The sequence below is a fragment of the Triturus cristatus genome, chromosome 5_2 (genome assembly GCF_964204655.1).
Source record: "Triturus cristatus chromosome 5_2, aTriCri1.1, whole genome shotgun sequence".
NCBI classification, from domain to species: Eukaryota; Metazoa; Chordata; class Amphibia; order Caudata; family Salamandridae; genus Triturus; species Triturus cristatus.
This window is the reverse complement of record NC_140588.1, coordinates 934,426,470-934,570,648: the sequence shown is the minus strand read 5'-3', so window position 1 is coordinate 934,570,648 and position 144,179 is coordinate 934,426,470.

The following is a 144,179-nucleotide window of genomic DNA, read 5'->3' as shown; positions in this document are numbered from 1 at the left end:
GGTATTCTTTCTTTGGTTCTTTTCCTCTGACTTCAATATATGGTGATCATCTGCGGCATACCCCAAGTCTCATTCCTCAGCCCTACGTTGTTCAACGTCCACAAGGCACGGCTCGCCCACATCGCACATCGGCACGACCTCAACATCATCTCCTACGCCGACGACACTCAGCTGATCCTCTCCCTCACCAAAACCCCCCACTCCGCCAAAACCAACCTCCACGAAGGAATGAAGGCCGTCGCTGAATGGATGAGAAACAGCCGACTGAAGCTGAACTCGGACAAGACAGAGGTCCTCATCCTTGGATCTGCCCCCTCAGCCTGGGACGACTCCTGGTGGCCGACTGCACTAGGAGCACCCCCTACACCCACGGTCCACGCACGCAACCTAGGGGTCATCCTTGACTCCACCCTGTCCATGACGAAGCAGGTCAACGCCATCTCCTCCTCATGCTTCAACACCCTCCGCATGCTTTGCAGGATCTTCAAGTGGATCCTCACCGAAACCAGAAGGACGGTCACCCAGGCCCTCGTCAGCAGTAGACTGGATTGCAGAAATGCACTCTATGCAGGAGCCCCAGCCAAACTCCTGAAACAGCTCCAACGCATCCAGAACGCCTCAGCACGCCTGATCCTGGACAACCCTTGCCGCAGCCACATCACACCCCACCTGAGAGATCTGCACTGGCTCCCCATCAACAAGAGGATAACCTTCAATCTCCTCACCCACGCACACAGGGCACTCCACAACACCAGACCAGCCTACCTCAACAGCCGACTCAGCCTCTACACCCCCACCGCCAGCTCCGCTCCGCAGACCGTGCCCTCGCCACTGTCCCCCGCATCCGAAGAGTGACCGTCGGTGGCAGATCATTCTACCACCTCGCTGCCAAGACATGGAGCACCCTCCCCATCCACCTGCGGCAGACCGAAGACCTCCTAACCTTCAGGAGACTTCTCAAGACCTGGCTCTTCGAACAGTAGCAGCTGTCCCCCCCCCCTAGCACCTTGAGACCCTCACGGGTATGTAGTGCGCTTTATAAATGCTATGATTGATTGATTGATTAAGTCATCCTATGGCTTGGCTTTATTTTCCCTAAAGACATACATCTGTCTTCCCTTTTAGTGTGTATAATAGAATTTTCTTCGATGTGGTCTTTCTGCATATCCTTCTTCTATGTCCTTTGTTGAATCCTTTTAGTGGTTTAGAGTCTGTCTTCTTTGTTGTTTGCTACCTCAAGGTTTTGAGGACCATGAAATGGAAGGCATGGCTACAGTAGGGGAAGTTGTAGAAATGAACCAGGGACTGCCAATAACTGATGGGGGGGCAAATCAATGACTGCCCCAAGAGCACCCTTTGTTGATGACAGAGCTCTTCCTGGCTCCCAAGGAGTTGCATTGCGCATGCTTCCCCTTCTGTGATGAGATTAGAACATACATTCTGCATACACGTCATGTTTTCCGACCATCCTCTTTTTGGTGCCTTTTAATTTACCCAGTCTGAGACTAAAAGTTGATTCTACTTCAAAATGTTGGTATATTGTAATGTGTTTCACAGCCTGCAAAAATAACTCAAGAATGAAATACCTCTTTCAGAGGAAAAATTACTTTTTCTTCTATTTATAGTACAAAGGGAATTGAGGGTAGAGACTAAGTTAATGTTTTGTTATTTTCAAAGAAGGAGGAAGTGTGGAAAGCCTACAGTGCCATACGTATAATTTTATAAATCATAAATTTTCAGTAATGACATGGGTCTTTCACAAACAATTTAAATACTGGATGCCAGGAAGAAACACCTTCCAATTATGTATACAATTGCTTTTCTGTAGTGACATCTTTTTTGGAACAGCAATTCCATGATAACTATAATTTGCACATACTGCTTACCAGCACATGCTGTATCCTGTCTGTCTGTCAATGAAAAGTAACAGTTTTACTAGGTTACTCGCTCAGAATGTAGGTAGAAAAGCAATGAAAACACAAGTATGGGCTGGAACATGTTTTGCAAAATATGGAAGAAGAAATAGTGTGTAATGCTACAGAAATGTAATTCCTGCTTAGTGAAATTCTTCTAACAGAAATTGTTTGTCTACGAAGTATTCATGTCAGGATGTGGCCTGTAGAGACCAGAATAACTTGGCATTCTAAATGTTGTAAAATCTCATTTCTGAAAAGTGGATTTCTACACATTTAGCATGATATTTAGAAACAAGTGGTATGGCACCTTTGAGAATTGTGGCTACACTGCTTCTCTAGGCAGGAAAGCCAGCTGGTGCCAACTTCGCTCCTGTACATGCAGAGACACTTTTTCAATGCTATCCACCATTAAAATCTAAATTTGCTGTGATGTCATGATTACTGGTTGTAGTAAATAAATTATCTCATGGTGGTGTAAATACAAATGATTTAATAAACTCTTGATAAGGGGGTCTGTGATGCTTTTAATCTTTTTGGGTTTCTATATTGATAATTTATTTTATCACATAATAAGGTAGAAGGGGTCTTGGATCCAATGTCCCCCTCCTGTCTGACATACACACACTAACCAGGTGTCTTGCTAGTTCATTAAACCCGACAACCACACTACTCCCCCAGTTTGTCTGTCAGGCATTGGCCAACACTGTGGAGGCATAGAAGGGCCCTCCAGTGCTCCAGTGCTCTTTACCAAAGGGAGTCTTTTATTATAATTTAAACTCTGGCTGCTCTGGAAGAGCTTCCTGAGCAGCCTGAGTGTTCTATTTTATTGCTGCAATGACGATCAGCATCCAGGGCTCGCAAACATTATTACAGCAAAGTGGAAATGTAAAATGAGCAATGGGAACATTTCACTTTCACAACATCACTACTTGGGGGTATATCTCTGCCCCTTAGCACTGATTGCTTCAGAAGATGTCTCATTTGAAAGAATGGAATATCGCCTTTTTAATGCTATCTCTATCCAGAGGATCCCTGCTTGGCGATCACCATAGGAGAGTGACCCCCAAGCAGGGATCCACCTACTAGGCCCCAGGGACATGGGGGAGTGGCCCCTTAGGCAGGGGCGTGCCCTCCCCCCACTATTCTCAATAATTGCAGACTTTCTTCACCCCCTTGGAGCAAATGGGGGTGATTACCCCTAATTCACCTCCCCAGGGGGACCGAAAGTCCACTAGACACTAGGGAAGAACAAACAAAAAGACAACTTAGGCTTGGGTGCTGCCCCCCATGGGAATGACTATACCTCTACCCAAAAAAAGTGGCAATAGTCTTTTTGCCCCCCCGGGGAGGCAGATGGGGGTTTCCTCAGGTGGTGGCTGAGCTAGGACCCAAAACCCACAGCTACCTATATTGGAAAAAGACAGCTTTCAGTGGAAAAATGTGCTGTGTCCATTTTGTGTTTTGGGTCATTGCCTGCCACAGGCACTACACCTACCCACACAAGTGAGGTACCATTGTTATCGGAAGACATGTGGGAGCAGAGAATAATAGTGTATTTGTTATTACCAATTGAATTTCACTTCGTTTGCACCTTTCAAATGTAAGTCAGTGTGTAAGAAAAAAGATATTTTGAAAAATATCCTCTAAATCATATGCTAGTACCAATACCCCCAAAGTCAGAGAGTACAAATAACCACGGCTCCTAAACTCTATATCATGTGCCCATTTCAGGAATACATAGGTTTCCTTGATACCCATTTTTCACCATGCGAATGGGTCTACACTCGGTACACAAAGAAAACCATTGTGTAGCTCAGTTGTGGTCTCTGAGTAGCTTGGGTTCTTGGAGAAAAACCCTATATATCACCACAACTAGAAAGGTCTAGCAAACGTAATGGTATATTGCTTTTGTAAATAGGCCATTGTGACAAACATTTGCAGATGAAAACGTCACAAATGGCTCCTCTTTCCTACTCATTTTCAATATATATTTATCTTAAGAATTAGTTGCTTAAGAAAACCTTGAAGGGTCTACACATATGACCCCTTGCTGAATTTGGAATTGTTTCTACTTTACATGAATGTATAGCTTTTCTGCATCACCCATGGGTTTCACATTGGTTTCCACCACAAGTTAAGGGCACAAACAATTGGGAAAATGTGCTACCTCTTTGCAATAATGCCAGAACAGAGGTAAAAAAAAGATTTTTTTATTCAGTTGAAAGTTAGGAAGATGGTGACTTTAGCACAGCAAACTATTTGTTAATGCCATTTTGTAGGGAAAAAGCAGACACTTTTATTATGAGCACTTTTTTCCTATTTTTCCTCAAAACCACACAGTTTAGCTATATTTCGCCTATTTTCGCAGTCCCCTCCAGGGAAATCCACAAACCTTAGGTACCATTGGAATCGTTGAAAAAAGTGGATGCAAATGTGGTGTAAATAGCCTATTTGGAAAAAAAATATGGAGCCCTAAGCATGAACTACCCCAAATAGTCAAAAGAAGGGCTCAGTACTGGGGGAGTTTAGGGTGGGGGCAGCAGTTAAGAGGTAGACACTACCATTTCCACACACATCACATTCTGTTGCATCCTGTGGGATACAGAAATCTCCATATCTCTCACTGTTTGAATGTATGCAGTGTTGAAGGGTGTGTATTTATTCTGTTTGCCAATGGGGGCTTAATTGTACTCATATGGAAAATAGGATAAACTGTGTTCAGTTGTGACTTATGCCTACTTGGGCTAAATGGTAATGCGTTTTTCCAACTGTTTCTGCCTTTTAATATTGTCTGACACTAATGTTAGGTAAAAAGTGTGCTATAATTGTTTGCCCCATTGCAATATGATATACATGGGTGCCACTTAATTTCGGATGATCACAAAAGAGATTGAATTTTGTTCACAAGTGGAGATGGGGCACTATATGAATTTGCATTGTCGATGAGTTATATTTATGATTATTTTGTCTAAATTTTAATAACCTATATTGTACTTCTTAGGCACGTATAACATGTTAAGATTAGGAACAATCATTATAGCTTTCATCTATTAATGCTATGATGCTTATATTTGTTGTAACACAGTAAGATGGCCACCACAGATTTGGGTTAGATCACAAGCCTGTTAGATCTTCTTTCATTTCTTTGTTAGTGTTTACTACTTAATCTGCAAGAAAACAAGAGTACATTACCCATAAGCAAGGTGTGTGTGGTACGCCAAAACGCATAGGGTTTGTCCAGGGTGTATGCTGCCTATAAGCATTTGTATCAATTTGTAATAAATCTACACCGATTATAGAACCCGTCACAAGTGCATGTCATTTTCGAAGACTCTGCTGAGTCTAGAAGTGGTGATTTAAATATGGAGCAGGTAACTCTCCCCAGACCATGCACTGATGTCTCAATCGACTTGAGGGATATTGAGGTCTCAAGTGAGAAGGATATATATATATACGTATGTTATATGTATATCACCTACTGGTGGCTGTGTAAGTGGGTATATGGGTGAGTGAGTGCCTAAGTGAGTTGGTGTGTGGCTGAGTGAATACATAAATAAATAAATAACTTAAAAATTCACTTTTAAAAACCAAAGGTTACAGGGACAGTATAGTTAGGATATAGCATTGAAAAAGCTCAGAAATTCACTGAAAAAAATAAGGTTACAAGGATGTTATAGTTATGCTCAGATTTCACTCCTACAAAACCAGTGAAATTGAGCAGTTATAGTTATCTGAATTAACTCTAACATACGCCTCCGCAATGCATTGCTTTCGACCTCATACATTATATCACTCATGACAGTCAGTGACATCACTGATGACACCAGAGATGATATCTCAAGTGAAATTCTACAATTTTGCGGAGCACAATATAGTTCTTAAGCAAAGAGTGCAGAATTAATCCAAAATAATTTGTAATGCTTATATTCTACTTTTGTTCATGCAAATGACAGCAAGTGCCTCACTTAAACGTAGGTATATGACAACAGGAAAACTTGTACTATTTCCATGACACACAAGTTGCCTGATTGTTTTTCATCTTCTTTATTCTTGAATTTCTCAAATCTTATAATAAGACAAAAAGACAAATACACGTTGGGAACAGCCTATGCGTTTCATCTCCATGGGACTTCTTCAGGGCTGTTTAAACATAAACACATACAAACAAACAATACATTAGAAAAAGAATCACACAATTGGTGTAACAATTAAAATATTTTTGACTAAATGGAGTTATTGTGTAGTAATCATACTACATATACAAACATTTAAAAGACACACATATAAAAAACATGAATTGCTCTTTACAAATGTTACATACAAACAAATTTAAGCTGGAACGCTCCATTGTTCAATGGCTAAAAACATTACTAAAATATATATAAACAATCTACATTTTATTATTCTATTTAAAAAGACCAATTTACATCTATACACCAATGTTTACACTCTTGAGCCTTTTTTGCATGAATAGAGACAAGATAATCCTCTACCTTACGTCTCACTAATGTTAATACACCTCTTTTCAGGTTTCCTGTTCCTATTCTCATTTCCCTTAATTCAGAAATCACTTTATATGTAACCTAATTTACATTCTGGACTTTTTGCTTAAGAACAATATTGTGCTCCTCAAAATTGTAGAATTTCATGAAGAGATTTGGGTTTTTTCGGTAGACCCAAAATGAGTGAGCATTTTTTCAAAAAATATTAGGGACAAGTGGTGTGCAGGCGAGGTTTAAGCCCAAACCGTTTTTTTGTTGAACTATGATCTCTCAAGTGACATCACTGATGACATCATCCACAGAACCACTCACACACCCACATACACACCCATAGAATTTCTCTTTCACCCACTCTCACGCAACCCCTCACATACCCATTCACAGACCCATGCCAGTACTCACACAGCCAATCACTCACCTATAGAGCAAGTCACACATCCACTTACTCTTTCAGCCACTCATACACTCACTACCTTACCTATACAGCCACTTGTACATCTACACACTCACCAATACAACCACTCACATATCAATCATACAGACATACAGACACTTGCACACCTACTCATACACCCTTGCAGCCACTCACACACCCACTCAATCAAACATAAAGAAACTCACACAGCCACTCACTTACCCATACAGGTACTTACTCACTCACCCATACAGCCAATAAGACTGCCACTCACTCAATAATACAGTTACTCACACACCCACTCACTTACCCATACAGCCACTGACACAGCCACTCACCCATACAACCACTCACACATCCACTCACAGACTCACAGAACCACTTACATACCCATTTATACATCAATACAACCATTCACACACCCGCTCACTCACCCTTACAGCCACTCACATAGATATTCACTCTCCAATGCAGCCACTCGGTTACCTATACACATATTGAAACAGCTGTTCACTCATCCATACAGCCACTCACATAGCCACTCCCTAACTCATGCAGCCACTCACATTGACACTCACTCACCCATGCAGCCACCCACACTGATGAAGCCACTCACATAGCCATTAACTCAACCATACGACAACACACTCTCAATACAGCCACACACCCAGCCACTCACTGATCCAAATAGCTGCTCACAAACCAACTAACACATCCATACAGCCACTTATACACTCACTCACACACCCATTCAGTCACTCAGACACCCCCCCACAAACTGATACAGTCACACAGTCATTTAGATGAGATATGTTAGAAATAGTATGACTAATTACCAGCACAGAAAGAATAATAGTTTCACTTATGATGCAGCTTAGTACATATCTTTCTCAGAAATGTTTACAAAACACTTACGCTCACTGGATGATGTCATCAGTGATGTTTTCTGAGATGTTATCACTGATGTCATGATTAATGTCACTGACCATGTCATGAGTGATGTAATATGTGAGGGTATAAGCGTAAGTTATAGTTAGCTCAGGCAACTACAATTGCTCAATTTCTATGGTTTTGTGCTTTTGAAATCTGAGCCTAACTATAACACCCAGGTAATCTTAGTTTTTTTTTCTGGAATTACTAAGGGTTTTTTTTAATTCTATTTACTAATTATAGCATCCTGTAACCCTTGGATTTTCAATAAAGTTCTCAATTTAAAAAAAAACATGCTATTTCAATAACTATTATTTCCCTCAGAGTGAAATCTGAGCCTAACTGTAACATCCCAGCAATCTTTGGTTTATTCTGTGATACTATTTATATATATATATATCTATATTATCTACTGGCGGTCGCCAGTAGATAGTTATAGTTAGGACCGTGTTTCCATAGGAAATCCGCAACATTCATTTTCAAAAAGGAGAGATTAAAAAAAAATAAAAAAAATTGTGAGGTAAGGTTGGCTCTTAAAAGAGCCGTTGTGTTAATACAGGGATAGAGGAGAGAAAGAATGGGAATATTATGAACGTCTACAAACGTGCTGGTCTATCTTATTGTTAATAAGGGAAACACTGGTCTCCCCAAAAACAATAAGACCACAACACGTTGTACACCTCATTGAAACCCTCCGAAATCGAGGGTTAATGTCCAGAGGAGCTGAAGAAGGTGATGCTCCCACCTCAGAGGAAGGGCTCAGCTGAGCTGCCGATGATGTACTCGGCTGAGCTTCTGAGGTTGGGCTCCGGTGACTTACTGAAGAGTTTTCTTCAGTATGTCGAGCAAAGGTCCTGGGATGTTTATCCCTAATGTGTCTCATCATAGAGTGATTTCCAAAGGAATACTTCTTCCTTGGATTTCCTCTAGATAAAACACGGTCACAAAGTGTGCAAGTGACCAATGGAGCATTGACCTTTTTCTGCCCCTCTGGAAAAGTAAAATACTCCCACACAAAAGAATCCTTTTGTTTCCTCCTTCTCTGTCTGATGATGGTGCTGCTAGGCTCACTCTCAGAAGAGGACTGCTGCTCTGCCATTGTATCTCAATGTCAATTCAGCTCCTTCTCCTAGGGGATCTCAAGCAGTAATGAGGGGAATGGGTGTGGTGTTGGAAGTTTCTGGAACTGAAAGTAGTTTCAACCAATGAAAAGTGTTCTTTGTTGATCACATGACCTACCGTGCGCGCTCCGTAAGCTTACGGTCCGCGCTCGTAAACAAGTACGCATGCGCAAATGTGACGTAAACATGCGCTTACGGAGCGCTTACGGAGCGCGTACGTAGGACGCACTCGCACATGCGCATTACACGCACCAGCGTAACCGCGACGTTGGTTCCACACAACGCGCATGCGTGTACGCGTACGTCACGTACGTATCACGTAAGCGCACCGTACTTATGACGTACGGAGCGCGTAGCGTCAGCTTACCATACGCGCACGGCAGAAAATCAATAAAAAAAAAAAATTTAAAGTTTCAAAGGTTGTAGAAGATAATAACTGTGATGTACAACTGTAAGTAAACATTAATTTTTAAAAAATTAACCATTCCATAATGCAGGATATAGTACATATATTATTTTATACATAGGTTGGATATTATTTTTTAACAAAAATCTCCCAAAAAATTTGCATTTAAAAAACCTTTGACATTCACTGAAAAAACCATAGGTTTCACACACGTTATAGTTAGGAATTAGCATTTAAAAAACCTTGCAAATTCACTGAAAAAACCATAGGTTTCACACATGTTATAGTTAGCAGGACATTTCACTCGTGAAAAACCAATGAAATTCCCCCGTTATAGTTAGTGCAGGCAACTATAACTCACGCGACCGCAATCCTCTGCTGATGACATCAGATATTACATCACTGATGACATATGTGTTTTTCTGAAAAAAAAAAATGTGTAATATATGTATAGCTAAAAAATAATGGAAGAAGACATGGGTAAATAAGTGTCTAAATACAGTGATGTAATATCTGACGGACCTCCTGCCCTTTATGGTCTGTTATGCTGCAGATTTCTCTCCTGTCTGTCCATTATGGTCAGCTAGCTACCATTGCCTTTTTCCCCTCTGTTCTCTGTTGTCCATGTGCATGGTCCTGTCCCCTCCCTATTGCTTTCTATGGATTGTTGTGCTGCACTCCCGTCCCGTATGCCCTGTGTGGTGTATTGTGCTGCTGCAAACCCTGATGCCTGCCCTGTAGGGTCAGTTTGGTGCACCTCTCCATGTCCCTCCTGTCCTCTGTTACCCGAGTCCATGTCCCTACCCCAATTCCTCCTGCCTAACATGATCCAATGTACCATACTTGCAAACATTTTGAACTTGGTAAGAGGGAGATTTTGAAAAAAACTGGGGTATTGATTTTCCCCTTTGAGTTACATTGAAAAAGAGGAGATTGTAGACAGGAGACAGATCAAATAAAGCCTATTTGAGCTTAAAAACATTGGACGTTTCCTGGCTGAAACGGGTCTGTTGGCATGTACGGTTGTACTACCACTGCCTCTTCCTTCTGCCCACAATGGTCTATTATATTGCCACAGCCTCTCTTGCCAGTCCTGTATCATTGGTTTGTTGCCCCTGCCCCCCTTTTCACTGCCCTCCATAGTCTGTTGTGCTGCCACTGCCCTTCCTGCCTGCCCAGTGTGGTCAAATTGTTGCCTCTGCACTCTCCTACCTGCCTTCAATTTTCAGAGTCCGAGCCCCTGGCCTCTGCCTCTCAACAGTATCCCAATGAACAACTAGATTGCTAACATTCTATATTTATTACAAAAGTGTGGAACACCTGACGTCATCTTGATGTAATCAAAACTGTAATACCTAGAGTATTTCCTTTAGAAATTACATATATGAGAGGGTCTTATTTGCATCAAAATTATGGTTAGTGCTCTAAAAAACTAAAATGAGGACATATTTTCTGAGTTTTTAAATAGCGACAAAGAACTTTTAAATTATTTGTAATTTTTATGTTTTTTTATCCAGTTGACCACTTGATTAAATGTTGCCCTTAGGGGAGAGGATGTGGTGTTACTTCCAGAGCTGCAGACTTTGCACCTGGGGAACCAGGTTGGAGTTTCTGCTTCAGCGCAACATTCTGTGATTCTGGTCAAATCACTTAATCTCCCCAGGTCTACAACCAAAAGGAATTTGATCTTGTGTGATGTAACCAATGCTCATGTAAAGCACTCCAATACCTGCCAAGTCTGCACTATATAAAATGGCAAATACACAAAAAATAAGTGTTTTGCATACTTCTGTCATTGGGCTACATGTGGGCTACATCTGGGTGATATGTGTGCTGCATTTGTGCTCTCTTGTCTCTGGTGGCCATCTTGGGAGATTTATGTGTTATGAAGGTTCCTAATTTCCTCATTTACTGCAGTCTCCTCAGTAGGAAATACTTTCAGTTTTTTACTTTGGTTCCATCAAGAAGACATTCAGATGTGTCACACATTTGCCATAAATTCTGAATGTTAGCACTATAGTTGCTGATTAGATCACTGTAGTAAAGCTACTGCTCACCAGGGAATTCTGCTGCTGGTATTCAAAGTGCATGTTTCAGTCTGAATGTCAGAATTTTTTTATTAAAATAGAAGAGGATTTGAGAAGTCAAAATGTGCCGTAATTTTTCTTTCTGCAGCACTAATCATACTTTCTAAGGCAAAATGGACCCCCTCATTTTGTTCCTTTTTAAATTAAATGTTTTAAGAGTTACCACTTTATTCCAATCAAGATGGCTTCAGGTGTGCAATACGTTTGTCATAAGTAGGACTGTTAGCGCTCTAGTTGTTCTTTAGAATACTCTGGGAAGCTGCAGTGGAACACAAAGGAATCAACTGACAGTCTCTGCCCTTGTTGGATGTACATGTTTTACTGAGAATTTCAGACTTCATTCTCACATGACTGAGAAAGATAATGTGAATTTACAGAAAATATGCTCTCAGTTTAGCTTATAGATCACCTTCCAAACATCTGTGGGAAAAGCATAAGAAAATAGTTTTCTCTCAAACATGATTCATGATATCACAGCAGAAGGCTTTTTCACATGGTAGAATCACCTTAGAACACACCACAATTCCTAAAATGAGTATGTTACCATCAACAAATGATTTATAATGTAACTAAAGTCTTAAAACCTTCCATTAACTGCAATGCTTTTTAATGAGGTGCTATCATGTATATTGGTCCCAAGATGGCTGCCAACACTTCTTGGATGAAGTACTGACAGCCAATCAGATCTCACGATGAGATGTGTGGTTAGGCTCCGCCCAGATATATCTATCTTTTTAACTCTAATTTTCTCAGGAACTACTGAACGGATTTACACCATTTAAGCAAAAGGCACGAGTCTGAACTACGGACTACCTCTTTGCCAAATTTGGTGTAATTCCGTTCAGCAGTTCGGGCTGTAGCTGCGCCAACAGGTCCTATGGGAAAATGCATGGGGAAAATGCGTTTTGGGAACCTCCTTTTTTCTCGGCCCCCGCTTGATGAATCAGCGTGAAATTTTCAGGATCGGAGTGGACTGTAGCTGGCCAAAAGTTTGGAAAATCTTGCGAAGATTCGTCAATCGGCGCCAACGTTATTCCAAAAAGAATGTTGCGGATTTCCTATGAAAAATAGGTCCTAACTATAACTACCTACTGGCGACTGCCAGTAGGTTATATATCAATATAGATATGTATATACAGATATATACATATATCCCTTTTCTTAATCATATAGGGTTCTCTACTGATCACACCATTGATAGTGGTATGAGGCCTCGAAGCAGATGTACACAGCCGCGACTTGTTCAGGTAAGAGCGGTGGGGCCAGGTCGGGGATATTTCGACAGATGAGGGAAAATGTGTTATTTATTTAATTTTCCCTCGTCATCGTCAGTTGAAATTCCCCCCAACCAGCCCCACCTCTTTTACCTGCATGGGCTGCGGCTAGGTTTACATCACAATTGCCGGTTGGTAACTTGGTTGATTTGTTTTATGAAATGCTGTCAGATGCGTGAATTAAATGCATCGAGGAACATTAAAGCCATCGTCCTTAAGTCCTCAGTCAAAGGATGCAACGTCATCATTTTGAGAACCAACCAGTATACCAGGGAAATAAGAAGACTGCTGAAGGTTAAAGAGCATTACAAAGAACTGAATAGTAACCCAATTTGTGACTATCAAAATGAATATAATGTCATGCTCCATAGATAGGCTGAACAGTGTCTGTTATCACTTGAGGAACATCTGTATTTAACGATCAATCACCCTAGGATGCCGCGCATTTACTGTCTGCCAAATTTGCACAAGAACCTTCAATACCCTGACCCCCAGGCCATGGGGTTGGGGCCCCCCTGGGATTCTGCCACAGCCTAAAATCATATATTGTTTTTTATTTTGCCACAAAATCATGTTAATCAATTGAGAAGGATATATATACGTAGGTTATATGTATATAAACTACTGGTGGCTGTGTAAGTGGGTATATGGGTGAGTGAATGTCTAAGTGAGTTGGTGTGTGGGTAAGTGAGTGAATATATAAATGATAAATAACTTAAAAATTCACTTTAAAAAATCCAAAGGTTACAGGGACAGTATAGTTAGGATATAGCATTGAAAAAGCTCAGAAATTCACTGAAAAAAAAAGGTCACAAGGATGTTATATTCATGCTCAGATTTCACTCCAACAAAACCAGTGAAATTGAGCAGTTATAGTTACCTGAATTAACTCTAACATACACCTCCGCAATGCATTGCTTTTGACCTCACATATTATATCACTGATGACAGTCAGTGACATCACTGATGACACCAGAGATGATATCTCAAGTGAAATTCTACAATTTTGAGGAGCACAATATAGCTCTTAAGCAAAGAGTCCAGAATTAATCCAAAATAATTTGTAATGCTTATATTCCACTTTTGCAAATGACAGCAAGTGCCTCACTTAAACTTAGGTATATGACAACAGGAAAACTTGTACTATTTCCATAACACACAAGTTGCCCGATTGTTTTTTATCTTCTTTATTCTTGAATTTCTCAAATCTTATAATAAGACAAAAAGACAAATACACGTTGGGAACAGCATATGCGTTTCATCTCCATGGGACTTCTTCAGGGCTGTTGAAACATAAAAACATACAAACAAACAATACATTAGAAAAAGAATCACACAACTGGTGTAACAATTAAAATCTTTTTCGCTAAATGGAGTTATTGTGTAGTAATCATACTACATATACAAACATATAAAAGCCACACATATAAAAAAACATGAATTGCTCTTTACAAATGTTACATAGAAACACATTTAAGCTGGAACGTTCCATTGTTCAACGGCTAAAAACATTACTAATACATATATAAACAATCTACATTTTATTATTCCATTTAAAAAGACTAATTTACATCTATACACCAATGTTTACACTCTTCAGTCTTTTTGCATGAATAGAGACAAGGTAATCCTCTACCTTACGTCTCACTAATGTTAATTCACCACTTTTCAGTTTTCCTGTTCCATTTCTCATTTCCCTTAATTCAGAAATCACCTCTAATTTAACCTAATTTACATTCTGGACTCTTTGCTTAAGAACAATATTGTGCTCCTCAAAATTGTAGAATTTCATGAAGAGATTTGGGTTTTTTCGGTTTACCCAAAATGACTGAGCATTTTTTCGAAAAATATTAGGGAGAAGTGGTGTGCAGGCGAGGTTTAAGCCAAAACCGTTTTTTTGTTGTACCATGATATCTCAAGTGACATCAGTGATGACATCATCCACAGAACAACTCACACACCCACATACACACCCATTGAATCTCTCTTTCACCCACTCTCACGCAACCCCTCACATACCCATTCACAGACCCATGCCAATACTCACACAGCCAATCAATCACCTATAGAGCAAGTCACACATCCATTTACTCTTTCAGCCACTCATACACCCACTACCTTACCTATACAGCCACTTGTACATCCACTCACTCACCAATACAACTCACATATCCATCATACAGACATACAGACACTTGCACACCTACTCATACACCCTTGCAGCCACTCACATACCCACTCAATCAAACATAAAGAAACTCACACAGCTACTCACTTACCCATACAGGTACTTACTCACTCACCCGTACAGCCAATCACACTGCCACTCACTCAACAATAGAGTTAATCACACACCCACTCACTTACCCATACAGCCACCCATACAGCCACTGACACAGCCACTCACCCATACAACCACTCACACAACCACTCACAGACTCACAGAACCACTTACATACATCAATACAACCATTCACACACCCACTCACTCACCCTTACAGTCACTCACATAGATATTTACTCTCCAATGCAGCCACTCACTTACCTATACACATATTGAAACAGCTGTTCACTCATCCATACAGCCACTCACAAAGCCACTCCCTAACTCATGCAGCCACTCACACTGCCACCAACTCACCCATGCAGCCACCCACACCATAAAAGCCACTCACATAGCCATTAACTCAACCATACAGCCACACACTCTCAATACAGCCACTCACCCAGCCACTCACTGATCCAAATAGCTGCTCACAAACCCACTAACACATCCATACAGCCACTTATACACTCACTCACACACCCATTCAGTCATTCAGACATCCCCCCACAAACTGATACAGTCACACAGTCATTTAGATGAGATATGTTAGAAATAGTATGACTAATTACTAGCACAGAAAAAATAATAATGTCACTTATGATGCAGCTTAGTACATATCTTTAAGCCTCAGAAATGTTTACAAAACACTTACACTCACTGGATGATGTCATCAGTGATGTTTTCTGAGATGTCATCACTGATGTCATTATTGATGTCACTGACCATGTCATGAGTGATGTAATATGTGAGGGTATAAGCGTAAGTTAAAGTTAGCTCAGGTAACTATAATTGCTAAATTTCTATGGTTTTGTGCTTTTGAAATCTGAGCCAAACTATAACACCCAGGTAATCTTAGGTTTTTTTCTGTGAATTTCTAAGGGTTTTTTAATTCTATTTACTAATTATAGCATCCTGTAACCCTTGGATTTTCAATAAAGTTCTCAATTTAAAAAAAAATGCTATTTCAATAACTATTATTTCCCTCAGAGTGAAATCTAAGCCTAACTGTAACATCCCTGTAATCTTTGGTTTATTCTGTGATACTATATATATATATATTCAATGAAAAAACCAAAGGTTTCACACATGTTATAGTTAGCTGGACATTTCACTCGTAAAAAACCAATGAAATTCCCCCGTTATAGTTAGTTCAGCTAACTATAACTCACGCGCCCGCAATGCACTGCTGATGACGTCACATATTACATCACTCATGACATGGTCAGTGACATCACTCATGACATCACTGATGACATCTCAAATGACATCACTGATGACATCATTCAGAGAATGTGTGTTTTTCAGAAAATTACATATGTTTTATATATGTATATCTCAAGGTCGATGGAAGAATAAATGGGTATATAAGTGTCTAAATGGATGAATTGTTTTTGAAAAATTGATTGTATAACTGACTGATTAAGTGTATCTTAGTGAATACATGGCTTAGTGAGTAATGTTAAAATATGTAAATATCTGTATCAGTCTCTCACTTTGTGTATAAGTGGCTGCATGGGTTGGTGAGTAGCTACATGGGTGTCTATATAGGTTATTATTTGGTTTTTTGAGTATTAGTGTCTGATGTCTGTATGGTTCGGTGGGGGGTATTACGTAGTGCATAGGTGCATGAATGAGTGACTCACTCTTTTTATGTGTTGAAGACAGCATGTGTGCAGGACTATATGGGTGAATGAGTGTGTGCATGGGTGTGTTAGTGAGTAAATGACTGTCTCAATAGTGTCTCTATGAGTAACTACATATGTTTTAAACTAGTATATGTGACAATTGGTGTATATAAGCGAGTATATGTGAGAGTGAGAGATTGGAAGAGTTCCTGTATGAATAAGTATGTGTTTTATAAGTGATTGTTTAAAAGACTAAGTATGTGTAAGTTTCTGTAGAAGTAAGTGTGGCGGTGTGTGTATAACTGTATATGCAAGTAAATGTATGTTTGATTCTTTATTAGCATGAGTGACTATGTGTGTGAGTACCTCTATGGATGAGTGGCATTGTGTAACAGGATGTATACGTGTATGAGTACATATGATGAGTGAGTACATGTATGAGTGTCTGTACAGGACTGTTGGTGAATGAGTGGATGTGTATGTGGATCTTAGAATTACTGAATAGGTTGTTGTAACTGGTATTGGTATGTCCATTGTTTTTAAAATTTTAATTTCTATTTTTGAATGTGTGTATCAAAGGTTATATTAGGGGCAGAGGTGGTCTGCCACTCTATCACTAGGATGATGTCATCAGTGATGTCATCAGTGATGTCATTTGAGATGTCATCAGTGATGTCATGAGTGATGTCACTGACCATGTCATGAGTGATGTAATATGTAACGTCATCAGCAGTGCATTGCGGGCGCGCGAGTTATAGTTAGCTGAACTAACTATAACGGGGGAATTTCATTGGTTTTTTACGAGTGAAATGTCCAGCTAACTATAACATGTGTGAAACCTTTGGTTTTTTCATTGAATTTCTAAGGTTTTTTAAATGCTAATTCCTAACTATAACGTGTGTGAAACCCATGGTTTTTTCAGTGAATTTGCAAGGTTTTTTAAATGCTAATTCCTAACTATAACGTGTGTGAAACCCATGGCTTTTTCAGTGAATTTGCAAGGTTTTTTAAATGCTAATTCGTAACTATAACGTGTGTGAAACCCATGGTTTTTTCAGTGAATTTGCAAGGTTTTTTAAATGCTAATTTTTTTATTTTCTTCTATTTTTAAACATATTTTTTTTTAATTTTCTATCCTTTTTTTAAGACTATGGTTAAATTTTTAAAATTCTATAATATGTTTTTTTTAAAATATTTTATAAAATAAACAGGTAAAATTTATTAGCAATACATTTTTTCCTTTTTTTTAATTTTTTTTTTAGTACGTGTACCGTAAGCTTACGGTAAGCGTACGGTTTACGCAATGCCCGTAATTTATCTACGCTGTTTGCGTATAGTTACGCAATTTGCGTAGCCGCGCGTACTCCGCGTGGGACGCGTACGCGTGTACGCTACACGCGCACGTTACGCGGAAGTGTCGGGTAGTAACTGTTATGCGCATGCGCGCAAGCACGTGTCTTTTTTACGCGCATGCGTACTTTTGCCGTAAGCGCACCGTAAGCGTACCGTAAGCGTACGGTAGGTCATGTGATCATGAAACACAACTTTTGATTGGATGAAACTACTTTCAGTTCTAGAACTCTCCTACACCACACCCATTCCCCTCATTTCTGCTTGTGATCCCTTAGGAGAAGGAGCTGGGTTGTCTTTGTGATACGATGGCAGAACAGCAGAGCCCTTCTGAGAGTGAGGCTAGCACTAGCAGCACTACCTTGAGGCAGAGAGCGAGGAAACAAAAGACCTCTTATGTATGGGATTATTTTACTTTTCCTGAAGGCCAGCTAAAGGTAAATGCACCCTTAGTGACTTGCAAGCTGTGTCAGCGTGTACTTTCAAGAGGTAATCCTGACAGGAAGTATTCCTTTGGGAATCATACCATGATGAGGCACCTCAAGGATGTACACAAAAGGACACATGCTCGACTTACTGGAGGTAACCCTTCAGTAAGTCAACCAAGCACATCCACAGCAGCTCAGCCTGGACCATCATCTGCAGGGCTGAGTCCTTCTTCTGCAGGTCAGGTGAGCCCTTCATCTGTGGGGGGAGCATCTCCTTTTGCTGGCCCTCTGGAAATTAACCCTCGGTTTGCGAGGGTTGAAGTACGGTGCGCCCATTGTCACGATCTAATTACTTATAGGGAGACCAGTGTTTCCCTAGTGAACAGTAAAATAGATCAGCACACTTGTCGTACCGTCTAATATTCCCAATCTTTCTTTCCTCTGTCCCTGCATGAACACAACGGCTCTTTTAAGAGCCAACCTTACCTTTCATCTATTTTTTATATATGTTTTTAAAAACTTTTTTTTTTTTTTTTTTACCGTACGCGTACGGTACGCGTAATTTTTTTTTTTTTTTTTTTAAAAACACTAAAAATCAATTATCACATTACAAGGTCCTTGAGAGACTACAATTATTATTATTGACTTACCATACCCACTCAAAAAAATATTTATTCATTTGTTTTTTTTAAAAATTGCTTTAAAAATGGTTCTAGTTTTCGAAAATTTTCTATATCAATCTGAAAAAAAAGAAAAAAGTATTAATATTTTTAAAACATTTTATAATACAGTACACATATTTACATACTTATCAAAAAATATTTTTGCCTTATTTTTGCTGTTTTCAGAATATATTGCATTTCACTATAAATTGTGAAAGCAATTGCATTCATCATTTTACAGCGGGCAAAAAAAAATAACAATCTCAAAGATTGTATTAAAAAAGCCCAGAATCTCTTTTTACTTAAACTTAACATTATAGAAATGCATAATATTCTAAAAAAATATCATCTAATATCAATACTTATTTCTTTAAAATACCGTCTGATATGTTTGTTTCAGAAGTATAATCACAATATTATATCTCAAATAACTCCACATTACATCTGGTTCCATTTCCTTTAGGCCAAATAGTAATTTTAAAATTCTTTTTTGATTAAATTTCCAATGGTAATCCAATAAAATTCTAAAGTTTTATTTGTACAGATCTCACCGATTCTCTGTAACATATTGGTTCCCTAAATATTTATTAATAATTTATTAAGTCCACAATAGAATTGGTTACCTTTCCACATGGCCAAATAGTAATTTAAAAAATCTTTTTTGAAAAAATTTCCAATGGCACTCCAATAACATTCCAAAATTTAAATTGTGCAGATGTTACCGATTTTCTCTAAATTTTTGGTTTTCGAAAGTTTCATTAAAAATTAAAAAAGTCCACATTACAATTGGTTATCTTTCCATTAGGCCAAATGATAATTTAAAAAATCTTTATTTTTGAAAATTCCAATGGTAATCCAATAAAATGGTAAAATTGTTTTGTCCAGATCTTGCCAAGTCTCTCTAAAATTTAGGTTTCAGGAAGATTAGATAGGAATTTGCTAAATCAAAAGGCAAACGTTGCTTAAAAACCAATTGGGAATCATTACACAGTGTCCAGCCTTTTTCACATTTAAGATAAACTGTGTAATGTCCAGAAGTAACAGTAGGTCCTTCATAGAAAATTATTGCAACAGTTACAAAAGTTTTTCCTGAAATTGATAATTGCTGTCCTGTAAACTTCTTTATTAAAGTATCCAATTTTGAACCATCAGCTCTACATCGTTGCATCATTAAAATTACATACTGTCCGTATTCCTTTAAAATTAATGTTGAAAACATGTCAGATTGACACTCACCGCATTGCATGCTATGATTAGCATCTTTAACTAATTTAGCAAAAGTGACTGTTTTAGTCTCTGGCAATGTCAAAAAAATAAACCTTTCATTATCAACATTAGAGCCACATATATTATAACAGTTTTCACAACTATGTTCCCATTTATAAGAGAGACCAAATAAATTATCAATTGCAACTTCTTCTTCTTCCAGTACCTGAAGAAAAAACATCAAAAATTCGTGTGCATCTTGCTGTTCATTTTGAGAAAACTGTGTTCGTCCTGAACATACATCTAAAAGTTTTCTAATTTCAGTAGCACTTTCTATTTGAGTTTTATCATTACTCAGCTTTTGAAAAAGGAGACTCAGCTCTGAACAGAATCTTTTTCCCTGATTTACTATTATCTGCTCTTGCAAACTTTCCAGATAAAATGCAACATTCAGCACTACATTTGCGTAGCAGTTGACACCAGAGCTATTTTCAAAATGACATCCTACAACCTGTTCTTCTTTTTCCTTACTCTTTTTGCTTGCAATTACATCACTCCTCTTTTTTTCCCTCCTCTGTACATCTTCATCACAGATATTCTCATTTATCCTTTTACGAGAAACTACACGTTTCTCCAACACAGGATACTGACCTAAATGAGGAGCATAGCTTCTTCTTAATCTATTATACTCCTTTACACAATTTGTATCAGCACTATCTTTTGAGTCATCAAAGTCTATCATGAATAAACCTGATAATGTTTTCACTCGTGACAAAGCAACATATGCCATACCTTCTTTGAACACAGTTGAACCAATGTTCACAAATGCACAATCTACAGTCAATCCTTGAGACTTGTGAATAGTTACAGCATATGCTAGCGAAAACGGAAACTGCTTCCTACGTACATATAAGTCTTTCACAAGCATGAAACGAACTGTACAACGACAAATGTCTTTAACTTCTTCTATCTGATCAAATTTTATTTTTAAACATTCAATTCCATCTTTTTTCTGATAATTAATAAAACCCACAACTCTTCCCATAGCTCCATTAACTAAACCTTTTTCAACATCCAAATTTCTCCTTAAAAATACTCTACAGTTCATGCAAACATATAGATTTTTTTCTAATCCAGCTGTTTTGGAAATGTTCTTCTCTAGTGAATCCAATTTATTTTTCAATGTGCCTGTTACTGTGACAGTAATTCTTCCATCCTCAATTTTGTCCACTGCTTCTAATTTCCTGTTCTCTTCCTTTTCCAATTTCAAAAGCTCCTCATTGAATATTGAGCATTCACGTAGAGTTGGCATTAAGCAGATGATACTTTTGTTTTCTGCAATGTTCTTGTATATCTTCTCTGCAACTATTTCTTCCTTTGGAAATAAATTATGTAGCAGCCGACTCTGTAATGCTTTTTTGCCAACTTCTGTGAGTAGTCCAATTCTGATATCTTTCAGAATACTTCCATATTCTTCATTGCTTGCTTGCCTCATATTAGTAGTAAGTTCCTTGTACTCAAAGAAGGACCAAATATTTGTATTTCCGATGCTTCCCAATGACTTCTTCGTGTCTTCATGTGTGACAGTATTAAACACTGGTTGTCCTTTAACTGGAGTAAGTTGCAAAAGATCTCCAAAAACTATGACGTGTTTTCCACCAAATAACATGTCATAGTCTGTCTTCAGAATTTGCTGCATTCTTAAATGCACAAAGGCAAGCATTAAGTTTGAAACCATGCTCACCTCATCAATAATGAGAACTTGCATCTTCTTCAAGACTCTTGAAACTTCCAAGGATGCTTCTCCAGTTAGCTTGTTGTATTGTATTTTGTTCTCATGCTCCACTGGTAACATTAGCAAACGATGTAAAGTGATTCCTTTTATGTTATATGCTGCTAACCCAGTTTGAGCAGTAACCACACAAGACAAAGTAGAATCCGTTTTTTGCTGTAGGTAGTTTCTGATGACTTTAATTAGGAAACTTTTTCCAGTTCCAGCTTGTCCGCTTACATACATCCTGATTGGATGAAATGATGTGCATGAGCACTCTTTTTTTTCATGTAGAAATCCGTGATCAATTTTGTTTCTGATCTCTTCATAAATTTGTTGCTGCTCTTCGTTCAGTTGTCTTTCCAAATTTTGTAAGTCTATAAATTCTTCTTGAGCTTGATTCATAGCCGTTTCCACTTCATTCATGGCTATTGATGCTTCATTTTCAACGATTGGTTGTCCTAGGGGATCTTGACTGAGTGTTTCTGAACTTTGGCTGTCCTGAGAACTGTCTCTAGCTATTTCTGCTGCAATTGTAGTTTCCTGTTCAATTTCTTTATTTAACATTTGCAGATAACTTGAGAATGTACTGCATTGTATGCGGTCTTTGCAAGCATTAAAAGAATCTTCATAGCTTTGAAATTCTCCCAGTAGTTCATCCTCTGTACGCCATGGTTTAAACAACTGTAAAAGAGCCAAGTAGTAAAATTCCTTCTTGTCAGTAGTGTCGCAACTCAGCTTCCTGTGATTTATCAAACTTCCTTTTGTTTGCTTCACCAAACATCCTTCCTCACCAATGACTTTATATTTTCCATTGTTGATGTCTTCTGCGGCTTTCCGTGAATAAATGTAGTTCTGCAGCACTTCATAGAGACACATGTTCTCCAGATGTTGACTTCTCTTGGGATAATATGTGTCCAACATGTTTGATTTCAAAATATCTGTACTTTCTGGGTCATTCTCGGCCAAATATTCAATTTCTCCAACAGATTTTAGTACCCGATTTCTCATTGCTGCAAGGCCTAAACTTGCCCAAATTATTCTTCTTGACTTCGAGTAGAGACTTGCAGAAGATAACCTATCTGAACATTCGTAGGATCCAATTTCTCGATGCGATAACATCTTCAAACTGAAACTGTACAGCTTCTTACTGACAGTCTTCTCGTGAGAAATCTCTTCCCACATTTCCTTCAATTCTGTTTTTTCTGATTTCGTAATGTAAGACGTTACATATCGAGCAACAGCAATGGAATTGTCAGCTACATACTGTATATCCATGTTTGCGTTCCACATGGATAAAATGACTGGGTTGTAGTCATTTATATTTTTTGATTCTTCTTTTCTTTTAAGGTTGTAGGTATTCTTAGGTGATTTTCTTGTGATAGTATGTCTCACAGCTGACATAAAACTGTTTACTCTTCCATTTGAAAGAACAGGTCTAGGAAATCCAAATCGACATTTAGTGTAGTATTTATCTTTGCTCTTGTATTTCCGTCGACAGTATTTTCCACACCGATGACTTTGGAAACGTAAAACTTGCTCCTTTAACTTTTTTCTCTTCTGTGCTTTTTGGTATAGCACATGTTGCATATTCTTCAATGTAAGATAACACTGCTTCATCAGTATCTGTTCCAAACTTTGGGGCATCCTTGATCCACACCAGCATATGAATATGAGGAGCACCTCTTGCCTGGTACTCTTTTCTCCAAAAGAAATCTACTACTTCTCCAAGAGGTGGATTTTTTTTATTGCAGATGAAGGACATCATAGCCTCAAATCTATGATTGAAATATCTGCAAACATTAACCGGATCCAATGAGCACAGTTCTCCTGATGTCTTGTATTCGATGTTTTTAATGTTTGAATTTGCCTCTCGTAGAAAATCCAGTAAATCATCCCAAGCGTACTCCGCACAGCTTAGGGTAACGAACCATGTTGGTGTTCCTAAATTCCGTAACATGCATTTTAATTCACCATGGCGTCGGTACCAATATTCATTTGTCCCACGCTGACAAGCCATCAGATTGATCAGTTGTGTTTCCAAATGATCATCGCGGTGCTGCACTTTCTCCATAAAATCCTTAGCAGACACATTTTGTAAATGTACTCCACTTTTTAAAATGTGATTTACTGCATAAGACAGTGCAGACAAGTCGCTTTCAAATAAAAGATGGAACAAATAAGGAATACTTTGTCGAAATCTGGGATCTTCAGCATATAGTCTTGTAGTCCGATACTCAGAAGCTGGAATCTGTTCCGGACGTTCATCGTATCGTCCTCCTTTTCCTTTAGGAAACAGCTGGGGAAAACATCGAGCTTCCAAGCTCTCCTCCCATACACTCACGGGACTTCCTTTTGCTTTCTTCATCTGAAAGAGATCAATATTGTCTCCCATAACTTCTTTTGAATGAAGAGGATGTATGCTAAAATGTTCATAAATTTCTTCTTCCTTTGACTTGTCCACTTTTTCAATTAGTCCAGTTGGTGTTTCTGTGTCTTCTTGTAAATCTTCTTCTTCTTCTTCTTCTATATAAATTGATTCATACCATTTGTTATTCCTTTTCAAATACAAATTTGCTCTTTGTACTTTCCGTACATCTACCAGCTCCTGCCAAATCTTCTTATTCTTTGTAGGTACACCATTAACCAGAATAATTAATGGTTCAGTTTCCAAAGTATCCGGATCAATAGTTTCCATATTTTTTTTCAAATCCAAGGGCAAATACACCACTCTACCTTTTAAACCTCTCAGTAAATCAGAAAGAGGTAATTTACCAGTTTTGGGCTCCATACGTACTATGGTCTGGAACGGATGAACACATTGAATGAGTATAGACTCATATGTATTTAATTCAGAAAGTTCAGCAGGAATAGCATCCAATTCTAAATTATTATGTACAGCTCTGGTCGGCATTCTATTTTCCTCTAACTTGTTGTAACAGTATTTACAAATACGCTGAACTTCACCCAATTCAAAACTATTTTCAAGAAATATATATGTGGCAAAATCCTTCCACTTATAATTATCTTCATTTTCACTCTTTCTGTAGAGATCAACATACCTGGTTTGTTTTCTATAATGAGTTCTGCGGCAACAAATACAAGTAATATTTGGTCTTTCATTAGAGATTATTGCAAATTTTGTTATGTGATCATTAAATGTCTTACTTACAGAGGGTTCTACATTCTCTTCCACTTCTTCCTCATTTACTGTGTCCTTCTCTGCACTGTTTTGTTCAGGACCAAAGTAACAAAACTGAATTTCATCAACAACCTTCTCTACATCTGATACCGTTCCACGGAACAGAGCCCTATTCAATTCATCTAACTGTATTGCTGGACTTTTAGCAAAATACAACCGTCTCACAAACTTTCTCATTTCAGTATGATGAACAGCCAGCATCCTAAAATGATGGAAAACACTATTACACACTTTTCTAGATAGACAAGCCAGAGAATGACCCTGCAAACCAATATTCTCTCTCACTCTGCATGGATCTAGACTTTGAAGCACCTTAATCTTCTGTTTTATACTTTTTTTACTATATTCTCTTAGAAACTCACGAAATTTGTCAATAGATTCCTGACGCACAGTGCAAATACTACTACAATTCCAAGTGTACACTGGGGCTTTAGGACGTCTCCCCATAGCCTCATCTGCCATCACTTGTACCTCATCTCTTGGAACCATTATCTCCTTCTCCATTATGCAACCATTTTTTACTTCGTAAGCACGACCTCTGGTGTCAACTGCATGCAGCAAACTATTACTTTGAAAATAGCTCTCTTCATTAAAAAAAGGTTCACTACTTGAACTATGCATCCACTTTCCTAAAAACACTTTACAAAAGTTTGTTCTGTTCACTACTCTTTTCCTTTTGCTATGTGATTTCAGTACATTAACCATTTTGTCTAATGTACGCATCCTATTCAAAATTAAAATGAATAGTTTCCTTTTTAATTCTAATGCCTTTGCTGCAATGGCTTCAATTTCTTTTTTTCTTTTATAAAACTTACTCTTTTGCTTATATTTCTTCACATCCTTTATCAAATTGGACATAACTCTTCTCTGAAACATTTTTCTACGTATCTCTTTAAACGCTGTTTTTCTATTTATGTAAATCTTTTCAGTTGCAGAAGGTATATTTGCATTAACTAAATTCTCAATTTTTTCCTGTCCTTTTCTTTTCAAAACATTCTTTCCAGTACAGACATTTTGTACATTTTTCATTCTTTTGAATATATTTTTTAGAAATTGTTTTTTCTGCTTACCAGAAGATTTTTTCTTTTTCCCAACATGAGCATCTTCTACTAACTTTGGTCCTCCAGTTGTCTTCAAATATAGGTTTTTTTGTGAGTTTTTTGAACTCTGGATTTTGTAGGCATCTTAAATTTTGTTCACTGCTCTTCAGCAATACCTGAAAAAAACTAAAAAAAAATTCCTTTATTTTATTTAAATATATTACTACATTTCTTTTCACAATAGTCACAAAACGAAATTTCTTTGCCAATTTGAATGCACACTTACCGCTCTTTTTTTTTGGCAAGTGATAATCACTTTTACAGACTGACACATTATAAATCCACTTTTCAGATTTTTTTAAATGCACATGTCCAGACTGCTTTTTCAGACCACCACCATGTGTATCCTGGGTGACTGCCTACACTCCAGCAAGGGCAACCAGCCTTAGTGATGCTGAATGTCTTTGCATTACAGACTGAAACCTCAAACCCCACTCGCTTGTAAATACTGTGCATGATTATACATGGAAAGGAGCTGGGTGTGTGCTAAGAGTCTGCTTCTGCACCAAAAAATAGCTCCCCCTTTTTCCTACTAATGCAACTGTGAAATCACCAGAGCAAAACGCAATAAATCTCTGCCTGTAATTCCTATTTGCACACAGAGTCATGTTTTCACAATAGTCACAAAACGAAATTTCTTTGCCAATTTGAATGCACACTTACTGCTCTTTTTTTTTGGCAAGTGATAATCACTTTTACAGACTGACACATTATGAATCCACTTTTCAGATTTTTTTAAATGCCCATGTCCAGACTGCTTTTTCAGACCACCACCATGTGTATCCTGGGTGACTGCCTACACTCCAGCAAGGGCAACAAGCCTTAGTGATGCTGAATGTCTTTGCATTACAGACTGAAACCTCAAACCCCACTCGCTCGTAAATACTGTGCATGATTATACATGGAAAGGAGCTGGGTGTGTGCTAAGAGTCTGCTTCTGCACCAAAAAATCGCTCCCCCTTTTTCCTACTAATGCAACTGTGAAATCACCAGAGCAAAACGCAATAAATCTCTGCCTGTAATTCCTATTTGCACACAGAGTCATGTTTTCACATTAGTCACAAAACGAAATTTCTTTGCCAATTTGAATGCACACTTACTGCTCTTTTTTTTTGGCAAGTGATAATCACTTTTACAGACTGACACATTATGAATCCACTTTTCAGATTTTTTTAAATGCACATGTCCAGACTGCTTCTTCAGACCACCACCATGTGTATCCTGGGTGACTGCCTACACTCCAGCAAGGGCAACCAGCCTTAGTGATGCTGAATGTCTTTGCATTACAGACTGAAACCTCAAACCCCACTCGCTTGTAAATACTGTGCATGATTATACATGGAAAGGAGCTGGGTGTGTGCTAAGAGTCTGCTTCTGCACCAAAAAATCGCTCCCCCTTTTTCCTACTAATGCAACTGTGAAATCACCAGAGCAAAACGCAATAAATCTCTGCCTGTAATTCCTATTTGCACACAGAGTCATGTTTTCACATTAGTCACAAAACGAAATTTCTTTGCCAATTTGAATGCACACTTACTGCTCTTTTTTTTTGGCAAGTGATAATCACTTTTACAGACTGACACATTATGAATCCACTTTTCAGATTTTTTTAAATGCCCATGTCCAGACTGCTTTTTCAGACCACCACCATGTGTATCCTGGGTGACTGCCTACACTCCAGCAAGGGCAACAAGCCTTAGTGATGCTGAATGTCTTTGCATTACAGACTGAAACCTCAAACCCCACTCGCTTGTAAATACTGTGCATGATTATACATGGAAAGGAGCTGGGTGTGTGCTAAGAGTCTGCTTCTGCACCAAAAAATCGCTCCCCCTTTTTCCTACTAATGCAACTGTGAAATCACCAGAGCAAAACGCAATAAATCTCTGCCTGTAATTCCTATTTGCACACAGAGTCATGTTTTCACATTAGTCACAAAACGAAATTTCTTTGCCAATTTGAATGCACACTTACTGCTCTTTTTTTTTGGCAAGTGATAATCACTTTTACAGACTGACACATCATGAATCCACTTTTCAGATTTTTTTAAATGCACATGTACAGACTGCTTTTTCAGACCACCACCATGTGTATCCTGGGTGACTGCCTACACTCCAGCAAGGGCAACCAGCCTTAGTGATGCTGAATGTCTTTGCATTACAGACTGAAACCTCAAACCCCACTCGCTTGTAAATACTGTGCATGATTATACATGGAAAGGAGCTGGGTGTGTGCTAAGAGTCTGCTTCTGCACCAAAAAATCGCTCCCCCTTTTTCCTACTAATGCAACTGTGAAATCACCAGAGCAAAACGCAATAAATCTCTGCCTGTAATTCCTATTTGCACACAGAGTCATGTTTTCACATTAGTCACAAAACGAAATTTCTTTGCCAATTTGAATGCACACTTACTGCTCTTTTTTTTTGGCAAGTGATAATCACTTTTACAGACTGACACATTATGAATCCACTTTTCAGATTTTTTTTAATGCACATGTCCAAACTGCTTTTTCAGACCACCACCATGTGTATCCTGGGTGACTGCCTACACTCCAGCAAGGGCAACCAGCCTTAGTGATGCTGAATGTCTTTGCATTACAGACTGAAACCTCAAACCCCACTCGCTTGTAAATACTGTGCATGATTATACATGGAAAGGAGCTGGGTGTGTGCTAAGAGTCTGCTTCTGCACCAAAAAATCGCTCCCCCTTTTTCCTACTAATGCAACTGTGAAATCACCAGAGCAAAACTCAATAAATCTCTGCCTGTAATTCCTATTTGCACACAGAGTCATGTATTCACATTAGTCACAAAACGAAATTTCTTTGCCAATTTGAATGCACACTTACTGCTCTTTTTTTTTGGCAAGTGATAATCACTTTTACAGACTGACACATTATGAATCCACTTTTCAGATTTTTTTTAATGCACATGTCCAAACTGCTTTTTCAGACCACCACCATGTGTATCCTGGGTGACTGCCTACACTCCAGCAAGGGCAACCAGCCTTAGTGATGCTGAATGCCTTTGCATTACAGACTGAAACCTCAAACCCCACTCGCTTGTAAATACTGTGCATGATTATACATGGAAAGGAGCTGGGTGTGTGCTAAGAGTCTGCTTCTGCACCAAAAAATCGCTCCCCCTTTTTCCTACTAATGCAACTGTGAAATCACCAGAGCAAAACTCAATAAATCTCTGCCTGTAATTCCTATTTGCACACAGAGTCATGTATTCACATTAGTCACAAAACGAAATTTCTTTGCCAATTTGAATGCACACTTACTGCTCTTTTTTTTTGGCAAGTGATAATCACTTTTACAGACTGACACATTATGAATCCACTTTTCAGATTTTTTTTAATGCACATGTCCAAACTGCTTTTTCAGACCACCACCATGTGTATCCTGGGTGACTGCCTACACTCCAGCAAGGGCAACAAGCCTTAGTGATGCTGAATGTCTTTGCATTACAGACTGAAACCTCAAACCCCACTCGCTTGTAAATACTGTGCATGATTATACATGGAAAGGAGCTGGGTGTGTGCTAAGAGTCTGCTTCTGCACCAAAAAATCGCTCCCCCTTTTTCCTACTAATGCAAATATAAAATTACCAGAGTTGTACACAATAAATCTCTGCCTATATTTCCCAACATGTGTAACCTGGGTGACTGCCTACATTCCACCAAGGGCAACCAGCCTTAGTGATGCTGAATGTATTTGCATTACTGAGTCCAACCTCAAACCCTTAAACTATTCATTTTTTATACCAATACACCTTAATTTATCGTGAAAACATAGTCCATATTATTTTACATGTTCCTCACATTTAAATTTCTCCCAAAACAGAAAATAATAAACGCAACTTCAACAAAAAGAATTACATTTCTATTATTCATTTCTTAATTTACCATATACATCCCCTCTCAAACTCTAACCTCACCTTTAAAATTAGTTAGTTGTGAAAGAAATGTGGCACTCAAACAGCAGATTATCAGAGCCAGGATCTCTGTTCTCTACACCTCTCTCCTCTCAGCAGAACCAGATAATGGCAAAGTTTCCCTCTATTTTTCCACACATATACATGTAAGTTTCAAATCTCAGTGCTTCCCCCTTTTTTTCAAATGTAATCACACATTTCTATTGGTTGAAAACCAACCTTTTTCCAAAAGTACCCTGCCCCCAACTTGACTTCTGCCTAGTACCCTTCCCCCAACTTGACTTCTGCCTGCTACCATAGCAACAGCTCATGGAACACTGCTGTGTGGATTCAGGTCAGAAGTTCGCCACACAATGTTTCAATTCCACAGAGCAAGAGTGCTTGACTTTTCAAACCTAACAGCAAATCCATAGTACTGTTCTTTGGTAACACATTTTTCTGTACCAATACAAAACATGCTTCTATTAATTTACACATACAGCCTAGTTTTTATTCTAGAATGGTATGAAACAGCCAATCAGTTCTTTTTGTTTTGAAAAAAATATGTATGCCTCCATTTCCAAACTGTCTTTCTTTTCATATTGCCATTCTACTGAAAGACACCTCCTGAGTGCATCCAGTTCTCCTTTGAAGATGTTCACAGTGTGGATTGTAGGGCACAGCTATGTCTTCTGGAGTGAAAAGTTTGCAGAGAAAACAGGTATGGTGAGAGACCTTGCTTTGCCAAATGTAGACATTAAATGGATTGGTCAGAGAGGGTTAAAGTGGCACCAATTGATGCCATTGGTGAAATCCTTCATGCAAATCCAACACCCTGACCTCATAATAGTGCACTGTGGTGGCAATGACCTAGGCACTTTGACTGGGGTAGGTCTGGAAATGCTTATGAAGGACACCTTTGCACAACTGTTTTCACTTTTCCCTAAAACTGCCTTTGTGTTTTCTAACATATGCCAAAGGCAAAAATGGAACTGGTCCAATCATTTCTGTCCGCAGATTGACAAAGCAAGAAAGCACGTCAACAAATCTGTTTCTGCTTTCCTCCGTGACTATGGTATGGGTTCCATTTACCACAACAACTTGCGTTACGACATGCAAGACATTTATAGAGGAGATGGTGTGCACTTCAATGATGAAGGGAACATAGTCTTCCTCTTGAACCTTAGACTCTGCATCGGTACTTACTTGTAGGTACCACAAAAAAATCACTTAATAAACACAACGGCTCTTTTTAGAGCCCCCTAATATCTAAACACTTAAATCTGAATTTCATTTCTTTTTTGTATTTTTTTTTTACCGTACGCTTACCGTAAGCTTACCATACGCGTACCCCGTGATTTTTTTTTAAAATCAATAAATGTTTTCTTTGTACTTTTCTGTCCTTCTTTGACCCCCTTACAAATGTTAGGGGGTCTGTAACTCTCTCCCTTGCCCCCTTTTCAAGATATCACTCTTTTTTACCGGAGTGAAATACACAAAATGGCGGCCGCCGCTTCCTGGTTTCGGCCGATTCGAATGTTTACTAAGATCTAACAGCCAATCAGAATCGCGCTCGCGCAAGCCACCGTACGCGTACGGTAAGCTTACGGTAAGCGTACCGTAAGCTGGCTCAGATATATATATTGATTTAAAGGCTATTTTCTCAGAATCTACTGAACAGATTTACACCAAACCTACAAAAGGCACTTCCTTGACCTGAGGACTACCTCTCTGCCAAATTTCTAGTAATTCTGTTCAGCCGTTCGGGCTGTAGCCCTGTCTAAAGGTCCTATGGAAAAATGCATGGGAAAAACGCGTTTTGGGACCCCCCTTTTATCTCAGCCCCCGCTTGACGAATCCCCCCGAGACTTTTAGGGTAGGAGCGGAGCGTAGCGCCCCACCTATTTTGAGAAATTCGCGAGGATTCGTCGACCGGCGCCAAAGTTATTCAAAATAGAATGTTGCGGATTTCCTATGGAAACAGGGTCCTAACTATAACTACCTACTGGCGACCGCCAGTAGGTAATATATATATATATATATATATTCACTGAAAAAACCATAGTTTTCACACATGTTATAGTTAGCGGAAAATTTACTGATAAAAAACCAATGAAATTCCCCCGTTATAGTTAGTGCAGGAAACTATAACTCACGCGACCGCAATCCTCTGCTGATGCTAATACTGTATTTAGACACTTATTTGCCCATGTCTTCTTCCATAAATCTTTAGCTATACATATATTACAAATATTTTTTTTTCATAAAGACACATATGTCATCAGCAGAAGATTGCGGTCGCGTGAGTTATAGTTTCCTGCACTAACTATAACGGGGGAATTTCATTGGTTTTTTATCAGTAAAATTTCCGCTAACTATAACATGTGTGAAACCTATGGTTTTTTCAGTGAATTTGCAAGGTTTTTTAAATGCTAATTCCTAACTATAACGTGTGTGAAACCTATGGTTTTTTCAGTGAATTTGTACGGTTTTTTAAATGCTAAGTTACTTTACGCCATTCGTGGCGTGCGCGCCCACTTAACGCAGTTCGTTCCGTGCGCGCACGGTGCGCTTCACGCACCGTGCGCGCACAGTGAGCACGCGGTGCGCTTCTTGCACCGCGCGCCCATTTTTACGCAGTTAGTGCCGTGGTCAGTGACATCACTCATGACATCACTGATGACATCTCAAATGACATCACTGATGACATCATTCAGAGAATGTGTGTTTTTCAGAAAATTACATATGTTTTATATATGTATATCTCAAGGTCGATGGAAGAATAAATGGGTATATAAGTGTCTAAATGGATGAATTGTTTTTGAAAAATTGATTGTATAACTGACTGATTAAGTGTATCTTAGTGAATACATGGCTTAGTGAGTAATGTTTAAATATGTAAATATCTGTATCAGTCTCTCACTTTGTGTATAAGTGGCTGCATGGGTTGGTGAGTAGCTACATGGGTGTCTATATAGGTTATTAGTTGGTTTTTTGATTATCAGTGTCTGATGTCTGTATGGTTCGTGGGGGGTATTACGTAGTGCATAGGTGCATGAATGAGTGACTCACTCTTTGTATGTGTTGAAGACAGCATGTGTGCAGGACTCTATGGGTGAATGAATGTGTGCATGGGTGTGTTAGTGAGTGAATGACTGTCTGAATAGTGTCTCTATGAGTAACTACATATGTTTTAAACTAGTATATGTGACAATTGGTGTATATAAGCGAGTATATGTGAGAGTGAGAGATTGGAAGAGTTCCTGTATGAATAAGTATGTGTTTTATAAGTGATTGTTTAAAAGACTAAGTATGTGTAAGTTTCTGTAGAAGTAAGTGTGGCGGTGTGTGTATAACTGTATATGCAAGTAAATGTATGTTTGATTCTTTATTAGCATGAGTGACTATGTGTGTGAGTACCTCTATGGATGAGTGGCATTGTGTAACAGGATGTATACGTGTATGAGTACATATGATGAGTGAGTACATGTATGAGTGACTGTACAGGACTGTTGGTGAATGAGTGGATGTGTATGTGGATCTTAGAATTACTGAATAGGTTGTTGTAACTGGTATTGGTATGTCCATTGTTTTTAAAATTTTAATTTCTATTTTTGAATGTGTGTATCAAAGGTTATATTAGGGGCAGAGGTGGTCTGCCACTCTATCACAAGGATGATGTCATCAGTGATGTCATCAGTGATGTCATTTGAGATGTCATCAGTGATGTCATGAGTGATGTCACTGACCATGTCATGAGTGATGTAATATGTGACGTCATCAGCAGTGCATTGCGGGCGCGCGAGTTATAGTTAGCTGAACTAACTATAACGGGGGAATTTCATTGGTTTTTTACGAGTGAAATGTCCAGCTAACTATAACATGTGTGAAACCTTTGGTTTTTTCATTGAATTTCTAAGGTTTTTTAAATGCTAATTCCTAACTATAACGTGTGTGAAACCCATGGTTTTTTCAGTGAATATATATATATATATATATATACACATATATATATATATAATGTTTGAATAGTTTATGTTAGATTAAATTATGAATGATATGGATCATTTAATTCCCTGTTGTCAGTTTTTTCCTTGTGTCTTTTTTCTTGTTAATTGCATATGCATTCTTGTTGATTGTCTTCATGGCACTTGTGTTTTGAAAGATATTGTATGCAAATATTGAAAGGGCCTTTTTGCATAATCTGACTTTTTATATGACTTAGTCTTTCAGTTATTTGAGCTTAATCTTTTTGTCTCATAATCAGTAATTGGAGTATATATTACCATTATTGGACTTTGTACCTGCATTAAGATTAAACCTGTGTCTCATCTTTTGTCTTTCCCTTCTAGACTGGACCTATGGAGCCCACAAGCACTACTGTTACTGTTACTGTTACTGCTAAGTGATACGAGCACGGAGTCTTAGGGGGTTGTCTCACAACCACCTTCTCCTTTTCTTTTGGGACATTTAGGACCATGGGCCACACCATTATGTTGCACCTTTTGATTTAAGCTAAGTGCACTCTAGATACATATATAAATAGCTTGTGTTAATCCTTATAGTTGGGTTTGTATATGGAGACATAGGGTTTTTTTTTTGCTAAATTCTCCGTCCACACTGAATAATCTTATTTTTAATTGGAGTACTATACCCTCATTTTTCTGATTCTTTGGCATCACTAATAAATGAATGCTCTCCCCTTCTGTACCAATAATGAAAGAAGAGAGGAAAACCAATTTCTTGATAAGTAGGCACTTATTTAATTAAAGTCAGTGACCTACTCATACCAAAGAGAGGTCCGACATGCAGTCCAAACAAGATATGTGTTCTAACTATACACTTTGAATTTGGCCATGAAATGCATATATAATTTCGTCATGAATAAATTCAATGATATAGATCTTCATTATTGTTGTAAAACGCTGTGATGTATGAATTGATTTTGATTAATAATTTAAAGTCACAGAATTAAGGGACAATATTGTTTTTTAAGTATTTTGTTTATGTCCTTTGAATTTCTTTAAAAAGACTGAACTCTGAACTTATGGTCATGTGACCAAGAGCTTGTATGCTCGAAACGCGTCTGTTTTTTGCCCTGTAAATAAATCAAGCATCATTGAAAACTGGATTCATGTGGCTCGTACTTGCATCAAGAAAGGATTTGGGAGTTTTTGGTGGATATATATATATATATATATATATATTTCTATCCATCAAAACTTGCCCAGCAAGAAAACGCCACACACAGGTGAGTATTAACTCCTTTAATCGCAGACACCTCAAGTTGCAGGCTTCATCACCACAACAAATTAAATCCAAGTCTGCCCTATGCGTTTCAGACAGCGTGTGTCCTTGTTCACGGGCACGGAAGAACAGAAGCAAGGGCAGTCATGCGAAGGAACACCTGATAATTATACACAGTCCTGCCCCAGTGGGCGTGTGCTTACTTGCATCTTGGTCCATGTAGCTCCTTCGCGTTTCACCCAATGGTTGCTGCGCCTGCCCCAGATCATAGTTCACATAATTACCCCAGTGGGATGATGGAGATCAGAAGAAACCGCCACATGTTCATATCTAGTCTCGCGGTTCGCATATACCGCTAAAATGCCCCACTGTGATTCTGCAGATCCGGCGATTTGTACTTCATTTTGCCTTGGGAACGGTGAGGTCCGTGTCGCAAGACTAGATATGAACATGTGGCAGTTTCTTCTGATCTCCATCATCCATCTGGCGTAAAGACATGTGGGTGGGAAGTATCAATTGTGCACGTCTGCAGCCGGCAGTAAACTATGGAGCAAGATTTACCTGTGTGGCACTTCCTTCTTTGGGGCAACCTGTCTTTTGGATATGTAGCGGCCAGACCCAGCCGCGGAAGTGCCCCACCATGATCGTTGGCCCCAGGGTGAGAGAAAGACAAGCACCTACATAACGGGAGGTATTCCGTGCTGTCGGCGAAAGAATGCAGCCATTGCTGGTCATAACCTGCCACCAACCCACTGGGGTAATTTAAATTAAAAAGAACATTGATAAAGAGACGTACTCATTAGTGGTTATTCAAATCAAACTTCAAGGACCAGAGGGCTGTGCGGGCCACGCTCTCTGTGGTAAGATACATTTAAATGAAGGACTATGAATTGTCTCAGATGTAATTGAAACGCCATTGAGAAAGGGAAAGAATCCTGAAACGCGTCTGGCGTAAAGACATGTGGGTGGGAAGTATCGATTGTGCACGTCTGCAGCCGGCAGTAAACTATGGAGCAAGATTTACCTGTGTGGCACTTCCTTCTTTGGGGCAACCTGTCTTTTGGATATGTAGCGGCCAGTCCCGGCCGCGGAAGTGCCCTGCCATGATCGTTGGCCCCAGGGTGAGAGAAAGACAAGCACCTGCATAACGGGAGGTATTCCGTGCTGTCGGCGAAAGAATGCAGCCGTTGCTGGTCATAACCTGCCACCAACCAACTGGGGTAATTTAAATTGAAAAGAACATTGATAAAGAGACGTACCCATTAGTGGTTATTCAAATCAAACTTCAAGGACCAGAGGGCTGTGCGGGCCACGCCCTCTGTGGTAAGATACATTTAAATGAAGGACTATGAATTGTCTCAGATGTAATTGAAACGCCATTGAGAAAGGGAAAGAATCCTGAAACGCGTCTGGCGTAAAGACATGTGGGTGGGAAGTATCGATTGTGCACATCTGCAGCCGGCAGTAAACCTTGGAGAAAGATTTACCTGTGTGGCACTTCCTTCTTTGGAGCAACCTGTCTTTTGGATATTTTCTAGTGGCCAGTCCTGGCCGCGGAAGTGCCCCGCCATGATCGTTGGCCCCAGGGTGAGAGAAAGACAAGCACCTGCATAACGGGAGGTATTCCGTGCTGTCGGCGAAAGAATGCAGCCGTTGCTGGTCATAACCTGCCACCAACCCACTGGCGTAATTTAAATTAAAAAGAACATTTATAAAGAGACGTACCCATTAGTGGTTATTCAAATCAAACTTCAAGGACCAGAGGGCTGTGCGGGCCACGGCCTCTGTGGTAAGATACATTTAAATGAAGGACTATGAATTGTCTCAGATGTAATTGAAACGCCGTTGAGAAAGGGAAAGAATCCTGAAACGCGTCTGGTGTAAAGACATGTGGGTGGGAAGAATCGATTGTGCACGTCTGCAACCGGCAGTAAACTATGGAGCAAGATTTACCTGTGTGGCACTTCCTTCTTTGGGGCAACCTGTCTTTTGGATATATATATACATAGAGAGAGAGATATAGAGAGAGATATATTTATATATATATTCACTGAAAAAACCATAGGTTTCAGGGGCGTTATAGTTAGCTGGACATTTTCCTCGTACAAAACCCTAGAAACTATAACTCGCACCCCCGCAATGCACTGCTGATGACGTCACATATTACATCACTCATGACATGGTCAGTGACATCACTGATGACATCACTGATGACATCTCAAATGACATCACTGATGACATCATCCATGTGATAAATTAGTGCATCTTCTCAGACCCTAATATAACCTTTGATACACCGACTCAAAATTTCAGACGGCCATTTTGAAAACCGTAGATACTCCAATACCAATAACTACATACCCACTCATTAACTCTTAGGTCTACATACACCTCCACTCACTAACCTGTACAGTCACTCATACTTACAGTCACTCCGTACAAGACTATCATATGCATTTATACACCTATATAGACACTCACACACCGCCAATCATCCATTGAGGTACAGACACACCTAGTCAGTCGTGCAAATAATTAAACACAGTCCAATTTACTCACCTATACAGTTAAACACACTCAAGTTCACTTACTCATAAAAATACTAACAAATTGTGACGCTCTTATACAGTTACTAATACAAGCACACACTCATCCATACAGACCTTTCCCTATATATATTAAACATAAAACTGTACAGAAACACATACTCACTGGATGATGTCATCAGTGATGTCATCAGTGATGTAATTTGAGATGTCATCAGTGATGTCACTGACCATGTCATGAGTGATGTAATATGTGACGTCAATAGCAGTGCATTGCGGGGGCGCGAGTTATAGTTAGCTGAACTAACTATAACAGGGGAATTTCTAGGGTTTTGTATGAGGGAAATGTCCAGCTAACTATAAAGCCCCTGAAACCTATGGTTTTTTCAGTGAATTTCTAAGGTTTTTTAAATGGCAATTCCTAACTATAACGCCCCTGAAACCTTTGTTTTTTTCAGTGAATATATATATATATATATATTCACTGAAAAAACCATAGGTTTCAGGGGCGTTATAGTTAGCTGGACTTTCACTCGTACAAAACCATTGAAATTCCCCCGTTATAGTTAGTTCAGCTAACTATAACTCGCACGCCCGCAATGCACTGCTGATGACGTCACATATTACATCACTCATGACATGGTCAGTGACATCACTCATGACATCATCCTTATGATAGAGTGGCGGTCACGCGAGTTATAGTTATCTGAACTAACTATAACGGGGGAATTTCATTGGTTTTTTACGAGTGAAATATCCACCTAACTATAACATGTGTGAAACCTATGGTTTTTTAAGTGAATTTGCAAGGTTTTTTAAATGCTAATTCCTAACTATAACGTGTATGAAACCTATGGTTTTTTCAGTGAATTTGTACGTTTTTTAAAATGCTAAGTTATGTATGTATTATTATTTTTTTTATATATTTATTTTACTTTTTTTTTTTTATTTATTTTTTTTTATTTCCATGACAGTTCCACTATTATAAACATACATGACTTCCATACAAAGAAAGAGAAAAAGAAAGAAAAGAAAAAAAAAAAAGAACAGAAAACCAAAAGCCAAATCACAGATACTACGATGTACTTGTACTATCAGAGAGAAAACTCGTAAGGGCTCCCCAAATTACCATTCCTAAACATTTCTTCCTAGTTCCTTTTAGCGCATACAAATTCATTTCAATTTCATAAATGCGATACAGCTTGGCTCTCCAAAATTCAAAAGTCGGGGGCTCAGATGATAGCCATTCTGTTGCGATACATAGGCGGGCAACCGTCATTGCAAGAAATAAAAAATACCCATGTTCTTTTAAGACCTGATGACTGTATGTTTTTTGACAGCTTCCCAATAACATGAGTGAAGAGGAGATCTTCAGAGGACAAGCTAATACCAATGACATAAATCTTTCGACATTAGCAAGAAAATGCGACAGTTTTGTACAATTATAAAAAATATGCAACATATCAGCTTCCTGATCTCCACACCGAAAACATTTACCATTGTATTTATCTCCCCAAGTTGCCATACGTTTAGGAGTGTAATATAACCTAAAAATCGTTTTATAAACTTGAGCTTTTAAATTAGCTGCCAGACAGATTTTTTTAGCGAGACATAAAGATTCCACTATATCAATTTGAGGGTCTCCCAGTTGGTTGATCCAATACTGGTTATATTTTTGAATATCATCGTTCCTATATTCCATTAAGATCGTATATAGTGGCCCGATCCTTTTTTGAAGACGGATCCCCTCAATTAAGTTATTGGGAAGAGCGTCAATCTGATTTTTTAAACAAAAGTCACGAACTTGAAGATATTTAAAAAAAAACGTCTGTGGAAGCTGATATTTGTCCATTAATTCTGCGTATGTTACAAATGTTGCATTTTTATCATATAAGTCACCAATTTTTGAAATCCCTTTTTTAATCCATGTCTTAGCATTAGCGTCCCAGAACACAGAGGGAAGTATTTTATAGGCATCAAAAGGAGTGTAATATATGATTTTACCTAATTTAGTCATTTTCTTAACATTTCTCCACACTTTAAATGCTGAAGCAAGTACCTTAAATCGGGTGTGTTTGTAATAGTTGCCCTCTAATTCCTTTAATAAGCATCCTTTTGCCTGTTTTCCTAAAATTAAAAAAAAGATGGATGGGGCATCCGCCTCATTTTTTGGATGTTCCCCTGTCAATACATAGCCCATTTTTTGTAAAAAACAAATATAGTAATAGCAAAGAAAATCAGGCAAACCACGGCCTCCTCTTTCTTCCGGTAGCGTGAGCCATTTCATGGCTCTACGAGGTTTACCAGGAGCCCACACGAATTTCCCACATATATTTTGTAATTGCTGTATGTGCTTAAGTGAAAATTCCAAAGGTATACTTCGAAATAAATACAGGATCTTGGCTAAGATATTCATCTTGATTATATTCCCCCTTCCGATTATTGATAATTGAAGTCTGCTCCATCTATCTAATGAATATTTAATTTGAGCTATAGTCACCTCCCAATTACTTTCAACAATCTCTTGCATTTGGGTTTTGATCTGAATGCCTAAGTAAGTAACCTCGTTTATAACCCGAAAATCATTAAATTGTATGTTCTTTGTACAAAGAATTCGGGTTTTTTCGGCATTTAACTTGTACCCAGAGATTATTCCAAAATTTTTAGCTAATGATTCGATCTCCGCCATTGCCTCCCTAGGGTCAGTAGTCACTATAGCGATATCATCTGCATATGCAAATACTGTATATAGTATACCTGTAACTGAAAAAGGTTTGATACGAAAAGGATGAATATATAATGCGAAAAGTAAGGGAGAACAGGGACACCCTTGTCGTGTTCCTCTAGTAATGTTAATCTTTTCAGATTTTAGACCCATAGCTGTGATTCTGGCAATTGGTGACTTATATAATACCTGAATTGCCGTTAAAAAAGCTTTCCCAAAACCCATCCTTCTCATCACTTCCCATAAATAAACCCACTCTACACGATCAAAGGCTTTTTCAGCATCAAGCAGTATCAAAGCTAAGTCCCTCTTTTCAACATCTGCAAGATCAAATAAAGTAATAACTTTATTAATATGAGAAACCGTTCCTCTTTTTGGTATAAAACCATGCTGATTTGTGGTTACTAATGAAGATATGACTTTAGATATACGGTTAGCTATCATTTTGGAGTATAACTTACTATCGCGGTTAAGCAAGGATATTGGACGATAAGATCCAGGTAGTTCAGGAGGTTTCCCTTTTTTACTGAAAATGACTATGGAAACGTCGTTCCATGTAGCTGGTGCTGTTCCAGTTTGTGCCATCCTGAACATTGCTAACAGTACATTCTTCAGTGGCTCAAAGAAGCATTTATAAACTTCCCCGGGAATAAAGTCAGGGCCAGCTGCTTTCCCATTTGGTATTTGCCTAACCGCCTCCTCTAATTCCACCATAGTAAAGGGGCTGTCTAAAATATCTGCCTCTACATCATTTAATTGATTTGCAACGGCGGCATCAGGAATCTGAGCCGTAGTAAAGTTTGATTGCCGGGTGTAGAGTTCCGAATAAAATTGATGAAATACTTCTAGAATTTCCGACGGAGCTTCACGAACCACCCCGAATTGATCCTGTAATCTCGGAATCAATCGAGAAGTAGACTTCATTATTAGTCTCAAGGCTAAAGACCGTCCGATGGATTCGCCATATTCATAAATGTATCTTCTATTTGCCAGATATTTACGAGCAATCTCTTCGGCCCAGACTCCTGTTATAGTCGCTTTACATTGTGCAATTTTTTCTTCTATAAGCGATATCTGAGTTAAATTATCTTTTTTTATCAAAGCTTTAGCAAGACCAACTTCCGCTACCTCTAGCTGCTCATAGAGCACCCTCATTTGTGATCGTAATTTATTTTGATGGTATAGTCCGAATTTTATCGCTTCTCCTCTAAAGCACGCCTTAAATGTGTCCCAGACTGTTGCAATATTAGCCGATCCTAAATTGATACTAAAGAATTCTGTCATCCATTCCGTCATATAACTTCTGTATTGTTCATTAAGACAGAGCTTCCTATCAAATGAAAAGCTTCTTAAAGTGTTTATCTCAGCCAAAATTGAACAATCAATCATGAGGGGGAAGTGATCCGCAGTAATTCTGGGAAAAGTCTGTATCCTAATCTGAGTAGTATGAATAGTTGAAGATGTAAAAAAATAATCAAGTCGGACAAGTTTCTTATGTGGTGCGGAATAGTAGTGGCAAGATGGCGCCTGCGCAAGCTTTCGTGCCGGCTGCTTGAGCTGATCCTCCTCTGTCCTGCAGCTCTACAACATGCTGTGTGCTACCTGAGGTTTTTTGAGAGCGGACCATCTTTCTCTGAAAAAGCGTTTCTTTCAAGAAAAGCCACTGCTTTGCTTCACCTCCTGAATCCTGACACACGGGTATGCTGAGAGTCTGCAAAACGCCGATATCATTTTAAGTGCCGATGCTGGAGGCGGCAGCCGCTGTGGCCGCGTTGTGGAGGCTGCGAAGAGCGTGGTGGGCGGCGACCGTCACAGGTGTTCCGACTTGGCTTCGCGGCGAATACTTTGCCAGTATAGAGTCGGATCGGCCGAAGAAAGCTGTAATGGCCCCAAAACAAGCTCGGAAGGCCCGTGGTCAGGAAGCAAAAACTTTTCTCCTAGCAACTAAAAAAGGTGAGAGAGATACTGGTATACATCCACCGGCAGGGAAAGTTAAACAAACTATAATGACTTTGTTTTCTAATACCGAGCAAAAACGCCAAGTGATGTCAACTAACGAGTTTCAATTAGACAATACCCTCTCTACACCTCGGTCTGATGTTTCTGTTGTAGACGATGTATCAAAGGAGGTAGGAGACGATAATGCATCAAAAACGGCGATTCATAACGAATTAAAAGAAAAAGAGCCCAGGTGTTTATCACCCTCTGAGGCTTTAACTGTGAATGAAAGTCTAATACCCGAAGAGCCTGCTAGGGTCATGCCGTCAGAGATTGAATCCGGGGATTTCTATTCTGTCTCAGAGAACTCTGCCTCCTCGTGTGAGGATTTGGCTGCGCAATATACGAGACAGATGTCTATTGAGGGGGAAGCTGACTCCTTTGAAGACGAGGTGAATGCTAGCGGTGAGCTTGGGGAGGAGGACACCCCCACCACTGTAAGAGGTCGCGATGCATCTTTGGCTGAGGGCGTTGTTGACTCTCAAGATGGTCAAGCGGCGGATATCACTCTTACCACAATATATCAAACCATCTTGAGTCACATGGATAAAACTGCATTAGACAGTCAGAAGATTCAAAACTCTTGTCGGAAGCTACAGGGGTCGATTAGAAGGCTGGTCAAAGCACAATCAGATTTTGGAGAGCGATTTACGGAAGTCGAAACGCGAATATCCAACATCAAGGATGAACTGTCTAAGCAAAAAATGGCTACGGAGATCTTGAGTAGCAATAAAGAAGATGTGCTCTGGCGAATGGCTGACATGGAAAATCGATCTCGGCGCAATAACTTAAGAGTAATGCAGATTTCTGAAGGCGACGAAGGACAAGATCCACGAAAATTTGTAGTGGATCTCTTTCAGAAAGCGTTTCCTACCCTAAGTAAATGGGATTGGGATCGAGAAATTGAAAGGGCTCATAGATTTCCTTTTAATATTCAGTCTCGTTCCGGGCAAAACACAAGATCAAGACCGAGACCGATTCTTGTAGCTTTCAATAGTTTCCGAGCTAGAGAAGATGTTTACCTGCAAACTCGCTCAAACAGCAAATCTAAGGCAGAAGGATTTACTTTTTTTACGGTACCTGATTACTCTAAATACACAATGGATATTCGTTGGCAATTGCGACAATTGGTGGATCTATTTCAAAAAAAGGGCGCGCAGGCTTATATCATGAACCCCGCAAAACTCAAAGTGATTTACAAAGAAAAATCGAGATTTTTCACTAATGTCGCCCTTGCTAAAGAGTATTTACACTCTCTGAAGGACCTTTAAATGGATTCTTTTCTTCTTTTTATTACTGATATGAAGTACTCTTATATTAATTTATGGATGTGAAAGTTTATCTATAATACATGTTCAGTTATGCCCTGGGGGTCATCCTCTGATTAGGATTGAGGGTTAAAGATTACTGATAGCTGATTTAGGCTATATGTTGAATGTAGCTTCCCAACAAATTAATAACACTAGAGGGGTTATGATCCTTTCTAGACCCGGATATTGCACAGTGGGCCGTAAATTAGCTGATAAATGGGGCAGATGGGCTATAGCTGAGCTTACATTACGTGGTAGGGTTTTCACAATTTGCTCAATATATGGATCTAATATGGACGAGGCTGAAGTTTTGGAATTATTAAATATAGAGCTAGCTAATTGGAGAGTTCCGTTAATCCTATGTGGAGATCTGAATATTAATTTAAGTACTACGGAACTAATGAGAGGTTTAGCATACTATCAGGGACGGAAACCACGGGTTTTTAAAGCCTTATATAATTTAGTTAACGATCATGGCTTGGTCAACATATGGAGTAAAAATTACCCTTCCTTTCCAGGATATATATTTATTTTACAATAAACTACGTATTATGTTTATTTTTTTTTTGGTTTTGCACCATGTGCGCACGGTGCGCACAACCCCGCGTTTAAAAAAAAAAAATAATTCTTTTTTTCTGCCTTCGGGGTCCTTCAGGGACCCCCTGACAAAGACTAGGGGGTCAGAAACTCTCTACCCTGCCCCCTTTTCACGTTTGCCACCTTCCTTTTTCACTCTCGCACTGAAAACAAACAAAATGGCGGCCGACACTTCCTGATTTCGACCGATTCGAACGTTGACTAACATGTAACCACCAATCAGAATTACGCTCGCGCATGTTAGGGTGCTCGCACGGTGCTCGCATGGTGCGCGCACGGTGCGCGCACGGTAAGCGCTTATAGATATTTATATGCTTTTAGAAGCTATTTTCTCAGGAACTACTGAACAGATTGACACCAGACCTGCAAAAGGCACTTCCTTGACCTGAGGACTACCTATCTGCCAAATTTCAAGTATTTCTGTTCAGCCGTTCGGGCAGTACCTTCGACTAAAGGTCCTATCGGAAAATGCATGGGGAAAACGCGTTTTGGGACCCCCTTTTTTCTCGGCCCCCACTTGATGAATTGCCCCGAGACTTTCAGGGTAGGAGCTGAGCGGAGCGCCCCATTAGTTTTGAAAATTTCACAAGGATTCGTCAACCGGCGCCAAAGTTATTCAAAATAGAATTTTCAGGTTTCCTTTGGAAACACGGTCCTAACTATAACTATCTACTGGCGACCGCCAGTAGATAATATAGATATATATATATATATATATCAATATATATATATATCAATATAGATATGTATATACAGATATTATCTACTGGCGGTCGCCAGTAGATAGTTATAGTTAGGACCCTGTTTCCATAGGAAATCCGCAACATTCTATTTGGAATAACGTTGGCGCCGGTCGACGAATCCTCGCGAAATTTTCGAAATAGGTGGGGCGCTACGCTCCGCTCCTACCCTGAAAGTCTCGGGGGGATTCGTCAAGCGGGGGCTGAGAAAAAAGGGGGGTCCCAAAACGCGTTTTTCCCATGCATTTTTCCATAGGACCTTTAGACACAGCTACAGCCCGAACGGCTGAACAGAGTCACTTGAAATTTGGCACAGAGGTAGTCCTCAGGTCAAGGAAGTGCCTTTTGTTGGTCTGGTGTAAATCTGTTCAGTAGTTCCTTAGAAAATAGCATTTAAATCAATATATATATCTGAGCCAGCTTACGGTGCGCTTACCGTGCGCTTACGGTAAGCTTACCGTACGCGTACGGTGACGTGCGCGAGCGCGATTCTGATTGGCTGTTAGATCTTAGTAAACATTCGAATCGGTCGAAACCAGGAAGCGGCGGCCGCCATTTTCTCTCTCGCACTCTGTGTGTGGGGAGGAAAAATAAAGGCAATAAACATGTAAAGGGGCTGTTTTGACAGCTCCTAAGCACCTAGCCTTGATAATGGTGTCCACAAAGATCCCCCAAGGCCAAAAAGGAAATATTAATTATTTTGAAAAATTCGCCGATTACGCTTACCGTACGCGTACGGTAAAAAAAATGTAAAAAAAAAAAATATCCATACTTTCCCCACCCCGTGTGCAAAATGTGCCCGTAGGGCACCATTTGCGCATGGCAAATATATTACTCAGAAAATGTAAAAGATTACCTTTCACAACGAAGCGCATAATATGTCCTCCATGTGCGCACGGTGCGTGAAGCACATCGTGCGTACATGGCCCATCTAGCGTAACGTGGGCACGCGGTGCGCGTAGAGCATCGCGTGCCCACCGTGCGTGCACGGCACTAACTGCGTAAAGTGGGCGCGCGGTGCGCGAAGCGCACCGCGTGCTCACTGTGCACGCACGGTGTGCGAAGCGCACCGTGCGCGCTCGGAACGAACTGCGTTAAGTGGGCGCGCACGCCACGAATGGCGTAAAGTAACTTAGCATTTAAAAAACCGTACAAATTCACTGAAAAAACCATAGGTTTCTCACACGTTATAGTTAGGAATTAGCATTTAAAAAACCTTGCAAATTCACTGAAAAAACCATAGGTTTCACACATGTTATAGTTAGCTGGACATTTTACTGATAAAAAACCAATGAAATTCCCCCGTTATAGTTAGTGCAGGCAACTATAACTCACGCGACCGCAATCCTCTGCTGATGACATATGTGTCTTTATGAAAAATAAATATTTGTAATATATGTATAGCTAAAATTTAATGGAAGAAGACATGGGCAAATAAGTGTCTAAATACAGTATTAGCATCAGCAGAGGATTGCGGTCGCGTGAGTTATAGTTGCCTGCACTAACTATAACGGGGGAATTTCATTGGTTTTTTATCAGTAAAATGTCCAGCTAACTATAACATGTGTGAAACCTATGGTTTTTTCAGTGAATATATATATATATATATATATATATATATATATATATATATATATATATATATATATTACCTACTGGCGGTCGCCAGTAGGTAGTTATAGTTAGGACCCTGTTTCCATAGGAAATCCGCAACATTCTATTTGGAATAACTTTGGCGCCGGTCGACGAATCCTCGCGAACTTTTCAAAATAGGTGGGGCGCTACGCTCCGCTCCTACCCTGAAAGTCTCGGGGGGATTCGTCAAGCAGGGGCCGAGAAAAAAGGGGGGTCCCAAAACGCGTTTTCCCCATGCATTTTTCCATAGGACCTTTAGACACAGCTACAGCCCGAACGGCTGAACAGAATTACTTGAAATTTGGCAGAGAGGTAGCCATAAGGTCAAGGAAGTGCCTTTTGCAGGTCTGGTGTAAATCTGTTCAGTATTTCCTGAGAAAATAGCATTTAAAAGCATATATATATGTGGGCGGAGCCTAACCACACATCTCATCCTGAGATCTGATTGGCTGTCAGCACTTCATCCAAGAAGTGTTGGCAGCCATCTTGGGACCAATATACATGATAGCACCTCATTAAAAAGCATTGCAGTTAATAGAAGGTTTTAAGACTTTAGTTACATTATAAATCATTTGTTGATGGTACCATACTCATTTTAGGAATTGTGGTATGTTCTAAGGTGATTTCACCATGTGAAAAAGCCTTCTGCTGGGATATCATGATTAAGAGAAAAATATTTTCTCATGCTTTTACCACAGAGGTTTGGAAGGTGATCTATAGGCTAAACTGAGAGCTTATTTTCTGTAAATTCACATTATCTTTCTCAGTCATGTGAGAATGAAGTCTGACATTCTCAGTAAAACATGTACATCCAACAAGGGCAGAGACTGTCAGTTGATTCCTTTGTGTTCTACTGCAGCTTCCCAGAGTGTTCCAAAGAACTACTAGAGCGCTAACAGTCCTACTTATGATAAACGTATGGCACACCTGAAGCCATCTTGCTTGGATTAAAGTGGTAACTCTTAAAACATTTAATTTAAAAAGGAACAAAATGAGGGGGTTCATTTTTCCATAAAAAGTATGAATAGTGCAGCAGAAAGAAAAATTAGGGCACATTTTGAGTGACTTCTCAAATCCTCTTCTATTTCATTAAAAAATTCTGACATGCAGACTGAAACATGCACTTTCAATACCAGCAGCAGTTTTCCCTGGTGAGCAGTAGCTTTACTACAGTGATCTAATGAGCAAAAAGAGTGCTAACATTCTGAATTTATGGCAAATGTGTGACACATCTGAATGTCTTCTTGATGGAATCAAAGTAAAAAACTGAAAGTATTTCCTACTGAGGAGACTGCAGTAAATGAGGAAATTAGGAAACTTCATAACAAATAAGTCTCCCAAGATGGCCACCAGAGACAAAAGAGCCCAAATGTAGCCCAAATATCACCCAGATGTAGCCCAAGTATAGCCCAATGACAGAATGTCCCAGAATGTTCTTAAAAACAACTAGAGCGCTTACTGTCTTCATTATGACAAAAGTATGGCACACCTGAAGCCATCTTGATTGGAATAAACTGGTAACACTTAAAACATTTAATTTAAAAAGGAACACAATGAGGAGGTTCATTTTGCCATAGAAATTATGATTAATGCTGAAGAAAGAAAATGAGGGCACATTTTGAGTGACTTCTCAAATCCTCTTCTATTTCATTAAAAAATTCTGACATGCAGACTGAAACATGCACTTTTAATACCAGGAGCAGACTTCCATGGTGCAGTAGTTTTACTACAGTGATCTAATGAGCAACTAGAGTGCTAACATTCAGAATTTATGGCAAATGTGTGACATATCTGAATACCTTCATGATGGAATCAAAGTAAAAAACTGAAAGCATTTCCTACTGAGGAGACTGCAGTACATGAGGAAATTAGGAAACTTCATAACAAATAAATCTCCCAAGATGGCCACCGGAGACAAAAGAGCCCAAATGTAGCCCAAAATCACCCAGATGTAGCCCAAATATAGCCCAATGACAGAAGTGTGCAAAACACTTATTATTTTGTGTTTTTGCAGTGTTATATAGTGCAGACTTGTCAGGTATTGGAGTGCTTTACATGAGCATTGGTTACATCACACAAGAACAAATTCATTTTGGTTGTAGACATGGGGAGACTAAGTGATTTGACCAGAATCACAGAATGTCGAGCTGAAGCAGAAACTTCAACCTGGTTCCCCAGTTGCAAAGTCTGCAGTTCTGGAAGTAACACCACATCCTCTCCCCTAAGTGCAACATTTAATCAAGTGGTCAACTGGATAAAAAAACATAAAGATAACAAATAATTTAAAAGTGCTTTGTCGCTATTTGAAAACTCAGAAAATATGTCCTTATTTTAGTCTTTTAGAGCACTAACCATAATTTTGATGCCAATAAGACCCTCTCATATATGTAATTTCTAAAGGAAATGCTCTAGGTATTACAGTTTTGTTTACATCAAGATGATGTCAGGCGTTCCACACTTTTGTAATAAATATAGAATGTTAGCAATCTAGTTGTTCATTAGGATACTGTTGAGAGGCAGAGGCCAGGGGCACGGACTCTGAAAATTGAAGGCAGGTAGGAGGGTGCAAAGGCAACAATTTAACCACACTGAGCAGGCAGGAAGGGCCGTGGAAGCACAACAGACTATGGAGGGCAGTGGAAAGGGGGGCAGGGGCAACAAACCAACAATACAGGACTTGCAAGAGAGGCTGTTGGAGGGAAGATCTATTACGGGTCAAGGAAGCTAGGGGCGGTCCCCAGATCCCCGGGAGCCACCACAGAACTGAGCAGGAGAGTGAGTCAGGGACAAAAGGGGCACCTTAATTTGAGCCGGGGTGCCTAGGAACGCTTGCTCCAAAAATGAAGAAAACAGACATATGAGACATGGAATTGGAGGCAGAATACAATGGCAGTTTAATGAGAAGATGCAACTTCAAAGAAACCGCAGAATAGAGACATAAAGTACAAAATACAGAATCCAGATAATCATACAGCTGTCATAATATTCTCTGTATCTCAATTAATGTACTGACAGAGAGAGAGAGAAAACACATCTATAAATGCATCATGAGAAACAAGTTACACCAAGGAAAATGTTACCTAGGAACACTCACGTTTACTCTTAGAGCAAGCATTCCTGCAATTACAATACAAAATCTTTTAAATGCAAAAGTAAAGAGAACAATGGTTAAACATAACATGACATTTCATATAGGTAAAATAGAATAAGATACTTCAAGCAAAGCAGAGCAAGACATTTTAAGCAAAGGAAGACAAGAGCTCCCAGCTCTTGGGGAAAACCTGCACTGCCTGTTAACCTACATACAGACGGCGAGGTAGTCCGTCGATATCTGTGGGTGCTCCCTTTTTATATCATTTTGTGGGCTCCTTTGCACGCTACATCTACCTACGTATGCTACCCAAAAGCTTCGTCTGCAGATTTTACCAGACATTTCGTCATTTACCCACTTAATGCTGACAATGGACTGGGTGAAAAGGTCAGTCTCTCAGGCCAATCGCTTATCGTAAGTTCCATAGAGCAAGCAGAAAATAATGGGTATTGTACGGGAATTCAATATATTCATGTATAAAATCTCCTCAGTTCTCCTAACTTGACGCTCTGCGGTTGCCTCTTCCTTAAAAACGGGAAACCTGCCCAGGAAGCAAGTACCAGTCCAGGATGCAGCCTACTGTATGTCGACAGCTTCAGGGGGATGTTGAACTTTGATACCGAGCACGGAGCACTCGGGTAGGGTGGGGGCTACTAGTTTGGATAAGAAGGCCTCGCAGACCTGCCTTCAGACTGCTATACACTAAAATTGCAGAGCTATGGTCAATTTAACAAAGAGGCCTACATATTGAACAGAAGGGCCTACACAGGGGTTTTATGCTGGCTGAGTGGTAAGGATGTCTCAGGATAATTATATAGCAACACAGGACCCGCTGGTCAATTTAATACGGCCTACAAATGCAGCTGGCAGGGCAAGGACAAGGGTCTCATACTTCAGGTGAGGACAGAACGGGCCAGGGGCCCCCTGTGATACAAAATCTACCCTCCTTCAAGGCTGTGGCAATGTAATAGACCATTGTGGGCAGAAGGAAGAGGCAATGGTAGTACAACCATACATGCCAACAGACCCGATTCAGCTAGGAAACGTCCAATATTTTTAAGCTCAAATGGGCTTTATTTGATCTGTCTCCTGTCTACAATATCCTCTTTTTCAATGTAACTCAAAGGGGAAAATCAATACCCCATTTTTTTTCAAAATCTCCCTCTTACCAAGTTCAAAATGTTCGCAAGTATGGTACATTGGATCATGGAAGGAAATGGGATAGGGACATGGACTTGGATAACAGAGGACAGGAGGGACATGGAGAGGTGCACCAAACTCACCAAACTGACCCTGCAGGGCAGGCATCAGGGTTTGCAGCAGCACAATACACCACACAGGGCATGCAGGACGGGAGTGCAGCACAACAATCCATAGAAAGCAAGAGGGAGGGGACAGGACCATGCACATGGACAACAGAGAACAGAGGGGCAAGAGGCAATGGTAGCTAGCTGACCATAATGGACAGACAGGAGAGAAAGCTGCAGCATAACAGACCATAAAGGGCAGGAGGGACGGATCAGGGGCATTACAATGGAACAGACAAGCCAGGAGGGAGGGAGTAGGGCTGGGGGCAAGGGGGCAGGGCAGGAGCAGCAAGATAGCCATGGAGGTCAGGCAGGATGGGAACTAGAAGCAAGACACACCATGAAGAGCAACAGTGAGACTGTGATGGCATACACACAGACCATGGAGGGAAGGTGGGAGGGGGTCAGGGGCAGCTAACTGACCACACAGGGAAGGTGGGAGGGGCCATGGCAGCACAGAAGACCATGCATGGCAAGTGGGAGGGTTAGTGGCAGCACAATGGCTATGATGGGCAAGAAGGAGGGTGGAGGGGCATGCACAAAGGACGATGGAGCATAGAAGGGAGGGTCAGGACCTGTGCACAGACAAGAAAGTTCAGGGGAAGGGACCTCACAACAGACCACACGGGGCAGGCAGGAGGAGCAGTTGCAGCACAACAGACCAGGGAGGGCAGAAGGGTGTGGCAGTACAATGGACCATGTAGGACAGGAGGAAGAGGATAGGGGCATGGCATGTGGACAGGCAGGGTGGAGGTGGCAGGGACAGGTTACAGTCATCTGACAATGCTAGGCAGGTGGGAGGGGAGTGGCAGCTCAACAGAACACTCAGAGTAGATAGGAGTGGCAGGTCCATGGGACATGGTGGGCAAAAAGGATGGAGCAGGGGCATGCACAAAGACATCGGAGGGCAGGGGGAAGGAGAATAGGGGCAGCAAGCTAAGCACAGAGTTTAAGCAGGAGGTCAATGATGGGGCATAGAATTGGGCAATGGAGGGCAGGAGGAGTGGACTGGTACATCATACTAAATTGAGGGCAGTGGCAGCACATCAGACCATGCATGGCAGGAGGGAGGAGGCTAGTCCATGGATTCACACAACAGAGGATAGGGAGGAAGGGGATGGGGCAGCAAGCTAACTGTTCAGAGAAGGCGGGTAATAGGAACTTTATTGTTTTTAAAACATTGTGTCTGTGCGAACTACTTAAAATATGAACAAGTATGCAGCATAATCTCACTTTTATTCAGGAAGAAGAGGACGTTTGTGACTGTGACTCCGGGCTCACTTGGCAGAAACACCCCCAGACCCTCCACCCCCTATCGCAAAATGTAATGCCCGTGAAAAGGGTAGGTGAACACAGTGTTATATAGAACATAGTCCTGAGAGCACGATTGAAAATGAAAACTAGATATAGTGTATGGTATAAACTATGCACCAAAAAGTGTGATATAAGATGAACCGGGCGTGAAATATAATATGCAATACATTGTGCGCAATGACAGATTCATTGGAGAGCGCGAGATAGCACAGGCACTAGCGCGTGCTATGCGATATGCGCCTTGGAGTGTAATATGCACAGGGCAGTGTTGTGTAACCTAACTAGTCTCTAAAGTTGTAATATAAAATATGTGCTGGGGAGTGTAACGTTGCATATGCACTGTGACAAAGATATGGATCCCAGATTGTAATATGTATGGCATAGCACTGTGCATTATAACATAGGCATCGAGAAAGGCACGTTAGATGGGGCAATATAACCCGTGCGAAGACAAGTGTGGCATGACATATTCACGGGGTGGTGTTACAGTGCACATGGGCTAGAGAGTGTCATAGCATATGCACTAGCTAGTGGAATACAACACAGAGGTGTGTGGCACTCGGCAGGCAATGGTGGGTGTAACACAGCATTGGGCTCTGTCAGGAGCACGCCGTGAATCTCAAGTGATGTTCGTCCCCTTTCCAGAGAGTAAAATAAAAAGTATTACACATCCGGCAGTGGATGTGTGTTTTATTAACCGTGAGGGGGGTTTCTTGCATAGTTTTGGTCGAATTTTTGTCGAATCCCCTTTGAATGGCTTGGTGTGCATGTGTATTAAATGTGCCCGTCAATAGCTACCCATGTTTGTATAAATAAACGACAAGGGTGTCTACCAGGATTAGGCACGGTAGGGCATCAGACATGTCAGAGCTTCACTAGTGGTGTAAATACATTCCACGTGGATTCATTGCATGCATAGTCGCCTTTTAATGAATATCACGCAAATCGTCATGGTGATAGGTGCGTACAGTTTGTCCAGCATGTCCTAGGTGTGTCTATAAATATATATTTTTTAAAAATAATAAAAAACAGTGGCCGGCCCTGGGGATTGGGGTCAAAAAAATATAATTAGGAGACTGGCCCTGGGGGATGGGGTCATCAGGGCCAATAAATTAGAATAAGAAGGGGAACCAAACAGCCCCCCTTCTTAAAAAACTAAAATAAATAAAAGACTGGCATCGTGCCGGAGGCCATGCCCCCTCCGTGCAGCACTCTGCAAACGCGCCCCCAACAGGCATCTCCAGTATGCGCCAGGGAGCTGCGCTGCAGCCAGGTGTTCTGAGGCCAAGCCCCTTTTTACACCTCTCTGCAACGCAGCTCTGTGGCCCTTACTGGAGGTACCTAGTGGTCTAGTTTGACTCTAGGGACCCTTAGGATTCAAGGGGACTTAATCTCCCAACTTAGAACAGCCACAGGGCGCGTTTACACAGTGGTGAAGGGAGGGGACGGGGCCTGAGGTGACGTGTGCAAACACGCACTATGGCACGTTTTAAATTGGGGATATAATTTCCCTTCAATACTGAGGGCCCCTGGGGGCTAACTAGCCCACCAAGTGCTTCCAGTAAGCGCCACTGAGCTGCATTGCAGAGAGGTGGTCCAGGCCGTGCCACTTTTTACACCTCTCTGCAACGCAGCTCTGTGGCACTTACTGGAGGTACCTAGTGGGCTAGTTGGACCCTAGGGACCCTCAGGATTCAAATGAACTTAATCTCCCAACTAAAAATGGACACAGGGCGTGTTTACACAGTGGTGAATGGAGGGGACGGGGCCTGAGTTAACGTGTGCAAAAACGCCCTGTGGCCTGTTTTAAGAGGTAGTTTTAATCCCCATGCCCTATTATATACTAGGGGCTTACAGAGGAGGTCATGCTAATCACAGGGGGACCCCAACGCATAATGTTCCCTAGTGTATGTAGGTGTTTTCACTGTATTCTAAGTGTCTTTTAACATAGCACTGGCTCTAGGACTGGTTAGTCAGACTCAGTTACCACCAGTATCCGTCTGAAAAAGTTGAGGGTACAGGATGATTTTGCAACAAGGCTTCTTTCTGCTCTTCTTTTTGTTCTTTCTGCACGTTATCCTTCTTCCTGCACTTATCTTCGTATTTGAGGACTTCTGTTGCTTCTTTCTGCACTTCTTTTGTTTCTTTCTGTGCATTTTTTCTTCTTTCTTCACATGTCCTATCTCTGTAGGCATAGTTAGAAATTAGCATTTAAAAAACCTTTGAAATTCACAGAAAAAACCATCGGTTTCAGGCACGTTATAGTTAGGAATTAGCATTTAAAAAACCTCAGAAATTCACTGAAAAAACCATAGGTTTCAGGGGTGTTATAGTTAGCTGGACTTTTCACTTGTACAAAACCATTGAAATTCCCCCGTTATAGTTAGTTCAGCTAACTATAACTCGCGCGCCCGCAATGCACTGCTGATGACGTCACATATTACATCACTCATGACATGGTCAGTGACATCACTCATGACATCACTGATGACATCTCAAATGACATCACTGATGACATCACTGATGACATCATCCTTGTGATAGAGTGGCAGACCTCCTCTCACCCTAATATAACCTTTGATACACACATTCAAAAATAGAGACTAAAATTTTCAAAACAATGGACATACCAATACCAGTTACAACAACCTCTTCAGTAATTCTAAGATCCACATACACATCCACTCATTCACCAACAGTCCTATACAGTCACTCATACATGTACTCACTCATCATATGTACTCATACACCTATACATCCTGTTACACAATGCCACTCATCCATAGAGTTACTCACACACATAGTCACTCATGCTAATAAAGAATCAAACATCCATTTACTTGCATATACAGTTATACACACACCACCACACTTACTTCTACAGAAACTTACACATACTTAGTCTTTTAAAGAATCACTTATAGAAACACATACTTATTCATACAGGAACTCTTTCAATCTCTCACTCTCACATATACTCACTTATATACAACAATAGTCACATATACTAGTTTAAAACATATGTAGTTACTCATAAAGACACTATTGAGACAGTCATTCACTCACTAACACACCCATACACACACTCATCCACCCATACAGTCCTGCACACATGCTGTGTTCAACACATACAAACAGTGAGTCACTCATTCATGCACCTATGCACTACGTAATACCCCCCACCGAACCATGCAGACACTCAGACTGATACTCAAAAAACCAACTAATAACCTATATAGACACCCATGTAGCTACTCACCAACCCATGCAGCCACTTATACACAAAGTGAGAGACTGATACAGATATTTACATATTTAAACATTACTCACTAAGCCATGTATTCACTATGATACACTTAATCAGTCAGTTACACAATCAATTTTTCAAAAACAAATCATCCATTTAGACACTTATATACCCATTTATTATTCCATCGACCTTGAGATATACATATATAAAACATATTTAATTTTCAGAAAAACACACATTCACTGGATGATGTCATCAGTGATGTCATCAGTGATGTCATTTAAGATGTCATCAGTGATGTCATGAGTGATGTCACTGACCATGTCATGAGTGATGTAATATGTGACGTCATCAGCAGTGCATTGCGGGCGCGCGAGTTATAGTTAGCTGAACTAACTATAACGGGGGAATTTCAATGGTTTTGTACAAGTGAAAAGTCCAGCTAACTATAACACCCCTGAAACCTATGGTTTTTTCAGTGAATATATATATATATATATATATATATATATATATATATATATTTATATATATTACCTACTGGCGGTTGCCAGTAGGTAGATATAGTTAGGACCTATTTTCCATAGGAAATCCGCAACATTCTATTTGGAATAACATTGGTGCCGATTGACGAATCTTCGCGAAATTTTCCAAACTTTTGGCCAGCTCCGGTCCGCTCCTATCCTGAAAAGTTCACGTCAAGTGGGGGCTGAGAAAAAGGGGGGTCCCAAAACACGTTTTCCCCATGCATTTTCCCATAGGACCTTTTGACGCAGCTACAGCCCGAACTGCTGAACGGAATTACACCAAATTTGGCAAAGAGGTAGTCCTCAGTTCAGACTCGTGCCTTTTGCTTAAATGGTGTAAATCCGTTCAGTAGTTCCTGAGAGAATCAAAAGTAAAATCATAGATATATCTATGGCCTCGGAGGATCCGCGCACCCTCCCCGCACCCAGCGCGGTAGAACCGAGGCACAAGAAACCTATAAAACAAACGCGAAAAACGCAAAAAGGGGGCAGGGTAGAAACACCCTGACCCCCTAGGCCTGCTCAGGGGGTCCCACAAGGACCCCCAGGGCCAAAAAAAGCTTTTTTTTTTAAAAAAATATATAAATAGGCGAGATTCGCGCACCCAGCGCAAATTTCGGCCAAAAACAAAAAAAAAAAAGAAGCGCGGGGCTCCCGCGCTCCTTTGGTATATGCCCCCGGGGGTCCCAATCCTGGGGGCAGAATTAAAAAAAAGTGTGGAGGGGTCCAAATCCCCCCCACACTGCCCCGGGGACCGCCACCCCCGGGGCTCAAAGATAGTGTATGCGGGGGGGTCACGGCCCCCCCGCAGCCCCGGGGACCGCCACCCCCCAGGGCTTCTTGGAAATGGGTGGTCAGGCTCACAGCCCCCCAGCCCCAGGGGCCGCCACCCCCCAGGGCTTGAAGTAATTTGGGATGGGGGCTCTCAGGGCCCCCCCCAGCCCTGGGGACCACCACCACCAGGGGCAACTTGTCAATGTGGGAGGGGGGCCACGCTGCCCCCCTCATGGAGCCTTGAATAGGCCTTGGGGACCACCACCCCCCAGGGCCGGCTCCTGCAGTGTCCCGGGGTGCCCACCCCCGGGACACTGTAGTTTGCAATGACAGGGTGGGAGCCTCGCGGCTCCCGCCCTGTCATTGCAAACTGCTTTGCTTCATTGAAGCGAGAGCAGGGAAACTTGCTCTCGCTTCAATGAAGCAAAGCTGATTGCTTTTACACATGGGGAGCAGCATGTTAGCTGCTCCCCATATGGAAAAGCAATGCCGGCTCCCGCAGGACGCAGGGAGCCGGCTGGGACTGTGGGGGGATTGGGGAACACCCAACGGCCCTCAACAGAGACCAGGCCCCGGGGGATGGGGTCCCCAGGGCCATAAGTGGCCTAGGAGGGGGGCCCCGCGGCCGCCCTCCCAAATGTAAAAAAAAAAAAAAAAAGGTCGGCCCCGGGGGATGGCGTCCCCGGGGCCGTAAAGTGGCCAAAGTTTCTAAGTGTCCAATTTTGAAACTTACAAATATTCCTCTAAAATCAGTTGAACTACGAATTCCGATTTACTCACCTGTTATCAGGAGAGAACCCAGGGCTGCATCTTTTAGCCCAGCACTGACCCTGAAAAGTAATTCTAAGCCTACTTACCAGTAACTTGTATTTCCTTCCATAGGAATCCATTGTGTGGTTTTCACCAGAAAAGTTTCTAAGTGTCTATTTTCACAAACTAAAAATATTCCTAAAAAATAGTCTGTATGACTTAAACACATTCTTTCAACTGTTTACAGGAGATTGGCCAGTGCTGGATCCAGGATCCACCACTGAGTAAGAAAAAGTAACGATAACACTACTTACTTGCTCAGTGAATTTTCTGCCATAGGATAACATTGGTGATTCTATGTGAAAAACTTTCTGTCAACTTTTAAAATACAATAATATTCCTTAAAAATCACTACTGTAACCAAAAGGCTTTTACTCAACTGTTTACAGGCGATGTCCAAGGACTGAATCTAGGATCCAGTCCTCTGGTTAGAAAAGTAATCCATAAAGTAACTAATTGCATTTGACTAGAAATTCACATTGAGCTCAATGTTGCATTGTATTTGAAATTGTGTTGCCCATTGCAACAACTGTAACTACTGTACTTAAAAGTCTATTGCCTATTTGCAAAGTATTTAAACTAAAGTAATTCATTCTGAGAAAGTATATTTTGTATTGTTATGTATAATGTAATTAAAAAAAATATATCTAAAAATAAACAGTTTACAAAATGTAGTAAATCAGTATCAAAATAATCAGTATAACAATAATACATTAAAAATTGTCATTTACAAAACCTTTGAAATTCACTGAAAAAACCATAGGTTTCAGGCCTGATATAGTTGGGAATTAGCATTTAAAAAACCTTTGAAATCCACTGAAAAAAGCATAGGTTTCAGGCCTGATATAGTTGGGAATTAGCATTTAAAAAACCTTTGAAATCCACTGAAAAAAACATAGGTTTCAGGCCTGATATAGTTAGGAATTAGCATTTAAAAAATCTTAGAAATTCACTGAAAAAACAATAGGTTTTAGGGGTGTTATAACTAGCTGGTCATTTCACTCAAACAAACCCATTGAAATTCCTCCGATATAGTTAGTTGTACTAACTACATCTCGTGCGCCCGCAATCCACTGCTGATGATGTCATATATTACATAATTCATGACCTGGTCAGTGACATCACTGATGACATCATCCACATGACAATAAGATACACCTCATCATACACTAGCATAACCTTTCGTCACTCACTGTAAAATACAGAGTGCCAGATTTAAAACCATTGACACACCAATACAAGTTTCTAAACACCCACTCAGTGATTCCTAGATCTATACACACATGTAATCACTTACCTATAGATTCACTCATACATGCTGTCAATGATCAATAGAACACTATCAAATATACTTATACACCTACATCGACATTACACACCAGCACACATCCTAATCACTTATGCAGTCATCCTACTCACTTATGCAAACAATGGATCATACTTACTTTTAATTAGCTATACACTTATAAAAACACCACTTCATCTATTCATATAGATAATAGCTCATACTTAGTGTGTTATAAAAACACTATTACAAGTATACAGTTATCCATACAGTCACTCATACAATCACTGAGTCTTGTGTATACCTATTTATATACAACAACTGACACATACACTGGCTTTTATTTTTCTAGTTTGTTGGACATGTACCATTGAGACATACATTTGCTCATCGCCACACCCATAAAGATATTCACTCACCCAAACAACTGTTATAACATGTAGTTTTAACTTCATATACCTACTGAATCAACTATTCACACATCTTTGGGCAGTCACACACCCACCACTGAACCACACACACATTCACTCTCCCATACAAATACTCAGTTAACTAATCAATAAATAATATAGACTTTCACGTAGCTAGTAACCAACTAGTGCAGCAGTTTACACAACACCTGACAAAGTGATACAGATATTCACACAGTTTAGTCACTATCCAATATATTTAGTGAGACACTATAAATTAGTCAAGTAAACAGTCAATCACACTGCTACTAAATCCTCCATCCAGATATTTATATTTATAGATCCACTCATTCTTCAATGCAAATTGCTAGATATATAATACATATTCAACCTGTTACTGCTGTCTGCCGGTAGAGACGCCTGAGCCGGAAGTCGCTAGAGGAGGAGGAGTCCGCTCACGGAGCTCGAGGAGCTGGAACCGAGGGCAGTGCATTGCACGGAAGCTTGGAGCTTGGAACTTGGGGGATTGACTGGACCGGACCGGGGCTTGAGCTTGAGCTCGAGCGGGACTTGAGCGGGACAGCTGCGGCCATTGTTTTCTCTCGCTCGCTCCCGTCTTTCTGTCAGCCCCTTTCCAGCCGTAAGAGCTGCCGTGCTGTGCCGTGTTGATCGGCGGTCTGGAGCGGTGGGCTGGAGGGGCTCCCGAGTGGCTCCCGAGACACTTCCACCACCACTCTTACTGGTGGTGAGCGGCGGCGGGTCCTGGGGGCTCAGGTTGAGTGGAGAATGGCCCTGTTTGCAGCCCCTTGAAGAAAAAAAAGGCTCAGAAGAGCAAGAACACAACAGCTATAACGCGCTAATCCGCAGTTGGGGCAGCAGTAGGCACCGGGTGCACCGTGAGCAGGAGTCTGAAGCAGGAGTCAAAACGGTGACAGATGTGAGAGAGCTGTGCAGGAGAGGCAGAGGCCGAGGGGGTTCGCAGCTTGCGGTTTTCGGGAGGGCAGGAGTGCTACGGCCCGCGACCTGCAACCCGCGTACTATATCCGCCGCCGCTGAGAAACTTGTGAACTTGTGAGCGGCGTGGAATAGGGTGCGAGGGCGTCTGTGAAAGAGGCAGAGGAAGGCTGAGAGGCCGAGAGGCTGTGGCGGCCTCCAGGGGGGTTTGGATACTCGAGACCTGAGGACCGCAGAGATCAACAGAGGAGTCGGTGGAGGAGGAAAACGGAGAACAGTGCACAAGATACAGAGGCTTGTATGGTGAGGCCTCTTAACTTACTATCTTACTACCTTACTGACTCTACTGACTAGTGATTACTGATCCGTTGGTGTATCGCACAAGCTTGCAAGCTTACAAGCTGAGAAATTCTACCACACTCCGGATACGCTTCCCCCCCGCCCTCCCCATTTGCTACGAGGTGTGCCAAATGCAATCTATTAAGAGCAGAAGATAAGATATCAATTTACGAAAGACACGACACTAGGAACATTTTACAGTAGCTTCAACCTAAAACCGGCCCGTAGTATCCCGAACGTAAATATGCGATCCGGAAGGATAAGGCAACAGGAACCTGCAAACCCTGCCAAAAGAACCAGGAGAGCAAACAAGAAGTCTACAAACAAGAGTAGCAATGAAGCACTCGTGAGGGTTATAGATGAAGCCCACCGCCTAATCTCCCCGCGCCTTACCAGTCCTGAACCCTCATCCAGTGGTATGGCAAGCAGCTTAAGCAGTGACTCCAGATGGCCGAAGTTAACATACCAACCGAAAATTTACACAAAATTCTCATTTTTAAAAGACACTGGGCCGATACTGTGCTTAAATAGTAGTAAAGTAACCAACCTCCCTGACCCACTCCAACCTCTCAATGCACACCAAACGGAACACCAGCTGGTACAGCAGCGGCAGCAATGGCAGCAGCGGGGGTCAGACTGGAGAAACCTATCAGCTGCTGGAAAAAGCTGCGGCTTGGGCATTTGCGATGCAAGCCTCAAAGAGGGAAAAGATGCACAAGCCATAACCAAGGAGGCAAGGACCCAGGTATCCAAGGAAGATAATTACCTGGGATACGACGACCTGAATCAATTGGAGACAACCCTGCCTATAAATAAAGTACTAGATAATGGGAGCAGGTATATCGCACTTGAACAAGCGGCGAGTCGCAGAGTGACCACTGCAGAGGGAGGAATTGAAGGTAGGGAGGGAAAAAAGGGGGAAAGCATTAACAACACCATCCTCTACAAGCAAGATAAGGATGGACCCTCGCTCAAAATGTTACCTCTGCAATTGGGAGGAGAGGCGGAGGCTCCTGGGAATCAGAAGCATAGCCCTGCCGCTCACGGTTCGTTACAGCGACCGGATACGCCTTCGTGGGCTAAAACAGAAGATAACCCTAAGGATAACTGTCCCAACTTGGGCTTTTTTTTTGGACAGGACTCACCGGATTCACTGGATAGACTTGGATTACGTAAGCACCCGGAGGTGTGCACAGCTAAGACGACCACGTCTAATTTGAGCAAAGCAGATAGCACAGACTCTCACAATACGACAAAACAAACAGAGGCTGAAATATCACCAACCTTACAAGACGCGCACACTCAACTACTCCGGGCAAAATCTAATACCCAACTCAGCCCTGTCACTTCACAACTTGAGTACATTACAGAACGACCACCAATGTCTCAGGAAACTGAACTAGAGACATCTTATCTTACACCTGAAGAATGGGAGGGATTTGTCGCGTCCTATTCTGCCGCCAACGGGGGCGAGTCCGAAAGAAGAAATAACAACTCTCCAAAATTCAACATCGGAAAAGATACATCATTGGATAAGGACGACATCTGGCCCACATTACTGCACACAATGCAAATGTCTGTGAACGCACTGCAGTACCATTCAGACAAGATGGACCTCCAGTTGTCAGTCCTCAACTCACTCTCCATCTTTGTCACTGGCATAGATGACAAGCTGGCTGACCTCAACAATTTGATCAAGAGGGCACAGTCAGAGACAAAATCCGCCCAGGCCAGCTGCACCTGCATAACAATTGTAGACAAGCTAGCAACATTACCATCGGCACTGGATAATCTCCTTGCTGACATAAGGAAAGCAGTACCTGCCCAGTCAATGCCAGGTGAGATCCCCTCCAGCGTCAGTGGCCAAGAAATGACCAAGCTAAGCAAATCCCAAAGACGCAAGGCACAGGCTAAGCAAACCGTAAGTGCGGCACTGACATCAGATGGTAACCAGCTTTGCGAGGATGGGGATTCATCCATACCAGGGCCAAACGCCAGTGCATTATTTGAAGGAGCAACAGCAGCCCTGATGAGTAATACTACTCAATCCAGCAACTCTCTGGAAAAACAGGCACCGACTGAAGGGGCACAACTATCCGCCAAACAGCGGAGAAAACAAAGAAGGAAGGGGCGAAACCAAAACCCCATGCAGGCATCGCCCCACAACAAGGACAGAACCGACAGGACCCGGGATGAACTAAGGGATGACCAACTAGTGCATATGTGCAGGGAGGAAGAAGAAACGGCCCTGGGGCGGGAGTTTAAAAAGAGCCCAAGTCAGGAAAAAGGACTAGAAACTATTGTACGAACAACTGCCATTGAATTGATTAGTGATGGACTGGAGCAGAAACCAGGGAACAACAGCGGGAGTTCTACAGGGGAACCTCCGATACTAAAAATAATGGACTGTACTCTCAATAAGGCAATACAAGGTTCAGCTTCATCATCAACTAATGGCTCGAGGGAGCCAGCAGGAGAAAAAACAGTCCCACAAAGCAGCATCGGCATGGAGGGGGTGATAATTAAAACATCAGCACTGAATATGGAGAAAGCTTTAGTAAGCGATAGCCAGTCATTAGGCTTGACTATGACATCACGGGGGCTATCACTGCCAACAGAGACCTCAACAGCGGCAGAGCCCATCAGGCTCAACAAACAGGGCGCTCAGATGTTATGACAGCAATCATGTTCCACCCAGAGCACATATCAAGGGGTCGGGTCGACATACTAAATAGGAGCAACATCTTGCGTATACTGAGGTCCATCAATACGCTTAAGAATATAAAAACTACTGACCTGGAGTCAGTTGAGTTTATAGAGTCACCTGATTATCCAGGATCAGAGCTAACAAAAACAGTATGGGCTTCTCCAGACTTAGCCAAGAGAGTCTTAAAGGAACTAAATAGGTTCAATAAATGGGGCATCAAACTTCAGCCACTAGCAAAACCAAGGTATCCTGACCCCCTACTGAATCAAAGTACCAAGAAGAAAACCCCGGTCACGAACATCTGAGCCCACAATTATTTTCAGTTCTGCGAGGGGCGCGCAGTAACAGCATAGAGTACAGGGCAAATGGAGAACATAATGCATTGAGGGCACCCGTGGACAGAAGCAGACCCACACTGGAATGGAGCAGGGTGTCCAGGACAATAAACACCAAAACTGGAAGACCATGACACTCTAAGCATAATGTATCCCCACATAGGAACTTATTGAAAATCTGTTCCTGGAACATCAATGGGCTGGGAGACAAGACCTCTGACCCAGAACTGCTAGCCTATCTACATAAATTTGATATAATTTCGCTTCAGGAAACATGGAGCGAACTACCTACGGCTCTGCATGGCTATAACATGCTCCACTTACCGGCAACTAGAAATGCAAAATTCGGTGATAACAAGGGAGGTCTTGTTTCATACACTTCCATAAACAGCATTTACGCAATAGAACCCCTACCATACAATCTAGCGCCACCAAATGAAATGCAAGTAAACCGAATTACCCTACAGTGGAAGACAAGTAAAGAACATATAATACTTGTAAATCTCTACCTGCACCCACGTGACAAAAACAAAGGGAGCCAACAACTAAAGGAGGAGTTGTTGAAAATTATAACAGGAGAGAAGACAAATAATTGGATAATCACCGGAGACTTCAATTTAAACATGCTGAGGAGAAGAGCTAATGACATCAACCCAGAGGAGGACCCATTTGCTTGGGAGGAAATGCATCAAGACATCAGCACAGTTGGAAGACTCACTCACCCCACGAAAAATCTATTATCGTTCTTAGAGCAACTGGGTGTACGTGCATTAAATGGCAGATTCCCGGGATATCGCCCGCAAACAGCAACGTTCAATAACACTGTAACAAGGACAACAATTGACTACACATTCTGCTCTTGTTGCATGTTCACAAAAATGAAAAACTTTGGCATTGGGAGCGAAGATTTTAGTGACCATTTACCCCAGGAAATCACGGTAGAAGAGCTATCACTATATACACTGCCCCCTGCAAACACATTCTGCTCAGAATATACCAACTATGAGAGAAGAGTAAAATGTAGTACTAAAGACCCTGAAGGTCTACTCTCTCGAGCGAAACAACTCTGGGAAGAAGGGAAAGCAGCCATCCCCGATATAATTGGAGGCTGGGAGGCATTCACAAACGCCCTACGTAACTGCTATGGAGCTACAAAGGGCAACCCTCCAAATGGGAGAGAAAAATATCAGCAAAATCCTCGCCCAGGCCTCAATATACGGAATCACATCAAATTAAAAAAGTTAAAAACACGGATAAACTTCACACTGCGGAGACTGAAGAAAGATCCCTCGGCATTGCAAGAGCTGAAGCGATTCGGAAAAAAATTATCTGGCAAAACAAAAAGGAAGCCGAAGAAACTCTCTGGGCCAAACTCCTGTATGTTATTAAGAACAACAACAGCGCACAATTTTGGAAGAAAATTAATGCCCTATCTAATCCTAAAGGTCAGTGTATCAGTTCCAATGTCACAGAAGAAGCATGGTCAACTTTCCTTGAACCTCATTTTAATAAAGATCAGACCCCCCAAACTGGCTTAAACACTCCTGCGTCCAGTATGGAAACTCAACCGCCCCAGCTGAACCTGATTGCAGAAAATGGCCAGAATTGTACAATTACAATCACAAATACACAAATTCACAAAAGAATCTTGAAAGGTAGACGCGAAGGAGCTCCTGGCCCTAATGGGATCCCGCCCATATTATTCAAACAAGACCCTGAATTTTGGGCTACCGCCCTAAAACCGGTTTTTGATAGAATCCTGCAGACGTCGATAGTACCATCATCATGGAGAGGCTCAATAATCTCTCCTATCTATAAAAAAGGCAACAGGAACGATCCAAGGAGCTACCGATTGGTAGCCCTTTTGGATAATGACGCCAAATATTATGCCGGGGTGCTCCTCCAAGAATTAATAACATGGTCTACAGAAATTAAAGCAATACCCTATAATCAAACCGGCTTCTGTAGAGACATGGGCACTGCTACTAACATCTCCGCCCTCTCACTAATGATAGACGCTGCACTTCTAATCAAACAACCTTTATATATCTCTTTTATAGACTATAGTTCCGCATTTGACCATATAAACAGAAACATTCTGTGGCAAAAACTAAAAAAGCTAGGTATTCCACCACTGTTATTAGCACAACTAATCCTTCTGCACAGTAACACCTGGGTACAAGTAAAGTTGGGGGCAGGAGACCATCTATCAAAAAACAAGATTAAAAGAAGGGTGTGTATTAGCCCCGACACTATTCAACTTATTTATGGCCGAGCTCTCAATCCAACTTAATGGAAGCAATGCGCATGCTCCGAAGCTGGGAGGTTGCCAGCTATCTAACCTCCTATACGCAGATGATTTAGTTCTCATCAGTGGGACACCCATAGGATTACGCCTGCTGGACATCACATCTCAATACTCAGAAAACAACAAACTAAGTATCAACCAAGACAAGACAAAAGTCATGTGTGTAAATTACCGGAAAATAAAAACAAAATACAACTGGCACCTGGCAAAATACAAGCTTGAAGTCGTTCAAGACTACAAATATCTGGGGGTTATGATCGACAGCAAAGGCAATTACAAAGCACAGTTCGAGGCAATAAAAAAGAGGGGGTTAACAACAGCAGTAGCTTTAAGAAACTTGAAGAATATAACCGCTGGACCAAGCTATCTCCCACTGACCAAGGTGATTCAGGCCAAACTGATACCTTCAATCACCTATGGAAGTGAAGCCATGAGAGGGAGGGATGCGGAAATATTAAATGGCACCATCACAAGAGCACTGAGAATAATTTATGGGCTGCCAGGATTTATCTCTCCGGCGCAAATGAGGTGGAATTTGGGATACAAGGGCAGGAGCTAGCCAGAAAAGGAGCTTTTGTTAAAACTTGGTTCAAGATAAAAAAAGGGCAGCTAGGAACGCTGAATTTTTACTTGTGGAGAGAAGTGGAAACAATAGGAACTTGCCCAGCCAGATATTACTTGAACACTGCACTGGACCAGCTGGGGCTACGGCAACTCTGGGCAATGCCCGGGGACCATGGCTAGCTTCAAGAAAATTGTAAACAACATAGTCAAAAAAGAGTCTATTTTACAAGACAAAGCGACCTTGATAAAACGCTCACATGGCTGGCTTACTATACAAACCTATAGGAAAGCGACTCCCCAAGCCTACCTCCTTTCTAACTTCTCTAGAACCATTAAAGAAAAGTTCTTGAAATTTCGGTTAGGTCTATTACCGACGGCATACCATCTGCCTCCTTGGCTGCGCCCTCCAAAGCCAGCAATGTGCCGTCTTTGTGGTGAAGGAGAGGAGGACATAGTCCACATCATAACGATTTGCCGTGAGCTGATGCGAGAACGCCGGTTACTACTTAGACCTATCTTAAACAAAAACCAATTACGGTCGTGCAGACAAGCGGTGCTTGCAAGCTTCTCTGGTGAAGACATTCAACTAAGCTGTTGCCTAGTAAAGTTTTTATCTGTAGCTGACCTTCGTTTTAAAAATAAGTGTACTGCAACAGTGTTTTAAGCACATTACCTCAAGCTTTTTTGCACAAGTAAATGCCCTAAGAAAATCATCAAAAGGTCAATTAAATGGCACTATGCACTTTAAATCTGCACTTTAAATCTGCACTCCTCGGCCTGATATCATTCTGCAGTTAAGACTCTGATTAGGGGGGTAACTCTACCTCACGAACTGCTGCTGTCATCAGTGATGTCACTGACCATGAAATGAGTGATGTAATATGTGACGTCATCAGCAGTGCATTGCGGGGGCGCGAGTTATAGTTAGCTGAACTAACTATAACAGGGGAATTTCAATGTTTTTGTATGAGGGAAATGTCCAGCTAACTATAACACCCCTGAAACCTATGGTTTTTTCAGTGAATTTCTAAGGTTTTTTAAATGCCAATTCCTAACTATAACGCCCCTGAAACCTTTGTTTTTTTCAGTGAATATATATATATATATATATATATATATATATATATATATATATATATATATATATATATATATATATATGTGTTTCCAAAGGTGCCCAGAGAATGAAGACGCACTCAGAGTAGATGCATTCATCACGAACTTTATTCTTCAAAACCGGCATTTTTCTTCCCAATGAATCATGTAGCCTGACGCGTTTCAGAGCACTTGCTCTTTTCTCAAAGGCATGCTGGCAGTTCACGAGTGCTTCACACACCCTCTCTTCCCCTCTGCATTTAAATAGATAATTACCCTCCGGTGGGTCTTTCCATTGATTCTGTTAATTAGCGCTGGTGCTGCATGCTGGGATTCGAAGTATGTGTAAAATGTTTTTCTCCCTTCGGTGGGTCCCGTGATTTCTGCCACAATAAAGCAATATAAAACAATCCTTTTTTACCCTCCAGTGGGCCTCAGGAGTCAAATCCGGTTTGTATTTCAAGGGCATCCACTGTACTGTCCTTGCGCATTGAAAAGTTCAAGCCTCAGCCCCATATTTCTTTAGATGGCGGTGCAGTCTTCCACGGCCTGGCTGCCGTGATTATTTGTTTCCAAAGGTGCCTGTGTGGGTCTTATTGGAGGTAACAGGAGGGCTAGTTGGCCTCTAAGCACCCTCTAGAGTCAAAGGGGACTTAATTCCCAACTAGTAGTGTGCCAAGAGGTGCAGTTGTAGAGTGGTGGAGAAAGGGGGTATGGCCACTGAATACCTCTTAGCAAACCCACATTGTGGGACTTGCAGCACGTAACAGAAGGGGTAGTTGCCCCTCAAGGACCCACAATAGCCAAGGGGATTTCATCCCCCTACTTGCAGTGCGCCAGGAGGTGCATTTACAGAGTGGTGGAGAAAGGGGGCCTGGCCTCCTAGTATCTCTCGGCAATCTTGCTGTGTGGGTCTTACTGGAGATAATAGGAGGGCTAGTTGCTCACCAAGGACGTCCTTGGGGTCCAGCTACCACTCCTGTTATGTCCAATAAGTCCCACACAGAGGGATTTCTAAGAGGTCTTTGGAGGCCACTCCCCCTTTTTCTAGCACTCTGCAAACGCGGCTTGTGGTTCACTAATGATTGGGGAATAAAGTTGCCTTGGCTGTTGAGGGGCAAATAAGTCATCCTGGTTCCAGCAGGATTCCTGAGAACAGGTTGGAGACCCAGCCCCTTTTCTCCATCACTCTACAAATGCGACTACTAATTGAAAAATCATAGAAATTCACTGAAAAAACAAAGGTTAAAAGGGCGTTATAGTTAGGAATTAGCATTAAAAAACCTTAAAAATTCATTGAAAAAAACAAAGGTTACAGAGATAATATAGTTAGGCTCAGGTTTCACTCATACAAAACCAGAATTAGCTCAGCTAATTATAACTTGCGTCTCTGTAATGCGCTGCTTATGACCTCACATATTACATCACTCATGACATGGCCAGTGACATCACTCATGACATCTGAAATGACAACACTGATGATGTCACCAATGAAATCATCCACAGAATCTCTGACACACCCACTCACACCTTAGTATACCTTTTCATACACCCACTCCAACTTCCACACTACCATTCTCAAAAACATTGACATACCAAGTACACACCTACTCACTGATTCATAGGTCTACACACACATCCACTCAATCACCCATACAGCCATTCCTACACTAACTCACTCACTAATACAGCCCCTGATATCTCCACTCATACAACCTTACAACCACTCACATACTGTCACTCACCCATAACGCTACTCACACACCTACTCACTCACCCATAGAGTCAATCGTACACTTACTTATCTATATAGTTATACACACACCCACTCACTTAATCATATAGATACTAGCACATACTCTCTCACCTATACGGTCACTGACACAAGCACACACTCACCCATACAGTCACTCTCACAATTACTCACTCACATATAGTTACTCATATAATCCAACACTCACCTATACTGTCTTTCACATATTCAGTTACTCACCCATATACCACTAACACATCCATTCACTCACCAACACAGCCATACGCACACTCAGTCACCCATACAGCCCCTCACAAACTCATACAGCCACTGACTCACCCACTTACCCATCCATGCAGGCAGTCGCACACCCCCTCACTCACCCACACAGATACTCATACACCCATACAGGTACTCAGATGACCAATCAATCACTGATATAGCCACTCACATATCCACTCACCAACCCATACAGTCACTTAGACATCAACTGACAGACTGAAACAGACATTCACACAACCTAGTCACTCACCTTCACTGAAACACCTATAATCACTCACTTATACAGTCAGTCACACACCCACTGAATCATTCATACAGGCACTCATACACCCACTGGTTCATCAATACACCTTTGTGCATATATATTTAACACTCCTAACCTTTTTAGAAACACTCGCAGTCACTGGATGATGTCATCAGTAATGTCATCTGAGATGTCACTGACCATGTCATGAGTGATGTAATATGTGAGGTCATAAGCAGTGCATTGTGGGGCGCAAGTTATTGTTAGCTGAGCTAGCTATAACTGCTAAATTTCTCTGGTTTTGTATGACTGAAACCTGAGCCTAAATATAACGCCACTGTAACATTTGTTTTTTTCAGTTACCTGCATGGTAATGGCATGAGTTGCAAAGGAAGGTCATGGTAAAAAACTGTATGATAAAGACATGCGTGGTAAGGACGCATGCCTTGTTAAGCTTTCCTTATAATTGCATGTGTGTTTTAGACTGCTTTGCAATTGCTGTTTCACCCCCACATAGACCATATACACCCACTGACTACTCACCTTTGCACTCCATAACTCCACAACCCTGCACACTTCTTATATCATGTTATTGGCACTTGGGTAGTAAATAACCTTAAGTATGGCACTGTAGATATCTTATAATAAGTAGTTATTTGAAGCTGGGGAATTGTTCTGGTCAATAGGGCTACAATGTCTCACACTTAAAACATACAACTCAATAAGAAAAAATGTGGGAATGTGCCTATTGGCATTACATAGAGGTAACCTCTTATACCCTGCAGAGTGGGATGGTTGTAGATGGTTTATATACATCTCACTGAGAAAGCCTTTTTGTTTCTTTATGAACACTGTGTTTCTCTCCTATTACTTTTCGCCCCTCTTCACTCTCTTCATACATCCCATCTCTCCAAATCTTTAGCTCAGATCTCCACTCACACTGTTTTTACATCACTCCCAGATGTCAGTCACACTCTTTTCATCACGCAGCTATTCTCGCTCCATCCTTCATCACCTTGACCATATACTTTGCTTCTTTCCCTTCCTTGTCTCTTTATCTGTCTCTCAGATCAATCATTTATGTTAAGTTTTGATGTAGCATACCATATTTTAGACCAGATATATTTGATAGGTGACTTTCCACTTTAATCTTTCAGCTTAAATTTTACCCATTTTTATTTTTTTTTTAATGGCATTTTATATTCCATACAGTCACAATCATTTCCTTGAATTATTAATTTCCAAAGGGGCTGACATTTGCTAATGAGGTATTCATATCATATGAATAAACTCAATAATGATATTGTACCTTAAACATATGAATCATATATTTAAGGTACAATATCATTATTGTGCCTATTTCAAACACATCTACAGACAAATGAAACTATTTTATTAGGTGCATCTTATTTGTTTGTAGCATGTATTGGTTGCTGGGAGCACGTGCATACCCCACCACCGGAAGTTAGACAAGGTATGACGCACTGCACCTGAACGATCTGCACCGAAGATGCTGTTACACCTAATAACACTATATTTAATTCTAAACCTGTTATCAAACTATATTTGTCCACAGATAATTATGTTGTTTTCTCAGAGAAAAAGTACACAAGGCAAATATATTTGTTTGCTTCCAGATTGTGTTTGTATTGAAGACCTGTAAGAAAGGATATCATTTTTTATCATGCTCCCCTTATCTTCTTGTCTGTATTTTTGATGGTTGTGCTGTACCACTGCCAAAAAGTAGAACACTGCCTGTAATTTCACATGGAACCATGTACTGTGAATTGGATTTACCTAGCTGGCTGGCGTACTTAACTGTCCAGTAAGGCTATGGCAGATGGTACAGAAATTGCAGCAATGGCATGGAATGTAATGCTATTTGTGTGATGCAGTGCTTATTTTTACCACTCAAATAAATAACAAATATACGGCTGTTAGGGGCACCACTGTTTTAGAAGCAATGCAGTGCAATTAAAAGTGCCTTAATCATGAAGGGAACCGATTTTCATATATTAATGAGTAACCCCTAAAGTATCCCTCATAAGCCGACAAGGAAGGGTGCCTAATGCATAAAATGTGTTACACTATAGGTTTAGAAAGTGTGTGCTCACATTGACTGAAAACTATCCACACTGTATAGGTCCAGCTATGTTTTCCATAAGACAGGCCTTGACATGATTAAAATAGACTTCACACTTTATCTTATGAAAATGCTAGAGAAATATATAAAACATATTTCACATCTAATTTTCAAAATCTCATTTAATAGTGCAGTTAGATTTTGATACATTTAGTGGATATGTAACTTTGCAAAAATGTACTATGTGCTACCCGTGCCACATCTGGGTTAGAACCAGTGTTGCCACTCATCTCACCTCCATAGACAAAATACACACATTGCTGGCTGGAGTCAATATACCTGTTCTCCAAAGGACAATGGCTTGGCCTATGGCCCAGGAATGCAGGAGTTTTTTCAACCACAGCCACTTAACAGGGATTAGTCTTCTGGCAGAGGTGTATGAACACATGGGAGAACAATGGCTTGCTTTCACATTACCTATTTCGACTGGGAGATGCTAAATGGGCTCACAGGATCTTCTCCCATTCATTTCCAGATTCCTTCTGAACTCACTAACTCTCCTTTTAGCAGAAGGAAAATAGTTTTTGGCCCTCACAAAGTGTAGAGACCTCATGTAACCAGAGAAGTGTTCTTGGTGAGCCAGAGACACTTTTGATCGAAGGAGAGGTGAGACATTTTGGATGTAGGGGTTCTGTGAATTTTATAGTAACTGTAAGAAGTTCTGAAAAAGAGGAAAACATATGTTGGGAAAATAAATAGGATTGAGTTGGAATAATCCTCCAATTACTTACTTGTGTACAGGAGAAAATCATCATCTCCCCACCTTCTCCTAGACCATTCTGAGGAACCTGAAGAAAGAATACTATGGTGGAATAAAAGTACTGAAGGACTCCTGTCTGGCGCCCAGAGATTTCAACTGCTCTTCACTCCAAGAAGGCCCAGCTGAATACTGAGGACTGGACCCTGGCTGGAGTAAGATCAGGTGCCTGAGAACCTGACGGCTGTAGTAGTGACCAGAAATAATTTTCCAGCAGTTAGAGAAAAATGGGATTGTGGCCCTCATTACATATTTGTCCAAAACAGGGTGTTGTATTTACCACATGAGGTAAATATCATCACCCCAGGATGAGATATTTGCCATTTGTGAAGCATACCTCCTATTCTGAGTTTTCTTTAGAAAAATAAGATGTAACATACAAAATCGTTTTTTAACAGATCGAGTTCGGAATCTTTTGTATTTTTCAGGCCTTCCAGATATTGATCAAATTTAATAAATTTGACTGGCCAGAATTTATCAGTGGAAAACTGCAAGGCTTTGATAATTATCCCAGAATTCCAATTCTGTGCAAACACGGGTTTGTACTGGGATCATTATTTAGACATTACCTAGTAATGGGGGCCTTAGCCACTTTCTACCACTGGAGAAACAGGAAAAAGCACTGAGGCTTAAGGAGGGCAGTTGTTCTCAAGGATGAAAATAAAGGGTTGCTTTTGTTGACCTGAAAACAGGTTCAGTGGACCTCGTGTTAAAGGTACATGTCCTCAGAGATCCCTGCCAGAACTGGAACAATGACTTGGACCTATCCATCCCTGCAGCAAGATGACTACAAAATCCAGTTTGTGCCACTTGGAACCTTCGGTCAAAAAATAAATGGCTCCAGTATTAACTCAATAGTGACATCATTGTCTTCAAGGGACCCTCACAGCATAAGATTCGAACCTTGCCCTGCTGAAAGACTAAGCCCTCTACAAAACAAAGCTTATTCCACCCGTTTGTGGTCAGTTGAGTGACTTTCTCTAAGTAGTGCATAGGACATTACATTATCAGGGCATCGATATGTGACAATGTCATCTAGAATTGGAAATAGGTAGGAACACCCTAAAATCTTACCTAAACATCAACTGGCTTGTAGTATAAAAGATGTCTGGTGCTGTTGAAAAATGCCCTAACTAAAAGTAATCAATTTTTAAAATACAATTCTGTCAAACAATCAATCAGGAGTTTGCATAGTGCGGCTACTTACCCATGAGAGCATCAATGCGCTGGTAGGGGTGGGGGTGCTGCTGATCCGTCTGGGTGTGGATGTTCAGTTGAAGAGCCAGGTCTTGAGATTCTTCCAAAATTGGGTCAGCAATGGGGATTGCCTGAGGTGGAGGGGCAGGGTGTTTCAGATCTTGAGAACGAGGTAGAAGAAGGATCTTCCTCCAGTTTTGGTCTTATAAATCCATGGGACTGTGGCCAGGGGAAGTTGGGTGGAGCGGAGTTGTCTGGCGGGTACGTGGAATGAGAGGCGGTGGTTCAGAAATGCTGGTTCTGCGTTGTGGAGAACTTTGTATGCATGTGTGAGGAGCTTGAAGGTGATTCTCTTGTTGACTGGGAGCCAGTGGAGTTGTCAGAGGTGTGTGATGTGGCTGTGGCGGGGGATGTCGAGGACCAGTCTAGCTGCTGCTTTTGGACGTTCTGTTGTTTCTTGAGCTGTTTCTGGGAGACGTTGGCATAGAGTGCTTTTCTGTAGTCGGATCTGGTGATGATGAGCATGTGGGTGGCCGTCTTTCTGGATTCAGTGGGGATCCAAAGTTGCCTAAAAAATAAAGATTAATTTCTTGAACGAGTAATGTATACATGGGTCATTATATTGTAATAAACCTGAGAAAAACACTGATAAGGTATCAATGTAAATTTAAAAAATGAATGTTATAACTAAACTAAAAAAGTTTAACAAATATTGTTATATTTTTTTAATGAAATTAAAAAAAATGTATGATTACATTTGAAATAAGTTTTTGTTTTTGTGTAAGAAAATGTCAGCAGACCATCCTGTCTTACAAGTTACAGCAGCACACTTTCAAAGTTGCCAAACAACTGTATGTTATTAAAAAGAAAAAGAAAGCATTTCTTTTATTTTACATGCTACTAATTTTTGCTTCCCGAAAGCAAGGACTAGATAAAATAACTGCTCATTCCTTTCAAAGATCTAAATAATCAACAAACATACTACTACTAATAAACTTTTGCATAGCCTCATGCAAAACGTGAATGAATCTTTTTTCACAGGTCGAAAAAGGATCTTGAAGTTCCTAGATCTAATCATCCGATAATGTTATTAAATGTGGACTATAAAATTACTACAAGATTATTTGCAAATAGGATAAGAGGCACAAGATGACCAATCCATAAGGATCAAAATGGTTTTATAGAAGGGCAACAACTATTTACAAACAATCATTATCTAACTGAAGCTGTGGGTGGGTTCAACAATCGTAAAACCCCAGCAGTGGTAATGATATTAGGGAAATCATTTGACATAGTGAGCTGTGATAGATTATTAGAGATGTTAGAGGCCTTAGGTCCCCCATCCCCCCCCCCCAAATAACATGGTCAATTTTCAACTGATATGAAAATGCAAAGGAAAAGATAACAATTAAAGCAGGAATAAGCAAGATGAGTAAGCCTATCAAGGTTAGACAAGAAACCAGTCAAGGAGACCCATTATCACTGATCTTGTTTTCACCTTTTTTTAGCCCCTTTTGATAGCAATCAGGGAAAAAACATATACAAGTCAAGTCTGTAGTTGGCACATCCAAAATTAAGCTCTATGGCAACTACATTATATTTTTATTTAAACTTGAAAAATGCATAATAAATAAGGTATTGGAGGTATTTGAGCTATTAAAAAAATTAGGGGGGTATTGACCATTCAAAAAAAGAAACCCTGATATTTATTTTACAAACGGATATATTGCCAGATGTGATTCAAAAGGCTTTGAATAATGGGCCTAATAGATGTAGTATAACTATATGATATGAATTTATTGAAGGTGGATTCTTTGAGGAATTGTTGGTCAACGCTGCCACTGTCTATAATTGGATGAGTTTCTCTCAAAGATGTCAATACTTCATGTGTTCAATTTTTTGTTTAGGAATGTTCCTTGTGTTCTTTATCTGCTTTATCTGAAGTTTTTCAAGAAGGTGAAACGGTTATTGTTTATGTTTATTTGGGGAAGGAAAGGACATGTTTGGCACTTTCAACCTTATATTTGCTTAGGGAGGAGGGGGCACGAACTTCCCAACATACAAGTGTATTTGTGTTCCAAATTTGGATCCTATGTTCAAGATTTGAAAAATCTAATATATTTTTTAAAATAATATTAGATCAGATATGCTTCTGCAAGAAAAACGTAATAGTTTGACACATATGCCGAAGTTTCCAAAGAAAGCAAGATATAAATCCCTAGTTTTCCTCTTTAAAAGAAAGGAGCCATTTTTAAGATATTTGGTATCTCAATGCTCAAAATGGAAACAAAACTGAATGATTTGATTTCAGCCGATTGTCCTCTTCTAACATAAAGCCCAATCAGGGGATGGAACAGGTTTGGTTTAAATAAATTAATAGAAATAATGAAAAGAAATAGATTGGTTTCTTGGCCAGAGTCAGAAAATCAGCCAAAGGGTATTAAGGGATTATGGTGGTCTTATATCAAGAAAAGAAGTTTGATAAATACCTTGGAAATAATATCACAAATTAACAACAATGACATAGAATATAGGTCAGTGGAGGACAGTGAGAAAAGTAGAGTAGGTCAAAGGTATAATCAGTTAATAAAGGTTTCAGAGTAGGATGTTTTTAATAAAATAGCTGTTATATGGGGAAATTATGTACAGATGAAATTAACAAGGAACATATGGAAAGAAGTAAATACATTGAAGACAAAAAAGGGTGAAAATGTTAGACGGACACAATGTTTCTCAAAATGGTTAATATATAGAACCCCAGTACTCGTCAATAAAATTATAATGAATATAAGTTCCCAATGTTTTAGGTGCAGAATGAGCTTGTAAAATTGGAACCTTATTGTATGGGGATGTCCCAAAATGCTATCATTCTGGACAGATATTTATTCATAAATGGAGGAGGAATTGTGGGGAGGGACAAATATGTGTGACCAAATGGTAGCATTGTTGGGATGTTTTTGGGATGTACTGGGATATTCGATCTCTCTTTTAGACAGAAACATCAAAATTTAAAGCCATCTTTTGAGAGGTTATTAATCATCCTTTCTTCATGCATGCTGATACCCCCATGGTGGAATCCCTGATCCTCAAAGTGGAGTGAGTAACAAACTTCAAGGGGTCTTCCAACCCAATGAGACCGGTTGGCCCAATATTGAGGAATGTATGAGGACTGTCTCAATGGATGGAGTTCCAATTGACCTCTTTAAATCAACAATAAGTTTGTAAGGGCAGATTTAAACATATGTTCTAAGGAGTGTGGTGGAAGGTAATATTCCTGAGTCTTGGAGATCAACCACTCTAGTCCAAATTCTCAAAAAAGGAGACAAAGCAGTACCATCCTGCTACATGCCAATCCCCCTGATTGATACCACTGCTAGAATGATGGGGTGGGTAATTCTGGCTCACCTAGATATGTGGGCTGAGGAGAACAAGATTTTAACACTGGTCCAGTTTGGGTTCAGACCGGGTATTGGCACTCTAGAGCAATAACTACATTTGCACCTCATTATTAGCAAATACGTCAAGGAAAATGGGGGGTACAATTCACATGGCATTCATGATCTAGTCAACAGGGACAAACTATGGAAAATAATGCAGAAGATGAGGGTTGAACCAGAACTCCTCACCCTTATAAAACAGTTACACTATGACATGAAAGTTGCAGTACGTTATGGACAAAAAGGGGAGTTAACATCGCAAATCAAGTCCCTCAGAGGTGTAAGGCAGGGTTGCATCTTAACCCCATTTCTGTTCTTGGTTTACATTAACGGAATAACCGAACATCTTGCCAGGGCAGGTTGAGATGTACTAAAGTTGGGTGAGTGATACCTCCCTATACTTTTCCATGCAGATGACACAGTTAAGATTGCATGCACGCCAAATGGCCTCCAGATTTTGTTGGATCACTTTATGGAGTTCATGGAGGGCTTGGACTTAAAAGTAAATCAGTCAAAATCTTACACCATGACATGTGGGCCTATGTAGTCATAAACCAAACACTTTAGAATATGTGGAGGGTCTTCACTTAAAAGTATAAATACATTTAGTTACGTAGGTATAATTTTTAGCACCACTTTAAAATGGAACGCACATATTATAATGAAATCACAACAAATGGGAAGAAACACAGAAGCTATCTTCCGCTTTTCAAGGATTTTAAATTTTAAACCATTTTGATTGCCTTGTTTGAGTCAAAATGTATTGAGACTGCAGTGTATGGGGCTGGGGTTTGGGGGTACCAAAATGTGGATCCACTTAAAAGTATTGAAAATAGTTTTGCGAGCAGGTTGTTGGCAGTCCCCAAATAGACCGCACATCTTATATGCCATGAGGAGTTGGGTTTACCCTATGCAGTGGACCAGATAAAAATTGCCCAATTACTATTGTGGATCAACTGTTGGCAGAACCCTGAGGCAGCAATGGTGAGAAAATGTATATTAGATTGTCTATCCTTACAAAATGCCCATAGAATACCGTAGTTGGCACACATTAAAGTATGATGTCTCAAATTGAGTCTTATTGAAATGTTTACACACCCCTTATTTATTAAGGCAGATGTAAAGTCCATTGTAAAATTGCGTCATGCCGAGCTCTGAAGGGACAAAAGAGTACAGAGCATGTTGAAAATGAAAAAAGTTAAGTTGTGTGTCCAACTCGAAAACTCGAAAAAACCTGGATCCGTGAACGAACACCGGTAAGCTGCACCACCCACAAGAACGCCACCCGCAGACACCACCACCTCATCTGATCTGCCAAAAGGACCTCCTTCAAAGACCGCCTAGACAACAACGCACACAACAGAAAAGAACTCTCCAACCCCAGCTCCATCACCAACGACATCCCACCCTCACAAGACCAGTACCGACTCGCTGGCCACCTTCTTCCATCGCAAGATGGCAGACATCCACGACAGCTTCAACACCGTCACCACCCCAGCAACCACTGAGACTCCCGCTCCCACGACCACCACCCGCACCAACCGCCTGACCTCCTGGACCAACATCAACGACGACAACACCATCAAGATCGTGAACACCGTCCACTCCGGATCCCCGGAAGACCCCTGCCCACACCACATTTTCAACAAAGTCAGCAGCACCATCGCACCCCATCTCCAGAAAACCATCAACATCTCCTTCGAGACAGCAACCTTCCCAGAGAGCTGGAAGCATGCAGAGATCAACGCCTTACTCAAGAAACTCAAGGCGGACCCCAAGGACCTCAAGAACTTCCAACCCATCTCCGTGCTCCCGTTCCCGGCGAAGATCATCGAAAAGGCCGTCAACAAACAACTGACCAGCTTCCTCGACGAGAACAGCATCCTTGACCCGTCCCAGTCCGGGTTCCGCAGCAACCACAGCACCGAAACGGCCCTCATCACCGCCACCGATGACATCAGGTCCCTGCTAGACAACGGAGAAACCGTGGCCCTCATCCTCCTGGACCTGTCAGCCGCCTTCGACGCGGTCTGCCACTGCACACTACGAACACGCCTCCACGACGCCGAATCCAAGAGAAAGCCCTGGACTGGACCTCTTCCTTCCTCTCCGGCAGAACACAGAGCGTCCGCCTCCCCCCTTCCGCTCTGAAGCCATCGAGATCATTTGCGGCATACCCCAAGGCTTATCCATCAGCCCAACGTTGTTCAACGTCGACATGGCACCACTCGCCCACATCGCACAACGGCACGACCTCAACATCCTCTCCTATGCCGATGACACCCAGCTGATCCTTTCCCTCACCAAGGACCCCCACACCGCCAAATCCAATCTCCACGAAGGAATGAAGGCAGTCGCCGACTGGATGAGGAACAGCCGACTGAAGCTGAACTCGGACAAGATGGAGGTCCTCATTTTCGGATCCACCCCCTCGGCCTGGGACAACTCCTGGTGGCCGACTGCACTAGAAACACCCCCAACACCCACCGACCACGCACACAACCTGGGGGTCATCCTCAACTCTACCCACTCCATGATGAAGCCGGTCAACTCTGTTTCCTCCTCCTGCTTCAACACCCTCCGTATGCTTCACAGGATCTTCAAGTGGCTCCCCACCGAAACAAAAAGGACGGTCACCCAGGCCCTCATCAGCAGTAGACTGGGCTACGGAAACACACTCTATGCAGGAGCCCCCGGCCAAACTCCTGAATTGGCTCCAATGCATCCAAAACGCCTCCGCACGCCTGATCCTCGACATCCCTCGCTGCAGCCACATCACACCCCACCTGAGAGACCTACACTGGCTCCCTGTCAACAAGAGGATAACCTTCAAACTCCTCACCCACGCACACAAGGCACTCCACAACATCGGACCAACGTACCTCAACAGCCGACTCAGCCTCTACACCCCCACCCGCCAGCTCCGCTCCGCAGACCGCGCCCTCACCATCGTCTCCCGCATCCGAAGAGTGACCGCCGGCGGCAGATCATTCTCCCACCTCGCAGCCAAGACATGGAGCACCCTCCCCATCTGCCTGCGGCAGACCGAAGACCTTCTGACCTTCAGAAGACTTCTCAAGACCTGGCTCTTCAAACAGTAGCAGCCTCCCCCTTCCCCCACTAGCGCCTTGGGACCCTTGCGTATATGTAGTGCACTTTACAAATACCATGATTGATTGATTGATTGATTGATCCATCTATGGGTACAAATACTGAACCATTGAGAATCCATTTTTCCCTCCTATTTAACATTTTTTCAGATTACATTTTATTCATTTTAAAGTTAGTTTCCCAATGCCATGTTCATGTCCATTGTGATCAAGTGACTTTACTTTATTTTTCCCTCTATATTCAAGCCCTACAGCTACCTTTTAAATACCAATATCGCGCCAGGCTGGGATCACTCAATATTTGTCCACAATGGATTTTTTGCAAAGACTACCCTCGGTAGATATATGCCATACAGTTTTAAATGTTTTCAAGTGTTTGCTGCAAATTAGAAAGAGCTATGAGCTGGTATCCTTTTAATTGGTTGCAAATTGTATTTTATGCTAGAACCTGTTCATAACTACATTATAGAATAATTTATAACAAATAATCATGTATATGTTTTAATGAGATACATCTCAAAGCATCTTACTTTTAACAAGTTTATGTATTTTGTATATGTTTGCACTCTTAGCCAGGTCAGTGATCATGTCATATTAGAAGACAGATATTATGGTTAGGTTTTTGGAATGGAGAACAAAAATGGTCAAAGTTAGGAAAAGTGAAGAAAATAGGGTCCTTACATATTTTTTTAGAAAAGTTGGGAGTGCTTTGCATACAGTTTCAAGGGATTATTTCACTTTATTAATTAGGGAAAGTACAAAAAAGGAGAGAAAAAACGGGAGTATGGAAAGGGTAGGGAAAGAAAATGGTAACAGCACTCTCACTTTTGCTTCTTTGATTGAAAAGTTAAGTAAATATGATATGTATTACAATTATATTGATATATGAATTCTATTTTTTGATTCTTCCTAATTTAAAAAAACTATAAAACATACTACTAATAATAAGATTTTGCAGGTCCTCCCTCACAAAACTTAAAAAACAAAATTCCCACAGGTCGAAATTTCTACTGTTCTTTCCTTAACAAATTCGAACCATAAATAAAAATATAGCCAACTGTAAATCCCTTAAAATTCAACTCAACTAATTATTTTTAACTCGTTTTTTAGTAGATCAATAAAAGACCACCCTTAATTTTGATAACACTTAACAACAAAATCTTTCAGAACTACTTAAACATAAATGATTAATTTGGTAAGGCACAGAGTTAAAAAAAAAAAATATATTTGTTTTTTTCATAAATTAACACAATGTAAATTACTTTTTTAATACAAAAGCAGTTTAAAAATTGAAAACATGGCAGCTGCCAGTTTTGTGCAATCTACAAGAGTCAGCAAAATTGCTATATTTTTAGGGATACATCTATTGTGAGGACATAAATACTGAAAGGTGCATATAATTTTTACAATCTAGTTTATATTAAAAGAACAACTATGTGTCTGAATTAATTTTTTATTTGTAAAATGTTTTCACTGTCTCATAAATATATCTAATAGCATATCTATTTTATTTTTACAATATTATGTTCTTCTAAAAAGATAAATATTGTAATATCTAAATTTACAAAAATGACAATTAAATGATTGATTAGTTTTAGATATGTATGCAAGTTTTCAAATCTCCCTTCATATCAATAAAACTCTAAAATAAACACATAATACACTTCCCATTATCTCCTATAGCATCTGCATCCTGCACCTTAACAAACATATGCAAGTAAATGGTTGCAAAATATTAATATTTTTTTTAAAACACCTGTACCTCCTTTAAAAATGAATATTCAACTATTACTCAATCACAACCCAATAATGAAAACACCCGTATTTTCCTATTAAAATAATTAATATTCTAAGAATTAACCTGCCACATCCCAATAGCGTCAAAATAAATTCCCTAATTAATTTACAAGAGAGTATGGACCCCAACAATAAAATACTCCAACCTTTATCCCCTCTAACCCTTTCAACCCATTCCTTTAAAAGAATATGTACAAATAATTGATATTTTTAAAACACACTTTTTTTAAATGCAATACTCAAGTATTGAACTGTCAGGCCTCATTTAAAAAATAAACCTGAAAATAAATACCCTTATGTCTACAAATATACATTCAGCACAATTAATACACTCCCTACACCATTTCTCAGTTATCCTTGACTCCCACTGCTAGTAAAAGTGTACAAATAATTGGTTGGCAAATTGTATTTATTTATTAAAAATCTTTCACGATCCTTTTAACAAACAATATTTTATTGTTACTCCAAAACAAATACTCTACTCAAATTTTGAAAAAAAAAACGAAAATGTAAATGTTTCTCACCCTGCTCCCTTATAAACACACATGAGCCATAAGATTCTAAGGGCATATTTACAAGGAAACTGTTGGAGCAAAGATTGCTGACGTCGTGCTCTGACAGTTTACAAATGCAGGGATGCGTCAAATGCGGCGCACCCCTGCATTTCCCCTATTGTTAGACCTAAAGTTAGCTGCCTAGCAGCAACGCAAGCAGCAAGGGGGCCTGCGCTGCAGGGAATGATTGCTCATGTGCAGGTAGGTGTCCCTTCCTGCATATAAACAATAAGTAATGGCGGTTTGTAACTTCTATGGGGTAGATTATGATGGCGGGCGGATCGCCACTGCCTGGCCGGCAGTGGCGATCCACCCACCATCTCAACCTGATTTACCCCTCGCCATAATATTATGGCGGGGGGTATCACGGCAGACGCAAAGTGTGTCCGTTGCTTTTCCGCCGGTCGGCAATCGTCGCGATGTCAAATATGTGGAATGCGACCGCCAAGGTGGCGGTCACATCCAGATTTGGCGTTGCGAGACCGCCGCACGTCTGGCGGCCGATCGCAGCAACTCTAATGGGCCCCTTAGGGTGTTTTTATATGCAGCACATATAGCAGTTGTAACTCATCATTTTTTAATGATTGTTTATGTCTAGGAAGGGGTACCTTCCTGCACATGAACAATCACTATTGGTGATTTGCTCTTATGTGTGCTGCAGAATGCAGCACACATAGAAACAGCAAACACGTAGAGAAATGAATAATTTCTCCTCGTTCTGCCTGGAAAAAACAGGTTTTCCCTGGTTTTGTTTTTGGTGCTGATTCATATTTATACCACCTTTGTAAATCAGGGGAAGCATTAAAAAGCAATGGGTGTTGTGCCGGAACACCCACGCGCACCTATTACCTGCCCCTTTCACACTAAGTGCTGTGTGAAAGGGGCCTTATTCACAAGGCGGCGTTAAGCAACATAAAGTGTAAATAAGGCAAAAGTCTAATCACCACCAGAACGTCACAAATAGTGATGTTCTGGTGGCGATAGGTTCTTGGAAATATGCCCCTAAGTGACTTTCCAGCAGCTAGCCTTTCAAGTTTTATTGGCTGAGTGATGAGTTGAAAAGATGCTTTGCTACTTCCCATGCTCCTAATCGCACACCAATCACAAACTCCTTCGAACTAGCTTTGGGAGTATCAGCTTTTACCCCGGTCTGTAGCAATATTAAAGGCATTCCCTGGTTGGATGATTAATGACACACCGGAGCAGAAAGTCCCACCCCCTTCCATGCCATCTCAACTCTCATCTTCTTTACTCTGCTGAGTGTCTTGTCACCAAGCACAAGGCATCAATCCAAGGGAAAGGCAGGCCATAGGGAGAGCCAAGGACCAGCAACAATGCCAATAATAACTTTCGCGCCAAGTCCTATCTGGACTCAAGATGGGTGACGGCCTAAATTGGAGCTCATCTAAGTACCAGTGGTGTCATGCATAGCTAATAAATCTTCATAACTGTGACGTGTTTTACATCCACAAGGTCTCCTGCTGGAAGGCAACACACACTTTCAGTTGCCTTTAGTATGCTCAAAAGTATGCCAACAAATTTCTAAATTTGTACATTCATATTACGACTCGCTGATTCTTTACCTGAATTGTTACTTAAATGTGAGAGCGAAGACTTTAAAAGCTGTTAGCTAATATTGGACCTCTTATTGATGCTATTGGCAATCTCTGTTTCTTACCTCACAGACAAGTTTAGGTTTGTGAAGAACGCCTTTTGCTACTTTAAATTGAAATTGAACCTGCCAAAAATTTTCCTAGTACGTTTTTGTGTTTAAACTGAAATTAAGGTATTTACCGTTCTCACCTCTCCTTCTGCTTTCGTTTCAATTGAACGTGAAATGTGCGCTTATTAGTTCATCATAGTGCTGACATTGCTGTCTACAACTGGCTTGTGCTTGAAGGCTCCAGACACCACCCAGAGTGGTTGCAGCGTACCTTTTTAATTAAAGCTCTGTTTGCTGCTTCAATTTTGAACTCTAGTGGTTAACCTGCAGATGTCTTTCCTAGCAGTAAATTTAAATGAACGTTGTATTTTCTACCTTTAATTGGAATTCCACCTCTAACTTCTCAAACACCTTTTTAAGTTGAAGACTTAATTTGAGACTATCCGTTTTGTTCCTACCTAGAGCTGTGCTGGTTAGCGTATGGTTAGCGCATATCGCATCTATTAGTTCCTACATGGATGCTGTCAGGTATAACTGCATGGGCAATAAACCAAAAGCCTGTAGGGCCTCACCACATATCACTTCCGAATGCATGCAACAGCGCCTTGGAAATACAATTCCCTCTTGCCTTTTCAAAATAGCTTTCAATAACTATAGGAAATTAGATTGAACTGGAGTGGAGTGAATTGGAATGGTGTGGAGTGGATTGGATTGGATTGGACTGGATTCAAAGCAAAGGTCCAGTGCAAGTACACAAAGCAATCGCGCTCCAACCCCTCTGACTCCCAAAAACACTCCGGACCTGACCTCCGACAAGCACGCCAGATCCAGCTGTCTCAGATTCTGTGTCAGATAGCGAATTGTTGAGGGGCGAGGGAGTCGAGGTTCAGTGGCATTCCCTCAAGCATCATCACAACAGTGGCTGCTCTGCACAGAGCCGCACACCGCCCGCTGGACTTAACCGATCAGCTAAGTGGTAGGACCGGTTGGTGGTTGCAAGAACAGCACCCTGAGAGCTACAACAGGGGGGTGCAATTCAGATTCACCAGCAGGAAGGGCTGGGGATTAAGGTGAGGCAAGGCAAGCGTGGAGGCTGTAGTCAGACTCTGCAGAAAGGGAGCCTGGAAACCAGCAGAAGGAGCGCAGTAAGGACTCTGTGCTGCTTTTGGCAGTTTTTCTGATGAGCTCCCGCTTGACCATCTGTCCGCCCACCGGGACCCATTCCTGAATCCAAGATCTTGACGCCAACATTAATGCCTGTATACAAAATACCTCAGAGCTAAAAAGTGAGTTGAACTTGAAAAGAGGAAGGGGGACATTGCACCTCCCACACACAACCTCCCTTTCTGGCTGCTGTTGCTGCCCCCTCTTCAGTTCAGAAAATAATTTTCAGCCCAGGCTTGATACAAGATCAGCGCTAGCAGCTACACTACTGGCCACTAGAAGCTTGAGTCTGCGTACATGCAAGCGCTTGGCAGTGAGCACCTGGGTGGGGGCATCAGTGTCCAACAGAAGAAGAAAAGGGAGAGTGAACACCCTGGTGGCTCACTACCACTACCCCCATAAGCTTCATAAGCCACAGGTCGCTATTAGCATGTCCTTCCGGTAGCCAACAGCCCACTGGCCAGCCAACCAGTTCACTGGCCCAGCATCTAATTGACTTTTCCCCCATCTACATAACATAACATATGTATTTGTAAAGCGCATGTTCACCCAAGGGTTTCTTGGCACTGAATAAGAAATGTATTTTTATTACCCAACTTAACCCCTTCAGTGCCCGCCCCTTTCCCCGCCCTGTGCCGGCCGTTGCATTAGCGGGCGGGGTTTATGACGAGCTGGTCTCGTCATGGGCACAGCGCAACCGCGGCCCATGACGAGACCAGCTCGTCATGGGCATTGAAGAGGTTAATGGTACTCATTTAATCAACCTCAGAAGGATGAAAGGCTGAGTGGACTGGGATTTGAACCTGTGACCAAATAGAAATGGGCTCCAACATGAGGTTTGGAAAATTAAAGGGTGACCCAGAGCAGTAAAAGAAGAAATCAACCAAAAGACCCAGAACCCTAGGCACGTTTACATCAATATCCATAGACGAATATGGGAAAACTGGGCCAGAGGCAAAAAATATCTTACCAAAAAGGGAAGAAGGATGGCAGGAGAAAACGGTTCAGAACACAAGATCTCGGTTTTCTTGAAACTGAAACAGGGGAGATGGTAAATAATCCCCTTCAATCTTCAAAGGGACCAAGGTGGACCCGTCAACCAACAGACAAACATTCTGACAGCTGAGGGGCTCCAACATTCATTACATACAAGCCCCCCACAGCAACAACCAACCTGGGCAATCCAAGCCCCACAGGAACTGTCAGTTCAAATAACTATTTCAAATTCTCTGAGTATAAGATCAACCTCTCACTGAATTCTTGGCAATCCACAAGACCCTCAAAGGGGAGGCTTAGATTTAGTAAAAACAAAAATTGGCTTCCACATCTGTAGAAAAAAGTTGACACCCTTACTCCACCATAGTTAGCTTGAGTCCGCTTTTCACCCAAGGGCACAGCTCGCATCTTAATGCAAACAACTTTTTGTATGAAGCCAAATCTCCTTTAAGTCCAATTAGAGTATCAATTCAGGACATGTATTTTATTACCTTGAAATTAACCAATGAGTCTAATGAACTTTCGAGGACTAACATTGCACCACTGACAAAAGTTTCTGAAAGGAGGTCCCCGAGCAACAACTGTAGAGCTTGCAGAGGAGAAACATGACATCGCTCGAGACTCCTTGGCCTGCTCCTTAAATTACGGTGAATCAGCAGCCTCTACCTGGATAGAACTTCTAAACACAATAGAGGCAATATCATTGGCTATCCCTTTTTAATGTGACACACAGGAAATCCAGGAAGACCTCCTCACCACACTTGCCGTCTATGTATCCGGTATTAATAGAAAACTGCAATCACCAATTGGTGTGATCCCCGGGGCCCAGGAGGATTTCTGCATACAACAAGCCCCTTGTCAATGCTCTACTTTGCTGGACAAGCTACAGGCATTACCTAACATTTTGGCAGAGATCATGCAAGAAATCAAAATCCAATCAAAATTCCCACCAGGGAAATTCTGAGCAACAGAAAATGAGCCACCAGATTTATCTCCAACTCTGGCAGCTCCATTGGATATAAATTTGCCATTTCTGACATCCTCATCAAAACTTAAACCAGACATAAACATTGCAAGCACAGTGCCAGTTGATTCAAGGCCGGGGGCATAAGGTTTGACAATTTCGAACCACCAATAGGTCAGCAAGAAACTGTTATTTCAGTAATTGCCAAGGAGGAAACCAACATTAAACAGCCCACTCAAACCAAAAGAGAATGAAAGAAGGAGTTAACTCAACAATAGATTCTAATCACAAGCAAACAGGGACACCACCACTGGTCAAAGTACAAAGCCAAGAGAATCCATTGAGGATCACAGATAAACAAATTGTGGCTAATGTCCAAACATGCACCATATCAAAGCTAAGAAAATTTCCAGAAGACTCAGGGCAAACAAGAACTGGACTATGCACTGCACTATAAAAAACAAGGGACCACAAGCTCAGACTCAGTATCGCTCAGTGGAACCCAGAAGGTGAACCTTCCCATCACAATAGAATGCCACTAGTTTAACACAAATGAAGTTTAACCTCAGGCAACAACTTTTGCCATCCACACTGTACTTGAAGTGGAGGGTGTGACCCCCCACCAGGATACGATACAGGTCTGAGTAAAAACACAGGTGGGAACAAAAGAGGGAATGATTTCAGAAAACCCCACCTTCTAAGTTATTGTTCAACCCCAACAACACATCGAGTGGGGCATTTGACATTTTAAGTAACCCTGGGCGGAGTTCGCGGAGTTGCACTATGCCGCACTACGCGAAGTGCAAAAAACCTCTGCCGCACTAAGCAGAGCTGCGCGAGTGGCAGAGTACGATAGAAAAATGTCGTTTGTGGTGATTGCACATGCCAGGTGCTTGTCCGCACTGTGCAATCATTGCGAACGGCACCATGCACAGTGCAAGCGGTCCCTGCTTTCCTTTTCTGCCGCTCGAGTAGATTTTTACTCCAGCGGCACCTTTGTCAATGTGAACAGGCAGTTTCTCAATGCGAGCTGTCGCGAGCATACGCGACCACTCTCAATGAGAATCCTGACCCCCCTGCATTGAGAAATCTCACCGGGATGTTGATTTTCCAATCTCGCTCTAGCCAACTTGATGTTGACGATCGTGGACGAGGAAAAATCTCGCCGGGAGGTTGATTTTCCTTGCTCGCGGACGCCAACCTGACGTTGCCAAATGCGAGAGAGGAAAAAAACTCCGCTACACAACGCGTATCGGAGTTTTTCAGAACTCTGTGATCTCCACGTAACTCTGAGTGCAGAAAATTCCGAAAACTCCGCGAGCAGAGCGGAGTTCACCGCCCAGGGTTCATTTTAAGTAGTTTAAATAGAGGTGCGGTTTTGAAACTAACAAAGGAAATCAGAGCATTTGATCACCTCAAATCATCTCACCTAAAAGCAAAAGAATTTCAACAACATCCCTACTTAAGGAAGCAGGAAGCAACCCTAGCTACTTGAGCTATGAGTGATATCTCAAACCAAGTGTTTCATCATCAGGACCACTTCCAGAAATGGGAGATTGAGTTGAGGAGGGTAGAGCCAACAAAGTAACCCACGCCCATTAATACCTACAAATCCACCTCCCACCAACCCATGCTCGAAATTGCCTAGACCAAAAAGTCCATGAAAAAAACATGACGTCCTAAGGGGAGCCTTTGGGGCAGAGTTTCCAACAACCCATTTGTCAAAACTAACAATAGTGAAATCAAGAGAAAAATGTCCCTCAAGGATCTCCACAATTTGCCCTAGGATTTGAAAACTCAAGAATGGTCCTGACAGCTGCAAATCTTGTATCCTAGTCAGTCCTGATGAACACCAATGGGCCGATTACGATGCCACAGGATATGGCTCTGAACGTTGGTCGGTGCCATTCCTACCGCACTGTAATCTGCTGGTCAGATTCCTTTGTGACTGACCTATTTGGATGGTGTCAGTTGGAAAGGAATCTGACCAGTAATTTGGACTGCCATCAGCCCATCCGACAGTCGGAATGACTCCAGTAATTCAAAGGGCAGCTCTTTCCACCCGAGGGATTACAATGTCGGATTCCTCTGCTGGCCTTTCTGACACAATAAAGGCTGTCGGAAGTCGTCTTTCGGGCCCCCAGCAGGGCCCCCATGGTTGCATATCCTCTGTTTGGTATCCGAGGGGGCACCTATTGTGCCTCCCTGTTGATCTCTGCAAACCGTGGCAGGCACCTTGAGGTGCCTGCCACAGGGTGCAGAGATGAACTGCACTTCTTTGTTTTGCAATGAGAGCATGCATTCTGGCTGGAATGCATGCTACCATTGTAAAGAGTAGGAGTGCGACTGAACACAGGAGGTCGGTCGGTCCTAAGGCTGAAACGATGTCTGGACATCGTACTTGGGCCCCAAGTCTCAGCTGAGCGAGCCATATCTAGAGGTGCAGAGACTTCGTGAATCCAACAGATCTCATGCTGAGATCTGATTGGCTGCCAACACTTCAACCTGAAAGTGCAGGCAGCCACTTTGGGACTACAACTCAGCCGAGTTGCAAATAAGAATGTAAACAAAGAGAAGGGGAAGGGTAGGAATACCCTGACTCCTAGGCCTTGTGGTGGGGTCCCCCAGGAACTCCGCTGGGTCCCATAAGCATTTCTTTTGCAATTTTTGCCACAGTTTTGTGGTGGATTTGTGCAGAATAAAAAGTGTGTCTCCCATGCTTGTTTCTAGTTGAGCACCTGGGTAAGCCAGGTCCTGGGAGCATATATTAATATGTATTTTTTGGAGGGGAGCACAAAGCCCCCCTTCCCATTGCTGAGATGGGACCCATGGAGTGCTACTTCCCTGGGCCCAGCCTACCCTAAATCCAGAGGACAGAGCTGTGTGGCCCCTCCTTAGTAGGCTGTTTAGGGCCTCGAGGAGCGCCATCTATGTTTAAAAAAATCACCATGATGGGAAGAGGGCAATGTGGACCCCCTCAGTGTCCATTATGGCCTGTGGACCACAACCTCACTGGGACTAGGCTGATTGATGATAAAGGGGAAAGGGGGCGAGCTGAACCCCCTCCAGGGCCCAATTATCTGAAATCCTCGGTGGAGGTGAATGTATTATTGATCTATCGTATCGCAATCTGTAGTGACTGTGACGAGTGGGTTCTTTTTTGGCCTCTCCTGGTGAGAGCAGAGTCCATGTATCTCCCTTTAAATTAATATGAGTATGCAAATGTGCAAAATCATCTGGAAGCCTTGCCTGTTTGAACCCTGGCCTGTCCACCTTGGTAGTATGCAAAAATCTTCCCATGTTTTGTTGGTATGATGGGCATCTTACCAAAAGGTCGCCCAGCTTGTTTTCCCCCAATTTTGGTGGTTTCTGCTTAATGGAATGAATATGAGGACATCTCCACCAAACAAAGAAGCACATACTTTATAAAGTTTATAGGAAGTACCCTTATTGGGTGGAGATTCACCACTTTGTAGTCTTGTCATCTTCTCTATAGGAGAATTCATGTTATCACAGATTTCTGGAAGAAGATGTGTGAGGAACAATCAAATTGCTGAAATCAAACACACAGAAGGTCAGTAGAGACACTCTCCTCTGGTCCATTACACATCTGTAGTGTAGAATATACACTAGACATTTACCCAATGAGTAGCACTTACTAATTAACCAGTAGAAAGTACTCCAGTTGGGTAAACGTTTTGTGCAAAACTGTGGACTCGTGTTGGATAAAGGAGCAGGTGAGGTTCAGTTCTAGCCCAGTCACTCACATAGCTACTGACACAGCCATGCAGACTCTCAGATACCCATTGACATACTCATTCTGCTACTCTCACATCAACTCACAGACCCATAAAACCACACACATGCCAATCCATGTACCCATACAGCCACTCACACACCCACTCACTGACTCAGAAATCTACTAACATCCAAAAATACTCACATATAGACATGAACACCCCACTCACAGCCCCATACAGTCACTGAGATACCCAGTCACTGACCCATACAGCTACTCACACATTCAGTAATAGACACATTCAGCCACTCACACCCTAACTCATAAACAAACAAAACCATTCTCACACCCTCTCACAGACCCATACAGCTACTCACACACTCAGTCACAGACACATACAACTACTCACACACCCACTCACAGACCCATACAGCCATTTACACACCCAATCATACACCCACAAAAACACTCACAGACCCATACAGCTTTTAACTCAACCATTCAACAACCTACACAACCACTCACACCCTAATTCTTAAAGGTTACAGCTCATAAATAAAGTGTTAATAAACCTTCATTATTCACACAAAAAACACATATTATAGGGGTGTTATAGTTAGGAATAACATTTAAAAACTGTAGAAATTCTGTGCAACAATTAAAGGTTACACTGACATTATAGATAGGAAATAGTATTTAAAAAACCTTTGAATTTTACTGAAAAAAACAAAGGTTAGAGGGACGTTATAGTTATGCCCAGATTTCACACATACCAAACCATAGAAATTCAGCAGTGAAAGTTACTTGAGCTATCTATAACTCAACCCCGCAATGCACTGCTTAAAACCTCATATTATATCACTGATGACATGGTCAGTGATGTGATCATCCACAGGACTACTCACACACCCACTCAAGTACCCACACAACTACTCATACACACACATATCCATATAACCACTCACACACTCTTACAACCACTCAGACACCCACTTACAGACCCATACAAATACTCATATACCCACAAAAGCATTCACACACCCACAAACCACTCACACACCCACTCACAAACCCCTCACACACCCACTCACAGACCCATACAACCACTTACACCCCAAATAAACAAGCATACAACTACTTATATACCTACTCACATACCCACACAACCACTCACACACCCATGCACATAGCCAAAATCTCTCACACACCCATACAGCCACTCACACTTCCCCACACCTACTCAGGCACCTACTCACATACTCATACAACCTCTCTCATACCCATACACCCATTTACACACCCATACAACTACTTACACAACTATCGCATGCCTAGAAAACTGCTCACAAACACATTCAGAGACCCATAAAGCCACTCACATACCCACTGACAGACTTTCACTCCTACTCACATACCCACTGACAGATCCATACAGCAACTCATACATGCATACATGCATACAGCCACTAAGAAACCCACTCACACACTGAAAAGCTTTTAGAAAAACACTCTCAATCACTGAATGATGTCATCAGTGATATCATTTGAGATATCATCAGTGATGTCACTGGTCATGTCATGAGTGATGTAATATGTGAAGTCATAAGCAGTGCCTTGCAGGGGTTTAAGTTATAGTTAGCTTAGGTAAATATGACTGCTGAATTTCTATGGGTTTGCACATGTGAAATCTGAGCCTAACTATAAAACCCAGGTAATCTTTGGGTTTTTTCTGTGAATTTCTAAGGCTTTTAATTTCTATTTCCTAACTATAACGTCCCTGTAACCTTTGTTTTTTCATTAAATCTCTAGGTTTAAAAAAATGTTATTTCAATAACTATTATGTCCCTCTAACTTTAGTTTTTTTAGTGAATTACTTTATTTTTAAAATACATTGTACTACAATTTGGCCCATGAGTTTTATTCACTAATATACATTTCCACAAGTTTTTAAATACATTTCATTCACACATTCCTTCTTTTTATAAATTTCAAAACTAAAAATTTCAAAAATTAAGGTAAGGGTCACTTATGTAGAATGCACCAAGTTATTCTTTTATTCAAATTATTTTACTGGATCCATGATCTCTCATAAATCCATGGGCAAATAAGGTGGTGTGCTGGTTATATTGTACATATATAATACTAAAACAACAACACATTTAATACAAACATATGCTATTGCAATTTCTATAAATGAGTCACTGCCTGTCTTTGGGTGTGTGAGTGGCTATGTAAGGGATTATGTGGGTGTGTGAGTTACTATATGGGTGTATGAGTCTCTGAGTGGGAGTAGGTCTGTGTGGGTCTGTGAGTGGGTACATGAGCGTGTGAGCAGGTCTGTGAGTGAGTGGGTGAGTATCTTATTGGATCTGTGAGTGGGCACAGAAGTGTCAGAGTGGGTCTGTGAGTGGATGTATGAGTGTCTAAGTGGGTCTGTTAGTGGATGCGTGAGTGAGTGGGCCTGTGAGTAGGTATGTAAGTGTCTGAGTGGGACTGTGGCTGTGACTGGTTGTATGAGTTTCTGAGTTGCTCTATGAGTGGGTGAATGACTGTCTGAGCAGGTCTTTTAGTGGGTCTTTGAGAATCTGAGTGAGTATGAGATTATCTGAGTGGCTTTGTGAGTGGATGCATGAGTGCCTGAATCAGCATGTGAGTAGATGTCAGAGTGTCTGAATGTGTTGGTGAATGAGTGTGAGAGTGTCTGAGTGGGTTTGAGAGTTGGTGCATAAGTGTCTGAGTGGGTTTGTGAGCAGGTGCATGAGTGTTGGAGAGAGTCTGTGAATAGGTGTGTGAGTGTCTGAGTGGGTGTGTGAGTGTCTGAGTAGGTTTGTGAATGGAAGTGTGAGTCTCTGAGTGGGTCTGTGAGTAGGTGTGTGAGTGTTTGAGTAGGTCTATGAGTAGGTACATGTGTGGCTAAGTGAGTGTGTCAGAGGGTATGTGAAGGTCTTAGTAAGTGATTGTGAGAGTATTTTAGTGGGTCTGGGAATGGGTGCATGAGTGTCTGAGTAGGTCTGTGAGTGGGTGCATGAGTGTTTGAGTAGGTCTATGAGTGAGTGCATGAGTGTCTAAGTGGATCTGTGAGTGGGTGTGTGAGTATCTGAGTAAGTTGGCGTGTGTTTGAATGGGGGTATGTGAGTGGATCATGAGTGTTTCACTGGGTCTATGAGTGGGTGTCTGGGTGTGTGAGTGTCTGAGTAGACCTCTAAGTGTGTGAGTGGGTGTGTGAGTGAGTGTGTGAGTATCCAAGTGGATCTGTTAGTGTGTATGAGAATGTATGAGTGGGTCTGTGAGTGGGTGTGTGAGTGTCTATATGGGTCTCTAAGTGAGTGTGAGAGTGTCTGAGTGGGCTTGAGAGTGGGTGTATCAGTGCCTGAATGTGTGTGAGTGTGTATGACAGTGGCTGGGCCTGTGAGTGACTGTGTGAGGGTCTGAGTAGGAATATGAGAGGCTGTGAGATTGTCCAAGTGGGTTTGGGAATGGGGCACAAGAGTGTTTCAGAGAGTCTGATAGAGCAGTCAGAGTCTCTAAGTTGCTCTGTGAGTATGTATCTGAGTGGGTCTGTGAGTGACTGCATGAGTGTCTGAGTGGGTCTATGAGTGGGTGTGAGTGTTGAGTGGGTATGTGAGCTGGTGTATGATTGTCTGTGTGGGTCTGTCAGTGGGTGTGAGAGTATTTGAGTAGGCTTGAGAATGGGTGCATGATTGAGTAGGTATGTGAGTGGGTGCATGAGTGTCTGAGTGGGTCTGTGACTGGGTGCATCAGTGTCTCAGTAGGTCTGTGAGTGGGTGTGAGAGTGTCTGTGTGGGTTTGTCAATAGGTGCATGAGTGTCTCAGTGGGTCTGTGAGTGGGTCAATGAGTGTCCAATTGTGTCTGTCTGTGGGTTCAGAGAGTCTGAGTAGACCTGTCAGTGGGTGTGAAAGAGTATGAGTGTGTTTAAGAGTGGGTGTATCAGTTTCTGAGTGAGTGTGTAAGCGTAGATTTTTTCCCAACATTTTCGGCCAGATTTGTGATGCCACCGCAATGGTAAATGGGGGCCATGCTGAGCATCTAGGCCAGTGGTTCCCGAACTGTACGCCGTGGCTCCCTGGGGAGCCATCAAACCTAGCCAGGGGAGCCGCGCACCAAGCACTTTAATGCATTTAATGTGGAAGTGTCTGTTGGCTTCAGTTAAACTAATTAGATTTAAGTGCATGATGTCAATGATTTGTAAGTGACATGCCTAAAGCTGTCAACGTAGTGCTTATTTGATGGCAAGTCGAGGGAGATGACTTCCATATTTCACTTGATCCCCATGTTCCAACACTCCCGAAGTAAGCAGAAGATGCCTGATTTATTTTGTTTGCCTCGTTAATAGTTTAGTTTTTTTTCAAATGCAATTTACACCAATGCAAGGTATCAGGAAAGTACAGTTGTCCTATCTATTACATTAAGTATTATTAAGTATTGACACGTGTACTTGAACCATAGGAACTTCCAGTAAATATTTCTTTCAGTACACACACATTTCCAGACAGACCTGCTTTCTCCTTGAGTACAGGGAAGTAAAACACCATATACGTAATAATGCCAACATTTGGAAGTAAGAAAGACGGATGTTAAAAAAAAAATCTGAGGAATTTATTTGGCTTGCATTGATTTGGAGGCAATTTTAGGGAGGATACAGCAAAAATAAAGATGCATGTGGTTAAAAAAATCGTGAGTCACCCTGCTGAGACAGATGTGTTGGCACGTATGACAGTAGAAATGGAAGTGCATGCAAATATTCTTCAGGCTCAGAAACACTTTGGCAATGGGGCCTACCAGCATAGGGGTGCTATGTAGCACTGTAAGTGGGATAAAAAGATTGAGAGGGTACTCTAAAAAAGGCACTGGCAAAGAAGTGTAACTAGGAATATATTATTAGAGGCATTGCCTTAGTAATACGAAACACCCTGCGTGTATGATTATAATACCTTCATCCCAATTATTTTCAGGGATAAAAATGCAAGTACTCCTGAGGCCTGGCTTACATCCCCCGCCACCCTCCAAAAAAAGTAAGTACGGGGAGCCTCGGGTAATGGCCAATGGGCCAAGGGAGCCACGGGTCGAAAAAGTTTGGGAACCACTGATCTAGGCTAATTCGCAAACCTTGCATGTGGAAAAACAAAATCATTCTGAGGTATTTTCTGGCTCTTTAGGGGTCCCTCACAGACCACTAAATTGCACACAGGGGGACACGGAACCTCTACTCTGACCCCTTCTACTACACTTTATTCCAAATTTCACAGTTGGGGACTGTCTCCGATATCTAAAATGGCAGCTGCAATTTTCTACTCAGGTTGTGGCCAGCCAATCATGGCAGTGCTGTGGGTGCTTGGATTTGCGAAGTGCCCTTCTAGATATCTGTATCTCTTTCTCTAAAAACTACAGAACAGATTTATATTAAATCACATAAGAGCTCTTTCTGGAGGACCAAGAGCTACCTCTCTGCCAAATATGGTATAATTCCGTCGAGCAGTTTGGACTCTAGTCGTGTCTAAAATCTCTAAGGGAAATACATTTTTTGACCCCCTCCTATTCCTCTGTCCCATCTTGACAGATCAACCCGAAATCTTCCATGTATAACTAAACTAAGCGGGCCCTTTTTGTGAAATGTTTGTGAAGATCTGTCAAACAACACCAAAATTATAAGCAAGTCAAAAAATGATTTGGAACTACCTACTGCCAACACCCAGTAGGTAATGTACAAATCTATTCATTGAAAAACCAAAGCTTACAGGGACATTAAAGTTAGGAAATAGAATTTAGAAAACCTTAGAAATTCAATGAAAAAACTAAAGGTTACAGGGATTTTATATTTAGGCTCAGATTTCACTCATACAAAACCATTGAAATTCAGCAGTTTTAGTTACCTGAGCTACCAATAACGTTCGCCGCCGCAATGCACTGCTTATGACCTCACATATTACACAACTCATGAAATGGACAGTGAAGTCACTGATGACATCTCAACTGATATCACTAATGACATCTCAACTGATATTAATGATAACATCACAGGTGACATCATCCACAGATCCACTCCCATATCTACTCACATACCTACATACCCACACAACCACTTATACACCCACTCACACATCCATACAACTGCTCACACACCCACACACTCATCCATAGAGCCGCTCACACACCCATTCACTCACTCATACAGCCACTCACTTATCCATATCTATACACCTACTCATGCAGCCACTTACTTATCTATACAGTAACTCACACAGCCACTCACTCACCCATGGAGCCACTCACACACCCACTTATTCACCCCCTACAGTCACTCACACCTCCACTCACTCACATACACATCCTCTCAATGGAGCCCACTCACTCACCCATACAACTAGGCATGCACCAACTCATACACCCACACAACCACTTACATACCCATTCACACATCCATACAAGCACTAACATGACCACTCACTCACACATACAGGCTCTCACACAAACACTCCCTTTACAATACGCCACTCACACAGTCACTCACTTAACCAAACACTCATTCAAACAGTCACTCACTCACCAATACAGCCATTTATACATCCAGTCACTCACCCATCCAGTCATTCACACATCCACTCACTCACCAATACAGCCACTCACACAGTCACTCATTCACCCATAAAGCTACTCACACCACCACTTATTCATCCATATAACCACCCTCACACCTACTTATTCATTAATACAACCACTCAGACATCCACTCCCACACTGATACAGACAATCAAAAAGCCACTCAGATGACATATATTAGAAATACAGTATCACTCATTAGTAGTACAAAAAGAATAGTAATGTAACTTATTATTATTATTTATGGTTTGTAACGTGCTAGAATCGACTCTATACAGAGTATCTCTGCGCACAGAAAGCGAAGAGAGAGAGAGAAAGAAGGATACCAGCAGCAACAGTTTAGCTTATAGTTCAGTTCAGTATGGACATAGGGTACATGAATTAAATCTAAAATAAAAATGTTCAAAGTTTTTTTCTAAAATTAAGATGTTCTGGACATTGCCTAAGCTCGAGAGGAAGTTTATTCCAAGAAATTGGTCCGACAACCGACAAAGCTTTGCCACCTTGTCTGGCCTTCTTTGTGGTTGGTACTCTCAATAAAAGTTGGCTGCTTGACCTGAGAGATCGTGTGGGATTATATGGGATAAATGTATCCTTCCAATAGGAGGGCCCACATCCATGTAGGCTCTTATGGATCAGGCAGCAAATCTTAAAATTGATCCTCTTACGGACTGAGAGCCAATGTAATTTATCCAGGAGGGGTTTCAATGGCGTTCTTGGAGGGGCATTCAACACTAGCCTCGCTGCAGTATTTTGTATCACCTGGAGTTTTGCTAGGACACCCTCATAGGCTGACAACAGGAGTTCATTGCAATAATCCAGGCGATACTAGTGCCTGTACCAGAGTTTTTCTGGTGGAGTCCGGTAATATTGGAAAAACTTTTCGTAAGAGTCCAATAACATGGAAACATTGACCAACCACCCAGTTACCATGTTGTTTAAAAGAGAGCTCTCGATCGAGGCGTATCCCTAGGTTTTTTACAACCTGTTTAGGTTCTGGCACTTGGCCAAGCTCGCATGGCCACCAGTCCGGCGTCCACAAAGCTCTTGCCTCCCCGAAAAGCACGACTTCGGTCTTATTTACATTACATTGGAGATAGTTCGATGTCATCCACTTTGCCACAGCTTTCATGCCTTTGGAAAAGGCCGTCCTCACTTCGTCGGTGAGACTTTTGAAAGGAAATAAGAGCTGGGTATCATCCGCGTAGGAGACGGGGATGAACCCAAACTCTCTCAGAATTCTGGCCAGGGGTGCCACATAGATGTTAAAAAGAGTTGGGCTCAAACAAGAGCCCTGTGGCACCCCCTTCGTGATGTTAGTCTCAATCGACCGAAATGAGCCCATGCTGACAGCTTGGGTACGGTTAGATATAAAGCTCTTTAACCAGGCTAATGCTGTGCTCTCAATGCCGATCATGGTCAAGCGTTCGATTAAGATTTTATGGGATATCGTGTCGAACGCTGCCGACAGATCTAATAGTACCAGGATAACAGAGTACCCTCTGTCTTGGTACATGTGAAGGTCATCAGTCACCGATAGCAGGGCAGATTTGGTGCTGTGTTTTGGTCTAAAGCCAAACTGAGAACAATCTAGCCTACCAGTCTGGTCAATATAGTTTGATACATGTTTATTAACATGTTTCTCTATAAGTTTCCCCAAAAAAGGAAGTAGGGAAATAGGCCTAAGGTTAGACATATCAGTCCAGGGAGTGGAAGGGTTTTTCCTGATGGGCCTCACTAATGCTTTCTTCCATTCCCCAGGAACTTGACCCTCCATCAGTGAGAGATTCACAAGACATTGAATCTGTGGGCTAAGAGTCTTTCCTACTACTGGTACGATTCTGGCCGGGATGATGTCTGAGGGACTACCGCTCTTAATCTGGCCTAGGTAGCATTCAATCTCTACGAGGGAGATGGGGGGAAAGGTGTCCAAGGTCATCTATCTTGGTTCTTTTCCTTCTTCCAGGAATAAGGGTGTATCGCCTCTTATGCAGTAGCTTAGCATATATAATTTAAAGAGATGGGAGTTCTTGTGGACCCCTTGTGCCCCGGGGACCGCCACCTCTCTGGGGCTATTTAATACTAATAAAGGGTCTTGCTGATCCCCCCTAAGCACCAGGGACCACCACCTCCCTGGAGTTGAAGACCAAATTAATGCAGGGGAGGTCCATGCAGACTCCTCCATTTTCCCAGGGCCTGCCACCACCCAGGGGCTAATCTAAAAGAAATCGGGAGTCTCAGGGACCCCCATGCCCCAGGAACCACTGCCTCCCTGGGGCATTTTACTTTAGAATGGGTTCCTCACGGATCTCCGAGGGCCCGGGGACAACCACCTCTCCAGGGACAAAATCTTTTTTTTAAATGGAAGGTGGACCATGTGGCCCCACTCCAGGGTCATTCTCGGCCCAGGGACCATGCTCTCCCTACAATAACAATGAAGGGCGCCACAAGGCCCCTCTCCTGGAGCCATAGATGGCCTTGGGAATTGAAGGTCATGGTATGTCTCTGGGTTCTCACCCCTGCAACATAGCTGTTTGCTGTGGCTTGGTGCAAGCTTTACATCTCCCACCAAGCCACATCCAACACTACAGCAAGCGAGGGAATTAAAAATGCACTTGTATGCTGGAAGCGGAGCAGAATTGCTTTCACACACAAGGAGTTGCTTTTTCAGCAGCTCCCTGTGTGTGAAAGCAATGCCGGATCCGGCAGGGACAGCGGGAACCCTGAGGCTCCCCTAGCAGTCCTACTGGAGAGTGGGTGCCCTGGAGACACCCACTTTAACGTGGCAAAATCCCGAGGGATGAGGTCCTCGGGGCAGAATTCAGCCCATGGAGGGGCCGTGCAGCCCACTCCGTATCTCTAAATGGCTGGGCAGCAGGGGATGGTGTCTCCAGGCTGAAATCAGCCAAGGGAGGTGGGCCGCAGGGCTCCCCTCCTCTAGTACTATTGTTGAATTTAAAAGAGGCCAGGCCCCACAGATAGTTTCACAGGCACCAAAATCGTCCCAGTAAGAGGGGCAACGTGGCCCTCTCCCCTATAATAAGTAGGCCGGGGGATGGGGGCCAGGGCTGAAATCGGCCTGGGGTTGGGGTGTGCATGGCACCCCTCCTCTAAAGAAAATAATTAGGATTTTTTTAAATGGCTGGGGATGGGGTACTCAGGTCCGATATCGCCCCAGGAAGGGGGGCCACTAATAAAACAAACAATTTTGTTTAAAAAGCCGTTCCCGATGTCTCCAAAGGCCCTGCCTCTTTTCACTACCACTCTGCAACGCACTAATAGTTGAGGGATGAAGTCCCCTTGACTTCTGAGGGTCCTTAAGGGCCAACTACACCTCCTCTTACCTAGAGTAAGCCCCACACAGTGGGATTAATGATAGGTCATCAGATGTCCCACCCACCTTTCTCAACCACCCTACAAACACACCTCCTGGTGCACTACTGGCTGGGGGCTGAAGTCCCCTTGAATGGGTCCTTGGTGTCCCACAAACCCTCATGCTTCCTCCAATAAGTCCCACACAGTGGATTGCTGAGAGGTCTTTTGAGACCACGCCCCTTTTTCCACCACTCTGTATACAGACCTCCTCACACACTCCTGGTTTAGAAATAAAATCCACTTTACTCCTGAGGGTCTAAAGTGGACTTCTTCCCCCAACCAGTAGTGCACTAGGAGGCATGTTTTGCAGAGCGATGGAGAATGGGGGTGGGGCTTCAACGAGTTTCCAGGTTTTTAATGAAAAATCTTTTCTTTTTGAGGAGGGGGCGTATAGCCTCCCTTCTCTGGGCTGATTTTGGCCCCGGGTACCCCATCCGCTGGGGCCAGACCTTTATGAAATGGGGAAGACACCATGCGACACGGTCCCTAGACCAATTTTGGCCCCGGGGACACTGTCACCTGGGGCCTAGCCTTTATTTTTTTTATTAAAGGGAGGGGGCTGTACCCCTCTCCTGGGCTTATTTCTGCCTTCCTTTTTTGCATTTGATTAACAGGATGTCTGTCAGCGTCAGCTGAGGCCGCCCTGCAGCGTTGGGGGCCCCGGTTGACAGAGGGTTGTGTGATGTTCGAAATAGTGGGGCATGACCCGCTCACCTCCGTATGCTGAAAGAGGATTTAACCTGACAGTGCATATCCCTGAGGTGAGAAAGGGAGAAGAGAGAGGTTCTTTGCCTCTTTCTGGCAATTCCAGAATCCTCCTCATTCACAAGACAACACTCTCAGTGAGGCAGCGGGACCAAAAGTCAGGTTTACCAATATCGATGGTATATATTTGTACATGACACATTACTAAGGCTGAATGAATTTATCTGTGGTGAAAATATGCTACAGAGCAAATATTTAAAAAGACACTACAACAGTGAGTTTCCTGATGCAAATACTGTTGCATTATGAGACTTGTATGCACTGAGCTTATAGTCAGGTGAGGACATTGTTATAAAGCACCTGTGTCCACTCACCTCTATTCCTATGATTAAGGAAGTTGCCAAACCGCGTCAGGAGAGTGTACCTGCAGCCACATTATTAAACTAATGTTGCCGTTTTCTCTGAATTTGCCTCAGCAATCCTTTAACATTTCTAAATTCATTAATAATCATGAATTTTACAAACATGGGGGCATATTATCAAGCCAGGCGATATAATTATCGCCGCTTTAGCAGCAGAAAACTACCGCTAAAACGGCGATCATGGGCTTGTTAATATGCTCTATGGAATTCCAATTGAAGCCCATGTTAAATGTGAAGGCCATCTAACCTGAGCTTCAATTGGAATTCCATAGAGCATATTATCAAGCCCATTATCGCCTGTCTTGATAATATGCCCCATAATGTCATAATGATGGCAATTTTAATCGGGTGTGGGTGGTTTTTAATCTATCTGCATTTTGAATATCCTGATTAATTTCAGTAAAGAGATAGTGGATGCCTATTTTAGCAAAACATGTTTATGAATTTTCAAATAATCTCGTTTGGTAGTTCTCTACGTGTATAGTACACCTTTGCAACAAAGGACACAGTATACGTATCAAATAAAATCATGTCAAAATAACATAGTAGTCATAAATGATTTCACAACATATATATATAATTTCTTTTTGCATGGAGGAGTTTTTTTCATATATATATATATCTATATATATATATTCACAGAAAAAATCGATGGATAACGTAACGTTATAGTTAAGTGAATATGTCATTGACAACATTAATGTTTTGAACTAAACAAAACACAGAAATTCACTACTTATAGTTAGCAGTGCTAACTATAACTTGCCACGCACTGCTTATGACCTCACATATCACATCACTCAAGACATGTTCTATTACATCATTTATAACATAACTCATGACATCTCAAATGAAGTCCTTTCTGACATCACTGATGCCATCATCAAATAAATGTGCTAGGTTATTTTAGTTGACATAGTGGCAGGTAACTACCAATCAATCAATCAATTAATTCTTTATTTCGATGGTTAAAAATCATCATAAAAAGTACATATTTTAAAACACAGAAACATACATGATTTTTTATCACATCAATATCAAAATTAACCATCTATCACCCTGTTAAAATACAAAAAAAAAATCAATATATTATTCATGATAGGTTAGTCTCTGGTATTTCTTAGTCTTACTGCCGCTTTTAGAAAACCTATTACTGAACATAAGGTATGCATATCATTTGCTCTCTGTAAAAACAGGAGGGCTATTTTAGCATGCCGAAATTTTCCATTTTTTAAGATTTCAACCAGAAACATACGCCTTGGGTAACGATAAAATGGACATAATAATACAAAATGAAGGGTGTCCTGCGGAGACATGTTGTCGCAGCCGCAGGCACCCTTCTGCTCAATAGTTGCAGTAAAACCAGACGGCTAAGCTAAAATATTTTGCAACAAATTGAGCCTAAAACGGCACATTAAAAACCTATCCTGGTGATTATACATCAGAAATAGGTACGGTTCCATACCCAGTGCCTCTTTAACTAAGGAGTGTGCTACCACTGACCGTTTTAGTGCAAAAGCTTTAGTTTCCCTAAGCCTCTCCAAATTGTCAAGCAACAGTCTTTTGATTTGTAATTTATTGTTCCTTGTGATTAATGCAGGGGTGATAAAAAGGGTGTGCTGACCTACGGACTCTAAAGTTAGTTTAACATAATTCAGCCAAGGGATTGACATCCCTTTGTCCATTTGTATACAGTCAGAGAGGATTTCTTGGCTTAATACAGCCTCCGGATTAGCCCAAATACTAAGCCAAGCCAAGACCGGTCTAATCTTGACCTGATCTACAATATATGGAATTCCGAGTTCGGAATGTGCAATTTCAGCTGGTATTGAGTGTGGGATCTTGAGGATTCTATGGATGAATTTGTCTTCCTCTAGTTGTAACTGTTTGGCATCCCTAAAGCCCCAAACCTCGGCTCCATATACTGCTTTGGCTGTGCTTATTGAGCGATACAAGCTCATTATTTGCTCTGGGGACCAACGTGAGGAAGCCAATTTAGTACAGTGTTCCTCTAGTAATTTGTCAAATTGCATCTTGCCATCAAGTAATAGACCTAAATATGGGAAGGTGGTTACAATGCCCATGGTATGAGTCCCGATTTTAAACACCGGTTTTTTGATGGGTTTTTTGCCTGCAATCAGTGCAAAGGACTTGGTCAAATTCACGGACAGATCTAATTTTTCCATGAAGACCACAAATCCATTGATCAGAGATTGGAGACTTCTCGGTGTCCGGGCGAGCAGGACCGCGTCATCTGCGTACAATAGTACCGGTATTTGACGCTTCCGTACCTTGGGGCAGTCCACCGCCCGGGCTATGAGGCATGACTCCAGGTCATTAATGTATAATGAGAAAAGGAAGGGGGCAAGAATGCATCCCTGCCTTACTCCGCTAGAGCATGGGAAGGAGTCAGTTTGCCCTCCCTCCATACTAAAGCGAACCCTGGCTGTGGTGTTCCAGTGTAATTCTCTTAGGATACTTATAAGTCCCTGGTCAATCCCCAAAGTGCTCATCCTTTCCCAAAGTTTACTTCTATTTACATTGTCAAAGGCCGCCGCCAGATCCATAAAACCCATATACATAGTACCATTGCTCGCTCTGGTGTATTTAGCGACCAAAAGGTATAAATTTAAACATTGGTCACTGGTCGACTTTCCTGCTCTAAAACCATACTGGGTATCCACTATTGTATGGTGCTCTTCTGTCCAGATCATTAAGCGGTTTAGGATCACCCGCCCCAGTATTTTGGCAGAAACGTCGATCAGTGATATGGGTCTGTAACACTGAGGATTGTCCCTATTTCCCTTCTTGAAAATAGGTACAATTAAGGCGGTGGACCACGACCTAGGGAGTCCTGTCTTGATAGCTGCATTTAACACCCTCGTTAAAATTGGGGCCCACAAGTCAATATTACTTCTATACAAATCTGGGGGGGTGCCATCAGGCCCGGGGGCTTTATTTGGAGTCAACCCTTTAATTGCCTGGATAATCTCGGAGAGTGTAAAATCCTGCACCCAGCTCCTATTACCATCCCATTCCCCTTTATGTTTAGGATCTTTAGACTGGTTATAAAGGCTCTCGAAGTGGGTCATCCATTGCTGCGGGAGGATATTTGTGCTAATAACTGGGGCATTTTGGTCGTGAAAACAGGGCCTATTTATGATTTTCCAGAATTCAATAAAATCCCTGTTTTCACCGGCCTCTCTTAAGTCAGCCCATAGTTCTGCTTTTAGGGAAGCCTTCCTTTCTTTGATCTTAATGTTATAAATTTTCCTACACTTTACCACTTCCACTGTGTCCCTTGGAATTACTTTAAGGCTTAATTTTAGATTTCTTAACGCTCGTGCACAACTTGCGTCAAACCATCTTGGGTGGGTCCCAGATTTTCTAGGACCTTTCGCCTCCAATAATTTTTCGGCCAATTTAGTTAGTTCGCTGAAGGCAGCTACTAAATCAGCTCCTTCTATTTTAAAATCTAGACACTCTTCAACCCACTTTTTCCCCTTTACTATCAGTGCAGTATAAAATTCTGAGGCATTGATTTTTGCCCATTTTAAGCGCCTTCCTTGATCTGAAGGCTGTAAGATAATATCTAGCTGTTTATTCATTTCAACATAACCCCTGCAGAGTATTTCTATAAATAAGGGATTGTGATCACTAAAGGGACTCCATTTAGTGCATACCATCCCCACCCATTGTTTGGCAAAGGCAGTTATCAGGATGTAGTCTATAATAGACGAACATCCCCTGCCTTTAAAAGTTGGTACCAAGGTAGCCTTTGGCCCTGGGATTACTAGATCCATGGTATGTACTAATGAGTGACTACCTATTAATTTTGTAAGTGATGTACCCTCCGAGCTGTGCTCGAAGTGTGGCCCTTTACTAACTGGACAAAGATCCCAGTCCGTGGTTACTGAAGTTAAATATGGGCATAAATGACAATTTAAATCTCCCATTAAGAGGACAAATGGATCTACACCGCCTTTCCTTGAATCGGCTTCCTGTTGTAATCTAGTGTCTAGTTCCTCCAGCACGGTTTTAGTGCCGCTTCCTGAGCCTGAGTTATAAATGTTAAATAGTTGTACCTTCATCCCATAGCCATGAAATATTATTGCTTGCAAATTTTTTGAGGTCCAGGATGGCACTATCCATCGCCCCTTTAAATTAATATCAGCATAAATTATTAGGCCTCCTTTAGCTCTGCCTGCCCTACTCTCTTGTAACCCTCCAAATGATAGAGGTCGGGCTCAACCGCCCAAGTCTCCTGTAGAGCTACTATATGGGATTCCCTTAATTGATTTCTAAAATCTGCATTAGCTATTTTTCCTGCCAAACCTGCTATATTCCAGGATGTGGGCTGGGAGCCTTCCTGGGGGTTCGGTATATATCTTCCTGTAGGAGTTAACTCAATGCTATCCCTGGTCATTCTAGTTTCTTTCCCCACAGGTTGTATATCTGGGTTGGTTAGTCAGTCGTTTTCGTCCAGGTATTGAAGGGCACTGTATCTGTTATTCCACTGCAGGCCATCCAGATCCAGTGATGAGAAGTGACTATATTCAGGTTTTCTTTTCCTATAATCGTCTATTCCTCCTTCCCTCCTTCCCTGATTTTGGGCCAAGGGATATGTGTTTCTACTTCTCAGATAGAAATAACCTAATGGCATAGCCTGTACAGTACTAGTTACATTTTTATTAAAGTTACCCAATATATATTCCACTAGACCCGGATTCCTAAAATTTACAATGACACAGTCCCCCTCAATATCCTTCTCTCTGGTCCCCAGCCATGATACTCTCCTCACGTGAATAATTTCTCCCCTTTCCTGCCCCCGGAGCGGTCTGTGTATATTAAGCCAATTAATAATCTTGTTTTTTAAATCTAAGTATGGCTCTTTTTGACCCATCCTCAGTTCAGGCACCCCAGCAAGTACCACAACATAGGGGCTTGTTTGGGGGGGTAAATTTACACGAGGGGGGGGGAGAGTTTCTCCTTTGCTCTCATAGTCTTTTTGTTGTTTATTTACCTGGCTGTGAGAAACGACCTGCCCTAACAACGTCTGCGCCCGACTTTGCGGAACCTGGGGTCTAGCGCTAGGTTCTTTCACATTTTCAATAAAGCCTCTGTTCTGCCAGTGGGCTATAGTTTTAGGCGGCACATGAACCTGGGCAATAGTACATGGCTCATTGCTTGTGCAGTTATTATTCATGGGTAATATCCTTGAGGAGGGGGTTTCAATTGAAGTTGGGTTTCCAATAGAGATGGGATTTACATTTTCCTTCAGTCTCCCTAACTTTTGCAATTCATTAGTGATTTTATCAATTTTGCTAATTAAAGGTTTTATTTGTGAGATAATGAAGGTTTCTAAATGTTTTTGAAGGTCACTTATTACCGGTTGGAGCCATCCTGGCGGGATTAGTGGACCTTGCACATCTACTTCTATAATCTCATCTTCTAGTGTCTTCCCACCCATGTTAATTGATTTTAATTTCCTTGCATGCATATTCTTTGTGCGCCTTTTAGGTGGTCTATGTTTTGGTACAAATAGTCTTTTTGCTGACCTAGCAAGGGGAGGGTCAATCTCTGATATCAGTTGGCCGCATGGCACATTTTCAGATGAAATATCATTGGTATTGTCCTGTGAGCTGTCACAAAGATTTATATCTAACACCTGCGAGAGTGTACTCTGTATTTGTGAGTGGGGGTTGTTTGTAGGGGTCATCAAGAGGCGTCTCTCAGCGCGCTCAATCTCCCCATCCACTGCCCCAATGACCTTACGTAGCATGAGATCTATGGCAGTGGGGGGGGGCTAAGTGTCCAGCTACATTAGTGATATTCGATCCAGTTTGTTTGGCCACCGATGGGGTACATGGTTTTCTCTTCGATGATCTTGTTTTAGGTTTGGAAGCCATGGTACCCTATCTGTCACAGTCCCCCTTCTCTCAGTGTATCCCACACAAAATGCGCAAATTACAGTCACAATTTAGTACTTCACTGCCTGAGTGGTCGGGGCACATCAAAAGAATAGATTAAGGTCCCCTGCTTATACTTCAAGAAATCAATGACCAGTATATAAGTGTTAAAAACTTTGTCCACCACTCAGCCTCACCAGTGGATCACGATAGTTTGGAAAACCAATCGGATTACAGTACCTTGATTTTTATGGCAATAGATGTGGCCCAGCCCGGCCTCCTTGTGCCTCTGAGGGCCACAGAGGGCCCGCCCTTTGCCCGGGCTTAGCCCGGCGCCGCCCGCGCGCGGTCCCGCGACGCGGGGGGCGGAGTCACTTTAGTAGCGCCTTCGGGCGCGAAACTATGCCAATTCCGGTTCCGGGGTTTCCAGGGATCTTGGGAAGTGTAGTCCCGTCTTGCGCTCCCCCCACACTGCGGTCGCGATGTCCGGCGACGGCGGGAGGGAGAGACAGGAACCAGCGACAGATGCAGCTGCCCCAGGCACCACAAGGGCACACAGGTATGCACCGGGCAGCGTAAACAGATGCAGCCTAGTCGTTGAAGGAGCCCCCGCTTTGCCGAGGGCGGAGTCACTTTAGTAGCGCCTTCGGGCGCGAAACTATGCCAATTCCGGTTCCGGGGTTTCCAGGGATCTTGGGAAGTGTAGTCCCGTCTTGCGCTCCCCCCACACTGCGGTCGCGATGTCCGGCGACGGCGGGAGGGAGAGACAGGAACCAGCGACAGATGCAGCTGCCCCAGGCACCACAAGGGCACACAGGTATGCACCGGGCAGCGTAAACAGATGCAGCCTAGTCGTTGAAGGAGCCCCCGCTCTGCCGAGGGCGGAGTCACTTTAGTAGCGCCTTCGGGCGCGAAACTATGCCAATTCCGGTTCCGGGGTTTCCAGGGATCTTGGGAAGTGTAGTCCCGTCTTGCGCTCCCCCCACACTGCGGTCGCGATGTCCGGCGACGGCGGGAGGGAGAGACAGGAACCAGCGACAGATGCAGCTGCCCCAGGCACCACAAGGGCACACAGGTATGCACCGGGCAGCGTAAACAGATGCAGCCTAGTCGTTGAAGGAGCCCCCGCTCTGCCGAGGGCGGAGTCACTTTAGTAGCGCCTTCGGGCGCGAAACTATGCCAATTCCGGTTCCGGGGTTTCCAGGGATCTTGGGAAGTGTAGTCCCGTCTTGCGCTCCCCCCACACTGCGGTCGCGATGTCCGGCGACGGCGGGAGGGAGAGACAGGAACCAGCGACAGATGCAGCTGCCCCAGGCACCACAAGGGCACACAGGTATGCACCGGGCAGCGTAAACAGATGCAGCCTAGTCGTTGAAGGAGCCCCCGCTCTGCCGAGGGCGGAGTCACTTTAGTAGCGCCTTCGGGCGCGAAACTATGCCAATTCCGGTTCCGGGGTTTCCAGGGATCTTGGGAAGTGTAGTCCCGTCTTGCGCTCCCCCCACACTGCGGTCGCGATGTCCGGCGACGGCGGGAGGGAGAGACAGGAACCAGCGACAGATGCAGCTGCCCCAGGCACCACAAGGGCACACAGGTATGCACCGGGCAGCGTAAACAGATGCAGCCTAGTCGTTGAAGGAGCCCCCCATACTACTTATCTACTTAATTTTGTACAACCTGTGTCCAGCTAAAGGGTGCAAGTGTTTATAAAACGCATATGCTCCTAATACATCACATTTGTGCAGAGGTATCTTTGTATTTGTTAGAAATGAGGATCTCTAGTTGGCAGTGGTGTACACCCTGTCCAAGTGGAGACTTTTTGTTAGATCTAACATCCTTGGCATGGTTCTCCCTCCTGTTTTTTGCTCTGTGCTGGATTTTGTTTTTGCTGGTCTAGGTGCTTTGTGAACTTGGTAACTGCTGAACAGTGCCAAAGTTCAAGTGCTCCCTCCGTAAATTGTGAATATGGATTGGTGTTTCCATGATTGGCTTGTGTTTGACTTACCACAAAGTCCTTAGTACAGTGCATTGTATGTGTCCTGGGCCTGTATGTCAAATGCTGCTAGTGGGCCTGCAGCACTGATTGTGCCACCCACACATGCAGCTTTTTAAACAGGTCTCAGGAGTTTAGTATGCCTGAACTCAGATTATAAAAACGCATCTTTTAGTAAAGATGATTTTTATATTGGGTGTTTGAAAATACCACTATTAGAAAGTGGGTATTTTCTTGCTTAGCCATCCTGTGTGCCTCTGCTGGTTTGTGGATTGACTGTCTGCCTTTTGATTGACAGGGGCTGCGGATGTGCATTCACTGTAGACAGCCACTAGGGGGGTTGAGTTGTGCCCTGCCTTTCCTGGATAAGTCAGAACTGGGCTGAATAGACCTGGGCTGTATTTAGAGTAGGGGGAGGAGATTTCCTTGCACCTAAAGGGGCCTGGCCTGCCTTACACAATGCTGTCTCTACCTCCTGCCAGGAAGCTGGACCAGAGAGGATAGAACTGGTTTGCACTGAGCACAGAGCCTTTCTGCCACAAGAGAACAAAGAGAAATGCCGTATAAATATTGGGGCCCAGACCCCAGAACTTTAGAATACTTCTGGACTCACGAGGAACCTCTTCCAAAGAGAAGAGCTGAGAAAGCTGAAGGAGATGTACTGCCCCTTTGCTGTGTGCTGTCTGGGGTTGGCCAGCAGTGGCTGTTTCTGCCAATGAGAGGACATAGGCTTTGCTCTGTGCTTTGTATTCTGCATGGAGGAGATCTTCAAGGGCTTGAAGTAGAGCTTGCCTCCTGCTCTGAAGTTCCAGGGACACAAAGTCTTCACCACCAGCTGAAATGAGCCTCCTTGCTGGGAGTTCTGACCTGCCAAGAGGTGCCTGTTCCCTGTGTTGGGCCTCCAGAGGTTGTTCCTGCGGCTTGGAGCTGGGAAACAGGGAGCAACTAAACAAGAGTGACGCACACACACCCACTTCCGATGCAACACCACTGTGCCGCTGAAGAAACCAACACAGTACCTGCCCGCGGCTGGAGAAATCGCAGCACACCGAATCTCATGCACCGATCTCTGAAGTCCGAGATAACCGCACCAATTCTGATGCAGGCCCTACAGTGCAACTTCCAGAATCAAAGCATCAAGAAACCACGGCTGGAGATATCAACACAGCGCAGTTGCCAAAGCCAATGCATCAAGAACCGACACATCCCCGAATCCCCACGCATCACACTGGGGTGCCAAACCTACAACAATGGCGGGCCATAGTAAGAAACCAAGGCATCACCTCCCAGCACAGTAAGAAACTGATGCATCACCTCCTCTTCAGTAAGGAACAGATGCATCACCTCCTTCGCGAGGCAGTAAGGAACCAATGCATCACCTCACCTGCAGCAAGAAACTGATGCCTCACCTTCCCTATGCATAAGGAACCAATGCATCACCTTCCCTGTGGCTGTTTTTGTTTATGATTTTGACGCATCCAAGGTACTTTGTGTTGAAAGTGCTTCATCTATAGTTTACCATAGACAGAACTGTTTTTACCTTTTAAAAGTCATACCTTGATAACTGTATGTTTTATTTTTGTTGTTTTGGTCTTGTTTGTGTTAGATAAAGATTACTTATGTTTCTAAACTGGTGTGGTGTCCATTTGTAGTGTTTCACTGTATTACTGTATGTGTGCAGAAATGCTTTATGCACAGCCTCTGAGATAAGCGTGTCTGCTCGTGCCAAGCTACCAAGGGGGTGATCAGGGGGTGTATAGGGGTGTAACTCCCTTGCCCTGACTAGAAACAAAAGTCCCTACTTGGACAAAGGTGCAAACCGTTGCCAACTAGAGACCCCCATTTCTAACACCCTTCCATCTAATCAGGATGAGTAAAGTACAGACCTAAGCTTGACTGTGCTCACCCTCTGGTAGCTTGCACAGAGCAGTCAGCCTAAACTACAGAGGCAATGATTGAAGCATTTGTATGAAACCCAAAATAACACACTGAAAACATCACAAATAGACACCACACCAGCTTAGAAAAAAAGAAAGTATCTTTATCAAAACAAAACAAGACTAAAACAATAAAAAATCCAACATATAGATATAAAAATATGAGTTGTAAAGGGTAAAAAGTGTTCTGTCCATAGAAAACTATGGATGTGTCACTTTTGTTGCAAAGCACCTATGAAGCATCAAAACTCAAAAGCACAAGGGGCGCAGGGAAGGTGATACATTGGTTCCTTACACGCAGGGAAGGTGATGCATTGGTTCCTTGTTCCAGGAGAGATGATGCACTAGTTCTTTACTGCCACCCAGGTTCTTACTGTGGGGTGAGGTGATGCGTCAGTTTCTCACTGTAGCCCCCATTGTTAGTGTGAATTTAGTACACAGGTTCAATGCATGAGAAGATCCAGGTGCTGCGGGTGGATGCGGCAACAATTCAGGCACTGTGCCGATTTCAGTAGTCGCAGACAGGTGATGCATTGATTTTTCCAGGCACAGAGGAGGACCTGCGTCAGAGTCAGGGCGGTGATCTCAGAATTCGGAGACCAGTGCGCTGAACTCGGCATGCGATGGTTCTTTGGGCCATGGGTAGGAGCTGCATCAATTTCTTTGGTTCCAGGGGAGCAGTGCATTGAAATTTCTCATGCACGGCGGTGCTGCATCAGAAAAACAGGTGCTGGAAGGGAGATTAGTGGATTTTCACAAACAGGAGCAGCAACACAACCTCCAAGGGCCAGTTTGGCACCAAAAGGCAGGTCAGAACTCACAGCAGTGGAGTTCAGGGATGCTGCAGGTGAAGTCTTTGTGTCCCTGAGACTACAGAACAGGAGGCAAGCTCTACATCAAGCCCGTTGAAATCTTCTCAAGCAGGGTTCACAGCAAAGTTCAGTATTTGTCCTCTTTAAGGTAGAAGCAGGCAACTGCAGGCCAACCCAGCAAAGCAACACACAGCAAATGGGCAGTACTCCTCCTCAAAGCTCTTCGGCCCTTCTCTTTAGCAGGGGGGGCCTCTTGATCCAGAAGTAATCTGAAGTTCTGGGGCTTTTTCTCTGCTACGTATGCCCTTTTTTTATCTTTGAGGTCTTTGTTCAGAAAATATTTCTTGCTCAGTAAAACCCTGATCCATCTTCACTACAGGAGGTGGAGACAACCTTGTGCAGAGCAGAAATAGCCTATTCAGTTGCTAGTAAAAACTCCCCCACCACTCTCAATGCAGAAAGGTCTATTCAGCCTGGATATGGGTCACAGCGGAAAGGCAGGACACACCTCAACCCTCCTTGTGACGGGCTAGAGTGAATGGACATCCCTAGCTCCTCCCGCTCTAAAACCAGACCGTGAATATACAAACAGACAGAGGCACACAGGATGGTTAAACAAGAAAATGCGCAATTTCCAAATGTGGCATTTTTAAACACACAATTTAAAAACCACCTTTTCTAAAAGGTGGGTTATTAAATTCTAAGTTCAGAGAGCCTAAACTCCAAATCTCTAACTGTTCCCAATTGAAAGTTACATTTGCAAAATGTTACAAAGCACCTCCAATTTTAGTCTATGGGAGAGCTAGTACTTGCAATAGTGAAAAAGGGAATACACAATATTTCACTACAAGGACATGAAAAACGCACCAGTACATGTCCTAACTGTAACTGACACTGCACCCTGCCCATGGGGATGCATTCGGCCTACCTTAGGGGCAACTTACATGCAATAAAAGGGAAGGTTATTGCCTGGAAGTGGGTGCACTTGCCCGGTCTACATGGCATTTAAAACTGCATGTGCAGACACTGCAGTGGCAGGTCTGAGACACATTTAAAAAGCAAAAACAGTGCTGCAGACCCACTTGTAGCATTTGATTTACAAGCCCTTGGCACACCTGTGCACTTTACTAGGGACTTACCAGTAAACCAAACATGCCACTCATGGATAACAAATCAGAATATCAATTTACAAAGGGAGCACTTGCAATTTGGCACTGATTAGCAATGGCAAAGTACCCAGAACACGTAAATCAGCAAAAACAAAGTCCAGCAAACATGCAAAAATACAGGAGGCAAAGGCAAAAAGCCAAGGTAAACCACACCAAGGATGCCAGGTCTAACAGTATTGAAGAGTAAATGTGTACAGGTTAGGGTGTTCAGCATGTTCCTCACATGTTTTATGGCCCTGACGAAAAGGTTTCCAATATTCTATGTAAAACATTAAGTATAGTAAGGCGCCTTGCGTTACTAGACAGAATCGTGTCAACTTGACAATTTCTACATAACATAGAAGACTGTGTGCTCCAGGTACTAACCTTTGTACATGTGCTTGCTGTGCTTCAGCTGATGGGTTATCTGTAAAGTTTTGACCACAGCATGAAGGCTGCACATAGTATGATCTTTAGCACCTTCAGACCTTGATTATTTTAAGGTAATATTCACTCTTTGGACAACTTTTGTGTAGAGTGTACAATATTCTTAGTAGATATTTTTTAACACTCTGTGGTATAATTATCATCAGAGTTTCACTGTCTGTGGCCCCTCTCCCTGTGTCTCAATAGGTCTTTGGGCCCATATCCACCAAGTCCTTTTGTAATTTAAAGGAGAGGGGGCCCGGCGACCCTTACTCCCGAGCCTAATTATGCCTCAGGGACCCTATCCTCCAAAGCCTCCTTTTAAAATAGATAGGTTCCCACCCAAGGCAGCCTCCATGCAGATGTTGGGGGCTGCAGGAGCCCCACAGTCCCAGCTAGGTCCAAGCACTGCGTGAGAGCGGACATTGCTCCTGCCTGCTCCCTATTTATGGTGCTCCCTCTGGGCAGGAGCAACATCTTGAGACTTTTTAGGCCCTGGGTATGCCATCTCTTGGGTCTGAATATAATTAAAAAGGGGAAATTAATAAAGCACGGCCAGAGGAATGGTATCCCCGGGCCTATAAAGGCTTGGGGGAGGGGGGCCTTCCAGGTGCTGCTGTGTGAACCACAAGCAGTCTGACTTTGCTGAACAGGATCTGGACCCGCTGCATTACTGAATGCTTCTATACCTATGGAGCAGGTAAGATTGGCATCGAGTCTGTGGTTTCATGCAGGACTGACTGCTAATGGTCCTGCAGCAAAAGAGACTCTTTTGACTAATAACTAAGGATTCAAAGGGGAACTTTTGTGGACGACCTGTCGTATGGCTTATACTTTCTCAATAAAAACTAGGCGTTTGTTGGACAATGTAAATGTCAAAATTGTGCAAGACTGATTCTGAGCAAACTATCAGGACATGTAGGCCTTAGTCCTGTGAGCTTACTGTACCCCTAACCAGGAAAGGTAACAGGTGGAATATGCAACCTCAGAACATAACATTCCTTACTCTCCAAGGAAATCGCGGTAACAGATCAAGAACCTTTCCGATTGGTTACTCATGCATACCCAAAGGGATACACAAGAAATACATGACTAAAGTTTCAATAATTATTGAAGCATTGTGATTCTTGAGTAAAAGATATGCACTGCAATAATCAATAGAAGGAAACACAATAACGTGATTAGCATAATGAGAATGGTGAACAAGATAAATAGTTCAACTATTTTGCAATAACAGAGAATATATGCTTGCATATAAGTACTGTAATATTTTGTACTCCTACCTAGCACTACCTACCTTAGTGCACCTTGGGTGAGTGAATCTGCCAAATCCCTGTAGGGTGATCTAACTCCCCCATTACCTATGGGTTAGATTCATCAGGCTTCCTGTCTTGGTGGAGAGCTGGGCAGCATCCCTCTCATAAGGTAAATAGGAATCAACTGGGCTAGAATTCTAGTATGGGGTGACTTCCCAGTACCAGCAAAAAGCTCCTCTGTATTAACAATGGAGTGTTGTTGCTTACATAGTAAACATTGCCATGTTGCAAATGCCGAAGTGCCAGTGAGGCTGCTATTGTTGATTCTATTGCCAAACTGAACAATAACAAACAACATTTTGCATCGTAAACTTAGACCTTGTAAAGAATGTTCAAGGTATTCGATAACCAATCCATGAATCAATCATTCATGTTTCTTGCAAGCATGACTACTCACCCATGAGTGTCTCAAGGCACTGAGATGGGGTAAATCTGCAGTTCAGTCAAAGAGCCAGGTCCTGAGGTCCTTTCTGAATTGCAGCAGCAACGGTGATTGCCTGAGGTGCAGAGGCAGGGAGTTCCAGGTCTTCGCAGCAAGACAGGAGAAGGATCTTCCTCCAGCCCTGGTCTTGCAGATCTGTCGGATGGTAGCCAGGGCCAGTTGGGAGGAGCGGAGATGTCTGGTGGGAGTGTGGAAGAGGGGCAGTGGTTGTGGTATGCAGGTCCGGCATTGTGGAGAGCTTTGTAGGCATGTGTGAGGAGCTTATGGTAATTCTTTTGTTGATAGGTAGCCAGTGAAGGTCTATCAGGTGGCCTGTGATGTGGATGCAGTATAATTAACAAGGGGACCCGATCAGGTATCTTTGGACATCGGGTGATTACTTATTTTAAAGAACAAAGGTCCTTAGCTTAAAGATAGATAATGAAAACATTTCAACATAGACTTCAATAAGAACTATGGATAGTCTTCCAATGTCCAGCCGGACAGAGGAACATTTATTTAGAGCAGATACAAAAGGAATTAAACAAAGTGAAAGCAACAAAGAGGGTGAAACACGGGCACAATCCTGTACCGAGCTTACAAGAAGAAAAAATGAAAAATGAGAAGAAAACAAAGTAGCAGGCAAAAACTTTGGAGCAAGTGGTAGCTTACAATACAGTACAATCTTAAGTAAGCTCTAACCAGCAGTTACCACAATACAATTTACACAGTGGATAAATTGCGGTACTGTTTGAAAAGTCGACGTTTCGATCCCTAGCTCCTAATGCAATGGGATCATCCTCAGGACTAAACAATAAACAATTGCCTGATTTGATTTAGACGCCTGTGGGATTAAAACGGGAAAAAAGGGGAGAGAGAAGAAAATATAATAAGGTACCCCATTTAAGATTTGAGATTGCATGTCAACATCATTACAAGTTGTGGGGACCGTATGTATGGTCTGTGACTAAGAAAGTGATTTCATAGGCAATATGTGAAAGGACTAGGTCAAAGTGACACATGCAGTAGCAAGTGATTGCGAATGCATCAATGGCCAAGCGTGGTGAAAGCCTTAAGAACTAAGGTGACATTAATTACACAGTTCGTACGGAGGGCTGTGAAACGATGTCTAAGTGAAGATGGTCAAGGACGGACGGCGCAGTGAGAGTTTGGCGAAATCATACTATCGTGTATCATGTGCATATTAAAAACTGGTCAAGCATAGTACATGTGCTGTTAACTTTGAACGCCATGCCTAGGAAGGCTCGATGTTTGACCACGACGAATTATGCTTTAAGAAAAAATGGCACAAGGGGCGGGGTGTGTCAAGGTTCCAGTGAGCGTGTAAGGGTGGCAGCGCAAGTGTGGGATTTGCAAGGATCGTGTTGGTGTAATTAATGGATGGAGTGTGGAGCCATCTAATGCGGACGGAGTGGGCAGTGAGTTGCGGTCGATGCAGTGAAAGTGTTGCCGGCGCACTCACTAAGAGTTAAGGGTGACCTTATGAGTGGGCTCGTGGTGTGACAAGCCCAGGAAACATGGCACGTAGTGAGGTATTGGATCATCTGGGAATAAAGGAAAGAAGGTAGTGATGAGCGGCTACGTTAATAAGCCGAAGGCCCATGGTGTAACAGAGTACGGAGGCGGTGGCGGATTACCTTGGATTAGGGTATGTTGATCGTGGTCTGGTTTTTTTCAACTAAAAATGGCTTTAGGGCAGCAGGCATCACCTGCATCTCCTCATACATCTGAGGATGAATTTTTGGAGGAGGCACCACACAAAGAACGTTTTTCTTCAGTGGTGTGGAAATTTTTTACTTTTCCAGAGGGGCAGAATAAGACCAATGCCACCTTGGTCACATGCAAGATTTGCAAAAGAGTGCTGTCGCGAGGGGATCTTAACAAGAAATACTCGTGCGGCATGGCTAGTATGATGAAGCACATAAGGACCCTTCATCCAAATAATCTTGCACGAGAAGAGTGCAAACGGATGAGAAACACTCCTGCTCCTGCGCCTTCCACCTCAGCGTAGCCGAGCACTTCAAGAGTGCATCCATCAGCCCAAAATTTGGACATCCGTCCTCAATTTCAATATTTAAAAGTGCTCTGCACTAAGTGCAATGAGACTTTGTGCTACGGTGAGCAGTCGATCGATCTGATCTGCCGCCGGCAAGAAAGTCACATTTGCTAGGTTTTTTTTTGGTTTTTTTATTGTTCCCTGAAGTTCATTGTTTGGTTCCTCCTGTTTTGTTTTTTTGTTTTTTTTTGCAGAAAAACCCCCCAAAATTAAAAATTGTTCAGAAAACCCCAAAAAAAATATAAAAGAAGAAAGAAGAAAAAAAAAAGTTCTTGTAAGAACTAACTTTCCTGGTTTAAAAAAAGAGCTAAATTTCTATGTTAGTGTGTGAAAGTTTAGATGAACGTATGTGTAGTACGTAATTGACTGAATTAATGCATTAGTAGGGTATGGTGAATGTATAAGTGCAGAACTATGAGGAAGTGCTGCAGCATCACACAGTAACCTCTTTAACTGCAGTGTGCTGTAGTACTTCCGAAGCACAGGGATGCAACATATGTACATAAATATGTTGCAAATCTATGCTTCTCTCTGCACGGCTGCTTAAACTGCAGCCATGTGGTGACACAGGCACCCTTGCACCATAGTGCAAGGATATCTGTGTCATGTGCTGTTTGTTTTTGTGCAGGAAGACACACCTTCCTGCACAAAAACAATCAGTAAATGCATTTTTCTCCTTCAATGTATGCTGAGCATTGTAGCATGCATTGAAGATATAAAAATGTGGAGAAATGAAAACAATTCTCCTTGTTGTGCTTTCCTACACCAATTTTAGAATGGTGCAGCATTCACACACATATCGAAATTTATAACTTCGGACAAATCTAGACATGTGTCTTGTTCTATGAGTATTCAGTGCAATCATGCACAACAACACTTATAGAACACCCTTTCAACGAAAACTGGTGTGCAGAATGAGGTTGTGTTTACATGGAGTATAAAAAGTGCACAGAGTGCCTTTTCCTCTCTTTGTAAATATGAAAGAGTGTCTTGCGCAATAACTATGTTACAAAAAGTGACATATTTCCTGTTTTAAAATTCCTTGCGAATGATAGAAGGTAAGCACAGAGTTTTGTCTGCAAAAGATATTTAAAGAAGAATGATTGAAATGATTGCGGTCCTTCAATAGCTATAATGGGAAATATTATGAACCCCTCAAATCTCTTTTTTTGTAGGTCACATGATATCTGATTATGGTCAGATTTCAAAACTACATAGGTATAAACAGAGTGTTTTTAGAAACGTGTTTCAACTTTGTAGCTTCTTGCAGACCTCCTCATTCTGCATATTGAAACTTACCTTCACAGTAATAGGAATAAAAAATGGTATACATGTTATTCAGATTTTCATTGCAATCTAAATTCATATAAATTGCTTATTTTTAAATTTGGATCTGTGAAAGAAAAGGAAAAAAATTATAACATGTAATAATACATTTTTTACAACACAGATTGTTAAAAAAACAACAACATGCTATTCTCACCAAAATACCACAAGATACAAATCACAGATATATAAAATGCTTACGGCTAACAAAATTTTATAAGTTTAACTTACAAAAACTGTAAATGTTGTCGCTTTAAAATATTCACCGAATCTAAGGATGAATTTTTGGAGGAGGCACCACGCCCACAATGTTTTTCTTCAGTGCTGTGGAAATGTTTTACTTTTCCCGAGGGGCAAACAAAGATCAATGCCACCTTGGTCACGTGCAAGATTTGCAAAAGAGTTCTGTTGCGAGGGCATCCTAACAAGAAATACTCGTACGGTACGGCAAGTATGATGAAACACCAAAGGACCCTTCATCCAAACAATCTTGCACGAGAAGAGTGCAAACGGATTGTGTATCTGTAAAAAAGAATCACAAATAAATGTATTTTAATAACTTTCAAATTAATACTATTCCATTACTGTACAAACACATTTTATATAAAAACTAACTAAGAAACTATAACCCTGAACCACAAGTGTGACAATGGTTAAAACACTACATGCATAGTGCATACTACTTTGAAGCAGTTCATGCTCTAAAGCCTACCTCACTAAAAGACTACGTGCTAACTGACTGAATAATTACACTACTATAAGGAGACACACTGGGTGTGTAACAGGGTGTTTGCTAGAAGCGTATGAATACTGACTGGGGAATTGAAGGTGTGAAAGACAACTGTATAGGTGGTTAGAGGCCTGCATGCATAGTGAATAGGCATTTGAAGCAGTCTATGTGCTAAGGCCTGGCTCACTGCATGAGTACTTGGGAACTGACGGAATGATTAGAGTACAGCAAAGAGAGTACCTGGGTGAATTTATACGTGGTTGGCTTTTGACACAGTGAATGGATTAGTACTTGGTACTGAATGGGTCGCTACAGGAGTGCAAAGGGAGTGACAGGATGTTTGCTGGACTGTATGGATACTGACTAGGGAATTGAAGATGTGAAAGACAAGTGTATAGTATGTTAGAAGCCTGCATGCATACTGCATAGACATATGAAGCAGTCAATGTGGTAATGTATGGTTCACAACATGAGTACTTGGAAACTGACAAAATCATCAGACTACTGCTAGGACAGTGCCTGGGTAAAACTTTGAAATTGTCAGTTCTGGCACAGTGAAGAGAATAGTACATGGTACTGCACTGACTCATTTTATCAATGCATAATCAACGAATAGCTTCTAAAGCTACTAAAACTTGACAACATGACCGGTTTTAAAACAGTTATCTGTCAGCAAATACACGATGTTAGCAAATGCTTCTCTCACAATTCTTACCCAAATGCACACAGACTCACAGTGTGATTTTAGACAAGCAACACTATGCTAGGAGTTTACCAAAACTCATTCACTAGTCTAGAAGAGGTAAGGGTACTGCACACAATCTACATATTTAAGTACAGCACATTAGTGTCAAAGCATGACTCATTTAATCAACGCATAAGCAAAGACTGGCTTCTAATGCTACTAAAACTTGGCAACATGACAGGTTTTAAAAGAGTTATCTACCAGAAAATACATAATGTTACCAAATGCTTCTCTCACAGTGGTTCCCAAATGCACACAGACTCACGGTGTGATTCTAGACAACAACCACTATACCTAGGAGTTTACCAAAACTCATTCACTACTGTGGAAGTGGTAAGGGAACTGCACACAACCTACATATTTCAGGACTGCACTTTTGTGTCAAAGCCTGACTCATTTAATCAAAGCATAAGCAAAAACTGCCTTCTAATGCTAGTAAAACTTGACAACAAGACAGGTTTTAAAACAGTTATCTGTCAGCAAATACACGATGTTACCAAATGCTTCTCTCACAGTGGTTCCCAAATGCACACAGACTCGCAGTGTGATTCTAGACAAGCAACACTATCCCTAGCAGCTTACCAAAACACATTTCTTCATCTAGAAGGAGTACTACATTTTAGTATAGAAACATAACTCATTTTACAAATTCATAAACAATGACTGGTTTCTAATTCTACCAAAATATAAAAACAGCACAGTTATCTGTCTGCAAACACATGAAAAACACAAATGCTTATCACAGAATGGTTTCTACATGCACACACACTGTGCATAATAAGATTGTAGAGAAATAAAGTACTCCATACACTTTAGCAGGAGAAATACATTAGTCTGATTAAAATCAAAATAGTCTACATACATCCCCTCACAAATAAATAACTCACCTTTCAAGTTGTTTTGTAGATTAAGAAGTATATCAGTCACACACCAGATTTTCTTTTACAGAATCTCTGCACTGTGCACCTCTCAGCAAAAACAAAGAATGGAAAAGTTTCCCTTTCATTTTCCACAAATATACATGTAAACATCAAATCACAATCCTTCATACATACATTCAAAAGCAAACACACATTTCTGTTGGTTAAACATTTCAACCCTTTCTAAATGAAATACATTTCAACCCTTCTCCCAATCTTCCTTCTGCCTGTTACCATAGAAACAGGCCATGGAACACTGCACTGAGCACACAGGTCACAAGTTCAGCACACAATGTTGCTAAACAAGACAGCAAGTGTGCTTGACTTTTCAACATATCAGCTTATCATATACAATGTTCCTTACAATCAGTTTTTGTTAACCAATAAGAATCATGCCTTTAAAAAACAGAAATATACACCCTACCTTTCAGTGTAGAAAGTTGTCATGCAACCAATGATTTCTTGTCTTTTTTCATTTTTTTTTTCCTTGGATCCGCGCACCCAACGTGAGAGAATCCGTGCACCAAACGCGATAGGATGCACGCACCATGCGCGCATTTTGCAGTTTAAAAAAAAAAAAAATAAAGAGGGCCCAGGGGGTCCTTCTGGGACCCCCCTAAGCACCTCTAGAGGGTCAGAGTATTTCCACTCTGCCCCCTTTATATGTTTTACACAGTTATTCCCCTTGCTTCTTCAGCCTCGCTTCTACCGAGGCAGAAAATGGCCGCTAACAGTTCCTGGTTTCGAATGTAGACAGACACTCGACAGCCAATTAGCATTCAGCGCGCGATCAGGAGGGTGCGCGCTCGGTTCGAGGAGGGTGGGCTTACGGTGCAGGTAGGGTGCGCGGATCCTCCGCAGCCATAGATATATATGTACTTTTAACTCTAATTTTCTCAGGAACTACTGAACGGATTCACACCATTTATGCAAAAGGCACGAGTCTGAACTGAGGACTACCTCTTTGCCAAATTTGGTTCAGCGGTTCGGGCTGTAGCTGCGACAACAGATCTTATGGAAAATTGCATGGGGAAAACGTGTTTTGGGACCCCCCTTTTTTCTCGGCCTTTGCTTGACGGATCACCGCAAAACTTTCAGGGTAGGAGCGGAGCCAAAAGTTTAGAAAATTTCGCGAGGATTCATCAACCGGCACCAGACTTATTGGGAATAGAATGTTGCGGACTTCCTATGGAAAATAGGTCCTAACTATAACTATCTACTGGCGACCGCCAGTAGATTGTATATATATATATATTCACTGAAAAAACCATAGGTTTCACACACGTTATAGTTAGGAATTAGCATTTAAAAAACCTTGCAAATTCACTGAAAAAACCATAGGTTTCACACATGTTATAGTTAGCTGTACATTTTACTGATAAAAAACCAATGAAATTCCCCCGTTATAGTTACTGTAGGCAACTATAACTCACGCGACCGCAATCCTCTGCTGATGCTAATACTGTATTTAGACACTTATTTGCCCATGTCTTCTTCCATTAAATTTTAGCTATACATATATTACAAATATTTTTTTTTCATAAAGACACATATGTCATCAGCAGAGCATTACGGTCGCGTGAGTTATAGTTGCCTACAGTAACTATAACGGGGGAATTTCATTGTTTTTTTATCAGTAAAATGTACAGCTAACTATAACATGTGTGAAACCTATGGTTTTTTCAGTGAATTTGCAAGGTTTTTTAAATGCTAATTCCTAACTATAATGTGTGTGAAACCTATGGTTTTTTCAGTGAATTTGTACAGTTTTTTAAATGCTAACTTACTTTACGCCATTCGTGGCGTGCGCGCCCAGTTAACGCAGTTCGCACCGTGCGCGCACAGTGAGCACGCGGTGCGCTTCGCGCGCCCACTTTACGCAGTTAGTGCCATGCACGCACGGTGGTCACGCGGTGCGCGCAGCGCACCGCGTGCCCACATTATGCGGGATGGGCCATGTACGCACGATGCGCTTCGCGCACCGTGCGCACATGGGGGACATATTATGCGCATCGTTGTGAAATGTTTTGTTTATTATTTTCGTTTAGTTGTTAAGCCATGCACAAATGGTGCCATTCGGGCACCATTTGAACATGGGGTGGGGAGAGTGTGGATAATTTTTTTTTTTTAAACAAATTTTTACCGTACGCGTACGGTAAGCGTAATCGGCGATTTTTCGAAAAAAAAATAATTTTTTTTTTGGCCTTGGGGGTTGTTTGGGGGCCCGTATATCACTGCTGGGTGATTATTATCTCAATATACTGCCCCTTTACACATTTTTGGGCTTCATTTATGCTGCCCCACTCAGAGTGCGAGAGAGAAAATGGCAGCCGCCGCTTCCTGGTTTCGGCCGATTCGAATGTTTACTAAGATCTAAGAGCCAATCAGAATCGCGCTCGCGCACGTCACCGTACGCGTACGGTAAGCGCACCGTAAGCGCACCGTAAGCTGGCTCAGATATATATATTGATTTAAAGGCTATTTTCTCAGAATCTACTGAACAGATTTACACCAAACCTACAAAAGGCACTTCCTTGACCTGAGGACTATCGCTCTGCCAAATTTCAAGTAATTCTGTTCAGCCGTTCGGGCTGTAGCTGTGTCTAAAGGTCCTATGGAAAAATGCATGGGAAAAACGCGTTTTGGGACCCCCCTTTTATCTCAGCCCCCGCTTGACGAATCCCCCCGAGACTTTCAGGGTAGGAGCGGAGCGTAGCGCCCCACCTATTTTGAAAAATTCGCGAGGATTCGTCGACCGGCGCAAAAGTTATTCAAAATAGAATGTTGCGGATTTCCTATGGAAACGTGGTCCTAACTATAACTACCTACTGGCGACCGCCAGTAGGTAATATATATATATATATATATATATATCCAACGAAACAGGTAAGCCCCAAAAGGAAGGAAGCCTCAGGCAGAATAATTCGCTCTTGTTTTATTGATTGATGACAACGTGCACGCAAGCACACTCTCAAAGCTCCAGCATCAAAGTTTCAGTGATACGCCATACGCGTTTCGGGAGTCTTGTTGTTCCCTTCTTCAGTGGCGCTGAGGGTAAAGACTGACAGCAAAGTTTGTTCACGCACCTTCATTATAAAGTACTTGCCACAGTGGGCGTGGCCATCTCACAGGCTTCTGGTACTTGTGGTGCGCTAAATATCATCCTCAGTGGGCTTGCAAATCAAGTCTTTAAAATTAAAATTCAATGATTTCCCAAGTGGGTAGATGCAAAGTCTTTGTAGCTGCCTGCTCCGCTTTGTCGTTGTCAAACAGAGCGTCGGAACAACACCATCCTGCTAATGGCGCTGAACTCGTCTGTCTTCCGTTGTTGCCAGTGCCAGGTGGGGCCAGCACGGACTCGCACAGCGAGGGGCTTCGATCCGCGGCTGGGCAACAGCCGTATACATCCAACGAAACAGGTAAGCCCCAAAAGGAAGGAAGCCTCAGGCAGAATAATTCGCTCTTGTTTTATTGATTGATCACAACGTGCACGCAAGCACACTTTCAAAGCTCCAGCATCAAAGTTTCAGTGATACGCCATGCGCGTTTCGGGAGTCTTGTTGTTCCCTTCTTCAGTGGCGCTGAGGGTAAAGACTGACAGCAAAGTTTGTTCACGCACCTTCATTATAAAGTACTTGCCACAGTGGGCGTGGCCATCTCACAGGCTTCTGGTACTTGTGGTGCGCTAAATATCATCCTCAGTGGGCTTGCAAATCAAGTCTTTAAAATTAAAATTCAATGATTTCCCAAGTGGGTAGATGCAAAGTCTTTGTAGCTGCCTGCTCCGCTTTGTCGTTGTCAAACAGAGCGTCGGAACAACACCATCCTGCTAATGGCGCTGAACTCGTCTGTCTTCCGTCGTTGCCAGCGCCAAGTGGGGCCAGCACGGACTCGCACAGCGATGGGCTTCGATCCGCGGCTGGGCAACAGCCGTATACATCCAACGAAACAGGTAAGCCCCAAAAGGAAGGAAGCCTCAGGCAGAATAATTCGCTCTTGTTTTATTGATTGATGACAACGTGCACGCAAGCACACTCTCAAAGCTCCAGCATCAAAGTTTCAGTGATACGCCATACGAGTTTCGGGAGTCTTGTTGTTCCCTTCTTCAGTGGCGCTGAGGGTAAAGACTGACAGCAAAGTTTGTTCACGCACCTTCATTATAAAGTACTTGCCACAGTGGGCGTGGCCATCTCACAGACTTCTGGTACTTGTGGTGCGCTAAATATCATCCTCAGTGGGCTTGCAAATCAAGTCTTTAAAATTAAAATTCAATGATTTCCCAAGTGGGTAGATGCAAAGTCTTTGTAGGTGCCTGCTCCGCTTTGTCGTTGTCAAACAGAGCGTCGGAACAACACCATCCTAATGGCGCTGAACTCGTCTGTCTTCCGTCGTTGCCAGCGCCAGGTGGGGCCAGCACGGACTCGCACAGCGATGGGCTTCGATCCGCGGCTGGGCAACAGCTCAAAGCTCCAGCAGCAAGCCCACTGAGGATGATATTTAGCGCACCACAAGTACCAGAAGCCTGTGAGATGCCCACGCCCACTGTGGCAAGTACTTTATAATGAAGGTGCGTGAACAAACTTTGCTGTCAGTCTTTACCCTCAGCGCCACTGAAGAAGGGAACAACAAGACTCCCAAAACGCGTATGGCGTATCACTGAAACTTTGATGCTGGAGCTTTGAGAGTGTGCTTGCGTGCACGTTGTCATCAATCAATAAAACAAGAGCGAATTATTCTGCCTGAGGCTTCCTTCCTTTTGGGGCTTACCTGTTTCGTTGGATGTATACGGCTGTTGCCCAGCCACGGATCGAAGCCCATCGCTGTACGAGTCCGTGCTGGCCCCACCTGGCGCAAGCACACTCTCAAAGCTCCAGCATCAAAGTTTCAGTGATACGCCATTCACGCACCTTCATTATAAAGTACTTGCCACAGTGGGCGTGGCCATCTCACAGGCTTCTGGTACTTGTGGTGCGCTAAATATCATCCTCAGTGGGCTTGCTGCTGGAGCTTTGAGCTGTTGCCCAGCCGCGGATCGAAGCCCATCGCTGTGCGAGTCCGTGCTGGCCCCACCTGGTGCTGGCAACGACGGAAGACAGACGAGTTCAGCGCCATTAGCAGGATGGTGTTGTTCCGACGCTCTGTTTGACAACGACAAAGCGGAGCAGGCAGCTACAAAGACTTTGCATCTACCCACTTGGGAAATCATTGAATTTTAATTTTAAAGACTTGATTTGCAAGCCCACTGAGGATGATATTTAGCGCACCACAAGTACCAGAAGCCTGTGAGATGGCCACGCCCACTGTGGCAAGTACTTTATAATGAAGGTGCGTGAACAAACTTTGCTGTCAGTCTTTACCCTCAGCGCCACTGAAGAAGGGAACAACAAGACTCCCGAAACGCGTATGGCGTATCACTGAAACTTTGATGCTGGAGCTTTGAAAGTGTGCTTGTGTGCACGTTGTCATCAATCAATAAAACAAGAGCGAATTATTCTGCCTGAGGCTTCCTTCCTTTTGGGGCTTACCTGTTTCGTTGGATGTATACGGCTGTTGCCCAGCCGCGGATCGAAGCCCATCGCTGTGCGAGTCCGTGCTGGCCCCACCTGGCGCTGGCAACGACGGAAGACAGACGAGTTCAGCGCCATTAGCAGGATGGTGTTGTTCCGACGCTCTGTTTGACAACGACGAAGCGGAGCAGGCAGCTATAAAGACTTTGCATCTACCCACTTGGGAAATCATTGAATTTTAATTTTAAAGACTTGATTTGCAAGCCCACTGAGGATGATATTTAGCGCACCACAAGTGCCAGAAGCCTGTGAGATGGCCACGCCCACTGTGGCAAGTACTTTATAATGAAGGTGCGTGAATAAACTTTGCTGTCAGTCTTTACCCTCAGCGCCACTGAAGAAGGGAACAACAAGACTCCCGAAACGCGTATGGCGTATCACTGAAACTTTGATGCTGGAGCTTTGAGAGTGTGCTTGCGTGCACGTTGTCATCAATCAATAAAACAAGAGCGAATTATTCTGCCTGAGGCTTCCTTCCTTTTGGGGCTTACCTGTTTCGTTGGATATATATATATATATATATATATATATATATATATATATATGAAAAACAAGGTTTGCCTTTTGCTTGAAGCACTCGCTGGAGACGTGGTTCCATTAAGGAGCTGCTGACACCTCAAGCTCAACAGTTACTTGCGATGCGTTTCGGGCCAACTCCGCCCTTCTTCCATGGCAGACTGTCGATTGGTGGGTCAAACACAACCTCTAGTATATCCCCCACTTTAAATACAAATCACGCCCATGTAGGCCGGCAGGATACTCACGCCGTGCAAAGGATTATGGGACTGGAAGTTTTTATTTGCAATCAAAAAAATCCATGTGGATCTGTTTGAACCTCTCCCAACATTAAACAAAATAAGATCTCCTTCAGAGTTCGAGTGTGATACAGTTCCCTATTACCAGGCAATCTCCAGCTCACGGAAAGACAACTGTCCCAATAAACAGTACCGGACCCGCAGGGGTAGCGCGGTGGTGCTGTCCCTCGACCTGGCAGGCCGATTAACATGAAAAACAAGGTTTGTCTTTTGCGGGAAGCACTCGCTGGAGACGTGGTTCCATTAAGGAGCTGCTGACACCTCAAGCTCAACAGTCACTTGCGACGCGTTTCGGGCCAACTCCGCCCTTCTTCCATGGCAGACTGTCGATTGGTGGGCCAAACACAACCTCCAGTACATCCCCCACTTTAAATACAAATCACGCCCATGTAGGCCGGCAGGATACTCACGCCGTGCAAAGGATTATGGGACTGGAAGTTTTTATTTGCAATCAAAAAAATCCATGTGGATCTGTTTGAACCTCTCCCAACATTAATCAAAATAAGATCTCCTTCAGAGTTCGAGTGTGATACAGTTCCCCATTACCAGGCAATCTCCAGCTCACGGAAAAACAACTGTCCCAATAAACAGTACCGGACCCGCAGGGGTAGCGCGGTGGTGCTGTCCCTCGACCTGGCAGGCCGATTAACATGAAAAACAAGGTTTGCCTTTTGCGGGAAGCACTCGCTGGAGACGTGGTTCCATTAAGGAGCTGCTGACACCTAAAGCTCAACAGTCACTTGCGACGCGTTTCGGGCCAACTCCGCCCTTCTTCCATGGCAGACTGTCGATTGGTGGGCCAAACACAACCTCCAGTACATCCCCCACTTTAAATACAAATCACGCCCATGTAGGCCGGCAGGATACTCACGCCGTGCAAAGGATTATGGGACTGGAAGTTTTTATTTGCAATCAAAAAAATCCATGTGGATCTGTTTGAACCTCTCCCAACATTAATCAAAATAAGATCTCCTTCAGAGTTCGAGTGTGATACAGTTCCCCATTACCAGGCAATCTCCAGCTCACGGAAAAACAACTGTCCCAATAAACAGTACCGGACCCGCAGGGGTAGCGTGGTGGTGCTGTCCCTCGATCTGGCAGGCCGATTAACATGAAAAACAAGGTTTGCCTTTTGCGGGAAGCACTCGCTGGAGACGTGGTTCCATTAGGGAGCTGCTGACACCTCAAGCTCAACAGTCACTTGCGACGCGTTTCGGGCCAACTCCGCCCTTCTTCCATGGCAGACTGTCGATTGGTGGGCCAAACACAACCTCCAGTACATCCCCCACTTTAAATACAAATCACGCCCATGTAGGCCGGCAGGATACTCACGCCGTGCAAAGGATTATGGGACTGGAAGTTTTTATTTGCAATCAAAAAAATCCATGTGGATCTGTTTGAACCTCTCCCAACATTAAACAAAATAAGATCTCCTTCAGAGTTCGAGTGTGATACAGTTCCCCATTACCAGGCAATCTCCAGCTCACGGAAAAACAACTGTCCCAATAAACAGTACCGGACCCGCAGGGGTAGCGCGGTGGTGCTGTCCCTCGACCTGGCAGGCCGATTAACATGAAAAACAAGGTTTGCCTTTTGCGGGAAGCACTCGCTGGAGACGTGGTTCCATTAAGGAGCTGCTGACACCTCAAGCTCAACAGTCACTTGCGACGCGTTTCGGGCCAACTCCGCCCTTCTTCCATGGCAGACTGTCGATTGGTGGGTCAAACACAACCTCCAGTACATCCCCCACTTTAAATACAAATCACGCCCATGTAGGCCGGCAGGATACTCACACCGTGCAAAGGATTATGGGACTGGAAGTTTTTATTTGCAATCAAAAAAATCCATGTGGATCTGTTTGAACCTCTCCCAACATTAAACAAAATAGGATCTCCTTCAGAGTTCGAGTGTGATACAGTTCCCCATTACCAGGCAATCTCCAGCTCACGGAAAGACAACTGTCCCAATAAACAGTACCGGACCCGCAGGGGTAGCGCGGTGGTGCCGTCCCTCGACCTGGCAGGCCGATTAACATGAAAAACAAGGTTTGCCTTTTGCGGGAAGCACTCGCTGGAGACGTGGTTCCATTAAGGAGCTGCTGACACCTCAAGCTCAACAGTCACTTGCGACGCGTTTCGGGCCAACTCCGCCCTTCTTCCATGGCAGACTGTCGATTGGTGGGTCAAACACAACCTCCAGTACATCCCCCACTTTAAATACAAATCACGCCCATGTAGGCTGGCAGGATACTCACGCCGTGCAAAGGATTATGGGACTGGAAGTTTTTATTTGCAATCAAAAAAATCCATGTGGATCTGTTTGAACCTCTCCCAACATTAAACAAAATAAGATCTCCTTCAGAGTTCGAGTGTGATACATTTCCCCATTTCCAGGCAATCTCCAGCTCACGGAAAACTCTCGAACTCTGAAGGAGATCTTATTTTGTTTAATGTTGGGAGGGGTTCAAACAGATCCACATGGATTTTTTTGATTGCAAATAAAAACAATTGACAGTCTGCCATGGAAGAAGGGCGGAGTTGGCCCGAAACGCGTCGCAAGTGACTGTTGAGCTTGAGGTGACAGCAGCTCCTTAATGGAATCACGTCTCCAGCGAGTGCTTCCCGCAAAAGGCAAACCTTGTTTTAATATATATATATATATATATATATATATATATATATATATATATATATATATATATCCACACCATACACATATACACATCTTCAAAGTTGTTCACGCCGTTTAGATATTTTCACTTTGTATCTATTTACTACAACTCATGTTATGGATTCTTTATCAATTTCTGTGAAGCACTCGGATGCCTTCTGCGCCAACTGGAGGAGCAGGTTCGCCCCCTTGGAGGTACCGTCCCGGCTGTGTTGCTTGCTGGGATTTGTAGTTCTTCAACAAAGAACTACAGGTAAACTCGTTTGCAACGGACTGGGAACAGCTGGACTCTGGCCAATGGGAGGGTCGCAGCTCAATCAAAGAGGGGTGGATGCATGTAACCCCTGACTAGAGGCATCAGATGAAGGCAAACTCCGCCGAAACACGTCATGCCTGTTACAACATTTTTTTTTTTTTAAAAGAGCATGAGGATTACAAAATGGGGATAAGGGAAAATGAGAAATGGAGAGTGAGGAGATGGAGGGATTTAGGAAACTGCACTGAGAGAAAGGGAGTCAGGATGTCAATGAGCAAAACAGAGTGAAGGAGATTGAAGGAAAGATTGCAAAAAGGAGAAGGAGTGTGAGATACATACAGAAGGAAGAGAAGTAGGAGAATAGGAGTGACTATGTGGAAAGGATAGTAACAGTTAGGCAAGGTGAGGGAAAGAGAATGACGGACAAGGTTAAAAAATTAACATAGATTGAAAATGAGTGATGCAGAGAGGAGGAGTGGTAGAAACAAAGGGGCAGATTTTTTACAAACGTACGCAACATTGTGCAGGAAGTCATAATGCTGCGCCATGCTGCGTTACTTTCTAAGCACAGAGATGCGATATATTTACGAGAAAATGTCGCATCTCTATGCTTCCCTTGCACTGGCGCCAAAACTGCAGCCATACGCCGACGCAGGCTCCCTTTCACCATGGTGCAAGGATGCCTGTGTGGTAGGGAAACTGTTCTTGTGCAGGATGAGACACATTCCTCCCAAAAAAACAATCACAAGAGGCTTTTTCCTCTTTCAATACATGCTGTAGCATGCAGCACGCACTGAAAGAGGAAAAAATGAAGAGAAATGAAAACATTTCTCCTTGTTGTGCTTCGCTATGCCATCCCCAAGGGTGGCATAGTATTCACACACAAGTTCAGACTTATGATTTCTCGTAAATAAGGAGATTGGTGTAGTTCTATAAGTGTTGTGTGGGAACACAAACAACAACACCCATAGAATACCCCTTCAACACACAGTGCTGCGTTTGAATTGTCTGTATATACAAGGAGAGGAAAAGACACACAGAGTGGCTTATCATCTCCTTGTAAATATGGAGGAGCACCCTGCGCCACTAGTACATCAAGAAAAGTGACGTAGTGGTGGCGCAGGTGGCTTGTAAATCTGCCCCAGAGATGTTAAGGAAATTAAGGGTAAAACAGACAAACAGAGAGTGACAGATACAGAGACAGAGAGCAAACAACTGAGAAGGAGTAAGGCAGTTAAAAAGACTAAGACATATGGATACAGAGAAAGATACATGGATGAAAAATTAGTGATGGAGGTAGTAAAGGTAGGGGAGTAGTAGAGAAGGAGTGAGGGAGTTACGAAAGAGTAGTAAAGCAGGAAGAGAGAGAGAGAAGAGAAATGAGAAAAGCAGAGTGAGGAGAGGTGAAGAAAAGGAAGCATGAAACGAAAGGAGTGAGAAATACAGATATTTGAAACTTACCTGACCATCAAAGTAACTTATTTAGAAATAAATGTTTTTATTTAATTGCAAGGAAACTGAATTACATTTTCTAAATTTTCTTTCTAGTTCTGAAAAAAAGAAAAAAAGTATTAATATTCAACAATACATTTTATTAAACAGTACATGTTTTGTCATATTTAGCAAAGTAATTGTTTGCCCTTTTTTTGCTGTTTTCAGAATGTTTTGATTTTCACTGAAAATAGTGAAATCAATTGTATTCATCATTTAACAGCGGGCAAAAAAAAAAAAACAATCTGAAAGATTGTTTAAAAAAGCCCAAAATGTATCCTCACTAAAACATACCTTGATAGAAATGTCACATATGTATTAAAAATACCTTTTAAGTACAATAATATTTTTCAAGAAATAACGTCTGTAAACCTTGTTGCAAAAGAACATATGCCAAAATAATATCTGTCAAAGAAGTCCACAATTGTTTGTTTTTCCTTTCCTTGAGGCCAAATGGTAAGTTTAAAATCCTTTTTGAGTGAAATATTCAATTTTAATCCTTTAAAATTTAAATAATGCTTTCTTCAGATGCTGAATTTAGTATTTAAAATTTGGGTTTCAGAAAAATTAAGTAACAATTGGGTAAATCATAGGGCAAACGTTGCTTGAAAATCAATTGAGAATCATTACACATTGTCCATCCTTTTTCACATTTAAGATAAACTGTGTAAAGACCAGAAGTTATAGAAGGACCGTCATGAAAAATGATTGCAACTGCTACAAAAGTTTTTCCAGATATAGATAATTGATTACCAACAAACTTCTTTAGTAAAGTTTCCAATTTTGTTCCATCAGCTCTACAACGTTGTACCATTAAAATTACATACTGTCCATATTTCTTTAAAAATAACGTTGACAACATTTCAGATTTACATTCAGAACATTCCATGTTGTGATTAGCATCTTTAACTAATTTACTAAAAGTCACTGATTTACTTTCTGGTAATGGTAAATATATGAACCTTTCAGAATCAACATTACTACTGCATGTGTTCATACAGTTTTCACAACAATGGTCCCATTTATAAGAGACACCAAATACATTTTCTACTTCTACCCCTTCATCTTCCAGTACCATCAGCATATACATTAAGAATTCCTGTGCATCTTGCTGGACATTTTGTGTAAACTGTGTACATCCAGAACATACATCTAAAAGATTTCTAACATCAGAAGCACTTTCTATTTTATTTTTATCATTACTCAGCTTCTCATAAAGGAGACTCAGCAAAGAACAGAATCTTTTTCCCTGATTTACTATTATCTGCTCTTGCAAAAATTCAAGATAAAATACAACATTCAGCACTACATTTGCGTAGCAGTTGACACCAGAGCTATTTTCAAAATGACAACTAACAACCTCTTCCACAATGTCCTTTTTCTTTTCGCTTGCAGTCACATCACTGTCTTTTTGTTTTCTCTTCTGTACATCCTCATTACAGATATTCTCAAATCTCCTTTTCCGACAAACAACACGTTTTTCAAACACAGGATACTGACCTAAATGAGGAGCATAGCTTCTTCTTAATCTATTATACTCCTTTACACAGATTGCACCAGCACTTACTTTTGAGTCATCAAAGTCTATCATGAATAAACCAGATAATGTTTTCACGCGTGACAAAGCAACAGATGCCATACCTTCTTTAAACACACTAGATCCAATGTTTACAAAAGCACTATCTACAGTTAATCCTTAAGACTTGTGAATAGTTACAGCATATGCTAGAGAAAGCGGAAACTGCTTCCTACGTACATATAAGTTTTTCACTAGCAAAAAACGAACTGAACAACGACTAATGACTTTAACCTCTTCAATCTGATCACATTTTATTTTTAAGAATTCAATTCCATCTTATTTCTGGTACTTTACAAAATCCACAACTTTACCCATAGCTCCATTCACTAAACCTTTTTCTACATCCAAATTACGTCTTAAAATTACTCTACAGTTCATACATACATAAAGATTCTTTTCCAAACCAGCTGTTTTTTAAATGTTTTTCTCCAGAGAATCCAATTTAGTAGCCAATTTGCCTGTCAATATAATAGTTATTCGTTCATGTTGAATTTTATCCACAGCTTCGAGTTTTATGATCTCTTCATTTTCCAATTTCAAAAGTTCTTGATTGAATACAGAGCATTTATGTAGTGTTGGCATTAAGCAGATTACAGTATTTTTTTCAGCAATTTTCTTGTATATTTTCTCTGGAACTGTTTCTTCTGTTGTAAACAAATTACTCAGCAATCGACTCTGTAATGCTTTTCTGCCATGTTCTGTGAGTAGTCCAATTCTTATATCTTTCAGAATACTTGCATAATCCTCATCATTGGCTTGCCTTATATTGGTAATGAGTTCCTTATACTCAAAATATGTCCAAATATTTACATTGCCTATACTTCCTAACGACTTTTTTGTGTCTTCATGTGTAAGTGTATGGAATACCGGTTGTCCTTTAACTGGAGTAAGTTGCAAAAGATCCCCAAAAACGATGACGTGTTTGCCTCCAAATAACACGTCATAGTCTGTCTTTAGTATTTGCTGCATTCTTAAATGCACAAAGGCAAGCATTAAGTTTGATACCATGCTTACCTCATCAATAATGAGTACTTTCATTTTCTTCAATACTCTTGAAACTTCCAAGCATGCTTCTCCTGCTAGTTTGTGGTATTGTATTTTGTTCTCATGCTCTACTGGTAACATTAGCAAACGATGTAAGGTAACTCCTTTTATGTTATACGCTGCTAACCCAGTTGGAGCAGTAACAACACAAGACAAAGTTGAATCCGTTTTGTTCTGTAGGTAGCTTCTAATTACATTAATTAAGAAACTTTTTCCAGTTCCTGCTTGTCCACTTACATACATTCTGATTGGTTCAAAAGATGTGCATGAGCACTCTTTATTTTCATGTAGTAATCCGTGATCAATTTTTTTCCTGACTTCTTCATAAATTTGTTGTTGTTCATCATTCAGTTGTTCTTCCAAATTCGGTAAGTTTGTTAAATCATCCTGAGCTTGATTCATAGCTGTTTCGACTTCAGTCATGGCTATTGCTGCTTCATTTTCTACGATTGGTTGTCCTAGAGGATCTTGACTGAACGTCCCAGAACTTTGACTGTCTTGAGAACTGTCTCTAGCTACTTCAGCTGCAATTGTTGCTTCTTGTTCAATTTCTTCATTTAACATTTGAACATAAGTTGTGAAAGTACTGCATTCTATGCTGTCTTTGCTAGCATTGAAGGAATCTTCATAACTCTGGAATTCTCCAAGTAGTTCGTCCTCTGAACGCCATGGTTTAAACAGCTGCAAAAGTGCCAAGTAGTAAAATTCCTTTTTGTCAGGAGTGTTGCAACTCAGCTTCCGGTGATTCATCAAACTTCCTTTTGTTTGCTTCACCAAACATCCTTCCTCACCACTGACTTTATATTTTCCATTGTTGATGTCTTCTGTGGAATTCCGTTTAAAAATGAAGTTCTGCAGCACTTCAGAGAGACACATGCTCTCAAGGTGATGACTTCTTTGTGGGTAATATGTGTCCAACATATTTGTTCTTAAAATGTCTGTACTTTCTGGTTCGAACTCTGCTAAATATTCAATTTCTCGAATAGATTTCAGTACCCAATTTCGCATTCCTGCAAGGCCTAAACTTACCCACATTATTCTTCTGGATTTCGAGTACAGACTTGCAGATGATAACCTATCTGAGCATTCGTAGGATCCAATTTCTCGATGCGATAACATCTTTAAACTGAAACTGTATAGCTTCTTACTGACAGTCTTCTCGTGAAAAATCTCTTCCCACATTTCCTTCAATTCCGTTTTCTCAGATTTAGTGATGTAAGATGTGACATACCGAGCAACAGCAATAGAATTGTCAGCCACATACTGTATATCCATGTTAGCATTCCACATGGATAAAATGACTGGGTTGTAGTCATTTATATATTTTGACTCTTCTTTTCTTCTTAGGTTGTAGGTATTCTTAGGCGATTTTCTTGTAATAGTATGTCGCACAGCTGACATAAAACTGTTTACTCTTCCTTTTGAAAGAACAGGTCGTGGAAATCCAAATCGACATTTTGTGTAGAATTTATCTTTACTCTTGTACTTTCGCCGACAGTATTTTCCACACCGATGACTTTGGAAACGTAAAACTTTCTCTTTTAAGTTTTTCTCTTCTGTGCTTTTAGGTTTAGCACATGTTGCATATTCTTCAATGAAAGATAAAACTGCTTCATCAGCATCTGTTCCAAATTTTGGGGCATCCTTGATACACAACAGCATATGAATATGAGGAGCACCTCTTGCTTGGTACTCTTTTCTCCAAAAGAAATCCACAACTTCACCAAGAGGTGGATTTTTTTTATTGCAGATGAAGGACATCATAGCCTCAAATCTATGATTAAAATATCTGCAAACATTTACCGGATCCAATGAGCACAATTCTCCTGCTGTCTTGTATTGTATGTTTTTAATGTTTGAATTTGCCTCTCGAAGAAAATCCAGAAGATCATCCCAAGCGTACTCAGCACAGCTTAGGGTAAGGAACCATGTAGGAGTTCCTAAATTCCGTAACATGCACTTCAATTCTCCATGGCGTCGGTACCAATATTCATTAGTCCCACGCTGACAAGCCATCAAATTGATCAATTGAGATTCCAAATGATCATCTCGCTGTTGCACTTTGTTGATAAAGTCCTTTGCTGACACATTATGTAGATGTACTCCAGTTTTTAAAATGTGATTTACTGCATAAGATAGTGCAGACAAGTCACTTTCAAATAAAAGATGGAACAAATAAGGAATACTTTGACGAAATCTTGGATCTTCTGCATATAATCTTGTAGTCCGATACTCCGAAGCAGGAATCTGTACTGGACATTCATCATATCGTCCACCTTCTCCTGTAGGAAACAGTTGGGGAAAACAACGAGCTTCCAAGCTCTCCTCCCATACACTCACAGGAGTTCCTTTTGCCTTCTTCATCTGAAACAGATCAATAGCGTTTCCCATAACTTCTTTATAATGAGGAGGATGTATGCTGAAATGTTCATAAATTTCTTCTTCTTCTGACTTATCCACTTTTTCAATTTGCCCAGTTGGTATTCCTGTGTCTTCTAGTAAAACTTCTTCATCTTCATCCATATAAATTGTTTCATACCATTTATTATTTTTTTTCAAATACAAATTTGCTCTTTGTACTTTTCGTACATCCACCAGCTCCTGCCAAATTTTCTTATTCTTTGTAGGGACACCATTAACCAGAATAACTAATGGTTCAGTTTCCAAAGAATCTGCATCAATTGTTTCCATATTTTTTTTCAAATCCAATGGCAAATAGACAACTCTTCCTTTCAAACCTCTTTGTAAATCCGAAGGAGGTAATTTACCTGTTTTTGGCTCCATACGCACTATTGTCTGAAACGGATGGACACATTGAATGAGTAGTATTTAAATCAGAAAGTTCTGGAGGAATATCAACCAATTCTAATTTATTATGTACAGCTCTAGCTGGCATTCTATTTTCTTCTAACTTGTTATAACAGTATTTACAAATACGCTGATCTTCACCCAATTCAAAAAAAATTCCAGAAATATATATGTTGCAAAATCTTTCCACTTATAATTATCTTCATTTTCACTTTTTTTATACAGATCAACATTCCTTGTTTGAATTTTATAATGGCTTCTCCGGCAACAAATACAAGTAATATTTGGTCTTTCATTAGAGATGATAGTAAATTTTGTCATTTCATCTTCAAAATTTTTACTAACAGTAAGTTCTACATTCTCTTCCACATTTTCATCAATAACTGTGTCATTTTCTGCACTTTCTTGTTCTGGACCAAAGTAACAAAACTGAATCTCATCAGTAACCTTCACTACATCTGATACAGATCCACGGAACAGAGCATTATTCAACTCATTTAACTTTAGTGCTGGACTTTTAGCAAAATACAATGTTCTCACAAACTTTCTCATTTCAGTATGATGTACTGCCAGCATCCTAAAATGGTGAAAAACACTTTGACACACATTCCTAGATAGACAAGCCAGAGAATGTCCTTGCAAACCAGTATTCTCTCTCACTCTGCATGGATCTAGTCTTTGAAGCACCTTAATCTTCTGTTTAACACTCTTTTTACTATATTCTCTTAGAAAGTCTTGTAATTTATCAATAGATTCCTGACGCACAGTACGAATACTACTACAATTCCAAGTGTACACTGGGGCTTTAGGACGTCTCCCCATAACCTCAGCAGCCATCACTTCTTCCTCATTTCTTGGAACCATTTTCTCCTTTTCCATTACACAACCATCTTTAACTTCATATGCTCTACCATTGGTGTCAACTGCATGCAACAAACTATTACTTTGAAGATAACTCTCTTCATTAAAAAAGGGTTCAGTACTTGAACTATGCTTCCATTTTCCTAAGAACACTTTACAAAAGTTATTTTTTTCACTTCTCTTTTCCTTTTGCTTTGTGACTTCATTGCATTGACTATTTTATCTAATCTACGCATCCTGTTCAAAATTAAAATGAATAGTTTTTTTTTTATTTCCAAAGCCTTTGTAACAATACTTTCAATAAATTTCTTTTTCTTATAAAATCTGGTTTTCTTCTTATATTTTTTGACATCCTTTAGCAAATTTAACATCACTCTTCTCTGAAACATTTTTCGACGAATGTTTTTAAAATCTATTTTTCGTGTTAAGTCACTCTTTCTTACTTCTGATTGTACATTAGCATTTTGTTTTTGCTGTCGACTCTGTTGTTGTTTTGTACTTGAAACACTGTTTGAAGATATCTTTTTAACAATTTTTTTTTTGAAGATATTTTTTAAAAATTCTTTAGTCTGCTTACCAGAAGACTTTTTCTTTTTTCCAACACAAGCTTCTCCTCCTATTTTCTTTTTTACCAGTTGTCTTCAAATATAGTTGTTGTTGCTTTTCTTTTCTCTTTCTTGACTTTATAGGCATCTTTAAATTTTTTCACTGTTGCTCTGCAATACCTGCGAGAAACTAAAAAAAATACCTTTATGTAATTGTAATTCATTACAAATTTTTTTTGAGCTTTTCAAATCCTATCATATGAGCTGACCCTTTCCTACGAGTCCAAGTCTTACAAAACAAGAGAAACATGAATTAAATCTCTGACAACAATTGCTGTGTGCACACAGACTCATGGTATGATTCTAGGCAGAAAGCGATATTTCCTTTGGCAATTTGAAAGCACATTTAGTACTGTGGAGGAGCAAGTGATAATTAATGTGACAGCCTGACACATTTTTCTTATATTTTAGAGAAGCCGAAAAGAGCACATGTCCTTACAGCTACTTGAGACCATGACCATGTGTTACAGGGTGAGTGATTAGACTAGAGCAAAGGAAATGAGCCTTGGTGACGTTGAATGTGTTTGCGTTACACACTGCTATCTGAAACACCACACAGAGCTGAGTATTACGCACGGGAGTGTAGGAGAAGCTGCTGCGTGTGTGCAAAAAGTGTGTTTCTGGAGACTGTGTATTTTCAGGTGCAAGAAAGATCTGCATGGAGACTTGCACAACTGCATGAAGATTGCAGAGATGTGTGTAGGAGTAGATGTGTGGTAAGGGTTAATTGGAGTTTTGAACATGTAGGCACAACCTCACCCATTACAAGATTGGAAGCAAAATCTACCCTGTTGATTTCAAATGTGTTAGCATTTGCCTCTCATTTGTGAGATCATGATTTCTGCTGAGTGCTAACCATCACAGTTGAAGAAAACAAGCTGCCCCTTTCCTGCGAGTGCAAGTTTTACAGAACAACAGCAACACAAATTAAATCTCTGACAACAATTCCTGTCTGCACACAGACTCATGGTGTGATTCTAGGCAGAAAGCGATATTTTTTTGGGCAATTTGAAAGCACATTTAGTACTGTTGTGGAGCAAGTGATAATTACTGTGACAGCCTGACAAATGTTTCTTATATTTTAGACAAGCAGAAAAGAGCACATGTACTAACAGCTCCTTGAGACCATGACCATGTGTTACAGGGTGAGTGATTAGACTACAGCAAAGGAAATGAGCCTTGGTGACGTTGAATGTGTTTGCGTTACACACTGCTATCTGAAACACAACAGAGAGCTGAGTATTACGCATGGGAGTGTAGGAGAAGCTTCTGCATGTGAGCAAAGAGTGTGTTTCTGGAGAATGTGTATTTTCAGGTGCAAGAGAGATCTGCATGGAGACTTGCAGAACTGCATGAAGAGTGCAGAGATGTGTGTAAGAGTATATGTGTGGTAAAGGTTAATTTGAGTTTTGAACATGTAGGAACTACCTCACCCATTGCAAGATGTGATGGAAAATCTACCCGGTTGATTTCAAATGTGTTAGCATTTGCCTCTCATTTGTGAGATAGTGATTTCTGCTGACTGCTAACCATCACAGTTGAAGAAAACAAGCTGGCCCTTTCCTGAAAGTGCAAGTTTTACAGAACAACAGCAACACAAATTAAATCTCTGACAACAATCCCTGTGTGCACACAGACTCATGGTGTGATTCTAGGCAGAAAGCGATATTTTCTTTGGCAATTTGATAGCACATTTAGTACTGTGGTGGAGCAAGTGATAATTACTGTGACAGCCTGACACATTTTCCTTATATTTTAGACAAGCAGAAAAGAGCACATGTCCTAACAGCTCCTTGAGACCATGACCATGTGTTACAGGGTGAGTGATTAGACTACAGCAAAAGAAATGAGCCTTGGTGACGTTGAATGTGTTTGCGTTACACACTGCTATCTGAAACACAACACAGACCTGAGTATTACGCATGGGAGTGTAGGTGAAGCTGCTGCATGTGTGCAAAGAGTGTGTTTCTGCAGACTGTGTATTGTCAGGTGCAAGAAAGATCTGCATGGAGACTTCCACAACTGCATGAAGACTGCAGGTATGTGTGTAAGAGTACATGTGTGGTAAGGGTTAATTGGAGTTTTGAACATATAGTAACTACCTCACCCATTGCAAGATTTGATGGAAAATCTTCCCTGTTGATTTGAAATGTGTTAGCATTTGCCTCTCATTTTTGAGATGATGATTTCTGCTGAGTGCTAACCATCACAGTTGAAGAAAACATGCTGGCCCTTCCTTGAAAGTGCAAGTTTTACAAAACAACAGCAAAACAAATTAAATATCTGACAACAATTGCTGTGTGCACACAGACTCATGGTATGATTCTAGGCAGAAAGCGATATTTCCTTTGGCAATTTGAAAGCACATTTAGTACTGTGGAGGAGCAAGTGATAATTAATGTGACAGCCTGACACATTTTTCTTATATTTTAGAGAAGCCGAAAAGAGCACATGTCCTTACAGCTACTTGAGACCATGACCATGTGTTACAGGGTGAGTGATTAGACTAGAGCAAAGGAAATGAGCCTTGGTGGCGTTGAATGTGTTTGCGTTACACACTGCTATCTGAAACACCACACAGAGCTGAGTATTACGCACGGGAGTGTAGGAGAAGCTGCTGCGTGTGTGCAAAAAGTGTGTTTCTGGAGACTGTGTATTGTCAGGTGCAAGAAAGATCTGCATGGAGACTTGCACAACTGCATGAAGATTGCAGAGATGTGTGTAGGAGTAGATGTGTGGTAAGGGTTAATTGGAGTTTTGAACATGTAGGCACAACCTCACCCATTACAAGATTGGAAGCAAAATCTACCCTGTTGATTTCAAATGTGTTAGCATTTGCCTCTCATTTGTGAGATCATGATTTCTGCTGAGTGCTAACCATCACAGTTGAAGAAAACAAGCTGCCCCTTTACTGCGAGTGCAAGTTTTACAGAACAACAGCAACACAAATTAAATCTCTGACAACAATTCCTGTCTGCACACAGACTCATGGTGTGATTCTAGGCAGAAAGCGATATTTTTTTGGGCAATTTGAAAGCACATTTAGTACTGTTGTGGAGCAAGTGATAATTACTGTGACAGCCTGACAAATGTTTCTTATATTTTAGACAAGCAGAAAAGAGCACATGTACTAACAGCTCCTTGAGACCATGACCATGTGTTACAGGGTGAGTGATTAGACTACAGCAAAGGAAATGAGCCTTGGTGACGTTGAATGTGTTTGCGTTACACACTGCTATCTGAAACACAACAGAGAGCTGAGTATTACGCATGGGAGTGTAGGAGAAGCTTCTGCATGTGAGCAAAGAGTGTGTTTCTGGAGAATGTGTATTTTCAGGTGCAAGAGAGATCTGCATGGAGACTTGCAGAACTGCATGAAGAGTGCAGAGATGTGTGTAAGAGTATATGTGTGGTAAAGGTTAATTTGAGTTTTGAACATGTAGGAACTACCTCACCCATTGCAAGATGTGATGGAAAATCTACCCGGTTGATTTCAAATGTGTTAGCATTTGCCTCTCATTTGTGAGATAGTGATTTCTGCTGACTGCTAACCATCACAGTTGAAGAAAACAAGCTGGCCCTTTCCTGAAAGTGCAAGTTTTACAGAACAACAGCAACACAAATTAAATCTCTGACAACAATCCCTGTGTGCACACAGACTCATGGTGTGATTCTAGGCAGAAAGCGATATTTTCTTTG